Genomic DNA, 144,179 nt, shown 5'->3' on the forward strand with positions numbered 1-144,179 from the left:
AAATCTGCCACAATCTTTCCATGTTTCCTTTGCCAAATTTTCCCATTTTTATGGAGAGCCAGCCCAGCATTGAAAAGTCAGAGCCTTGATCTAAAACCATTCACTGTACCTATAAGCTAGGTCCTATGATTTGCTTAGGTGCTGGTGTAAAATAACATTTGCACCCTACCATTCCATTGTAAGATATATATAACCAGTTACAATTTTAAAGGTGAGTGAATTTTTTTTCTCCACAAATGCTTTTTTATTTCGAATGTTAGTATAGGAAGCATGTAAGCGGGGGATCCCTGGGTGGCTCAGTGGTTTGGCACCTGTCTTTGGCCCGGGGAGTGATCCTGGAGTCCCGGGGTCGGGTCCCATGTCGGGCTCCGGTATGGAGCCTGCCTCTCCCTCTCCCTCTGCCTCTGTCTCTGCCTCTCTCTATGTCTATCATAAATAAATAAAATCTTTAAAAAAAAAAAAGGAAGCATATAAGCGTAGTAAAATTAACTTTAATAATAAGCATATCTGTGTTTACTTTTTTTTACTAGATGGTAAACATTAAGGCTCTATAAATAAGTAAACAACCAATAGGAGCAAGGGCAGAACCTTCATCTATAGATACTCAAATAAAAACCAGTTCTTCAAAGAATGTGCAATTTCTAGAACAATGCCTTGCTCCCTTCAGGTTGTCCCTCCCACCTTGAGGTTGGGACTTTTAACAAACCTTGGGAGAGACAAGTTGGAATTTTTATGTTGAGCTGTTAATTAAAATGCTACTATGCTATAATTTTTTTAACCTACAAAAATGGTAGTTTCATATGGTTCATCCTCACAGGATTCCTTTTGTAAAAATAAAGTAACTCAGGTAGTTATCTTCAGAACTGATCCTGACAACTACTTCAAGGATTCCAAATACTAAGTCCAGTTTTATTTAAGGTGATTTTGAGGGTTGGTGAAAACTTAAGATACGCCTATTTGACAAGCTCCATTAAATCTATATTTGTCTTTCTTTGAATGAAATCCCTTTTACTGCCTTGTACGGATTAGAAATATTTTGTATTTTTTAAAAGTTAGGCCTACAAAGTAATATAAACAAGAGTCTATTTTCCAAAAGTAGAGTTGATATTGTGAACTGTAAAATATCTAATGGTTTAATTAAAAATAATTTATTTAACTGATTTCTTATTTATAAAATACTTTTAAAATACCATTCCAGAGTATAAAAATGGAATAGATGAACATTTTAAAAGGAAATTTGTGGTTACCTAGAGGTATTTTTCTCTTGCATAGGGCAAAATCCTCAGGCTTAAAAGTAATTATTATAATATTTTAAAGTTCAGCTAGTTTTATTAGCTTTTACTCCTTATTGAGAAAACTTTTGAGGGAATTTTCTAATAATAAAGTCACTAAAAAGAAAACTATTAACAAGACTTTATTTTTTAATTCTACAGCTATTGCAGATGGATTATTTAATCCTTTTACTCTCCATTGCCAAAATAACAAAGCTGGAATTAGCTGATGGTAAAAGCTCTCTATGTTTATCACCTCATCTCTTAATATGAATTCCAACCAGGCCAGTCTTACTGTTCCCCAAATATCATACTTTTCTTTTTTTCCCACTCTTTTCATCTACCAAAATCTAACTTATTTTAAGAATTAAGAATTTAAAAATTTGAACTCCACCATCTCTGAAAACTACTTTCATTTTCTTATTTTTTCTTTTCTTTCTTTCTTTCTTTTTTTTTTTTTTTAAACTATTCTAGCACTAATTACCTGGTCCTATATTATATCATTTCTTCCATTTCTCCAGTAAGGTTTCAACTCCAGGGTTAAGATAATATTTCTTACGGGTGGAGTAAAGAGGCTTAACCATCAACTAAGGGATTCTGGTTTTATTTCTCCCATCTTAAAAACAAAACTCCTCTTTATCTCTAGTGTTCCCAAAACTACTACCTCATTTATTTTCTTCTTCAGACCTGAGCTGCTCTTGTCAAGATCAATGAGAACCTCTGTATTGCTAAATCCAATGATCAATTCTCAATCTTCACCCTACTTGACCTATGGGCAGTATTTGACACAGTTGATTACTGCCTCCCTGTTCAACCACCTTCACTGTGCTTCCAGGACATCATCATTTCCTGTTTTCTCCCCTCCTCAATAGCCATTCCTCCAGTCTTGTTCCTTGGATCCTCTACACACCCTCAACCTCTAAATAGTTCCTCAAAACTCAGACCCCAGCCCTCCACATTCACTTCTTAAGAAATACCACCTAGTCACACGACTTTAAATACTATCTATATTCTGAGGACTATCTAATTTATATTTTCAGTCTACATCTCTTCTCTACAATTCAGACTCAGATATCCAACTGCCTACTTAACATTTCTCTTTGAATATCTAAAACACATATCAAACTTAAGAAGTCAAAACCTAAACTAAGCTTCCCCTCTACTGGCCACAAAAACACCGCCGTCTTTCTCTTCCAATAAATGGCAACTACATCCTTCATCTTGCTCAGATAAACAATTTTGACTCTTTTTTTCTTATACCTTTCCATCATGAATTTTAGTAAATCTTGTCAGCTTCATTTTCAAAATATACCCATAACTCAGTGATTCAACCACTTCATCACCTCCAGTGTGATCACCCTTTTCCAAAACCTCCACCAGCTCTTTCCTGGAATATTGTCATGGCTTCTTTTTTTGCACCAAGTTATGACATGCTTACACATTTTACTTATCTTTTTTTTTTTTTAATTTTCCATCCCTCCCCATTAGGACATGATTTTTCTGAGGACAAAGATTTTTCTGCTTTATTCACCACAGTATCCCCAACTCTCAGAGCAATGCCCATCTCTCAGGTATTTGCTGGTTGAATTCATGAATGCTGCAAAAAATGGTGTTAAATACTAACCCCATTCAAGGCAGGTAGGCAGTCATGCAAAGGTAAGGCAGCTGGGAGAAAACCTTTTCCTTAGCAATCTAGATAGGAGCCTAAAGATATACTCTATTTGGCTATTAGAATGTTGATTTGCCTAACGTTAAAAAAAAAATGTGATGTACTCATGCAGCCAGATAAATAGTGACTGCAGCAGGATAAAGGTCTTTCTGATCTCGAGTGCAACTACCTACAGAGCTGAGCCCCAGACATACCATACAGACCGTAAGTCTTCTACTCACTGTGGATCCAGCCTATCATGCCTCATTTTCTTGCTTTATGCTGGGACCAGATGTCAATGGCCATTTACCATTACTCTTATACTATTATTTTTCTTGTAGTAGAGAATTATTTCTTTGGACTCATATCTCTATTGGAAGCAGGAAAATGAAAAGATAAACTAAGAAAGCCATGTATTTTAAAAAGAGAGAGATTGTGCTTTTTGTGGAAGTCAAAAATATTCCTCTGTGTTTAATAGGCAGAATGTAACTGTGTCAAAGAATACAATTTAAAAACCATTATGAAATAAACTAAACTAAAAACCATTGCCAGTACTTAGAAATGTATATGTGAGTGCCAGTATAAATAAAATAAGATTAATGAATTAAATGAGCCTGGCATTTCCATAGGACTTGATTTTAAATGAAAAATTTAAAAATAATAATGCTGTGAAATTCATATATATATTAAGTGAAAAAAATTGCATCAAAACATTTAACAGATGGTAACTTTTAAAAGCATATCCACTGAATGTAGCAGAAATTACATGCCAAAAGAAATAAGCAGAAATTATATGCCAAAAGAAATAGGCTTTTGAAAATAGGCGGCTAACTGGGAAAACTCTTATTTTCCTCAGTGTATCAAGATGTAGCTGAGAACTTACAGAAAAATTTATGAAAATTTCATTTGTGACATTTTCTAATGCATCTGAGAGCCCAGGTATCAACAATGCCACCCACTTGAATATATTTATGTGTTTTTTCAGATAAAATTCTAAGGTTACCAAATGACTCAGAAACATATTTAGGTTAATTATTGACCAATTGGCTTGAAAAAAAAATCTTAAAGTTTGATATAGGCTAGTATTAAAATTAATAAAGTTATAATTAATAAGTATGTTAATAAAGTGCTGTTGTGATGATCTGTGGACTTACAAAAGTGAAACAAATTAGTTTCAAAAGGACCTAGAACTTAAGCTTTCATTCCCTGGGAATGACTTTATGCTAAAATTTTAGGATGCATTCTGGACACAGTCGTTTATATCACAAACAGGATATGTTCCATGGCTTGTGGTACAGACAGGTTAGTGTATTGCTTAATAAACTGGATGTACCACATGGGAGTCTGCTATATTACAGGGGTTTGGGTAACATTGCACCCACAAAGGTTTGGAAATTTTTAAAGAAATGTATTTCTTCACATCATTCAAGAGAAAATGACCCCCTTCACTTAGCTGCAAAGACTGGAATAAAAATGTTCCATCTTAATTGGAAATTCAACCCATTTTACCAGTTTGAATATTTCTCTGCAAAGACGTTCAAAACTAATTGTGTAAATGTATTACTTAATTTGTTCTTTCTTAGGATAATTCTGATTTGGGGAAACTTATTTGTCAAGGAAATGTTTTGGTACATCTCCTTATGCTAAAAATGGTTTCCAGAGAAGGAAGTAGTGACAACTACATTCTGAAAGTTGTAAGGTTGAAGACTAAATTCTAGAAATTCTTTTTCTTAATTTTAATTCTAGCTTTAAATCTTACAAGAATTTAATAACACTTTTTGTTTGACCTTTCCATGATAATGATGATAGTAAAAATGAGGAGACACAAGTGGAAGTTATGTGACTGCCATTTAATATGGTCCCAAAACCAAAATATGACAAATACCTGAATTCTACATATACATGAAGAATAGCTGCCTTAAAATATAAATACTATTATAAATACTATTATTTTATTCATGTTCAAAAGTAACAATTACAAAGAATTTGGGAGACTATAAAACTGAATGAAACCACATACCCCTTATCTTTAGAGGATTCAAAGGTAAAATTGCACTGAATATCACAATGGAAAATCTGACATTTTACATCTTAGTAAAAAATGGTATCAAGATTCTTATCCCAAGAAAGAAAAATATTCTAATTAAATTTATTTTCCCTTTATTTTCAAATTTAAAGTATCTCCAATATTATAAATGTTTGTCATATTAAAGGCTTATACAGTGAAAATAAAGCTCAATTCAGTATCTGGCAGTTTCTCTTCTTTTTTTAAAAAATTCTTAGCCCTCTTCATAGCCTGTGTGTCGTTGCAGTAAGTATTGGATTTTTGACTATAGCTTTTTCATAACCAAGCCAGTTAATGCTGTGTTGTTTTGTTTTGTTTTGTTTTGTTTGACAAGTCATCAGGTCGAAGTCCTGCTAATAAAAGGAATAGATTCTCCTCTGTGAAACTACATGAGATTGGTTTCAGAAGATACATAATGTCTGAAGGGGCAAGATGTGTTTCTCTGAGGTAACTCAGGAGAAAACAGTGACAACCATCTATGGTATAGAAAAAAACAAACTAGAACTTAAGAAGCCATCTCTTTTCCTTGCTTCCTTCCATCTCATGTCCACCTCAGGACACTATCGCTGGGAGAGAAAAAGTGATGGAAAAACATGTAGTTGAAGTCTGAGTGGCCCTGAACTTTCAAAATATACACTCACACATACAAAGGACATGAAGCTGGAGCCCTTTCTTAGAGACTACAAAATTTATAACGGAAGCTGTAAAGAACACGGGCAAGAATATCCAAGAAATGAGAAGGGTAGGACTCAGACAATTGGATATTTAGACATATCATTAAGTTATTGTTACATCAGTATGGAATAGTAGATGCAAGAATATATAGATTAATGGACAGAATAACCAGCACAGAAACATTTTAATTCAGAAGACACTAGGATAAGGTGATAGTTTGATTTCACATTACGAGGGAAAGGTAGAAATAGTCTTTAAATAGTCCCAAGGCAATTGCTTAACTATGGGTATGGGAACAGTGGACTCCCATTCTTACTCTATAGACCAAAAGATCTTAAAAATGAGTAACAGGTTTAAAGACATAAGAAGTAGAAAATATAAGCGAATATCTCAAGATGAGAAAAGACCCATTAAGGATAAAGCAAAAGGTAAAATCAGAATTCCTACATCCCATTACATAAAAATTTAAAGCCAATATACCAAAAGTCATAAATAGAAAAAGTAAAAGCTGGAAAATTTTTGGAATATGAGTATTTGACATAAAAGGAACATCCTGAGAATATACAGAGCTCCTAAAGTTTAGAAAAACCAAGATATTTTCCAAATTTCAGTTGGTTCCTTAATTAATTCTATACAGAAGGTCACTTCATTCAGCTACCTTGACGTACATTACTCAAATAATTTAGCTTGGAAGAACATCAGGAAATCACAGTACTCAAAGCTAGGCTTTTTGGATGGAGGTTTTTTGGGAGGTGGGGGTTGGGGGTTAATGGCCACTATGTTTAGTTATGCCTTCTTTACACATTTTCCAGACTACTATTCATTAAGACTAGGTTATATTGAGCAGAAATTTGGAACCTAACGGCCCATGTGTCTGTGAGAGTACACATCCAATGTTGTTGTTGTTTTCCTAAAGAGAATCTTGGCTAGACTCTATAGAATTCCCTCAGAAACTGCTGATCATTAGACTTAAATTTCCCCAAAAGATGTCGCTCCTACACTAACTAGTTCAATGTCCTATTTTTTCAATGTCCACTTTTTTCCTAGATTCCTGGAACAGCTGAACTTCAGGTATAGGGTATGCAGCATTGAACTCCCAGCTACCTACTCTCTGTCAGCTGTGGGTTTAAAGCACAGGATTTATAAAGGAACATTAAGAATTTGCTCTTTACCACTTCCTCGGATCCTTTAAAATGTACCCCCGAGTTAAGTGAGGCAAGCACCTAGCAAAGACCACCTGTACAGTGTTTTCCCTAGGTACCCCTAGAATCTCTCTTCAGTGTGAAGTCATTGGTCAGCGTTGCAGGACACGCTACAAAACAGTTATATGAAATTCATCATTGTGTCAACTCTAAGAATGTTGTTGATTATGTTACACAATGGCCTCTTTATGTGGACTCTCAAGAGTTATTTCGTTCTGGCCTTAGACTGGACTATTTTTGCTTCTCCTGAGCAGTTCATCTGCTGCTATCTTTTGGACACTGTGAGTTGGCTATTCCCACTTGCTGATAAAAAGCTAGAGCTAAATTTGTGCTTCATCCCCCAAAACAGGGCGCTTTGGCCTTCATTATTAATTATTAGCCTCCTTCTTGGCCCCTTTCTCCTTCTCATCTGACTATATTTTGTTATATATGTTATATATATAACTATATGTTATCTGACTATATTTTGTCCAGCCCAGTAAGCTTTCTCACATGCTTTTTGGAAGAAGACAGTGTAATGGTCGTAAGTATTTCTTCAGACCACACCAGCCAGATGAGCAATAGTGGCACCCAGGACAGCTCATAAAATATCCCAATAGCAAGCTTTCACGGTTCTCTGTACCTTTTCATAAAAACAGGGCTCCTCCTCCAATTCCCTCTACATTGTTTCTCCCTCTCAGCCAACGCTCTTTCCTCTCTCTTTTTTTTTTTTTTTAAGTTTACCAGAAATTCTAGTGGTATCTGTGCTCATTCCTTCCCTAACTACCAATTTTGTTTCCCTTTCAGAGTAACTACTCTGAGGACCAAACGCCAGACCACAGACTCAAGTTGTTGGTACACATTTGTTCTAGGCACAGGGCAGTGACCGCTTCTGTGGACACTTGCTTCTTACCACCCAACATCATGATCCCACCCAGAGCATCCGGCCCCAGCCAGTGGCTTTATAAATTATAAATTGAATCAGAGACACTTTCCCCACCAGAATGTGGTTTCAGCTGCCCCCTTTTCCTTATATCCCAGAGGATGTTGGAGAATTCAAGAAAATTACTCTATTTCTTGTGGCATTAGTCTTCCTGGCCCTTCAGAAAAATTTGAGACACCCTAACATACGCTGATGCTCAGAAGGAGATTAAAGGTAACCCCACCCTATATACAGAGCTCCCTCAGGGGAGCTCTAACCCGTGGATGCTCCATCTGTGATCTCTGATGAAGTGAGTGGTCACCCTTAGCAGAAAAGAGAGTGGCAAGAAGGAGCATGGAAGTCAGAGATGTTAGGCAGACCACTCAAGATAGGAGGTTATCCTGAAACTAATGTAACTTTGTGTATTGATTATACGCAAACAAATAAAGAAGTAAATAAATAATGGGAAGGTGCGAAACAGCATATATGGTATGCTACATTTGGAAGCAAGAAACCAAAATAAAACCAACATATCTATGTTGTGTGGAAGAAAAGGAAATTCTACTACTTCCCCTCTTCCCCCTCTTTTCCACATTTCCAAAAAGGAGGCAATGTTAGAGGCCTCTTCCATGCAAAAGTCAGAACAGGCCTCTCTGAGGAGATATTTCAGCTCTGAGAAACTCTGTCATAACACAGCTAAGGAATTCTTTGTGGGAAAGTAATTTTTTTTGTTGGGCCAATAGGAGAATCATAATTGTTTTTTTCTGCTTTCAATTTTGTTCTTAATAAAATGTCTATTTTATCCATATATAAACTTAAAGGCTTATCTCTTTCTTGATGATCTTCAGGCATTCTTTGTAAAATAAGGATGATAATGCCTTGTCTAATGCTGCAAATATTTCCCCCAGTGGCCATTTGTCTTCTATTTTGACTGATTATACTTTTTTTTTACATAAAAATGTTCAAGCTCAAAATTTATTGGTCGTATTGATTACTCTCTTTCCCTCAAACCATGATGCATTTGGGACAACTGTGAAAGGAGAGAGAGGGGAAGGATGGAAATTTGAGTAAAAGGAGCGTCCGCTTGTATGAAACTCTGAGAAATTCTCAGCCAGGCTGTGAGATGCCCCAGAGCAAAATTACACATTCAGAGGAATCCTGCCTCGGAGAGGAATAGCCTGGTCAATGGACCCCTGCCCTGCTCGTTGTTGGCTGGGAGCAGCCCGGGGAGATTGAGGACCTCTCCCTGAACAGAGGAGTGGATACAAAAGTGTGGTATCTGCAGACTGTTTATTATCCTCTGCACATCAGCTTCTCTTGAAGGGAGATGGGAACAGGACACTTCCACAGCTGTCACAGCTCACTCCTAGTGTTGTGCACAAATACATCATTTTCATGGGCCGCTTTTTCTGAAGGTAAGTTTTTAACAGCTCAATAAGATAAGCTTCCATCCCTGTCTGTGCAGTTAGCCTTCTGGACACAACTGATTGTCCAATCTCCTTCCTCCATCATCAGTTTTAAATCCCACTTCCCCTTAGCTGTGCAGCTCTTGGTGGCTTACCTAGAATTAGGATCCAGACTCTCCTTCTGGAAGGGTCTCTGAGCTCTTGGTAATCACACTCGTCAGGCTGAGATTGATGCACTTGTTCATTCACAGTCCCAGGAGGACAAGAGAGTAGTGAGCAGAACCTAAGTGGATCACCTCACTTCCAGACACATTCTTCCCATCTGTCATTGTGTAAAAGTAGCCCTATCTCCAATGGCTGATCAGGAGCATTTGCCTCTTCCAAAATGGTGATTCTTTTTCTTGCATGCTGGATTTCACGGTCGATTTTTCTGAAGTGAGATCTGAGCAGCTCACCTCCAAGCCACCCCAAAAATGACGAGGGACGTATTTGCAAATAATAATAATAATAATAATAATAATAATAATAAAACAACCCAGAAATGTACAATTAAATTCATGTGCTACATCTGAAAACCAGAAGAAAAAAATGGGAATGGAGTCATTTACAGGTATATGAGAATTCATAATTTAGTGAACATAGAATTTTAAATAAGCTAGAAAAGGAGAGAAAAATACAATGTAATTTTTATCTAATTTCTGATGCAGAGAAGTTAGTTTAAAACATATAAATAAAAAGGAAAGCAAAGTGCATATGATTGTAATATCCATTGTAAAAAAGAAATATTTCTCTTGGTCAAAAGAAATGCCATAAATAAATCAAATGGCAAATTTAAAAAAGTATTTAAAAAACTAATAGACCTACTTTAAATATTTTTATATAAAGAACTCTTACAATTTTTTTTAAAACAAGATTTTCTCTAATTTATGGCTGGTTTATAGTTTACAATTCCATATAGTACATCACTTCATTCCATTACTTTGGACTACTTTACCTAAATTGTTTAACTTGGAGGGTACATCAGGAAGCAACACTGCCCAAAGCTGGTCATTCTATGGGAGCTTTATTAAGTTTTTCCTTTTTCCTCTTTTTTTTTTTTTAATGTGAGCAGTGGGCTTTTGGTTATGCCTCCCTTAAACATTTTACGGAACAAAATTATTGAGTCTGTGCTATATGGAGCAGAAATTTGGTTCCTCAATAGTCCATCTGTTGTGGTTAAGAGCAAATTCCAAGTTTTTTCCCGAGGAGCATCTTACCAGGTCATTACTGCCCACAGTGTGGCACTCTGGCGGTTCTTCCGGCTTTCCATATGCAGAGAAAAATGTTTCCCTCACCCTAGTTCTCCTGTCGATTCATGTCTAAATTTGTCCTTGCATTCAAACAAACAAAATAGCTGCAGTCCAGATATTGCCAGAGGGGGTTTACATGTTCATACTTTTTCTGCTAACTCTAATTTTCAGTCTTACTAATTGCATCCCATTTCATATTATTCTATTACTCTTCATTGTCGTGATTTCTTTTTCCCTCTTCTAATGTGTTGCAATCGCCTAGTTTTTATTTTCCTACTGATTTAAGCCTTTTATCCCCCGCTCTACCATTCCAGTGGTTATCTTTAATTCTTCCCTCAGAGTTCTAATATTATCTGATCGGGCACATGTAAGAAGAACAGGCGTATTATTGGAACAAAAATCGCAATGGTCCATCACTTCCCGCACGAAGCATGTGCATACTTCTTTTTTGGCAAGATCTAGCCTCGAAAATACCAATGGAGTTATAAGGGGAGATCGGAAAGAAGACACCAGAGGGTTGGCAAGCGTCTCTCCCAGCATTCTGGTCATCTTTAAAATACCAGGGGAGATATGTGGAGATAACAGAAATAGGAATGTATACTGGCGCCAGCCGTGTCCTCTAGTTTCCTCTTTCAAGGTCAACAGCCCTCACGATAATTCCTTTTATGTGTTTATTTTTGAGTAGGAAATAAATGTAGATAATTCAAAAATCAAAAAAGATTAAAGGCAGAGCGCGAAAACTTTTCCTTTTTCTCCGCAGTCTCTTATCCATCAAATTCTCACAACTACCTGTGGCTGGTACTCACTAGCTTCTTCTGTATTCTTGCAAAGTTCCTTTACATAATACAAAGAAATAGAAATATATACTCCTATTTTGCTTTCTTTAGTATAAAATATACCGTATGATTCAGGTTGCTGTACTTTTTTCCCCCACTTCATAATATTCCTTTGGAGATATTTCCCTACCAATGCATAGTTTCCCCAATTCTTTGTTATCACTGTCTTGCCACCAATCCACCAACCCCTCACTGATTCCTGTGTTGATCCATCATTCTCTTATTAATGAGTTCCAACCTATTACTGCTACAAATAATACTATGGTGAGTAGCTTTTTATTTATATATTGTTTTTCAGCAATATAAGTATGTACGTAAGTTCCCAGATGTGGGATTACTGGATCATAGTGTATATACATTTTTCATTTGGTATTTACAGCAAGATCGCCGGGCAGCCCAGGGTGCTCAGTGGTTTAGCGCCGCCTGCAGCCCAGGGCGTGATCCTGGAGCCCCGGGATCGAGTCCCAGGTCGGGCTCCCTGCATGGAGCCTGCTTCTCCCTCTGCCTGTGTCTCTGCCTCTGTCTCTCTCTCTCTCTCATGAATAAATAAAGTCTTAAAAAAAATCCTTACAGCAAGATTGCCATTCTTAGGAACCCCAACAATTTATATGTCTGACCAGCAATGCATTAGTGCTTGTCTTCTGCAGTCCCACACCCTCAACAGTGTATCATCTTGCATCTTGTCATATATTTAAAAGCAATTATTATTTCCATTTTTGTGAACACTCTGCTTATACTGTCTGCCCATTTATCTATTGTTAGTCTTTTTCTTGTCAACCCTGAAGAATTCATTATATGTTTGGGAGATTAGCCCTGTGTCTATGACATGAGATACAAATAGGTTTTCTCAGTCTGTCTTTTGCTTTGTTTATGGTGTTTTTGCTTTGTAGAAGTTTTTTTATATAGAGAGAGATTTTGTCAGTCCTTTCTTTTATGACTTCTGAGTTTGAATAATTTTTAAATAGTTAGAGATTTCCTCACTCCAAAGTGATAAAGGAAATCACTTGTATTTTATTTTTGATAACTTATGATGTGACGTAGGGATCCAGCTTAATTTTTTTCAGGTAACTACCTATTGCTAATACTATTTATTAAAGAGTCCATATTTTCCATCATGGACTTGACATGCTACCTATAAGACATATTAAATTTATTCATTTGTATGGGACAATTTATGTACTTTTTACTCTGAATCAATAGCTATTCATTCAGCAGCCTCACACAGTTTTAATTATAGAGGTTTTATCATGTTATATTATGTCATAATATGTTATAATATGGTTTTATGTCTAGTGAATGTACCTATTGCTCTTTTATTAATCAGATTTTTTAGTGATTCTTGTTTGTTTTTCCAAATGAAATTTAGAATCAGCTTGTCTTTTTTTTTTTTTTTTAAACCTATTAGTATCTATATTGGAATCACACTCACTTCACAAAGCAATTTAGGATAAACAATATCCTTTGGTTATAGTTTTGGTCCAAAACTATTATATGCCTTTCCATTTGCATAAATTGTCTTTTACATCAGGTGGTGGCACATTAAAGTTTCTATTCAGGTAAGACTTGCTTTCTTCCAGTTAGGTTCATTCTTGGATGTTTTCTCTTTTTGATGACAGTTCTAAATGAGGTCTTTTCTATCACTGTAGCTTCTAACTAGTAATTGTATATGAAGATGTGTCTATATTAAGTCTACATCTCCTCTATCTTAGGGAATTTTTTTAAGATTTTATTTTATTTTATTTTATTTATTTGAGAGAGAGAGAGAGAGAGAGAGAGAGAGAGAGAGCACAGTGGGGGTTGGGGCAGAGGGAGAGGGAGGGGGAGAATCCTCAAGCAAACTTCCGTTGAGCATGGAGCCAAACTCGGGGCTTAATCTCAGGACCCTGAGACCATGACCTGAGATGAAGTCACACTTAACTGAGTGAACCACCCAGGCACCCTAGAGAATTTTTTATTACTCATTTGTAACAGTTTGTCCAGTTGATTCTTCAAGGTTTTCAAGTTTACAATCATATCATCTTTACATATTGATAGTTCAGCCTGCTTCTCTCATTATTTTCTGCCTCTAATGCCTTTATTATCTTATTATGACATTTGTTTCTTGTCATCTTTATGTTGTCTTGTCATGACCCTTCAAGTAAGATATTCCTGATTTAGTCAGAGTGCCTGTAGTGTTCCACAAGGCTGACTGGATAGGTCATATTAAGGAAGTAGCAATCAAATGTTCATTTAGAGTATTTTGGGGCCAAAATTAGAGTTTAGGGCAGCCCAGGTGGATCAGCGGTTTAGCGCAGCCTTCAGCCTGGGGCGTGATCCTGGAGATCCGGGATCGAGTCCCACATTGGGCTCCCTGTGTGGGGCCTGCTTCTCCCTCTGCCTGGGCGTCTGCCTCTCTCTCTCTCTCTCTCTGTGTCTCTCGTGAATAAATGAATTTTTTAAAACTTAGAATTTAAATTTTGTCAAATGACTTTTCAGCTTCTATAGAGATGATCACCTCATTTTCTTCTCAGGTCAATTAAGATATTAAACATTTTATAATATAAAAATATATTAAATATTACAGATGCATTTGCATCTTTTCATATGCTTACTGGCCATTTGTATCTCTTTGGAGAAATGTCTATTCAAGTCCTTTGGCCACTTTGAATTGTGCTGTTTGGGTTTTTTTGTTGTTAAGTTGTAGTTCTTTACAAATTTTGGGCATTAATCCTTTATGGCATATAATTTGCAAATGTTTTCTCCCATTCTGTGAGCTGTCTTTTCAACCTTTAGGTAGTGTCATTTGATGCACAGAGGTGTGTCATTTTGATGAAGCCATTTTATCTATATTTCTAAGAGTTTTATAATTTTAGATATCAGTTCAGATCTTTGATCTATTTTGTGATCATTTTTATTTTTGTGATATTTCTAATTTGTAGCAATTAAAAACAAATCAATGACTGCTATCTGTACCCAATGCTTCCTTCTTTTAAAAACAAACGTCTATTGTGATGCCTGGGTGGCTCAGCAGTTGAGTGTGTCTGCCTTTGGCTCAGGGCCACATCAGGCTTCCTGCATGGAGCCTGCTTCTCCCCTCTGCCACTGTTTCTACCTCTGTCTCTCATTAATAAATAAATAAAATCTTAAATAAAAACCCACAAGTGTCTATTATATTTATCAAATCTGTGTGTTACCATTCTACTTTGAGTTGTGGGAGTGGAGCTAGTTACAGTTTCAGTACGTGTCTCCATATCCAAAGAAGCCACATCCAAGGAGAAGTATCTGAACCTGATGGACTTTAAATACTTTAAGTCTGTTTGAATGACAATTTGGAGTCTTGAAAGAGGTTTAGTGTATTTTGCATGTGGAAAGAATATAAATAATCAGGACCAGTGTGTAGTAGATCGATCACACTAATGGCCCCCCCTTAATAGGCACCCCATAGTCACAGTCTGCCTCATTATCTTACATTCTTTTCCCACTCCGATTTAGACCTCCGCCAGTTTACTTACTTCGACTAATGGGATATCAGCAAATGTGTCACAAAGAGCGGCTTGAAAGAAGCTTCACATTGTCTGCTAATATCTTGCATGATTTACACTCTTTTGTGTTTCTGCCATGCCATGAGAATGCGTCCATGCCAGCCAATTAAATGAGATAAGTTGGAGGAAACCAAGTTCTCCCATCATCCCAACTGAGGTCATCCTAGATGAGCCAGTAGTTAGCTGGACATATGAGGAAATCCAGCTGAGATTAGAAGATACTTCTAATCAAACCCAGTCGAAACAGTTGACCCAAGCAAATGAAAAAAATACTTATTATTTGGGGCAGGGGAGGTGTTACACAGCAAAGTTGTAGCAGACAAATGACACATCAAGAAATAAGTTACATAGTATAATCTAGTTGAAAGGTATATCTCCCATCCCATTTTTTATTTTTAGCACTCGGCATTTCTTACAAAATAGACTTTATAGGCTTGTGAGTCACTCTGATGCAGTTTGTGGACATGAGAGATCAGAGCTATTTTAACAAAGACCTTAGGTCTCTAATCCATGATTATCATTTATCAAGATGTGGCATCAATGCACATCGCTATGTCTCGCTGGGGATTCCAGGAACAATCAATAAAGACTCTTCTATTTCAATGACTCTGATTTCTTGGCTTGGCCTAGTAGCTCATGATGTCAAATTCAAATCTCTGAATGCAAAGAGGAAGCAATTTTAATTATTCATTTCCATTTCTGATCATTTTCAGAGATGAGCTATCACCACAGATAAATCAGGACATAATTCTATTTGCTTTTGAAATGTGTTTGCTCCCCTTTTTGGTTTGTCTAAGATAGCCCTGTGTTACACATTCACCTGAAACAAGACCCCTGAACTTCATTATCTTTATCCATGGCAGACCTTTGAACACTTTGCACTGATATAGACATTACCAAGCACTAGTATACATACTAGTTAACATTTTACTAATACTCTCTGTTGTAGCCAATAAAATTTGTTTTAGAGGCTTGCTACAAACTTATATACACAAAAATTTGGCACATGGCAGTGAAAATTCCCGAGATGGCACATCCACCCTGCTCTTTGCCCTAGTGTGAGACAGCCTTTGTAACTAGAAAAAGTTCACGACTAACTCTTAACTCAATCTTTAAGATATTCTTTGCCCAACCTTCTCAAACTCAATAAATGGATCAAAAATATACTCAGAAAGTAAGCCCCTAACTCTGGAAGTCATCTTGATTCCTCCTTCCCCCCACATTGCCAATCTGTCAGCAAATCCTATCAATTCTGTGCCCCTTAATATTTCTCAAAGACAAACAATTCTGGCCATCTCTTCATCCCTGTTATATTCCTGAACAGTTGCTCTTCTTTTCCCTGCATTAATTTCTTGCCTTTTTATCTGTTCTTCATATTTTAGTTAGCATGCTATTTTTAAGAATTTTTATTTTGAGATTAATTTCAGATTTGCAAAAAATTTTAAATATAGTACCACTGTTCCCATATACTCAAATTTACGAAATGTTAATATTTTACCAACTTGTTTCATCATGTCTATCTATATATCCATTCATGTCTCTAGCTATACAATTTATTTTCTAAAAGAGCTGAGATATACAGCCCAACATCACATTTTACCATTGGTTGTAATGTCACTTTTGTCTGTTTAAATCTGGAGTTCCTCAGTCTGTATCTCCATGAGCTCGATAGTTTTGAAGAGTAAGGCCGGTTAGTTTGTAGAATGTCTCTAAATTTTATATTGTCATATTTAGATTCAGGGCAGGCATTTTGGGCAGTAATATCGCAGAAACAGTGGTTCTTGTTGTTATACCATATCCGGAGACACATTAGATCAATTGTCCCATTACTGGTGATAGTAACTTGGATCATTTGGTTAAAGTGGTGTTTTCCAGTTATTTTCAGAGTAGAGTGATGGGTTTCCCCATGCCAATGCTAAAGGACAGTGATCAAAGCAGGATCTCAAAGATATTTGCACATGTTCATTGCCCCATTACTTAAAATAGCCAAGAGGTAGAAGAAACCCAAATGTCCATTAATAGACAAATGGATAAAGGAAACATAACATAGACATACAATTAAATAAAAACCCAAATGTCCATTAATAGACAAATGGATAAAGGAAACATAACATAGACATACAATTAAATATTATAATTAAATATTATAGCAGTTTAACAAGGAAGGAAATGCTGTCACAAGCTGTAATATGGTTGAACCTCAAAGACATTCTGGTAAGTGAACTAAGCCAGATATAGAAGGACAGATACTGTATGACTCCTCTCATATGAAGCAGCTAAAGTAGTCAAAATCAGAGAAACAAAAAGTAGAAAGATGGTTGCCAGGGGCTGTTGAAAAGGGAAGGATGAATTAGTGTTTAATGGGTATATACAGTGTATATTAGTCTACAACGAGTTCAATTTTGCAAAATGAAAAATTTCTAGAGATCTATTGCACAACAATGTGAAGGTACTTAGCATTTGTATGTATACTTAAAATGGTTAAAATGATAAATTTAATGTTATCTTGGGTTTTTTTTATACCACAATAAAAAAAGATAGCCAGAACATTATGGGAAAAAAGTGTTTATCCTCACTGGTAATCACAGAAATATTGATTAGAACTAATACCAGAAATGAGTATTACTATTTTTGTCATATTTGCCAACCTGTTTTTGCATAGGTTAGGATATACATTGGTTTTATGTTCTTGAAAGCAATAAACATATTAAACATGGGGCATGGGTAAGGATATATCGAAGTCCTAACTTCTAACACCTCAGAATGTGAACTTATTTGGAAATAGGGTTATTGTAGATGTTAAGAAGTCACATTGGGCTAGGATCAGCTGTTAATCCAATTTGACTGGTGTCTTTCTAAGAAGAGGAGATACTGACACACAAGGGGAGAATGCCATGTGATCACAGAGGCAGAGCTCAAAGGGCTGCCACTGCAAGCCAAGGAATGCCAAGGATTGCCAGCAAACCACCAGAAACTAGGAAGAAAAAAGGAAAGATTTTCCCCTGAGGTTGCCTTGCTGACACATTGATTTCAGACTGCTAGCCTCTCCTACTATTCTAAGACACCCAGATTATGGTATTCTACAGCAGCAGCCCTCGGAAACTAATATAGTAATTCATTACTACCTTGTAAGGAGATATTTTGAGACTATGTAAATATCCTATTTTATCATAGAGATAGAAGAAGCTTACACATCTTTATAGTTTCTAGCTCTATCCACTGAAGGACTTAAAAAAAATGATACCCAGGGGCACCTGGGTGGCTCAGTTGGTTAAGGATCTGACTCTTGATTTTGGCTCAGGTCATGATCTTGGGGTCCTGTGATCAAGCCCTGCGTTGGGCTCCCTGCTCAGTGCGGAGTCGGCTTCTCTCCTTCTCCCTCTCCCCCTGCCACTCCCCCTGTGTGTCTGTCTTTCCTCTCTCTAAAAAAATAAATGAACAAATAAATCTTAAAAAAAATAGAAGCAATGGTGCCCAGATCTTGGTTTCCATATAATTATCTTTTTATGATTCTTGTGTGAAACAGTTGCTTCTGTGGTCATCACAAAATGATCCTACCGTATTTTCTGCACCAGTTGGCATTCTACCTGTAAGGTACACTTTTCATTCTCATCAATTCATTCGTTTACTCATTCATTTATATCAGTATAGTTTCAGGGATCTTATTTTACCTATAGATTATAATACATTACTGTATTTATTTTGTTAACCAAATTGTCTCATATTTGCCTGGTGTGAGCTAAGCTCCTTCTAGCTCACTCCTGAATTCTTCTGATAATTGTCCATTATTCTTTTTCCTGTTTTCTGGGTTCTGGGCTCATCTATACTTTCTCTTCTGAAGCCCTGAAATCAGCCATTTTGTCAAGGAGCCCTGGCTCCTAGAAATCAAAATATGAGTGCTAGGTTTTGTGGGATATTATTACTTCTGGGTCCTCTCAGTGGATAGAACTAGGAAATGTATTGTTCTGTTAGACCAATTTATCTCAATCTTTTCTCATTGTTTTACCACTTAATTTGCTTTAGGCACACACATGGAACCCCAAATTTAGGTAATAAAAAGCTTATTATATAAACATCATATGAAAATTAAACATTAGATTTATTAAAATTAGTATAAGTCCACAATACATTTCTGGAAACTCTTGGGACCACATCAATTTTGGACCACTCAATTTTTTCAGATTTCATAAATCTTACATTATGTAACATACTCAGTAGGGTAAGGGCAATATCATGTAACAAAATTTTAATGTTTCTATAGCAAAGCGTCACACCAAGTGGGATTAAGAAAGATAAAATAAACCTCCCCATTTCTGTGCAGGTCAGATTCTACCATTAGATAGATTTGCTATAAACTTTTGAAGAAATTGAAATCTTAGGATTTGGGAATTGCAGATAAGGGATTGTGAATCTATAATCATATACTTTTCTACAAGAATTTAATGCAATATTTCTCCAAGATTTGTGTATCTAGCTTGCTATTATATCTACTCCATTTCTTTGTAGTAGTTGTTTTTATTTCCAACTGAAAATTCTAATTCACCATTTAGGTCATTGGGATGATAGAACTGTTTATTCATGTAATTATATCCTTCATTGTTATATGCATTGATTAGTTTATAATCACTAATCACATGTTTTACCCAGTCAACATGTGTGGCAAAACAATGTTCATGTTTACTACATGTTTAAGCCATTTCCTCTTCCTAAGTACACAGGAAGACTACATTTCCTGACATCCACAGAAATTACCTTTGGAGAACATGACAATACCGGGTAATATAGATGAAAGTGAGGGAAGCCATTTTGAAGCCCAGCTCTGAAAGACATCCCATGTGACCCTTCAGCTCTTTCCTTTCCCACAGAAATCCTGGACACCATGTGTTCCAGATCATACAGCATACAAGATGGAGGAAGACGGACCTGTGATATGAGTGAATAGTGTTTCATTGTGTTAAATCACTGTGATTTCTGGGATATTTTTGTCACATCAGCACAGCTCACAAAATAATTCTTCCCCAAATGAAAATCCATCCTCTCCTGGCATGAGTTTTCAGTGTAGAGCAAAAAACTCATCAAGCAATTATCCTTTAAATATGAACGTCATGTATATCACAAGTTGACTTATATGCTATGTGTCAATGATTTCATCCCACTGCAAACTGAAATGTCAACTACTAAGTTCAAATGATGGTAACTGCCTTTTAACATTGGGTATCAACAATATTGTGCAAAATCCAGCAGTGTCCTTTGCTTGATGAAGAAATCCTACTAACAGTTTGTTTAGCTTTCTTTTCTCACCTTGAGTTTTCATAATATCTCTCAGCTTCCCTGTCCCAGGGTTTTCTCCAGAGCACCAAGATCTTCCTCAGTCCACTCACAGCCAAAGCCCAGGAATACAGGAGAGTTAATGATCCCTGGAGTAACTCAGCTGCAAGATAGTGATTCTGTGAATGAAAGTCTAAATCTCTTGTCATTTTGAAGGGAAATTCTGAGGTGTATTCTACAGAGTTCATTAGAGGATCCCCAGTAGAACAGAGTTCTGCTTTCCAGAAAAATAACCAGATCCACAACATACTCTATGTTGGCTTTCCTTCAGAACCTCTTAGACTCCTTAATCTTTCTGCTTCCATATTCTGGCTTCTTGGGATCATCCTCAAATTTACAACCTGTTTTGGGGAAACCAAACTAATTCAAAATTTCCTTTGTATTGCTGCCTTTTGTGAATTTTCTCTATAAAAGCAATCAATAGATTCCCAGTTGATTAGAAAGGAATTACATATTGTTTGAAAATGGTGCAAAAACAAATAGCACACTAGTTACTGAGGTGGTAACTAGCGAACAGATTTCTGACTCAATAAAATCCACTTTTAAGAAGGACACTTTTCTGTTTTGGCTTCATGTATGTGGAATCTTCACCAAAAAATCATGTACTTTAGGACACAGAGACTTATATTCTATATTTGTAATGGAGCTCTAATCAGCTCTTATTACTATTTTGAATTGAAGGCAAATCTTCAGTCCATGATGGAGATCTGACCTCTCTAAAAGGAAAGCAGGTGGAGAGGAAACAAGATTCAGTAAGGAGGTCATCCAACTGCAATGCAAACCGGAGGGTCTCAGCCAACCTACCCAGGAGCTCTAGAGTAAAGTTTTTCCATTAGAGGAGTCCTAGGCCCTGGTACTGACACCATGCTCAGCCATGGATGGAGGGTGGCTGCCCAGGAAAAGCGTTTCTGTGTTCAAAGGTCAAGGCAGATCCTGAAGGTGCTAACAGCTGGTAGCTGGCAGTTAACCACCCTTTTTGCAGCTGAATGGCAAATTCTTTCCTGAAGGAAGATCCAAGCAGCACATCCCCATGGTTGCCACAGTTTTACAAATATAAACATCAGTTCCAAAACTACATGGTAAATTACCTAAGATGAACTACAGTCTATTATTGAATGTAAAGTGAGATGATCTGACCAAAGAAATCTGTGTAGTACATCTACACCATTTAAAAATGTAAGATTAATAAAGTAGTAAAATGTCTACAAAAATCATACTATTACATTTTAATTCTGTGAGATGTGAATAAAATACCATCCTGCCTTTCTCTGACCATTAGATTCTGGCAAATACCCAACTTTATATACTTTATCTTTTTTGCTAGCTATTGGAGGAATAACTAACAAATTTTGGCTGACCTCTGAACGTTTGGGTGATACTAAAGGCCAGATTTCTCATCAACTTCATGACTACACTGAGTACCTAACCCAGATGACTTACTAATTATATCATCAGTCCAGACCTCTACTTTGAGCTTCAAATTCACCGACCTTGCTTGGTTTTCTGAAAGGTACTTTGCCTTTCAAAACTGAACTCATATTGTTTTCTTCAATTTTAGTTCTATCCAGTAACTTCTATCACAATGGGCAACACTGTCATTTGACAAAAACAAAAACAATTCCCCAGAAAACCACAAAACATCAGAATTAGCCCCTTTCTTTTACTGAACACCACTTCTAAAGTATCGACGTACCAACAACTACTGTTTTTTTATCGCCTAAATAGCTCTTGAATCTGTCCATTTCCCACCACCTTTTGCATCTTTAGCCTAATCAAAGCTATTATTTCTCTGATTGCCTTTAACAGCGTACTAGCTGGTCTAGCCATACTCACTCCACTCACCTACTCTATGGAAGAGCTGGATTGTATAAAAATGCAAGAGATGACATCACAGCCCTCCTTCTTAAAACCCTTCAGACTTTACTTGTCTGCCTTTCAAGTCATGCAATGGCTTGGTCCTGCCTAACTCTTGGTTCTCACCCTCCTCCACACTTTCCCAACATCTTCTTCCTATTGTCCACACTCCAGCTGCACTGGACTTTCTGATAGAACTGTATTTACTACGATCTCTTCTGCCAATAGAATTTAGATAGATATTCTCTTTTCTCCACCTCAAATACTCTTTTTCACACCACTTCATCTAATGAGTTTTCATTCCTCCTTTTGATAGCACAAGCTTCCTTAGGAAATCTTCTCTGACCTTGCAGACTAGGGCAAGTACTCTGTGATATGTTTTTATATCACCAATTATTTTCCCTCATAGCATTTATTACGACTGCATTTTGACATTTATTGGTATGACTACTTGATTAATGTCTGTCTTTCCCACTACAATGCAAATTCCACATGGGCAGAGCCTGTGCTTTGTTTGGCTTACCACCATATCCTCAGAGCATGACTTGACTCACATTAAGACACTGGGTATGCAATAAATAAGCAGCTGGTAAGGGCTCTACAGGATATCCAAATTGCATATTTCTGCAGTTGTTCCATCAGATAGTGGCTTGCTAGAAAGTTTTTATCCATCCACTCAATTGGGTATAGTCAGGACATAGGAAGTGATAGCTCTAGTCCTGCACCATTCACTGATCCCAGAAGCCACATACCCCACCTACTTGCTATATCTGTACTTGGAGGCTCTGGCCTTAATGCTGTTTTTTAATTATTTTCTGAATAAGTCTCTTAGCCTCAAATTTAACCTTAACATTTGCACCTAACATTCTTTTCTATCATAATTGTAGACTTACAAAGATGTGAACTTTTATAAAGAGAGGTCATAATTTATTGGGTGACTGCCCCTTGGAGGAAGGAAAATTCGCAGACTTTTAGGGGGTATTTGGAATCCAGATCTGAGTTTTTTTGGAATTTCTGAAGGTGCTGACAACAATTGCAGTTGATTTTTTTAGGGTAAAGCCTTACTGTGGCCAACTGAGAAAAGGTGTTCTAATTTAAGTTCGTCTTTGGGATCCCAAACTTACCATATATTCTTTTGCCCACTCTGAGGGTGTTTACTTGGGATAGAAATCTTCAGCATGGAGCAGAATGCCCCCTTTTTGACCCATAAATTAAGGACTACTAAGATAGCAATGACCATTAGGAAACTCCTTGAACTCTTCCTCGCCATCAAAATATCAAATCAGAGGCAAGATCACTTTTTCAGAGGCAGAGATTAAGGCAATTATCACCAATTTGTGAGATGCTGACTGATAATTTTTATCCCATTCAATTCTTTAATATGGTCAGTGCAAAAACCAGTGCTAACTCCATCTGCATTTTCCAACCCTCACAGTGGCTTCTTTCCTAGAACAGATGAATCAAGTTCCTAACCCTTGATCTGTAGTTCCTTATTTGTGGATCACATATTATTATTCCTGCTCACTTGGACTACCAAGCTCCTGCTCACTTGGACTAACAGTTTTATTTCACTGGACGGAGCAATGTTTGTTAATTCTCTGCCACTGTGTCACAATCTAGTCATCTGGAGTCATGGCAACCTTTCCTCCTAGGACTTGAACTGACCCAGTATATTTACAACGTCAAGCTGGTAACTCCTGAAGAATAGCAAGTGGCAACCCTCTATGTGTTTTGGGAAGGAATAAAAATACAAGATATCAAAGAACCTACACCCTTTAAGAAATCAAAGAACCTATACCCTCTGTTAAGTCCCAAAAAGGAGACAGTAGGGGTTGGGGGGGTAGGGGTGTTTCCGATGTCAAGGACATGATAGAATGCCTAGGTGAAAGACACATTGTTGCATACAATGCTAAAAGGGATTTTTTTTAGATTTCGAATCAGGTTTACATAACATTTGTGTGTCCTCTGACCAACTGACAAGTAACACAGATATCTGCCCAGAGAAGAGAGGTTTTCTAGCTGGTCTAGTCTACAAAAGTGGCCCTGCGAGCTGGTCTGATAACCAACCACATTTTAACCAAGAGTACCCAACATGTATGAGGCAGACCACTATGGTATGAGGAAAGCCTTGAGAGTAGTGTTATTACAGGGGAACTCAAGGTATTGGAGCTAATTCATATCACGAACAGTGGGTAACTATCCTCTTTTTTGAGTAATAGCTCCCAGCTTGCTTCTAAAACCAAGTATCTGATTACAGAAACAAGTAATTAGGGGATCCCTAGGTGGCTCAGCGGTTCAGCATCTGCTTTTGGTCCAGGGTGTGATCCTGGAGTCCCGGGATCGAGCCCCACGTCGGGCTCCCAGCATGGAGCCTGCTTCTCCCTCTGCCTGTGTTTCTGCCTCTCTCTCTAAGTCTATCATGAATAAATAAATAAAATCTTTAAAACAAGTAATTATGCAGCCTGAGCCATCCTTCATAAACTAGGTATCATCAGATCCATAAGCCATAAAACACTCCAAGAAGTAGTATATAAAAGAACAGATTAAAACATGCCATAAGGATCACAGTATTATTTAAATGGATTATTCACCTCCAACACAGAGAGTAGACATTTTCCATATTTATAGAGCGTGCTTACTGAAATCTTACTGAATAAAGAATGACCACATGAGCCTGTTCCTAGCAACAGAAGATTACTACTATAGAGAAAGCAATCAAATATTTTCTGAAATAAATTTCACCCGATATTAAGCTTAATTAATAATATTTATTTTAAAGGTCCCTTTTTATTGTAACAAATATAAAGTCATCAATGTTTTACAAATTGTCAAAAATGCTTTAAGTACAAAAAAAATACATTAGTAAAATGAAAGTTACACAGTGTTATTTGCTACATACTTAATACTGTCAACATGCACACCATATGCCAGAAAAGCTCATGCATTATTGGAAAAGAGAAGAAATTAGATACAACACCTATGCTGTCTGATTACAAATTCATTGCTTCGGTCAATTTCCTTTCTTCAGGGATACCATTTACCTGCAGTGTGGAAGAAGGAACATAGGCATGACTTAGGGCATGGACACTTTTAGATTTTGAGCAAAACAAAGAATGACAAGGAGCAATTTTCTATCTTCTTATTGTACTCTAAAAATAATTATGTTGACATTATTTCTCTGCACTTTGTTTTTTGTTTTTTTAAAAAGGAAAAATTCTAAATTGGTCCTCTCCTTCTTGGGCCAAAGCCGTAATGGTTTGTACTTCTCAGAAGGAATGGTCTAAAAATTCTTCCCACAATAAACAAAAAGAATGAGGTTGACTGCGGGATGTATGACTGTACCTTTTAATTGTGGCTTTTTAGAAAATACCGTGTAGGTTGGAAGGGCAAAGAAAATGAGAAAACCTGAAGGGGCATCAAACCGAATGGCTTGGGCCTCGTCCAAAAGCCAGTGCTATTGTCAGCTTGTAACTGCTCTATTATCTCAGCTAGCGCTTAAGTCCAGGATTACAACACTGGCAGCTAGTTTGTATCTTAAACTTTTGGTGATCATTAAAAAATAAATAAAATAAAATCACTAACTCAATAGAACAAACTTCAAAATATACTCTTCCCTGACAAATTCCATATAAGTAGCTACAAATAAAATTACTTGGTATCCAAGAGACAAACCTTGTGCTTAAATTATCTTCATAAAAAAAAAAAAACAACAACTGTGACCTTGCACAGTGGCTTGAGGTGCTTGGAAAAGGCAAATTATTATTTCATGATAATCATGCACAAGTGTGGTTGCCTCTTTGTGGTCCTGGGAAGACCAGGAAGGAGTGACCAAAAAGCTGTTGTAGCCGTGAAAATACATAAATAGCACTAAATCCATGGATGCGTATACATAGCAAAATAATCGAGAAACTGAGAAACAAACTACTTTTTTCATTCAAACAGAATGGGAATTAGGAATGTAACCTGCCCATTCAGCTCTTCTCTCCAGGAGGCATAACTCTATTTGGTTGTACATTTATCAGAGGCAGAAACACAACAATCTATCATAATTATAAAAATGCTAGGGTGGTCTCTCTCCCTTTAGCACTTAGATACTTCGGTAACTCATCGAAAACAACAGTGACAAGAAGAAAACAACCAAGAGGAGATAGTGCACTTTAGTCAATAATGTGCTCCAAATTACAGAAAAATATAAGAAAACAAGGAGGTAATAGGCTATCGTATTAACTAAAAAAGGAGATCAAAGCTTCCTTGACTCAAACAAAATGCCTGCTCCCCAAAATCTGTTTTAGAAAAATAATCTAGAAAATTGAGTTGAACAACCTAAAATTCCCCTAGGGAAATTCTTTGGCTCTTATCCCATTTGCTCAGGCATAAATTGTCCTTGTAGTTGAAAATGCTGCCTATTACTAAAAACTAGCACACTAATAAGTCTACTTGCTGAAAATCTATACCACTATCAAATATGTCTCTCTAATATCATCTACTCAGGCTTATTTCCTCTAATGGGGGGATAAATAAAATCTGGATTTTGAAAACACAAATTATTCACTGTTTTGCTAGAAACTGTCGTCTCCTACTCACTCTTTCCATGAAATAGTTAAGAATCAGAGGAAAGGCATATTAGAAGAATTATAACTTTATGAATTTAATGAGGGAAATGCAGAAATATTCCTTTAAAATTTTTCCTCTTAAAAAAAGAAAAAAGCCATGCAATTAGTGGTTAACAGGGATTTGTTTTTGTCTTTGCTCTTTAGGTAACAGATATTTATAACAAAGTTTGTTCCTTCATCAATCTCCTGAATGCTTACACAGTAGCACCACCACATCAATATATTGAACACCCTTGTTGAAACACGTTAGCATTTAATTAAAACAAGTGATCAAAACTATGGGGGGAAATTCTGATAAACATTATCGCATAATTAAAATCTGATGAACAACTTTATTATACTTGCCTCAAATCTTTGAAAAGTTGTCAAACGAAAATCTCCTTAAATTCCCGAAAGCAGTAATAGAGAAAATAATTTTTGAATGGAAACATCCAATAAATTTCTATATGTGCGCAAGGTTTTTAAGAGACTTACTTAATAGCTTCCCTACTACAATACCACTATTCATACTCAGAATTCCACATCCAACTTACATTTTTAAAACTTCTCTTGCTTTTCCAAGAGAGCCACAAAAGGCATTACTGGTTGCCTGGCAATTAGAACTAGGAATCAACCACTAATTAGAAGACAATCATGAATAAGTTATCTACTTGGTACCGAGATGAATGAAATAATTGGCTGTGGAAATTTTTTAGGGACACTTGAAAGAAATAAACTTGAAGAAAGCAAGTCTTAGGGAAATAGAATAGTCAAGGGAGAATCATCCGCCATCTTGTTGTCACTGGTCATATTATAACAGCTTTTTAAAGTGGCATTAAAACCAGGCCAACCATTTCTCATTTATCCCCCCGAAGCCTCAGTGATTAGCCACAATGGTTTCCTTTTGTAAGAGTCAGTTTCAAGCTGCTCACTTACTGAGACAAATCCTGGATGGGTCCAAGCTAAGAATCTTTCATACCAAGGGGAAAAACAGGGAGCTTCGCTAAAGGAAGGGGATTTTATTCAGTCTTCCTTAATTAGACAGGACCTCCATGGAAGCTTTTGCTCTAAGATCCTTTACCCTATGTTTATCACTCTGATGCCAATCTATCCAATAATCTAAGCTATTATTCTGAGGTTCTAACTCTGATTAAGGAATGACACAACTGTTTTGCCTTACTTGATGAAGTAAAAAGTTTCATCAATTATATGGTACTACAATTATCGTTCAGTCTGTTAGCTTCATACATCAATATATCAACATTACTTTTAGGACTTACCTGTAGTCTGCTGTTGGGGAATCTGAGTCTGATGTGGCAAGTTCCTAGAAATGATTGACATTTTTGAGTAAAACTTTGTTTACACACATACAGACAGTAGACATACTAGGATGAAAAATTTTATAGCTAAATAGATCCCCAGAAATCATCTAAGCTAGCAAACTCCCATGAGTTTATGGATGGGAAACCTGAGGTCTGACGAAGAGGAATTATATAATATTTGATAACATTCATAAAGCTCCACTAAATGCTGTGCTCTACCTCATAACAACCTATGAGGTAAGTATTATTTTTCCCAACTTACAGACAAAGAAATACCCTTAGAGGTCTGAGCTACATAGCTAAGAAGTGGTGGATAAAGATGTGAACCCAGGGACTCCAAGGCTTGCACTTGTCACTTGTACACTTTCAGACCCAGGTCTAGAACATCTGTACATGCTCACACGCTCTCACAGAACAACATACATACCCATCTTTATTTATTATGCCAAAGCTACGCTCTTCTATCCCTGTGCAGGAAATGACACTGGCTATCCACTCAACTGTACTAGTCACGATATAGAAGTCAGCAATGACCTCTCCCCTCCTTCAGTTCCCACATCCCAATCTTGGGAACTCTTGACAATTTTCCTCAATATCTCTCTGAATCTGTCTTCTTTTTGACCTGTGTTGCTAACTTGGTTGAAGCCATCACTATTTCTCACTTGGAACTTTGCAACTAAGCTGAATTGTTTCCTTAGTCCCACTCTTGCTCCCTCACAATCCATTGCACACATTGCTGTCAGATGATCTTCTAAGACACAATTCTGATTAAGTCATTTAAACACACATCATTATTTCCTTATGCCTACTTGCAAATTAAGTTTCAAGTTTCTAAGTGTGGGCCCAGAAGACCATCAATATATCTGGTCCCGACATGGAGCATCCCCTGACTGCCTGAAATAGAGCCACCGCCACCATGGCCACAGCCATCTTTTGACCCAACCAGTTCCCGTTTGTCCTTGCAAACTGAACTTAAAATTTGTTACAATGGACACAAGTTACTCTTATAATCTAAAACTATCCCACAAGCAATGGGTCAAAAATTTTAACCCATTACTTGTTTTAATTAAAAAATATCTCAAGTACCACATGTTCTACGCCTCCTCACTCTCCAAGCACTGCTTCTCCATTAGGTTACCATTTAGTATGGTTTCATACACATGCTGATTGTTGTCATAGTTCTCATCACATAATGTTTATTGGTCCCAAATGCCCTACCAGCAAGAACCTCTTATTTTGTTTAGTACCCCCAACACTAAGCATGCAATAAATAATTTTTGAATGAATATGTGCAGAAGGATACTTAGAAAGATTCACATAAAATACACATATTTATTAACATTCATATTCATTTATTTTCATATTTTGATATTAAAATTTGCAAAAATATACAATTTAGAATCTGTGTGGAATAAATTCCCTTGTTGCAGAGTAGAGCTAGATCCAAACCAGGAGTTTTCAGTTTTTTTTTGTTGTTTCTCTTCAGCAATGGAATTCCTTTTAATTGAAATCCTAAGCAGAACTTTTGATGTACAAAAGAGATAAATGTGAGGTTGCCTGGGTTGAAACAAGGGAGCCAGGAATTCCACCTGCTTTGTTTCTTTTGCCCCATATGCTGGCCCCTAAGGCATTTCTAAGAAACTTCCAAAAAACAGAGTTTGAAAATCATCGATCTGAATCATTTCAGCCAGGCAAATATTATGTTCCAAATAAAACGATCTTAAGTGGAAAGCTATATATGCTAAATACTACTTAAGCTCCTAAATTAATCTATAGAAATGTTAATGACTTTGAGTAATTCTTTAAAGTTTTCAGCTCCATTTTAAATATATTGTTAGGGAAATAAAATCAATTCTAATTCAATTCGAGAATGTTACTTAATAATTCATCCAATAATTATATTCTTGTTTGCTATTACTTATCAACTCTACTTATCCTTGTGTGGCCTCATGGAGTATTTTATTTGCTTGTTTATTCTTTCAGTATATCACACAATGTATTTATACTGGTTTTGATCATAGAAGTAAAAAGATAAATTTATAAACCACAGAGAAAATAAGTTCTAGATTTAAGGATGGGAAAACAAACATCTTTACTATAGAAGTCAAAAAGCAATTTCATGTGCCTTTGAGAGGGGGATATGAGTCTTAACTTCTCAGGTACAACTAATTGGGCCTATAAGTTCTACATCAGAAGCTATTCGAGCACACCTTATACACATACACACTTCATTTCCTATCACCTCTAGCTCTACCTAGCCTATTAATGAATTAAATCAATATGCTTTGACAAAACAAAAATACTGAAGATGACAAGAAAAGCCTTTCAAAAGCCCTAAATCAAGGATGCCCCAAATTCAAAATCAATATTTGGCTGAAGTAGTTGGAACTCCCTTATTCCTGTTAGCCAGTCCAACTTACCCTTTGGTGGAACAAAGTTTGAAAACCATTGATCAAAGTCCATCTCCACCCTGTCATTTCTTCTCTAGCTCCTGATTTTTTCCTCTTACACTACTGAACTGTGTAAATAGTAATGGGCTTGGCTAGGTTTGAGGAGAAATGGTTGGTTGAGAAAGTGCCATACACAGAAGGTAGCAAGAAATCCAGAGATCTCTTGAGAAAGCAATGGTGTTACTTTGGTTTATGGATTTAAAAATACCTGCAGTGCATGTCCCAATTGGTTCGGTCTGAACGATGTACATGCATTACACGCAATCTCAACTGAAATATAGATGAGTTATATAAGAGTGCTTATATGTGCAAACAGGTACTCAACAAGAAATCTGTGGAGATAGAGCATCCCCCGCATCTCCAGGGTGGGCACACCTGACTCTAGTGGGTGCCCAAACCTGTGACTGCATGTGAGCCTATGAATGTCAGAGTGTTCAAATATCCCTGATGGGCATACTTGAAGTGTGAATTCCATTTAAGAGTTGAAGGGAGGTACCTCATAAGAGCACTGCTTCAGGCATACTGGAGAAATTGCTATGAGTAACCAACTCTACTACAGTCAAGCAGACCAGACAGTGAGGAAATAGAAGCATTTCCATCTTTGGTGAAAGCACACCACTGAAGGCAATTACACAAGGGAGCGGGGCTGACTTCAAATAGAAGTCCAATAATCCTTCAAAGAAAGGACCTCTATAAAGTCATAAAACTATTTAGAATAATTATGTTATTAATGTACTAATGGAAAGATTATTATGTGTATGTAAACTGCATTACATAGAAAAAAGATTTAAGAAAACTGGAGTTCCCTAAATTATTAGCATTAATTATTTCCTAATTTTACTACCATTAATTACATGCATTTAAATAGAAAATTATGTAAATTAGCCATTGCACAAACTTTATTCTTTAAGGAAGCAAAGGTAATAATGTGCAAATTAATAAATAAGTGATTTGGGGGGAGGACACAATTATTTATTATTTGTACAACCATTTTAAGGTAATTTGACATTCTTGGATATCCTGTAGAATAAATCTATGAGTTAGGTTGATGATTATCAATGCATTATATTCCTACTTGCTTGAAGACTCAAAAGCAAAGAAAGGTTAAATGATGTGCATTAAGACACCGAATCTGTGCCACATTTGAAAATAAATGACATTAGTTTGGCTATATAGAATAAATGACATTAGTTTGGCCTTATAGAATACAAAACACTTTTCTTTAAGATTAGTATGGAGCTATTTAACAATAAGTAATATATTTAACAATAGTAGTATATGTTTGGAATTTCCCAATTACTTCAGCAAAATTGATGTTGCCTAACCCTTGAATTTTCTATAATTTTTTTCCATCAAAAATGCTGATTTGAACCCCTTACCACTTTTACTAAAGAACCAGGCCGTTATTTGGATTAAGGAAGGAAGGACACAAAGAAATTGGAAATGTCACTGTAACTTTTAATTTCAAAGCCTAATTTTAACCCAAATCAATGTAGAACATGCATGGAACATAAATGAGAAAGGAGATATTCATTTATGTCTTTTAGGTATTTTTCTCCTGTTTGCATAAAGCCAAAAGCAAATCTACCACAGCTTTAAACTGAAGCAGTACAAACGTATAGAACCAAAGTCCAACAAAGAGATACTGCATCCTTGCTGAATTAAAAAAAAAAAAAAAAAAAAGATTTGGCTTCGAAATATCCTTGGCTGCTTGACACTTCTAGTCAACAGGAAACCATTACCTTGGTCCCCTAAAACATTCTCTTCCACTGATATTAACTTTCATTGAAACCTAATTTTTTATTTATGAAATTATACCATAGTTAGTTCTCATTATTACCAAGGGGAAGACAAATGGAAAAATACTTTAGACAAAAACTAAAATGATTAGTTCGTATATCTTTAATTAGAAGACTGAATTCTAGTTTTATATTCATTAATTTATAAAAGATTAAGCACGACCTACCTCCTGTTTTGAGGGAGACTCAATTACTCTGGATTAGATATTATGTTTAGTATAATGAATAAGGAAAATTTTCATATAGATAATTAAAATCATTCTAAAAATGTTTGGGTAGTTTCCCCTATTATTCATTACATAAAATCTTCTATTAAGATGCCTCTCACTCTGGGAAAATCGATTGATACTGATGTTGGTATGAGAAAAGAGTAATAAGGAAGCAGATCTACCCCCAAAAGAAACACATAATACATTACAAATTTTAGAATAAATTCTATTTTAGAGAATTGAATATCTGAAGTCCTCCAGCAATGTCTCCCATAAAAGTGCAAAATTAAAGTTTCCCAGTAGTTTTTAGTTTTTTGAGGTTCAGCATTTCTCTAGCTCATTTAGGACTAATCAGTACTCATCTCTCACTTCTCTACACCATTTTTCTCAGGCAGCTGAAGGAGGTGTGAAAAGTCTTGAAGCTGGTAAGTATAAACCCACAAATAGTCCCAACACTCTAGATCAAGCACCTGGATTGCTCCCCTTTCACACTTTTCTTTTGTACATACCTCTTAGGGAGGAAAAAGGAGAAACTGTTCCCCCTTTTAGAACTCTAAGTGGAAGGGTGTAAATAACAACATCGTCCCCACCTCTACCCCCAAAAGAAATACCAAGGTGGCTCTTCCAAATCCTGAAACCTAGTTCCTTTAATTATTTTATTCAGGAATTCTCAATCCTTTTTCCTGATCCACCTAACTCACAATATCCAGCAGATTCCAAATCCACAGAATGATAGCTCTGGGATCTGCATTGTAGAAGCTACTCAGGTGACTGTGATCTGCAACTTTGGACAGAACCAGGCTAGCCTCTCTCTCTCAACATACCTTTTAGGACCTAAAATGCTATAATTTGGAGTTTGATTTTCTGCATGTAAATCATATCAAAGGTTTGTTTTCAAGGTACATCAGTCAATCTGTAATATATTTTAAGTTAAATCTTTGGTCAAAAACATAACCCTAATCACAACGATGACTCTTTGGACAAAGCAAATTTACTTGTAGGAATTACTTTATGGGGCACCTTGGTAGCTCAGTCGGTTAAGCATCCAACTCGATTTCTACTCAGGTCATGATCTGAGTAGGTTGTGAGATGGAGCCCTGCTGGGTGTGGAATCTGCTTAAAATTCTCTTTCCCTCTTCCTCTGCCTCTTCCTCCCCCCCCCCCACCAATTGTGTGTACTGTAAATAAATAAATAAATAAATAAACAAATAAATAAATAATAAAAAGGAATTATTCTATAATGTAATCTCCAGCAATGAATGGTAATAAGGGGACAGGACCTAAAGAGACAAGTTTTTCTTACTGTTAATGGTAACATGTATTCACTGAACTGCAAAGATCACTGATTAAGTACAGATGCAAAAAGTCTGACTGTATTAGGGGGCAGGGAACATTCTACAGAATGTGTGACTACTACTCTTCAAGACTGTCAAGGTCATGGGAACTGAGGAAGGTCTAAAAATCTGCCCAGATCAGAGGAAAGAGACATGCCTCGACAGAGTGTCCCCGACAGAGTCCTGGAACAGAAGAAGGACATTAGGGGGAAAAAACTATAAAATCTGGGGCACCTGTGTGGCACAGTCAGCTAAACATCTGACTCTTGGTTTTGGCTCAGGTTATGATATCAGGGTCCTGGGATCAAGCCTGCATCAGGCTCTACATTCTGCATGGAGTCTGCTTGAGAGTCTCTCCCTCTCTCTCTCATTCTCTGCCCCTCCCACTCATGCTGTCTCTCCCTCCCTCTCTCTCAAACAAATAAAATCTTTAAAAATAAAACTAATGAAATCTCAAGTTATTAAATTAAATTTAAAAAATCTGAAGTCTGCTTAATAGTAAAGCACCAATGCTATTTTCTTAGTTGTGACAAATGTACTATGGGGAAACTGGGTAAGGGATCTCTGGAAACTCTCTGTGTTATCTTTACAACGTTCTGAACCTTGAAAATCATTCCAAAATAAAACAGTTATTAACAAATACATTAGCAAAGATCAAGCTAAACTGACCCTACATTTCTATATTATGTGATTGTTTTAACAGCCTTTGATACTGTCTCTTTACCCTGGAATGTAGAAATGAAATACAAAATGAAATCGTCCTTTCTGAGCTTGCTCCAACTCCTACTCTCTCTCCAGCTTCCCTTGCCACTACCTGCTCCATCCCTTGCCTGTAACCTGGATCAGAGATCCTTCTGAGTTCAATGGCTACATTATCTTTGACTTAAATCAAGATAGGCAAATAATCTAATCTCAGCTTTAACCTAATTTAGCTTTATCTCTTATCCATGTCTCAATTTTATCATCCACAAATGATCAGACATTTCTTTTACTGTCTACTGCATGGTACCAGTGTGTAGTCCTGTGAAGCACTATACCAAAAAAGAAAATATTACTGTGAAACTGACAAATAATGGTGGCAGCCCCTTGTCATAGAACTGTTATGAGTTCTCTACCTGGCGTTGTTAGAAGTTTCTCTAGACCTTCTAGACTGACTTCTTTAAAAGACCCAGGCAAATTTCCACACAGCTCTTAAGGAAAGCTTTGAATGTTTTTGAGTCTCCTTAGAAGCCAAAGTCCACTTTCAGCCATGTCCTTATGCTTGAATATTTCCAGTGTCAAGTCTGAAGAATAAACATGAAATCCTATAGCTAGCCAAATTATATATGAATGACAAAATCGGTAGGGTTAGGATGAATATCGGAAAATGAAATGCGTGTCCTTTTAGGAAGGGTTAATTAACAAACACCAGGCAGCATTAGCCAAGCATGGACTTGGTTATCAAGTACTGTAATGCCTCATCAAATAGAGTATCTCATTTTAATGTGGAGAATTCAATTCAATCCAAATGACCAAAATACATATGCATGCACTTGGTGCTGATATAAAACTTTAAAAAATAGGGCCATGCTTTTAAGGTAAGAGTAAAAGATGAATTTGCGTAAAGGACAGCTGTGACGAACCTGATACAATGAATCTCCCTATTATCTGGCATGTTGGAAAATGAGGTTAATCACATATTCTGGCTTATAGGGAGTTACCATAGAGACAGTGCACATATTATCCATTTCCAAGAATAAAAGAAAGATAATATACACTCAACACTGAAACTACACCGAATGTAATTTAATTTCCCTCTGATGAGTCAGACGTACTTGACGAACTCGCAGTGCCTCAGAATAATCATTGTGCACATCATCAATTATCTATCTACCCTATTTATATAGAAGTGCTAGTTAATGGAGTTTTTCCATTAGCAGAAATCTGAATAATGTGAAGGTTTTCTGGACTTAAAAATACATATATGGTCAAATTGTCACAAGTTCAATAGAATAACCTATTGCATTTGCAAATAGAGAGATCTGATCAACATAATGACAGTTGATGGGGTGATGGAAGGACCAGGAAGATGTATTTCATTGTAAACTAAATAGAAAATTTTGTTGTGTTTATAATAGGGGTAGAAACACTGCAAAACTCTAACCACAGAAAATCAAAATAATTTTTAAGGAGCTACTTATTCTCAACATACATGATATGGTCAGAAAGCATCTCTAAATGACATAGCTTTTCTCTCTTCCTTCAACTTCCCTAGCAACAGAGTTTTATGGATTTACAAAGATATTTAAGCTCCCCTACTCATTATAATGACTATTTCTCTATTCCAAAATTTGATAGCATTGTTATTTTGTCAACAGAAGCATTTCTTGGACTGTGTTCTTTGAAGGGTTACCTCTTCTGGCCTATTTCCATAGATTCATGAAGCATATCAATACACTCAAGGCCTCTGAGAACTCTTGTAGTTTTAAAACAAACAAACAAAAAAACTGTTTCTCAAGTGTATTTGACAATTTCGCTTTTGAGAATATATATCAACATTTGAAGAATATATACCCATATTTCACTAGCACTCTTGGGTAGCCTTAAAAGATTTAAAAATTCTTTCCATTTGGAAATGAATGGTAAGGCTGTTCATATTTTCATCTAAAAAAAGTATGAGAGATTGTTAAATCACGAGCTACTATAATATTCTTGAAATATACTAATTTTTTTCATCTGTATCTAATACTGGTGAAGTGAGTTTTTTAGGATGTCCCACTAACCATCAGAGAACAAAGAAATCTGTCCTTTCCATTGCATAAAACTAAATTTTGTGTGACTTCAATATTCACATCCCTGGGCTGCCTGGGTGGCTCAGTGGTTGAGCAGTTGCCTTTGGCACAGGTTGTGATCCTGGGGTCCTGGGATCGAGTCCTGTATCAGGTTCACCAAAGGGTGCCTGCCTCTCCCCCTGCCTATGTCTCTGCCTCTCTCTGTGTGTTTCTCATGAATAAATAAATAAAATCTTAAAAAAATTCACATCCTTGATCAAATGTTTCCAAAACTCAAAATTTTAAATGTATGCAATTTTCTCCACTGTCAATCAGACTTCAATTACTTATACATACATGCCCACATAAACACATATCTTAGCCTATTCAACAGTAAGCAAATAATGTTAGAAAAGTTTAATACAATATTTTCAGATTTCTGAAGTATTTTGAACAAATTTATTGAGTCTATACTATTCGTATTAATTACTGTTTAATCTCCAAATTACTACATACATTTTGCATGGTTACAAAATAAGCATTTGCAATGGGTAAATTTTGCATCCATTATGGTTCCCAGAGAAATCTTTAATCAGTAAGAGGTTATTATATTATACCCTTTATGTGGTGAGGGTGGGGTGAGGTAGATTTTTCTCTATATCCATCATATTTACAAAAGTAAAGTGAAAAAGAGGAGGATCTCAAAAACAAATCTGTGACTTCCTTGGGAAACTAAATTTGTCCCATTTTAACATAACATTTGATTAAAAGAAGAAAAAATAAAGAGCCATGTTCTAAAAAATAAATGACCATTTTACCTACAATTCTTTTATATCAAAATTGAGCTTCTAGGCATATAATGTGGGTTCTCAAAGAGCAACTGGGCAAATTCCTCAACCCTTTGCCTCCCATAGGTAGGCTTCTTCCAGACTTTCTGATCATAGTCCTTCCAATACTACAAAGGTTGGCACTAATAAATTGTATTTATAGTCAAAATTGGAACTACTCATTTTGATATATTACCAGATCACAAAAAATAACATAAAAACCTTTTATCCTGAGGCACAAAAATTAGATTAAATAGATGTGTGGTAATAACATTAAAAAAAATAGGTTAAAAGAACCAAATAATTCTAATAATAGCTCTAAAAAAGAATCAATTTGTTATGGTTTAGGATATGCTTCTCTCTTTCACAATTAATTCATCTTTGAGAACACATGTTAGTTTATTAGCAGTGTCAATATCTTAAATATTAAGGTGAATGTCATCTTGTTTCAATTAGTGAAGAAAAAAAATGCATTTCCTGAAAGTAATCTTTTATGTTTGGGTCAGCACCACCAGGTTGAGATCCACCCTGTCAATGTCCTTTTGGTATTTTCTCTTAGAGTTGTAAACAAACAAAAGCAATAATGAAAAGGTCTAGTCTTTATGGAAATTAAGTAGATATATTCATGCATATTAATAATGACAGGACCACATGGAAACTTACTGCTGTGTTTGCATCAGTGGCATATTCGTGCTCTCATAACTGTCTGTGTGCAGAGGAGGTATGATCTCCCCAGTTACGGGGTGAAACACAGGTAGCGTTGACAGAGGCCATGCTATCTCTCTATTCTTGGACATGTCACGGAGTTCTTTGGTAGATTTCTGAATAGCACTATGATGAACCAGCTGGATGCTAGATGGAAAAGAAATAAAACAACATATATTTAAAATCAAATATTAGCCCAGTGGGTCATCAAATTTGAAAATGTTGTAATTTTTTTTTCCTTTTTAAAATAAGACATCATTCCACTTTGGGCACTCTACAAATTATCTCTGAAAAAGATATATTTCACATGCTTTTAACACAGCAAAACTGAACATCGTAAACCAATTTTTAAATAAGTGTGTCTTGCATGAAACTAAGCTATAAAGCATTGTGTTAATATTTCAGCCCTAAGAAACAAACTAGTATTCTATTTAATTTCTACAATTAAGATTAAACTACCATAGCTTTTACATTGTTTCTTCTGATGGGGCATTTATAAATACTCACAGAAGTTTCATTTTATGGTAGGTTATTACTGTAGATTCAGGAAAACGTGTATGAAAGGTCTTTTCATCTGTTCTCTGGTTTATAGAAATGCAGATTGGGAAATCACATCATATAAATGGCAAGTTAATATTCTGAATCTGAAATTTTAGGTTTAATTTTTATCTATGTAATCTTATTTTCAAACCCTTTTTATTTTTAGTCTCTATCCCTCCTAAATATCTATTTAGAAAGCAGCTTTCACATTTATGAAATAAACTATGAAAGATGATGAATGACAAAGTAAAAGCATGACACACATGTATGCAGCATGATAAGCAACTGAGAAGTGAAAAAACATGATAAAGAAAATAACAGGAAAGAAGACACTTACTCTGGTGTTTGCATGTTTCTCTTTTCCCTAGAAACAAAACAAAATTTATGAATTAAATAATAGCATTGATATTTGAAACATTAAGACTATATGCTCATGGGATCTTGCATGATGTGGAAATGCTGACATTGTTACTATTAAATGCAACCAGGCAGCATTTGCCACCAGGTTTATGACATTACTTGGATGAGTACACATACAGAGATGGAATACTGATGAGAAACACACAGAAAAATGGAAAAAAAATGGAGATTAAGAATCAAGCTCTTGGAAATAAATTCTATGACATAATGAAATCAAGCTACATGTAAAAATGAAAGAATTTGTTACTTGCTGCTTTATTAATTTTTTATCCTTTGCTTTGTTGCTCTGACTTCCAGATAATCTTGGGAGATTATTTTAATTGACATAGATGTCCTGAAAGTGCTAACTATTCCTGAAGTGAACACTCATTACTCAAATTATACTCATGTCATTAATTTACTCCTAGGTTTATATGTATATATACATATCTTTTAAACATGTAGATTATGTCACCCGTTTGACAGAACAATTTTGAGAAGAATTCTGACCACCACTTCTGATCAAACTAAGACTATTTATTTAAAGTGCAATTACCATATCAATAGATTCCATAGCCTCTGCACAAAATGGCTTATATAACCAAGAGAGCTAGCCTCTGTTATTCTTGGGGCTGTTTTGCCAGCATGAATTTACATCTAGCCTTAATAATTGTTGAATAAAGTAATTATATCTCTAATTTGATTTACTAGACTCAAAACTATTTTAATTCATTTTAAAGGAATAAAGTACTGTAGTTTGACTTGAACACAATTTCAATTAATTTATAAAGTATCTTATGAACCAAATGAAACTTGGCTTTTAATGGAATCTTATATGTTGTTATCCTAGTAGGCTTGATAATTTTTTATTAGTGTTTTAAAGTACTCACACTCCTTCCCGTCGGCAGCACATGATATAAGCAAGTATTAGAAAAAGGACCAGTGCTACTGCCGAGGGCACAGCCAGTGTAATTAGGAAATCCGTGTAATAGTCTCTGCTTTTCAAAGAATCAGAAGGGGGTTTGTACTCTCCACCATCAGGTAAGATCCCCTCTCCTCGAATCACTTCCTGATAGGTGGACACTTGCTTTGTTTTATCGACCTGATACAAAAGAAGACAATTATACATCAAATTAATAGCTGCAAACATTACGAGTTTAAGACCCAGACATACCAAAACTTTTTTTGACACATTTTTAACAAGGAATCTTTTCTAATTACATTATCATCTTGAACTTGCAATTGTTTATGGGAGCTAGGAAGAAGTAATGAACAAAAATAACAGATTAAAGGGTTTATGTTGGCCTACTTTCTATGCCCTTTCCACAACATACAGACATATGTACATGAATTCATGCATAATAAAGGTATGTGTCTGTGGGGGCTCTTCGCAGTTCCTTCTTTGAAGCAGAAGACTTTCATACTACTTTGTACCTTTCTTGTTTCCTAGGGACCAACTTCTAGTGCAGATGCTAACAAACCATGAACTGGCTGACAACCAGGTATGTGGGTGTGGTTTCTAAGGTTAGTGAAAGAGAAAAGAAAAATAAAATGAGAGATAATTTCTAAATGATTATAACCTTGATCTTTCTTTGATCAAGCTGACAGAATTTTGAGGAAAGACAGCCTAAGGAACAGTAACTCATCCAACACTAGAGTTTTACTAAATTCTATTCGAGAATCAAAAAAATGTGCATTTGCACTATATCCATTTACCTCCACATTCATTGAACTGCTTTCACTGAGTTGCATTTAATTATGTTGCAGTTTTTATTGAAGGATGGTATAAAAATAGCCATGTGAAACTTCTCACTACATTTGCTCCCCCCCTTACCCTCCCGCCAAAATACATTGGGGAGAATGATTTGTGGCATTTCTCAATATATTCTCCAGAAAACAAAACAAAACAAAACAAAACACTTGAAGAATTTTGTCAAGACCACAGTGCTAGTAAAATCTTTACTTTCTGCCAAGGAATTGATGGTCTGCTTCCTTTAAAAAGGAGAATTGAGTAACTGATGAATTTCCTCTCTTGATCATGGACCTATTAGGAAGCTTGTTGTCAAACTTGACCTTGGGCCTATTTTTTTTTTTTTAAGTTCAGGTCCTGATCTTCTATTTCTTTTGTATTTTATTTATTACATTTATTGTTTTCACTATTTCATTTAAGCCCCCGATATCTTCTGTGGTAAGATGTGACACATAAGTAAATACACGTAAAATAAAAAATGAAAATCCCCATCTTTCCATTTACAAAATCTCACCACAGAAACTAAAAACTTCAAAACATAGGTCAATTTTTAAAACTTTAGAAATGAGGTAATATTCCTAAACATCAACAACTTTTAGCACAAACACAAGTAAAATGGCGTTGTTAGGGCCCACTGTCTATTGCCTCTGGTTACAGCTACCTACTCAAGTTATGATTGCAGCCATTCAGTCTTTGGCATCCTTGTACGATTACCACCATGACTGAAATATTAAGCTTTGCAAATTCAACATTTATGTATAACACACATAAACCATAGCAGCTTAATAATTTTACTTGATTTAAGAAGACAAAGAAAGAAAATTATTTTCCTAAGACACAGTCCCATAAAAAGGAGAGTCTAGGGCCAAGGGTCACAGGTGCTGAGTGCTGCGACGTGAATACTATGTTCTTCTGTACTGCATCCGGGAAAGTTGCCTGCAGTTGGTTCTCTAAGACATGAAATGACAGTTGTGTTTATGTGTCAATAACTTTGTTCAAATGTCAACTTTAAACTTAGATCTAATTCACTCACCACCAATCATCAAGAGGTGACAGAAGCTAAATCTAAAGGTCACTAAAAAGTAAAACAACTTACCGATCTTCCAGAAAGCAAGATCAAAAAATAATATAAATTTGATAGATGAAGCCTTACCTACATTTTCTTAAGTCTTTTAGCATCCTAATTACAAAGGATATTTAGAAAGAAATAGTTAATATTTATGGGGCCCTGGGTAAGATTCTAATTTTGCTCACTGGAATTTTTTCTTATTCCTTGAACTTTCCCTACAATTTGAATTTTTAGGACACTGACCCATAGCACCATATTGATTTATTTTCAGATTTATTATTGTACCCCAGTCTCTCCTTCCAAAGTGGGTGATGGCAGCATATCTGAGACTTTCTCCATATGTCACACTGATTCCATAATCTATCTTGGCTTAGCAGCCACCTGGATGTCCGAGGGTGGGGGGTCATCTGGACCACCTGCCAAGCTAATGCAGCCCCAGCAACTGATCAAGGGTAGACCGAGGACAAAAGTGGAGATACTCTTTTCTAAATGGATGCACTGTCAACAAGCTTGCCAAATCCTTAAAGTCAAGGGAAGTCCATAGCATTAACAAAGTAAACCCAGGATTTGTTCCTAAAAGCAATTCAGGTTTTAGTCAAATGTTCTCTCCAGCCACATCACTTCTAAGTACATTTACAAAAATACAGTAAAATAAAAACTCACCAATGAGATTTTGCACCAGTCAATGTAAAATTGAGTACGAAATTTTTTATCACATGTTATCACAGGCTCCATTTCTTGACTGCATCTCAATTGATTCTGTGGATTTTCAACTTCTCGTAAACAAGAAGAAAACGGTACATCGGCACCAACCATGACATAAACGCTGCAAAAATGTGAAACTCTCAGGTTATCCTTTGAGAAAATTGGAAACACTGAAAAACAATCTACCCTGAAAGCAGGATTTATCCTTTTGAATTGAGGGATTATCTAGAATCATCCCTAAGGTAGGGGCCTGGGCTTTAAAAGCAGTGATTCATGGAGGAGCTGCCTTCCATTCTTTCCTTTATTTAACCAATATTTACTGAGTGCTTTGGTGTTCCAGACACTCTCTTAATTCTATGTTAATTTCTAAAAAATTTTTTTCACTCAATTTATTTTAATTCAAAGTAAGCATGTGTCTGACATACCGTGATTACTATGTTTGGTAGATTGTTTACATTTAAAAATTACTCTTAAAGTAAATTATTTAGAAATAACACTATCACCAAACTAATAAATAATTGCAGGTAATAAATCTCACTTGATCTCATTTTAATAAGATTGTGAAATTACATCTCTGGAGGTATGGAGCTTTAGGCACTTAGCTATTTTACCCAAGTTTCTACTGCACAGACTCCTACTGTTAGGTCTCCTACTATACAAGGTCTCTCACTCTTTTATTCAAGAAGTTAATCCAAGAGAAAAACTATTACTTGGTAAGCACAAATTAGGCAAGCAAAATTTATTTTCTTGGTGTATACCTTAGTAATTAGGGGGAAAGAATGCTACTTAATTAGTCAATAAGAGTTTCACACACACACACACACACAAAAAGAGAAGATAGTGATAATAGCATTTAAATAATCTTGAAGCAGCTCAAGAAAAGGGAATCTCATAGGTTTATCAAAAGAGAGAAAACTAGGAATTACTCTAAATAAATATTTCTTTTCCTAATGACAATGTTATAGCTACTTATAAAATGAAATAAACCCATCAAAATTCCAGCTCTCTCTTTGTAGAAACTGACAAGCTTACCCTAAAATTTATGGAAATTCAAGGACCCTAAAATAACTGCAAAAAATTCTTGAAAAAGAAAAAGTTGGAAGACTCACAATTGCTGGTTTTAAAACTTACAAAGCAACAGTAATCAAATCAATCAGCAATAGTAATCCAGCATAAGGACAGACATGTAGACCAATGAATAAAATTCAAAGTCTAGGAATAAACTCTTACATTTGGTAAACAAGTGCCAAGAGGGACGCCTGAGTGGCTCAGTGGTTGGGTGTCTGCCTTTGGCTCAGGACGTGATCTTGGAGTCCCAGGATGGAGTCCCACATCAGGCTCCCCAAGAAGAGCCTGCTTCTCCCTCTGCCTGTGTCTCTGCCTCTCTCTCTGTGTGTCTCTTATAAATAAATAAATAAAATCTTTAAAAAAAAAAAAAAAACAAGTGCCAAGATAATTCAATGGAGGAAAGAACAGTTTTTATAACAAATGGTACTGGCACAGTCAGGTATCCACATGCAAAAGAATAAAGCTGGATCCCTACCCCATATCATATAAGAAAATTAACTTAAAATAGAGCAGTGACTTAAATGGAAGACCTAAAACTATTAAACTCTGAGGAAAAAAAGGAATACATTTGTATGACCTTGTATTAGGCAGTGGTTTCTTAGATATGACACCAAAAGTTCCAGCAAGAACAGAACAAACTAGATAAGTTGGACTTTATCAAAATTAAAAATAGTGTGCTCCAAAGGTCACCATCAAGAAAGTGAAAAGGCAACCCATGAAATGAGAGAAATTAGCTGCAAATCATGTATCTAATAAGAGAATTGTATCTACAATATAAAAGGGACTCTTAAACTCAAAAATGAAAAGACAAATAATCCAATTTAAAAACGGAAAGGGCTCTGAATAGACATTTCTCCAAAGAAGTATACAAACATCCAATAAGTGCATGAAATGCCTTGAAATGTCCAAGATCATTAGCCCTCAGCACAAGAGAAATCGAAACTACCATCAAAACCATTGTTTTACCTCCATACGATGGCTATAATAAAAAATCAGACAATGAGAAGTGCCAGTGAGGATGTGGAAAAATTGAAACTTTCCTACTCTGCTGGTGACAATGCAAAATGGTACAACTGCTTTGGAAAGCAGTCTAGAAGTTCCTCAAAAGGTTGAATACAGAGTTACTATATGAACCAGCAATGCTATTCCTAAGTATATACCCTAAGAGAAATGAAAACATGTCTGTTCGAAGACTTATCTGTGAATGTTCATAGCAACATTATTCACAGTAGTCAAAAAGTAGACACAGTCTAAATGCTCACTGATGAGTGAATAAAAGGTGGAATATCCATACAATCGAATATCACTCAACCATAAAAAGAAATGAATTACTAATACATGCTACAATATGAATGAATCCTGAAAACAATATTGTGGAAAAGTGGAAGAAGCCAGTCACAAAAGACCACATACTGTGTGATTCCATTCATATGAAATGCCCAGAGTAGGCAAATTTATAAAGATAGCAGGTAAACAGTGGTTGCTTAGGGCTGGGGGTGGTGACGGTACATGGCTGCCAATGGGTATGGGACGAAGGTGCTGGGATGATGAAAATGTTCTAAAATTGATGGTGGTAACAATTGCACCATTTTATGAAAAAGCTAAAATCCACTGAGTTATTTTAGGTAGGTGAATTGTATAGTATGAATTACATCTCAATAAAGCTGTTATTTTCAAAAATAAAATGGAAGTGCAGCACAAAAATTAAAAGCCATGTCAATGTAAGTATGAACTCACACTCTGAGTTGACAACTATGTGCCAAAGTTTAATTACACAAACTCATTTGGTTGTTCTTTATGTCAAATATATATTTGGACTTAAGATTCATTTGAAGGAAAATTTTTTTTTCAATAACCAGGATGCTTTTGGGAGACAAATAATATGTAATAGGCTAAAACTAAAGATGAAAATAAAAATAAAAATTCTGAACAAAAGTATGTATGAGAAACTATTGGTATTTAGTTTAGATGATCAGCGAATATAAATATATTCCATTTAAAACGAGTTCTTACTTGTAAGCTTCACATAAAGCCAATTTCTACTTCCTTATTAACTGCCTAACCAAGACCATATATCTCCTTAATAATTGTGACATATAAATATAGAAATGAGTATTTTTTACAACTGCTAACTTGCTTTAATGTGACATTGATTTGCATTTATAATTAGTAAGATTTTAAATTAATTCACTTCAAGTTAAGGTAAGTGGGCATAAGAGTTTTTGGTGCTTTGAACAGTTTTTATTTTTTTTCCTCAAATTATAAAAGCAATATAAAAATGTTACATTAAACCTGGGATATAGAAACAAGAATTAATTTATATTACTAACAGAACTATTTCCATTTTCCAATGTACCTTGTAAAATGTTTTTCAAATGCATATATTTTTAACCTAATTGCAATCATCTCTAAAATATAATTTTATACCCTGCCTTTTCCCTTAATGCGTCATAAGCATTTTCCATATTGTGCAGTCTTCATAATTATAGATTTATGGCAATATAATTTTTTAAGTGCACATGATTTATTCAACAATTACTTCAGAGTCGGACATGTAAGTTGCTTCCAATTTTTTTGATGTTATAAATAATATTGCAAAGACTATCTCTCTGCATATTTTTTAATGTTACTATCTTTACAGAGATGCCTAGAAGTAGAAACATTTTTATGACAGTTGACACATACTGCCAAATTACTTTCATCTCTACTTGGATGATCCATAGGCTTCACAAACTTAATATGTTCCGAACTGAGCTCATTGTCACCCCACCCCACCTCCACCTGTTTCTCCTTTTCCATGTTCTTCCCTCCCAATGATTGGCATGGCCAGATGCTCAAGTACCATCATCTTTGACTCCTGTCCTTCTTTCCACATATTCAATCTATCAGCAGTCTCTGACATTTACCCTGAAAGAACTCTCACATGCACCTGTCCACTATGTTCCATCTCCCTGTTCCATCCTAGTTCTGATCACCATTGCTTTCCAATGTGAAGCCAACAGCCCCTTTTAAAGGTCCTTCTTGAACCAGTCTTTCTCACTGTCTTCAGGGAGCCTATGTGCAGAACAAGTGAATGAATAAAAAGCATTATACCAGTTTTAAAACACAAGCCATTGTATATTCGAAAGTTGCTAAAAGAGTAGATCTTAGAGTTTTTATAACAATAAAAATATCTGTAACTAGGGATCCCTGGGTGGCGCAGAGGTTTAGCGCCTGCCTTTGGCCCAGGGCATGATCCTGGAGACCCGGGATCGAATCCCATGTCGGGCTCCCGGTCCATGGAGCCTGCTTCTCCCTCTGCATATGTCTCTGCCTCTCTCTCTCTGTGTGACTATCATAAATAAATAAAAATTAAAAAAAATATATCTGTAACTACACGAGGTGATAGATGTTAAACTTATTCTGGTAATCGTTTTGCAACATATACATATGTGAAATCACCTTAAACTCGTACAATGCCATATGTCAACTTTATTTCAAGAATACTGGGAAATCAATGAGTTAATATATAAAATGTAAAGAGACTACAAATGTCATGCTTGAGTGAGAGAAGGAGATATTAGATTTGTCTTGTAAGTAAAAAAAAAAAAAAGTATACTCATTGTTTCTCTTGTAGAGCCAGTAAGTTTCAATGTGTTGGCTTTCAAAAGAAAAAAATAATTTTTTATGAGGCCGTGAATAATAACTCTATGTTATACATGCTAAAATTACATTTTTCATAATCTGTTTTCCTTTCAGTTAGCTTTCTGACACGAAGAAACTTAAAATTTTTATGAAGCGAAATGAAAATGATCATTACCTTTATGACCTTAGCCACATGTTTTCAAACTTTCAAAGGTGTAAACAGATGAGATAGGAATGTGTTGCCAACTACGAGGCTCTCAACCAATGTTAACAAAACATAGTGCCTCAAACTCTTAAGAATTGATCTACACAGGCAGATTTTGTTCCTTATGAAGGAGTCTTTTCTTCCAATTTGAACAACTCAATTTGCCTTGAGGGAGAACATATTCACTGTGGCCTTTACACATACAATGTTGAAAACCAAGTAACAGGATAAAAAGAAAAATAAGTCCAAACTCTGCCTTTTTTAGCCAGATATCTACCAGATAAATGGATCCAATGATTGCATATTTGACCTAATTATCCAAGTAACAAATGTGTTTTATTCTTAATTTTGTGTATACAGGAAATAAAAGACAGTTTAGAAAAGAATGTGTTCACATGTTACATGTTGCCTGGGAACTCCTGAGCCCTTAGAAAATACAATATGATTCCTGCCCTCTGTCCCCCACACCACTTCTTTGTTTTGTGCATATCTGCAATCAATTGGCAAAAAGTGAGATGAAAAATAAAGAATAAGTTAAACTAAATAAAAGGTCTAATGTAGAATAAAAAAGAAAACAAAGGACACTTCCAGACTCTGGTTCTACTACTTGCTTGTCCCTCTTCATTGAAGAAGGAATAAATTATCAGAAGAGGGAACTGGCATACAAGGGTCAGACTCTTCTAGTTTTGTGTGTGAATTACATCGCAATAAAGCTGTTATTTTCACAATAAAATGCAAGTGCAGCACAAAAATTCAAAACCATGTCAATGCAAGTATGAACTCACACCCCGAGTTCATACTTGCAGAAAAGAGGCATTTGGGTTCAGTCTACTCTTTCAACCATGTGTTATTTTCTGCAAATGTCCCTAATGCTTTGGAATAAAATCTAAACAATTATTCCTGGTATACGAGGGCCTTTACATGGTCTGGTTTTTTACCTCCTTGGTAACTATCACTTCTGGATCCCTGTTCTCTAAATCCACATGAAATAGGTTATTGAATCCACTAGGCTTTCTCCTACCTCAGGGCTTCTGTCCAAGCTGACTGACCCCTCTATCTAGAATTCCTCCTTTGTTATTTTTTGAGCAGGTTAATTTGTACTCATAGTCTAAACTCAGATCAGGTTTCACGTCCTCTATGAACCCTTTCCAGGCATGGACCTGAAGCAAAGGAGGAACACTCTCTGTGACTACCTCAACGCGGATATGTACAAGACTGTTTTTTAATTATCTGATTACTTGCCTGGTCCCTAATAGACTGTAAGCACAGATATTTTTTTTTAATCGCTAGAGCACAAAGGTTAGTATACTATTCCCCAATAAAAGTACTTAATAAGTCAATCTATGTGTAGCACGTAGGATAGATTTTAGACATATAGTTACATTGATTTCATGTATTGGTTTATTTTTATACTTATAAAAATGGACTTAGATGGGCTTCCAATTTTTACATTATTAAAGGCTCTTTTGAGAAGTTCCTATCATATTATCATATATCACCATCATTCCAAAAGAGTATTTGTGAGAAAATGAGTGGGAAATATCAGAGAAGGTGACAGAACATAAGAGACTCCTAACTCTGGGAAACAAACAAGAGGTAGTGTAAGGGGAGGTGGGTGGGGGGTTGGGTGACTGGGTGACAGGCACTGAGTGCTGACGGGATGAGCACTGGGTGTTATGCTATATGTTGGCAAACTGAACTCCAATTAAAAAAATACAAAAAATAAAAACAAAACAAAAGAGAGTATTTGCAGCAAAAATGTAGGAGGCACGTTATTAAGAATAAAGGACAATCTTATAAATCACCAAACATGGGGACAAATTCAACAGAACTCTACGGACTGGTCCAGGATCATGACCTTGCATCAGAGCAGTATTTGGCAGCCACTGACTCACATTCTCTTCCTCAAGTGTAATTTCTCACAGACGCCTTTATAGGGCAGAAAGCAAACAATTAATTAGAGGGAACACTTTGTGAGACTGTCTAACGAATACACTAAGATTCTCTGTTGCTGATTGAGGCTAGATCCACATGCTTTGGTAACCAGAGGAAATAGTGGGAGGTTTGACAATCTCTTTATGAAAAGTGAGTATATTCCTTAATCCTCACACCCTATCATTCCCTTCATAGATGCCATTTACACCACATCACTTACCCTGGGTTGGCAGCTATGCCATGCCTAGAGTGAAATACGAACCTGCTCCTCTTTCCACTAGCTTCATCCCAGGCTAAATGCATCCACAAGTCCTTAGCCTCTGGCACAGTATTAGGAGCAAAAGCAGCACAGAGACCACACCCAGAGAGAGCACAGTTGCCCGGGGTTATGGGTCTGGCAAAGGAAAGAAAATCTTTGCAGGAGGCTCAGGCTTCCTTTGCAGCAGCTTATTTACTTTGAAGTAAATCTTTATAATTGTTTTCTGTTAGATTTAGGAGAAGTCTGAAAGCTGTCAGTGAGTCTGAAGAGGTGAACAAATGTGCATCAGGAGGGATGAGGGGCTGGGATGCTGCAGAGTAGGTTCCTGATGATTGGCATTGAACAGTGCTTTGGGCTGTGGAAGGGCCATGGATTAACTCTGATGGTCTACTACCGAGAGCTTCTCTTAGTCATCCGCTCTTTATTTATCTACATACATACATCAAGTAGGAAAAATCTGCATTTAGCAGATTGTGCCCACCGTGAGTAAAATAGGAAATAATTTCATGGAGGTTTTACTCTTTTTTTTTTTTTTTTTTTAATCACAGACTGGGACTTTTGTTACTGTGGAATAAGCAGAACACTTTTGTCAGGTGCTTAGTTAATATGGTGGGAGTGCATGACTACATTTTTAAGGAAAATCTTAGAAAAGGAAGGGGTGGAATCCCTTTGCTGTGTCTGACCCTAGGTTGTTTTTTGTTATTTTGGCTTTTTTTTTCCTTTTACTTTTCTTTAATATTTCCTTTTAAAAAGGGATTCCTAGCCGTTATTTTCAAAAGAAAGTACAGAGGCAGAAAGTTTATTAACTAAATTAAGTGTTAGAAAAAAAAAAAATTAAGTGTTAGGACCAAATCAACAAAAAGAAAGTATGGCACAAAAGTCAAGCACAGGATTTTATTTCTAAGTTTAAGGCAACAGGTAAAAAAAAATTATTGTTGTTACTATGGCATTAGATAACAACTAAAGAAAGTATGCAAAATCATTCCCAGGGACAATTCTTTCTTCTGGAATTATACTCAAGTATGCCCTTGTTCCATTGGTTCTCATATAGGACACTGGAGCAGTGGAGTTGGAATTGGTTACAATTTATAGAAATGCTATTTTAAAAGACTTATCATATGAATACTTTGTAAAGGTTATGGCTTAACATTAAATTAAAACTCATGGAAAGCATTTCAAGTTGGGAAGGGATCTGAGACAACAGGGTCCAAATAAATGCCACGGGACTGACTCTCTCAAATAGCTGACAGTACATGCCACCCTCTAGCAGGTGCTGGGGGATCAGCTAATGACTGAATTCTCTAACAAGTACTTGTAGGACAAAAATTCTGTTCTTAATTTAGAGTCACATGCTCGGGCCCAGCCCTAGCCTCAAAGATTCAGACTCTCTAGGGGGACGCAGAAGCCAGGAACCTATCTGTCCGTCCATCCATCCAATTTTTTTAACTGCTGTGCATGGAGTTCAGTGTGGGCTTGAATCACTACCCTGAGATCAAGACCTGAGCTGAGATGAATGGTCAGATGCTTAACTGACTGAGCCACCCAGGCGCCCCATCTGTATTTTTTTTATTAAAACTCAACTGGCAATTCTTAGCCAAGACATGGTTGGAAAGCACTGTTTCAGGTCAGAGTCTGCTTTAGAGAGTTGTTTAGTTCAATTTAGTTGTTTCTAAAAGGGCCTCTGTGGGTAGAGCCTATATTACTGATGAGGGAAGAGTGAGCCCAGAAGAAAGCCAAGCTAGGGAAAACTCTACCAGGGCCTGGTGTTTGAGTTGCTTCCTCCACCATCTTTTGGTCATTGTTTTATCACTGTAGAACATATTACTTTAAGAAACCACTGAAAAGACTTTATGCTTGGAGAATGTTTTCAGGGGAGACCCCCCCGTTCATCTTTTTCCATGGTTCTTCTTTAATTACCCAGTGGGAAAGAGAATCATGTTGAAACTCTCAAGTAAAAAAATGTAAGCTCTAAAATTATGGTTTCATATAGAAAACCAACCAACAGATAGACCGGTGATAAAGCAACTATTTTTTCTCAAGGCACTTCTATGTGTGCTTGACTGACTTCAAAACCCATTACTGTAACATACAAGCTACAATTTAATTCTGAAATTTGTAAGTTGGACTTCACAGCTCACTGCTTATCCCTTAACCCCCTTCTGCCTACACTCATACTTCATCTATGTCTATTTGTGATCTCTTCCCTTATTTCTAACAAAGTTCTCCTTTAAAACTGCCCTTAAGTATAATTCTTATTAATCCGGGTACTCTAGTTAATTCTAGATAGCATCTATATAAAAATGTTATCATGTACACGGATAAAGGAGGAATTGGAAAGGGATATGCTATATAAACTGTGATTTATTCCATTATCTCATATGTTTATAGAATGTTTTTTTTTTTAAGGCAGATCTGCTTCAACCTATAGGTTAAAAATTAAAGATCAAAGCGTGATTCGACATTCAATCCTCTCAATTCACCCAGGCATAAAAAGTGTCTCTTAAATTCTACAAGGGTCTAAGTCACACTTTGTAAGGCATGAGAGTGGGCAAATCCCTCTCAATTGCACTGTCTCATTTAGATGCTACATCAAGTCTGAGGGAAGAAAGAGTACAATCCCCCTAGGAGCAAATGAGGAAATCGAGGCAAAAGAGAGTGCAGTATTTGCCTGATGTCACCCAGCTGATGAGTGACAAGGCCAGGCTTTAGAAATAGGTTTCAAATCCACTCTGGCCATCCGTCACCGACACATGGTGGAAAGAATGTTAAAGGCGAAGAAATAGTTTCCTAGAATAAAGTTACAGCAATCTGAGTGTCCTGCAGCTGATAACTGGAGCATCAATTTTTCTTTGAAATGCAGGGCTCTAAATAATCAGCCTCTCTATGGAAGGTACAAGAGACTTAGTGCTATAATTTATGATGGTGATCCTGATCTACAATTAGAATTCACAGGACCTGGAACATCAGATATAAAGAACGAGTAACGTAACCTCTTTGTCAATATAGAAAATTGCTAGTGTTTTCATATCTTTACAACACCTACTTCTTATTTAAAAAAATGCAATAGGCCATCTTCCAACTATAATACATTTGATAAGATCACCATATTTAAAAATGCATATTTAAGGCAACGAGATAAAGGTCTGCTTACCCCTCCTTCATGTCATTAATGGGAAGAGGAACCCTGCCGCCCCTGTCTAGGGCCGATGTGATGTTTATGGCGTTCAGACGCTCTGGCTGCCACACATTTTTCACCGCCCCAAGAAAGTCTCCAAGAACCTCGCTGGCCAACATTTCTTCTACATTCATATTTTTAATGAAGAATTCTGCTTGATATGGTAACGGGAAGTCTAATTTTGGTGAAAAAGGGTATGCATATCATTAATGAAGAAGTCTTTTGAAAGAGAAACAAAAGAACAATTCAATATTGTTTATTTCTGTCATAATCCTGGCTTTGGGGAACACTACTAATATTGACTTTACAGGCTTTCTGTATAACGGAGGAAATATCTAAACACATAACTTACATTGGACACAGAATTTTACCTACAATGTAATTAACCAAGGGATAGCAGAGCCATTTATAATTATAGGATTTGGCCAAAAAAGAAAAAAAAAAAACCTGCTAAATCCACTTCCAATTTGCCAGTGACCTGCCAGTCTCTTCATCTACCAAGGTACCCGGTAGAAGGAGCATTTCCAGAACCCTACATAGGTAGGAGTAATATTTTGTATTTATAGTGTTTTAAAATTGACAGATCTTTTTCACATACAGTCTCTTATTTAATCACTATGCCCCTAGGTAGTTCTATGCCCATTTGAACATAGAAGTAAGTCAGAGCAACACCCTTTCCAAATAGAGAAGACATTACAAAATATCCGTAATTGCTTATGAGTTGTTTATGTATAATTTGAAATACCATATTTTTAATTTGTGGTATTACTGATCTCTTCAGAGTATGTTAAAATATTACTTCTACTAAAATATTGATTATATTTTTAAAAAATCTGAAATCATAGTAATTTTACTCTTTTGATAACTTCATAATTAAATATTCTAGAGAATTAGATTTTAAATTTCCCACAAAATTCCAGATCTCACATTGTTAGAGATTTAGCTTTTTTCCTCTTCAATAACTCATCAAATTTCCCTCCAAAAAATTTTAATATTAGCATTTATTTTAAAGTAACCAATCCAACTCAGACTCTCAGTATAACTAAGTAGAATAGACATAAATAGAATTTACAGTTGACCCTTGAGCAACACGAGTTTGATCTATGTGGGCCCACTTACATGTGGGTTTTTTTTTTTTAGTTCAGTACGGCAAATGTATCTTAGGATTTTCTTTTTTTTTTTTTTTTAAGATTTTATTTATTCATGAGAGACACACAGAGAGAGAGAGAGAGGCAGAGACACAGAGACACAGGCAGAGGGAGAAGCAGGCTTCATGCAGGGAGCCCGACGTGGGACTCGATGCCAGGTCTCCAGGATCATGCCCTGGGCCAAGGTGGCGCTAAACAGCTGAGCCACCTGGGCTGCCTTAGGATTTTCTTAATAATATTTTCTTTTCTCTAGCTCACTTTATTGTAAGAATACAGTATACAACACATATACAAAATATGTATTTTTTTTATTTTTATTTATTTATGATAGTCACACACAGAGAGAGAGAGAGAGAGGCAGAGACACAGGCAGAGGGAGAAGCAGGCTCCATGCACTGGGAGCCCGACGTGGGATTCGATCCCGGGTCTCCAGGATTGCGCCTTGGGCCAAAGGCAGGCGCCAAACCGCTGCGCCACCCAGGGATCCCCCAAAATATGTATTAATCGACTCATTTATGTTATCATTGGTAAGATTTCTGGTCAACAGTAAGCTATTAGTAGTTAAGTTTTTTGGGAGCCAAAAGTTATATATATATATTTTTTTCAACTGCTCAAGGGTCAGCATCCCAAACCCCTATATTGTTCAAAGATCAACTGTATTTCAGTTTCTCAAATGTTACTCTTGAACTTAAAAAATCATTCCCTACGTTCTGATTGTTCTATTAAGATAAAGAATAGCTTTTATTTGTTTAATCAAATTTCTATAATAATAAAAGATACCTTGTTTGGAATACTTACTATCCCTTACCAAGCTAAAGGGATTGTGGTGAATTATCCCAGTTAACACTTAAAACCAGAGGGTGAGTAGGTACTTGCGCTGTGTATTCAGAGGGGGAAAATTGATCTTTAGAGGAACTCAGGATTTTACCATCTTTGAACTTGCCTCAGATGATTTTTTTTTATCCTAATAGAATCTGTGTATAAAGTGCTCAGTGGAGCTGCCAGCCTAGAATAAGAACTTATAAAATAGTAAACTTAAGCAATTACTATAAATAATATGAAAACTTAAGCAATTACTATAAATAATATGAATAAGTTGTGTACTGAAATTCTTCCTTTAAGAGGAAAAGAAATTGTTTCTGACTATACACACATTTAAAGCCCTCAGCAGTAATTATACTTCATTTATCCTCTGATTTATTTCATTAAAACTCATATATCTGTAAAGTATTATACTGTTATTCAACAATTAAGTAAAAACTAAAAATTACACAATAAGTAACTGAAATCTTGATGACCTCATTTCTTATGAAGGTTCTTTAATACTAAAGGACACTTGATGCCAGAGGTGAAGTCAGGGAAGATGTTCAGGCTTTAGAATTTTCTACAGTGTGGTATCTCTTCCTAAAGATTGAGTTTTTCATGGAACTAATCACAGAAGGTTCTTCATTCATCTTCTACACTGCCATTTATTCTGCTTGTGATTTTGTTAGATTTGTTTGATGTATAGCTCATCTGCAGTCTTCTAAAATATGATATATTTATTCTATTTTATGTAGATAAGTTTCCTGTTTTATGCAAATACATTTCCTGTTTTATATAGCTAAACAGTAGCTTAATCATGCCACATTTTTCTCCATACTGAAAAACAGCCATGCATAAATATGCCATGAAGAACAGTTTCTTGGCAATAAATAATATTTACAAATAATACCAAATATAGTTATGAGTGTGCTAGAAGTCTATCATCCATTAATTTCACTCAGTGTTTTTATATCCACTTTTCTAAAAAAGCATGCAAAACATTTTTCTTGTTTTCAGTGCTCCTTTTTGGAGAACTGTTACTTGGTTTTCCCTAATCCATGCGACCCTGCTTCGTGGCTCCTTTCTGAGACCCGCTGCCGCCACACCCTTAGAGGCTCTGGGCCATGCAGCTGCCTGCTGTCTACAGAGCCAAGCACTACTGCCAGACCTTCCAAAGATGAGTCATAGGAGCTTTCTAACTTTGGGGAAATCCCATGCCTGCTATATTTGGACATCACAGAGGCCAAGGGAACAGTAGGCCAACAGATTGGTGGCAGGCCTCTGAGACACGAAACCCAATTTAGAGAATCACTCTATGTACTCTCCTTGAGCTCCATGCTCTGTGATTCTACATGACTAATTTCCCATTAGGTCTCTCAGAGCAGGAGACAGTTGGGCAGAGAGTCAGATTGAGCATGATTATCCTGATATGCAACTTTTGCTATTTCTTTTCCTAATCTCATCTGGGAGAAATGGCACATGTGTAGGCCCTGCTCAAAGATGTCCATCCGGGATCCCTGGGTGGCGCAGCGGTTTGGCGCCTGCCTTTGGCCCGGGGCGCGATCCTGGAGACCCGGGATCGAATCCCACGTCGGGCTCCCGGTGCATGGAGCCTGCTTCTCCCTCTGCCTGTGTCTCTGCTTCTCTCTCTCACTGTGTGCCTATCATAAATAAATAAAATTAAAAAAAAAAATCTGTTATTGGGATCCCTGGGTGGCGCAGCGGTTTGGCGCCTGCCTTTGGCCCAGGGCGCGATCCTGGAGACCGGGGATCGAATCCCACATCAGGCTCCCAGTGCATGGAGCCTGCTTCTCCCTCTGCCTGTGTCTCTGCCTCTCTCTCTCTCTGTGACTATCATAAATAAATAAAAATTAAAAAAAAAAAACATCAAAGATGTCCATCCTAGTGCCCATATTTATGCTGTCTAGACCAGCAAGGATAAATGCATGCTCTCTGGTTCACTGGTTTTCATATGTAAAAGGCAGAAGGGCAGCTCTGCCTGAAATAAAAATGGAGGCTTCCAAAACCTGTCCAGTGTTCCTACCCCACGAACACATCTTCAAAATCCCTGATTTAGATAAATAGCCCGTAAAGCCAACTTTCAATCCTATAGATGTCTGATAGTCTTCCATTAGTATCTGCTTGAACATTGGTGCCTGTGCATCAAACACCTATTAGGATGTCAGTATATTCTGTATCTACCAGTACTGAGACCAGACTTGAGGCCGTCTCTCAGTCTGTAAGGACTCCTGTACCTAAGAATGGGGAGCCCCCTTGAGGGCATTATGGTAAGGTTAGTGGTCCAAGCACAGTATAATGTAACCATACCACTACACTGATGAATTCCTGAGGAGAAAGGGAATTTTGTGATTATTCTGATCATTAATGGCATTCCAATTTTACAGGAATAACTTTAGACTGGGTGCAAGCATCCAGTAACAATTGAAGTTGGGAATAAAAGTCTTCCTGTTCCAAGCAGGAATCTAAAGATTCCTGGGAAGACCATGGGAAGGAGAAAAGGACAGGGAATCTTCTGCCCAGGCCCACAGAACTAGCATTTGGACTTGCTTTCCATATATGAAAGTCACTTTAAATTTTAAACTAGCACATTTGTTGTCTGCATCTGATACTGCTGAAACCGGGGGAAAAAACTTATGTAAAGGGATTCAAATCTCTATGCAATCTCCCAATTTATGTTCTGCAGTATCAATTCTATATAAATTACTTCCTTCCATAAAATATAAAGGCAATTTTTTAACTCAACCTTTACTGAATTACCATGAATTCCAAATTAGTAGGTCCTAAAAAATGCTTTGCATTTGCTCATTTAATTGTACTCACAAATAGAACTATAAATTCTCTATTTAGGACACATAATTGTTTTAATAATTTTGGGATAAAAATGCTGTGTCCGTTCTTCTTCTGTTACCCTCATAATGATATCTAGTATAGAGGGGGGTATCCATGATACATAAATTTTAACAACAAAGTTTTTAGCAGTATGTACTTTTCCCAATAAAACTCCAAAATAGGACAGAATATTTGAAATAACAATTCTTGGAATATTCCCCTATCCCTAACTTTCCAAATCCTTGAGAATCACTTACAATTTGAGTATATGTAAATCCAAATTACTCATAGACTCTAGAAATGAATAATTAGCTATTTAGGAAGGAGTCTGTGACCCAAATTCCAGTTTATTTCCATCAACAACTCTGTCTTCACATGTGATCAGTTTTAAAGTAAAATAATAAAACTAGCTACTAATTACTGATCCTGTATCCTGCACTCAGCCCTGTGTTAAGCACATTTCAATTCTTAACTCATGGACTCCTTCCTTACCCTGGACTTGGGAGAGAAATGCTAGTCTTGGTCTCATTTTATAGATGATGAAACCAAGGCCTGCAGAGATAAGTGGCCTGTGTGCTTGGGTCTCTATTCTGAGCTTTTCAGCACCATCACCCATCATGATATTTTATAACCAATTAAAGGTTGTTTAGCTTTATTTTCTATACTTTACCATTTTGTTAGTTATATTAGGTATGTGGTCCCTGAAAATCCTTGACTATATTTTGCATAGATACATAAACCATAATGAAATACTTTTGTATATAAGAAAAGAATCAGCAACATATCTTCCATACGTACCTTCTGCTGACATTATATTAATTACCAAATTATGCCTTGCAGTCTCAAAGGTACGCCTATTGTAGGCAGTTATCTATTAGAAAAAGAAAATCATATTAAAGAAGTGAAATGTTATTTGGGAAACAAAATTCATTAAGGACAAAATGAAAACAAATTGTCGTTCTTTCCATTTTCATTATTTATGTACTTACAAAATGTGCCTTCTCCGGGCAAGAACAACTCAGAGCTTTTAGCAATGTTATGGGAAAATAAATAATTAGGCAAGTCTATTTAACATGCTAAAACAAAAAGTTAAAATCAGAAAGGCCCTTTTACAGAAGACCGTTAAGTGCTAGCAGCAATGCAGATGCATCATTAGTAAATGGATTAACCATTAGAAATTACTTACCACTGCCATTCTAAGATTTCAAAAAACCCCACAAAAACAATGTATTTTTGTACTTTTAAATGGAGCTTGAGGATTACACTAAAAAGTACACTTAAAAAAAAGCACATCTTTTGTGTTGCTTGTATTCAGTACTAAACTGCACGCCAACCAGTCAAAATATGCACGAATAACCTCTTAGAAATCATATCTCATGATGGGAGTAGAGCAGTAAGGATCATAGTCTATAAGGCTCATGGCACATGCCCAAAAACACATATCAATCCCTTTGTAGAGTCAAATATTAGTAAACATTTGCAGAGCCAAAGAACTTACATCAAAGTCAACTCAGAAACAGCCACTGCAAACAACAAACAAAGCAAAGGCCAACAACAGGCTATGGCTTCAAAAATTAAGGAATAATTAACTTTATTACAGATATTAAATCACTCAGACAGGTCTACAGTACCTTAAAAACAACAAATGATTGTGTAATAGTCTTAGCATCCCAGCACTAGCCTCCTGGTAGTGACTGCAGCTGGAGTGGGCAGCGAGATAAAAGAGAGCAGGACCAAACTGACCCAAACTAAAAATAATAATTGTGCCTATGTAAAAATAAATACTAAGGATTTTTACAGCATCGTATATGAGCTTGAAATGAAAGAAATCACACTTATCAGAAATAGTATTTGAGAGCGAAAGAAAACACCAGAAGTTTGGAATACCTAAGTCCAACCCTTTAAATATTTCAAAGTACATATTCTGAAAAGCATACTACTGCACAAAGTTAAAAAGATTTCTCTGTCCCCAATCTGTCGAATTTCTGTTGGATTTAATGACTTCCTTGTTGCTATCTGTTGGGACACATAATCAACGAGGTTCATGCAGGACACTAAAATTAAGACTAGTCATTAAAATAAATTAGGAACTATTGTTCACAAAGAAGTAACTGAAAAGATGCAAAAAAGACTTGAGAATCTTCATGATTTCAAAGGTTTGCCCTGCAAAAAACTTAATCATATTCTCACTGGAAAGAAAAAAGTATCAATTTTCTACTATTTGTTAGAATATCTCAGAGCTAAAACTCAGAAATATTAGACATTTTCAAGTCAGTGACAAGATTTTTATGGCTAGCCTTCTCATAATTATCACAGATTTCATTACTATAAATTTCATAAATTCTAATATTTTTTAAAGTCACAGGCTACCAGAAAGAGTGAAGTAGGTTTCATAAATGAGAAGAGAATTTTATTATCTGAATTTATATTTAATGTTTAATTTTAACAGCTACAACAGAACGCAGTCCTTCTATCACTTCTAAGGAGATATTTAAATACAGTAACATTCTCAGTTCAATTTTACTTATGAGAATGTGAGACCCTTTACAGCAGAGAGGTATCAGGTGTGTATACTTTTTTGATCCCCTATTTCTAGAAAAGTGGCTGATCTATTTTTTTTTAATTTTTTTTTAATTTTTTTTTTTATTTATTTATGATAGTCACAGAGAGAGAGAGAGAGGCAGAGACACAGGCAGAGGGAGAAGCAGGCTCCATGCACCGGGAGCCTGACGTGGGATTCGATCCCGGGTCTCCAGGATCACGCCCTGGGCCAAAGGCAGGCGCTAAACCGCTGCGCCACCCAGGGATCCCGGCTGATCTATTTTAGATGCTTAATAAATATCTGCTAATAAATTAATCCATGGGTTTATATGATTAAATATGAGTTGAAAATATGCAAAACTCTGACTATATTAATAGAATATTTTTACATACTGTAAATGTTACTATATATGAATAAAGAAGTTATAGATAAATCACTACTTGTGTTAAATGAAAAGTATGCCAAATTTTCAACATTACCTTTTTAGCATATTATTTGACATATTCATAACATTATGTTAGTAGTATGGTATCAGAACATAATGAACCTGAGAATCTTAGCTTGACACACGTATTTCTGTCCTATCCCTTTCTCCCACCAGAAGTAGACATTTTGAATTTTATCATCCTTTTATTTTAAATATAGTCTTATTATAAATGCATGTATGCTTAAAATATGTTATTTAGTTTGCCTGTTTTTGAGCTCTATAAAAATGTTTAACTCCATGTAGCCTTTTGGGATTTGTTTTTTTTATTCAACATTATGCTTAAAACATTTATCTATGTTGCTGAGCAAGCTGATGTTCATTGTTGCTGTAAACATTCGGTGATACTGTAAAAGAGTGGTAGGGTGGCAGATGGTACTTCACTTGTGGTGAGTATAGCATAACTAGAGAGTTGTCAAATCACTGTGTTGTACACCTGAAACTATGCAACATTGTGTGTCAAGTCTACTAAATATTTTTTGTAATTCATTATGTGAAAACTCCAAAATTTATTTATGTATTCTGCTGATGAACTTTTGTATATATTCTCTTCCTGATATACTTGTGGGTCTCCACTGCTCTGTGGATTTCCAGTGTTTTGCTATACAAACATCGTTCAATAAGCATGATTATCCATGCCTCCAGTGGACATTTGCAAGTGTTTCTTTTGGGTAAATGCCTAGAAGTGGGACTGCTGGATCATAGGGTAGTGGCACTCAGCTATGTGAAATATTCAATACTGTTTTCCAAAGGACTTATGCAATCCCCATATCCATCCTCAATGACTTTTACCAAGAGTAAACTTCTCGTTGTGGTCTTAATCTGAACATTTTTCAATACTGATGAGAGTAAGTTTTTTTTTTTAACCTAATTGTCATTTATATCTTCTCTTTAGTGAGATGTCTGTTCATGTCTTATTTCTTATTTTCATGTCTTATTATAGGAGTCCCCTCTTATATTTTAGATACATATCAATAGTCAGCTATATATTTTTAAAATACCTTCTATCAGTTTGTGGGTTGTCTATTTTTTAATGGTTTATTTTGACAAGTTTAGGTGACAAGTTTAGTGTAGTAAAATTTCTCAATCTTTTCTTAAGTAAAAAATATGTAGGAAAAGCTTCCCTACTCCAAATTCAGAAAAATATTCTTCAACATTTTCATATAATAGTTTAATATTTTGCTTTTCACATTTAAATCCTTAAACTATCTAGACTTGAGTTTTATATTTCCTATGAAGTAAGAATCTAATTTTGTGTTTGCCATATGGCTAACCGATTCTCTGAGCACCATTCAGTAGACATCCTTTTCCCCGATCATTTGCGGCACCATCTCTTCTGACATACATCATTGTTCCAGATGGATCTGTTTCTGGGCTCTCTATTCTATTAATTGGTTAATTTGTCTATCTCTGTATCTATACATCTTTGTGAAATTACTATAGGCTTATAATAAATTTTGACGTCTGGAAAGGAAAGAAACCTTTCCCTCTTCTTTTTCTTCTTTAGGAGTATCTTGATTGTTCTTGCCATTTACCATCTTTTTTTTTCCCCATTTACTTATCTTCACAGATTTTAGAATTAGTTGACACTGGTTTCATGAAAAAACCAACTGTGATTTTTACTGGAATTGCATTGAAGCTATAGATCAATTGGGGGAAAGTGATGCCTTCATGAATTCAAGTATTCCTATCCCTGAATGGACTACCTTTCCATTTATATAATCTTACTTTTTTTTTTAAATTTTTTTATTTATTTATGATAGTCACAGAGAGAGAGAGAGAGAGAGAGAGAGGCAGAGACATAGGCAGAGGGAGAAGCAGGCTCCATGCACCGGGAGCCCGACGTGGGATTCGATCCTGGGTCTCCAGGATCGCGCCCTGGGCCAAAGGCAGGCACCAAACCGCTGCGCCACCCAGGGATCCCCCATTTATATAATCTTACTATTAAGTTTTATAACTTTCTCCATACAAACTTTGCATACCTTCTGATAGATCTATTCTAAGTACCTTATAAATTTTGTTGTTATTAAAAATAGTATCTTTTTAAAACATTTATTTTCTCAATACTTATTTTTCATGTATAGAAATAAAACCAAGTTTTTCATATTGATCCTATAGCTTACTGCTAGGCTTTCCTAAAATTTTAATAGTCTAAAGACTCTTTATAGCATTGACAATTCTATTTCTTCCCTTAAATACTTACAGATTATGTTTTTTTTTTCTTTACTGCACTAGCTAAGATTTCTAATATATTCTGTAATAGATGGGGTAGAGGGTTCATTCCTGTTTTGTTCTTCAATTTTTTTAAAGATTTTATTTATTTATTCATGAGAGACACACACAGAGAGAGGCAGAGACATAGGCAGAGGAAGAAGCAGGCTCCATGCAAGAAGCCCGATATGGGACTCGATCCTGGGACTCCGGGATCACACCCTGAGCCAAAGGCAGATGCTCAACCGCTCAGCCACAGGCGTCCCTGTTGTTCAATTTAAACAGAATTCCTCTAATGTTTTTCCAGTTAAAAAATGACATTTGCGGGCACCCCCGGTGGCGCAGCGGTTTAGCGCCGCCTGCAGCCCGGGTCTGATCCTGGAGACCCAGGATGGAGTCCCGCGTCAGGCTCCCTGCATGGAGCCTGCTTCTCCCTCTCCCTGTGTCTCTGCCTCTCAGTCTCTCTCTCTCTGAATAAATAAATTAAAAAAAAAAACTTATTTAAAAAAAATGACTTTTGCTATTATTTTGGGTAAATAACCTATATAACTTTACTGAATAGTTTTTAAAATTATTTTGATAAGACAAAATAACCTTCTTTCTTATATGTATACATATTTCTATATCTATGTAGATAAACATATCTATATATTCTATTTCTATATCTATATATTTCCTTATCTTTTATCTACATTGTCTTAAGAAAGCAGATTTATTGATAGAAATCATTGAAAAGTAATGTTAATAACTTAACTTAAACTTCAATTCAAAAGAAAAAACACCTTCTCTTGACCAACACTGGAAGCTCATATAAAAGTCTATGGCTGATTAAAACTTTCGAGAAAAATTCAAAGCATGTAACCCCCTCAGAGTTTATACCACATAGAAAATATACCAGTCAGGACCTATATAAGCTCCTGGAAATTCCATTAGTAGTTCCTATGTTGTTGTCCTGGTCACTACTACTAAACTTTGTGGAATTGATGAGTTAAATTAGAGTCTAAAATCTAGAATCCTATAGGAATCAGGGCATAAAACTGTAATAGGACTGTCCTGCCATTAATCGCCATCATAATTCTGATTTTGTTGGGTATAATGGACTGGGAAACACTTCTAGATTTTATATCCATTTATTTTTTTAAAACGTATTCATTCCCATTAAAGTTTCAATGTCAGTATTGTTATTGCTATTGTTTTAATTTCTAATACCTTCCAGGTATGATGTTAGATACTGCTGAAAATCTGATGAATTCGAATACCACCTATGTCTTTCAGAATAAAAGCTAAACCTATCAGCATGGCTTATGGAACCTTCAAAGATCTACCCCTACCAACATCAACACCTCTGTTTCCATCATTTGCCCTCTGGGGTATGTCCTGCCTTCTAGCCCCAATTAGAGTTCTCTAACATCATGTGTTTTGGTTTTTTTTTTTATACCTCCAAGATTCTAATGTGGTATTTCTTGTAAGATAGCCTTCCTTCTACTTGTGAAGTGAATTCCTATTTACCCTTTTAAAACTCTGTATTAACAGTACCTTCTGATTAGAGTTGTTATGATGATGTTGACTAACAGTGGATTTCCATTCCAGTGCTTCAATGCCTGGACCAGAAGACACAACAGGACTCACCTGTTATTCATTTTTCTACCACAAGCAGTTATCATAATACTTAGCACATGATAGGGGCTCATCAGGTATCTGTTTAAAGACTATATTTTAATGAACATGAAAATTTGAAATTAATATATAAAGCAAATGTTTCCAGTTTATATTTATTTTCTTAAATAGAATTCATACTATAGTAATCTACTTCTTTTAAATGTCTTTTAATTTTTTTACACTAACTTAGACTGCTCCTTTTTATATATAAAAACAGAAATAAAGACCTTTGTAAATGAGCAAAAAGGAATGGTTCATTTCCAAATGCTATCTAATGTGTTTCTATGTATAAAATACTGAAAACTACTGTCATAAATTTTAATTTCAACATTTGAAACTCAAAATACAAAAAAAAACACCCATAATACAACTTTGTTATAATTAAATTACCTCAATTATTGTTGGTTTCCCCACATTTTCAGCTGTTGGAGACCCATATAGGACTCCATCGCTATACGGTGTCCTTTGGATATATCGAAGCCATCCAGGTCGGTCTGGGTAACCCATTAAATTTGTGTTAAATGTTATAGGATCATTACTAATCTCACCTAGATAAGAAGCACAGAATTAAGATATAAAACAGTTATTTTCACACATGTTGCTTTCATAATTTCAATCAAAATATTTCTAAAATCTTTTTCTTAAATTTGTAGCAAACTAAATACACACCAAAAAAAAAAAAATCCATCTGGTAATTCAGATTAGAGCCTCAAGTAAAGAAAAAATCTTTTTGGTTGTTTAGTTTGCCTAGAAATCTCATGCAACGAAGAAAGCAGTCATACAATGTCTTTGGAAATTTTGTTTTCTTTCCTTTTCTTTGATCACAGAGGAGTGTGAAAGTTCTGCCAATGAGACAACTATCTTTCAGGCAAATCCCTTAATGGTGCTGATGTATTCATTCTCTTGAGAAGCCTTTCATAAAACTCTGGACACTCTTGAACTAGTCTTAAAGAATATCTCAAAATTTTAAGTGTCATCAAAACAAAAATAATGTAATTTTAAAATCTTGGAGAATGAGTTGCCAAAGATGTTATAAATCCAAAAGAAATGTAACTAAGAAACAATAATAACAGCATCATTTGTTAGGATGTGCCTGGCCTTTACAGGCACAATTTCACCTGATTTTTCAAACACACCTATAAAGTGGTACTACTATTAGCCCTAATTTTACTGATAGGATATGTAATTTTCCTTGTTAAGCAACTTCTCAAATGGTGAAATTAGAATTTAATTTCAGCTGGATTCCAGAAACTATGCTTTTCATTACATATTTTCTTCCCAAATGTTGGAGCTACTGTTCAAAAGGTTCAGCTGTACAGTTCTGCAAACACAGAATGCCACACAAAAGAACATTTTTTAAATAACTGATGAAAAGATTACTTTTTTCTTAATGTGGGTGAGAACATGGTTAACTATTTTCTGTTTTTAGGTATGTTATTCATAATATCATCTACAAAAATAATATTTATATTAATTTTAATGCTATAATTTTAAGAAATTTTTTGTTACTTAAGAGTTGTAATAACATATTTTTCTTGCTATTCTTTCTATATCTTCATTAATTTGATGGCATTGGTGACAGTCCAACACAAGATAATTTAAACCAACAGTGAATTAATAAATAAAGCATCATAATTGGTATTATTTTGAAGGAAAAATTAATCTCCATTATATTATTAAGAAGTTATATAAAATTATCTCATATTATAAAAGCTTTCTTGATAATTCTTGTTTAATACCGTATTTCATTCTCTTCTACAACACATGTTTGGTCTTCCAAAAATCAATGTACTATGTAAGAATCTGTCTTAATACAGAAAATCATAATTGTACAGCTATAATTATTTCTATGCAAACAGAGGTAGGTCATTTGTCAAAAGCACAAAACTCAGCACTGGAAAACTGGAAATAAAGGTTTTTTAAAAATTCGAAAATGAACTATTTCCTTCTGTAATTAAATTTTTAATCTTAAAATGGGAACTATCCTACAACAACCAATTTATCACATATGCAGACCATTTCAAATAATGTTAATAATATTTGATCATATATCATCTAAATTATGCACACTAAACAAAAAGAAAAATTTAGTAAGTTAACCACTTTTTTGCCACTGAGAACATACCAGGCTTGGGGTAAGGTGGAAATTCCCCCTTAAAATACTCTCTTTCCAAAACATGAACAAAGAGGACACCTGCAGACGGGTATACATTCCGATCAGAATGCACCTTCGAGAAAATAGTGTACACTGAAAACAAAGAGGGAAGATAAGAGATAGAAAAATAATGATATACTTTCAATAATTCACTTACACTAAAGAAAGGTTTCACTTTTTTATAAATTTCTGGGAAAACAAGCAACATGCACAACGTTGTTAAGAAGTTTGTTTTAAAGGGAAATTATTTCAAGACAAAACACAGAACAACTCTTTCAATGTGTGTGTTTAGAGACTTTCAAATATGTCAATGAAATTAGGCACATTTAATAATTTAAATTGTTATTAAATAATGAAGACATTCATAATATTTTTTCAGTAATTTCTTTTTATGGAAATAATTGCCAACGAAATATATCATGAGAACTGACCAAGTGCATAATTACTACGGTTTATCTTTTTTCCTTCTTTCAAAGCAAAGTATAAAGAGTAATTTTTAAATGCTAAGAATCTAAACTGTATTAACTATTTGCTAGACATAGCATACCATACTATATAATATCATCAGTATATGTAAGGTTACTTTCATATATACTTATAAAAGTGCACTGGATACTTTCTCTGTATTATTTCTTGTATCTCTCCCCTTGTATCTCTTCTTTATTCCATTTTACTTGATCTTGACATTTAATAATTCACACAATATAATCTCTTCTGCTATGCTATATCCTAAAAAATACCAAAAAAAATCACATAATAAAATTCAGTGCAAATAATTTCTTTAAATGAAATAGGGGAAGATTTCATGGTTACTTATGATATGTAAGTATGTATTTATGTATTCATAAATACATTAAAATGGCTAAATTGGTTTGGTTAGTTCCCACCTATTGTTTTTCCTGTGATATCATCATCTCCACCAACACATTACTGCCATTAAATCTGTCACCTCTACAATCTCCTTCAGTTTTCTATCTTCCTGATTGGTTAGCATGGCTGCAATTTTTAAACATATAAATCCTATCAGGCCAGTTCTATTTTTTTTAGTCACTGATGGATTTGTAAATGTAGTAACTAACCTTGAGAACCTCAAGGTTGTTCACTCTAGGCTCACAACTAACTAAAAGCCCTAGATACAAGATCATTGACAGTAAAATTTTCGGCATAAAAATAAGAACTCCCACAAAATGTTTCTTTATCTGTGAAAACTTGTCCCTGCAGTTCTGTGGATGGCTGCCAAATTTGGAGAACTGAACTAAAATATTTGGCTTGTACCTTCACGTATCCATAGCTTTGCTACTAAAAACACAACTTCAAAGGCTATGGAACAGACGGAAGGAAGCTCAAGTTACGTTTAAACTAGGTAGGTAAAGGTAACTCCTCCTTTCCTGATTTACTTTGCCAGTTTTCTTAAGTAGTCTTGGTATTTAGAGGACCTAGCATTTTCTCCTCAAGAACAGTTTACTCCATTGAGAATGATATTTGCTGTGGACTTTTCGGAGATGGCTTTTAAGATGCTGAGGAATGTTCCCTCTATCCCTACACCCTGAAGAGTTTTGATCAGGAATGGATGCTGTATTTTGTCAAATGCTTTCTCTGCATCTATTGAGAGGATCCTATGGTTCTTGTTTTTTTATCTTGTTGATATGATCTATTATACTGATTGCTTTACGAGTGTTGAACCAGCCTTGCATCCCGGGGATAAATCCCACTTGGTCATGGTGAATAATCTTCTTAATCTACTGTTGGATCCTATTGGCTAGTATCTTGTTGAGAATTTTTGCATCTGTGTTCATCAGGGATATTGGTCTATAAGTCTCCTTCTTGGTGGGGTCTTTGTCTGGTTTTGGAATTAAGGTGATGCTGGCCTCATAGAACGACTTTCGAAGTATTCCATCTCTTTCTATCTTTTGGAACAGCTTTAGTAGAATAGGTATTGTTTCTTCTTTAAATGTTTGATAGAATTCCCCTGGGAAGCCATCTGGCCCTGGACTTTTGTGTCTTGAACAGAAATTTCACAGAGGAAGACATAGACATAGCCAACAAGCACATGAGAAAATGCTCCGCATCACTGGCCATCAGGGAAATACAAATCAAAACCACAATGAGATACCACCTCACACCAGTGAGAATGGGGAAAATTAACAAGGCAGGAAACAATAATGTTGGAGAGGATGTGGAGAAGGGGAACCCTCTTGCACTGTTGGTGGGAATGTGAACTGGTATAGCCCCTCTGAAAAACTGTGTGGAGGTTCCTCAAAGAGTTAAAAATAGATCTGCCCTATGACCCAGCAATTGCACTGCTGGGGATTTACCCCAAAGATACAGATGCAGTGAAACGCCGAAACACCTGCACCCCAATGTTTATAGCAGCAATATCCACAATAGCCAAACTGTGGAAGGAGCCTCGGTGTCCATCGAAAGATGAATGGATAAAGAAGCTGTGGTATATGTATACAATGGAATATTACTTAGCCATTAGAAACGACAAATACCCACCATTTGTTTCAATATGGATGGAACTGGAGGGTATTAGGCTGAGTGAAATAAGTCAATTGAAGGACAAACATATATGGTCTCATTAATTTGGAGAATATAAAAAATAGTGAAAGAGAATAAAGGGGAAAGGAGAGAAAATGAGTGGGAAATATCAGAGAGGGTGACAGAACATGAGAGACACCTAACTCTGGGAAACAACCAAGGGGTGGTGGAAAGGGAGGTGGGTGGAGAGTTGGGGTGACTGGGTGACAGGCACTGAGGGGGGCACTTGACAGGATGCACACTGGGTGATATGCTATATGTTGGCAAATTGAACTCCAATAAAAAAAAATAAAAAATAAAAAAAAGAACAGTTTACTCACCTGTGGAAATGATCCCATTCCAAAAAACAAGAAAGAACAAATCATAGGAAAACAGTGAGGATGAGAATTTGAGCTTTTTCACCCATTGGATTCCACAACATCCCCCAAGTGCTAGGTGCTGTGGAGAATGTGAAGATGAAGGAAACCCAGTCCCTGCCTTCCATGAGTTCACCATCTGGCTTGGGAGACTAACGACCACCTAACTATGTATGATTTCTGAGGTGTAAACTCCTCTGGCAATATCTGGAAAGATGGCAAGGAGCAATGGAAGCTGGAAAAGATTTATTTAAGAAGTAGAACTTGACATGACTTGTAAAATACTAGCAAGATTCTGAAACTCACAGATGGGGATTTGGGCATTTCAGTGGTGAAAACTTGTGTAAGATACAATTGTGGGTTACTGGGGGGAATCTTTCAAGGAAAAAAAATAAGCCAATAGTCCTGGGGTATAATTAAGGTAAAAGGAGAAAAACTGGTAAGCAGAGTCAAATTATGGAGATTTGTGAACCCCTACAGAGAAGTTACTTCATTCCATGTATAGAGGTGTTTAAATTCCAGATCACAACCCTACATTCAAAGTACAGGAGTATTCTGAATAATCTAAAGGAATCTCTCCAGAGTTTAACTTATTCTTTCTAGAGATTAAAACACCTTGAAGTCCAGCACTGAATTTTATAGACCTTTGTTATTTTCTTGGCACCTAGAAAGTGTCTGATGTAGCTGAACAATTTTATCAATGCCTATTGAATGGAAGAATACCTTCTAGTTAAAAAGCACCACGGAGGTAAACACAAGTGTTATGTTCATGGACTATATATATATATATATATATACACTTAATATATATATTATATATATAATACTTAGCTTAAATTTCAGTTTTATAATTTGAATTCTCACACGTGTGTAGCAGTTTATGAGTTATCATCCTCCATTTACATTATAAACTACCAACAGTATCCCTTAGTTTTTGCTGCTACAAGGTAGTAAAAGCTAGCTTCTACAACCAAAAGAAAGGTTGTTCATATTAAACGGTATTGAAATGATTCTGTTTTCTATATAGCCCTTGGCAAGGCCTGAAGTAGAACCATTAAAGGGTACCTGCCACTGCCTATCACCTCACTTCAAGGACTAATATAGAACATCTCAGTTTCTGCTTTCACGAAAAACATTTCTGTGATCTACAGAGCCAAACCACAATCTACCATGGCCCTCATGGGTTTTAGGATGACATCCACATTTCTTTATTCACATGTACTCAGTTGCCTTTTTGCAATCTGCTGAACTGCATACTTGCTGGTCAGTTACCTTGGCAACTCCACAGTAAAGCCTGCTTCACTATAAGTATAGTACGCCATTCACTTTGAGAAAAACATGATATGGATGTATGGCACAATCATCTAGAAATGGAAAATGACTAAGCCACTATGTTTTGTTTGTGAAAATAATACTTCCTTTTTGTAGCATCAGTTTAAATTATGGGCACCCACACAACATTTTAGAGAAGTGCCCTTTACCTTTACCTTCCCCATTTGTTACTTGCAAAACAAATCGCTCTTCAACCGAGGCTATTTGGACAGTACTTAGACCTAGCTTCCTTTCGGAAACAACAAATGACACAGTATTCAAAGGTACAGGCTCTTGTTCTAAACACGAACTATATAAATAATGCTGATATGTTCTGTACCAACACCAACAACCGCTGTTACTCAGCTAACACATGTTGCGCTCACATGTACCTAAGCAGTAGTCACAAACAGAAAGCCTGAAGCATATTGTCTTCCTTAAACGCAAACCCTGAAAATCAAATTTAAACTCTAAAAATGCACAGTACTAAAATCTAATAATGTCTGAAATATACATGTGTACAGTGTCATGCTAATCAAGCTGAGGTCACAGGGTCTGGTCTCTGTGTATCGCATGGCTTTGCAATTGTCTACGGCTGCAAATCCATTACCTCTGCAAACACATGCCACTGGATACAAATGAAACTGGAAACCAGTGTGCGGCTAAATCCCGTGCAAATCCATCACCATTAATGGGAAAAACAATTAAACCAAAAGTCCAACCCACAGGGGGTCATAAACATCATCTTCAAGCAGTGAGGGTAGCTAGATTCGCAAAGATTAAAAACTGAAGATAGGTAGTCATAAATAACAGATCTTTTTAAGGAAAAATTACATATCTCAGAAGAGCAAAAGAGTATATGGGCAAGCGGCCAGGGTAATTATGTCACCCTCCCTAAACGTAGTTCAATGTCCTTCATTACCATGCTACCAAAAACTTCACAAAACTGTTCACTGTACGTTTTAGTCATAAGGTACAGAAAACTACAGTCCATTTCAACAATTATGTGACAGCAGAGAGCCAAGAATCAAGTAACAGACGGTGATGGCAGTAGCAATAAAGTGGGACCTCATGCTAGCTAAATAGCATCCTGTCTTCCTTTATTAATAGTCCATTTGAAATTTTCTCCCTAAGGGAGCAACATCGTGATGAGCATGTGCATTTGAGTGCTTATTTACAATTACTTAAAAACAAAAGCAAATTTGGATGTATTTAGTAAACATTAAATTTTGAAAGGATTATGGTGGTGCATTGCTAATGAATTTATAGCATATAACTTCACAATTATCACAATGATTATTTTTAATGGCATATGCACACGCTCAGGCACGTACAAAGTCCCTTCCCTACAAAAAAGTCCAGAGAACACTCACCAGACTTTTTTCTGCATCACCAAGAACAAGTACATGGATATAGAATAAACTAGCTGCTGAGTGTGAGACCCTGCAAGTCCCAGCTAGATTTAAACCTTAAAGTTGTCTCTCCACCGAACTCTTAGAGAAGAAACTCATAAAGTATTGTCAGTATTACACCTGGGTGGCCTTTGTTAGGTATCTGTTATGTGTCAATCTCTCATAGATGCTTTCTCACAAATTAATCCTTCTAAAAGGTCCATTTATATTAACCTTTGCTAATTTTTATGGTTTAATATAGTAAGTTCTCACTTTACCACACACTGCAAAGAAGGAAACATTTCAGAGAGCTGAGTTTTCTCAAGTACTGAATCAATCCTTTTTCATGATGGTAGAGAATCATCATTTGGCACATCAATTATTGCACTCTGCTCTATTATACAACAACGCCCTTATGGACCGTTTGGTTGCCTTGTCATTTACTGATCACACACCTCTGCTAGCAGGTCCCAGTCTGCTAATGCTTTTTAAGGTTGTGTGTTTTATAGATTTTCTGTTTTCTCATCTGTAGACAACTTGTCAGCTGTCATTTCTCATCGCTATCAGTATGTTTCCTATAGCAGCTCCTCTATCCCTTCTAATTTGCTGCTATTAATCTGCTGCAGGTTTAGAAACCAGACTACCAAATGAGGTGGCGTTGCGTGTTAAAGTAAGAACAAATTTGTTCTGTCTTAGCGCACGCAGGGCTCTGCTAAATGTGAAAAACAGGAGCCTGTGTTTGCCGCATCGATTTTGGCCACCTGAAGACCCTTTTGTGGTGTATTTCCTGGTCCTTACTTGATGCGGTATACTTCTGAATAGATGATCTTACTATAATTGGGACACAGCCATTACTTGAGATGGCAGCATAAACTCCATGTATTAAATGCATTCAGAAATAAATAAGTGTACCATAGAAAGCCTTAATTCAACCCATACATTATGTAAACATGAACTGTCAAATCAAAATGAATGGATTTAACGTGTTGTATAAAATAATTTCTTACATATTTGCTGTGTGGGAAATATACTGCGTAATTTAAACAAAGAGATCTATTGATTAAGTGATCTATTACCCTTAGCCGTAGCTAAATCAGCCTAAGAATATTGTAATGCACTCTAATTAATAAGTAATTTATTAATAAGAAATTAAAGCCTATTTCTAAAAGCACTTCAATTTTGTTAATTTGCCTCTCGTGTTCGGAGAGTTTTAAGAGATAAGCTATTCCATGGGAAACATGACAAGTGTGCTTTAACAGAGTACAAATTACTTAAAGAAGAAGATGCATATTTCTCAACTGTTCATTCTACTGCCTTGATAGTTACGTATTACCCAGAAAAATATTGGGGGTAATAATGATGAAGATTTTTAAATACATTTAAGATGAAAGATAATACTGAACAGTCATATATCTGGTACAGCTTTGAAAATAAACTTTTGCCTAAGCACCAGGACATTTCAATTCCTCAAAATCCTCTTTACATGTTAATCCTAATGTTAAGAATTGGAATATTATTTTAAAAGAAAGTTACATAAAAACATAATTGCTAAACTTGTTTTACTATATGACCACCTTTGATAATTTAAAAATTATAAGTTCTGCCAGAAAAAAATAAGACTCGTCTTATATTTTATAGCTTTAACAGCTAAAAGCTCTTTCTGAGGCTTGGAGCCCCGGTATACACAGCACTCCGAGAAGCTGCTACAAATTAATCAGAATTGATTATAAGAGATGAATTTCATTTGCTATCCCTACGTTGAGAGAATTCATTTCAGAGTTTTCAGAGTCTAATATATTTATGGTTTCCTTCCCAACCTATTTTCTTTCCCAATCTATTTTTTAACGTGTTATTTCTATAGTCAAATCAAAATTTAATTACCAAACTGGATAATTGCTGTAAAAAAATATTTTGAGGGACATCAGTACCCAGCCAGGTATACAACTTGTGTGGTGATTTTTCCTCACTAAGATTTATCTAGTATTTTACCAATCCCGCTTTAAAAATCTTGGTTTTGAATCAGAAGCTTCTTCTCAGCAATCTGTCCCTCCACCTTTGAGTTTACTCAACATCAATGTGATGTAGGCCATTCATTTGGCAGTGACCAGTGACCATTTCTATTTCGCAGACCATGTCTAGGCTGTAGAATTCATCACAGGGAAGGCATGACATTGCCTTTTTAACTTTTATTTCTCTAAGAGATAAGGCTACTATTCTCTATATGAGATAGAAGACAAACCACGATTTGCATCTTTTTCTACAAAAAGCAAAAGGGTTTCTCTCTCTCTCTCTCTCTCTCTCTCTCTCTCTCTCTCTCGTGCTCTCTCTCTCTCCCAACCAAAGCCACTTACCAAAACTATTTTTCTAAGCTGGAGTTAAATGTCTTGATTTTCCACGTAATGATCACATGTTTTTGTTTTGTCCTGTTGTTTTTTTCTTAAATGTCAGTTGGAAAGTGGTTGCAAACCATTGTTAATTGGTGATCAATAAACTTAGTCTCATGAACGTTGCAGATGAAAAGGGCTTTAGATGTCATCCTGTCTGAGCATGCCAAATATATTTCTCTACTAAAGACAGATCATAGCATTACTTCCTACTTAGATACGGCCTCAGCATTCTACTTAACTCAGAATTCCCCACAGATACTACCGATTAGAGTTGGCATGCACTTGCTCTCCTGGAGAGTTCAGTCCTTCATTTTATAGATAACAAAATTGAATCCAAAGAGACTAAATGACAGGCTCAAGCCTACAGGAATAGTAAGAGGAAAAGCCGGGGACTTGAACCCAGGAAGTCATGTATTTTGTTGATTTGAAAACATAAGTGGCTGTACATTATATTATTATGACCTGCTACAGCAAACTAATTATGCTGCATACACCTTCACTTTTGTAATTATCTCTCTGGTTTGATAACAAACCAGAATTTGACCAGATAATCCAAGTTCATTCTTTATTTTGTGAAGCTATTGTAATAACACTGCACAATTGGAAGAAGTGCATTGATAATCACAATTTCAAAAAGGAAACAAACTTAAAGATTCTTTTGTTTAAAGAAACAAACTTGAAGTTTAAAAGAAGACATTTCAGCCATCATAACCAGAGCCTAGAGGGAGAAACTCATATGCCTGATACATCGTCCTTTGAAGTCCTGGAACTTTGTGATTCTTCCTCCTAACTTTGCCACCTTTCAGAGGCAAAGGAGGATGTGTATTTTCAGTCCTAAGAGCACTTCCTGTTCCTCTCCAACCACATAGGAAAAGAAGTCACCTAGAGAGATATTTCTATCTTCAAACCATGCCAGTTCCTTGACTGTCAGTAAGCTAAGGAGGAGCTCCTTTAAGGTGGCAGAAGAGAATTCTAACCAATTATTCAGAGTACATATCACTTAATTTCCAAGAAGGTCAAATTAAAGTTTAAGTTGCAAATAAACAGTAAATCAGTACATGATTATTTTGACTTTTTCTTAGGATAAAGTTTGTTTCTTGTTTCTTAAGAAAAAAAAAGCAATAAAAGTTAGTAAACCTAAGGCTCACCCATTTTGGAAAGTGAGCTGTCTTAAGTAAGAAAGGAGAATTTGAAAATATTTATCTAAGTAAAGTATATAAACTAGTAATATGAAGGCTTATTCCTTTTTTATTTAAATTATTCTAGGGTAAATTTTAAGTTTGTCTACCTCCACCCATATTTAGAGTGCTCTTTACGATTTTTTGAACTATTTAATCTGTGCCAAGGTAGAATGATGTCAAATGTGTTGCTCTGAGACTCCAAAATCCTATTTATAGAAGAGACACCTTCCCAGTGTTAAAGTTTAGAACTAAACATTATTTTAAAAGAAAGTTATACAAAAAATACAATCACTAAACTTATTTTACTATGTAAATGCTCTTATAAATTTTTGTGCTCTCTTGAAATTGTCAAAAAGAGATGATTGGGACTCATGGCCAAGAACGCCTCAAAGAACATTTGATATCTGGGATAGCACTTAAAATGGCCTTGCTACATGAGCAACTAGGAACAATTCTCTTCATATAGTTGATGAAATACATTATTCTCCATATATTCCCTGTACATTGAATCCTATCCTATCCTTATAGGATTTAAATTGGATGAGGAGACCAGAAAGGAAGAAGCTAAAGGATGATTTCAAAGAAACTGAGGATGCAATACCTCAGTAGATTCAAGATGTAGTAGTCACTTCTATTTTGGTCACTGAGTTATCACTCAGGTTCCAAGGAGAAAATCAATTTAGGGTCCAACAGGAGCATGAAGTTTAAAAGAGGAAAAGACAAGTATCTGAAAATTCTGGAGAAAGCTCTATGCAAAGAACTTGGAATATGCAAAGGACTTGCATTTCACCAAGAAAGCACATAGTAGATGACTCAACAGTGCTTAACAGGTTTGTTACGGAACACCTTTCTGGCAAATCAAATAGGAAACAGAGGGACATGCTCCAAGATGACAGGAGTTCTAGAGATCAAAGTTAAAGAGAAGAAACTGAAGAGAAGAGAAATAACGTAAATTTAGTGCATAATGATGTGAAGTTCAAAAGGAGAGGTTTTGGTGATCTTTTGTGGGGTACCAGAAAATCAGGGCATGTCCTAAGTCCTTGGGAGATGACAGAGCTATCAGTACATAGCAGATGGCAACCTTGAGTGCCATGTGGGTCCTAAACTAGGAAGATTAGAACACAGGCAGAGTGTACATGCCTAAGAAGGTGAGGGTGCTCAGCTTGATTAAGGAACCAGCCAGACACAGGTAGTCATCAGGGGTAACTTCCTTGAAGGAACCAGGGAGAAATCCCTTGAGAATATCTAAGGAGGGTTTGGAGAAAGGACTATGAGATGATGGGCTTAGCAGTCAGTCCTAGAACAAATGCATTTACTGCTTTTTAAAATAAATTTCTGTCATCTTCTCATGGGAAGTTATTGTTATAAAACTCTATGTTTTCTTAAAGATATTAGCAATTAAAATTCCTTAGAAATGCAAAGGTATTTATGGATTTGTTTCAAAAACAGCTGTGTAGAAGAGAATTGGAAGCCTCTGTCCTATTGTGAAACAGAGCTGGGAGTGAATGATTCCAGCTAAGGAATAATTTGGTGATAGCTGGAGAAAAGCTAGTGATCCCCAACTTCAGGGCTGTATGAAGAAAACAAGGGGGACCCCTGGGTGGCGCAGCGGTTTAGCGCCTGCCTTTGGCCCAGGGCACGATCCTGGAGACCCAGGATCGAATCCCACGTCGGGCTCCCGGTGCATGGAGCCTGCTTATCCCTCTGCCTATGTCTCTGCCCCTCTCTCTCTCTCTCTCTCTCTCTCTGTGACTATCATAAATAAATAAAAATTAAAAAAAAAAAAAGAAAACAAGGTAAGTCAGGAATCACTCCTACAAGGTACCCAGGATTTGTTATATGGCAGTAAAGCCATTTGAATCACATAAAATGACTTTTTTAAAAAAACATTTTTAAATTGTTATTTTTTAATATTTTTGGCTGCCCCAAAGTTATGGAAACCAGGCTACACATCTACATGCATGACCACATATAGCCAAAATTGTGAGGGGGCGGGGGTTGGGACGGGGGTTTATGGGCAGAGAGCTCTTAAGGGCAAATAATCAAAATATATTAAGTAAAAGCTTATGATGATAATTGACATTTTGAAAACAACTAATCTTTTGGTTATTAAGTAAGTCTTTTCTCCCTGATGAAATGCATTATTTCAAAGGTCCTGGCATATTGCTAATGGACACATTTATGATAGGGAAGAAAAAATTTAGAAAAAATAATCAATCATCCAAGGGTCAGGTCATCTTTCCAATAGAAAGTAAGTGCCATCTAAAAAACAAAAAAGAAAAAAAGAAAAGAGAAGAAGTGCCATCTAATTATTTAATAGCAAAACACATCAATTTGGTTTTGCAACAAAACAGTCAAAAATCATCCACAATTAGCCAAAATATTTTATGACCATTTTTCTAAGGTTGTATATTGTTTTTAAAATGACTTATATTAAATGTGCTTCTTAATGTTTTTCAATGTTATAAATAAATTGTTATAATGACCACACCGGAATAATTTTTATAAGTGGCAAGCTAGTGACTGGATAAGGGTCACAATAGGTTAAAAACAAGAATTATTTTTCATTAAAAAAAAAGGCAGAAGTAGAGCAAAAGAAAAAAACCTAGAGAACAATGGATTAAGAACATAAAGGATCAGAAGTTTTAGAAGATTAGGAAAACAAAACTGGATTTTTTCAGACTGACTTATCAAAAAAAGAATCCACACATGACTAAAAAAGCAAAAGGAATACTGGAAGCAGACATTTAATTGACTCCCCAAAGGGGATTTAGATTTACCACCTAAACTCACCATCTTTCTTCCCACCAGTCATTTTTCTGCTGATAATAAAACTGTTGGCCTGTTTGGTCTTCCAGTTAACTGTTCCATTTATGCCATCAGCACAGCTTAATAAAAAAGCTTTTCAGAATAAAACAAATGCACAAAAAATGAAATTAATGTCAAATTAAAATGACCATCCCAGGTCACCTAATATTAACTGAGATTAGATTCCTTCCAGCCCAGCTAGCTGTTTAATTCCATTTAATAAATATTTGTTGCATGTCAGTACAAGGAATATATGGGGATACAAGGTAAACAAGGCACAGGTCTTGCACCCCAATAAGTTTATAATCTATAAGGATTGATAATTCAGGTACACAAATATGTATTTCATACGTATTTGTATACCCGAAATACATACATATATGAAATATATACATATATGAAATATATACATACACACTCACACACAGTAATTACACATATATACAATGACAGAAAGCATAAATACTAAAAAACCCTAGGAGGGATATTATCCCTGGTGAGAGATGTTGTGAGAAGTTTAAACTATTTTTTAAATTTCACAGTTGAGTTTTGGAAACATCACATTGGCAGAAATTAACATAATTGGGGTCAAGGGATAATTAGTAGGGGCTATCTCTGGAGTGTAGGGCTGCAGTCAGCCCATAAATCAGTGGCCAAAGCAAAAGGAAAATAAAGGTGGGACCAGTTACACGACATCATAGAGATAATACTGAGAAAAAGTTTTCAAATTGCTGCATGTGGGGTTAGTTAAAAGGGGAATCAAAGATGACTTTGAATATTTGATCCAGAGTGACACAGAACAGTAATAAATTATGAATCCCCCCCAAAATAAGTCAGTTTCAGGAGAAAGATGATAAATTTGAGCCATATTAAATTCAGGGTGCCACTTGGTTATCAGGTAAAACCATCTAAGAGGAAGATGGAAATAGAACTCTGGTACATAAGAGAACTTAATGGGGCTTCAGATACATTTGGATGTTCATCCCCAGTGGAATGATGTTTGAGGCGAAACCCCAGTATAATTCTTTAAGTAGACCATGCTCCCAGGTAATATGTATTGGGTACCCTCATATACAAAGTGATCTGGAGAAGATAAACCTTCGTGTTCTTGAGCCATTCATCTACCTTATTTCCCATCAACCAATCTACCACTCTTAATGTTACTCCATTTTTCATCCTTACCTTTCAGACATGGGATTTGGGTACCATTTTCCTAACTATAACAATGGGTCTCACTCTCATTCTCCTTTCCTCTAACCATCTCAGGTATGTTCCCTCTGGGTTCAGCTCAGTCCAAGAACCCTGCCCCCCCCAGGATATACCCCATAGTTTGGTCCTAGCTTCTGGAGCTGAAATATACCAAGAAGTAATGCACAAAAAAGTGGGAGGGACAGCAAAGAGAAAAGAACATGTTAATAAATACATTTATATTGCAAGCACAGAGGATGATTCAGCAAAGAAATAAGAGACAGGGCAGTCAAAGAGGTTGGACAACTGAACCTGAAGTGTCACATATGTCACGGAAGAGGTATCAAGGAGAGTGGAATCCACACTCTCACATACCGCAAAAAGGTCAAAGAGAATGAGAGTTTAGAAAAGACTGCTAGGTGTGTAAAGTGAGACGTTACTGGTGACTCCTTGAAAGTTGAGTTCCAACAAAGTGATAAGAATAGAAGCCAAACTGCAAAAGGTCAAGTTGTAGATGCAACAAATACAGTTAATCTTTCAAGAACATTGGCCAGGATAGGGGAGCAAAGAGATGAAATGATACGATGGATAAACTGAGACATGGCCAAGTGCAGAGAGGGCTGGTTATGTGAGTGCAGGGGAACAGATTTCGTTCAGAAGCTGAGGAAAAGACAAATGGTGAGAAAAAGAAACCCAGGAGAAAGAAAAGGAACAAAACTCACCAGACGCAGTGCAGGAGAAACCAGAGTGGGTAAGACCAGCACATACAAGTAAAGAAAATACCTCATGATTCGGAAAGGAAGGAGAAGTAAAGACAAAAACATTGGTGGGGCACAGAAAACTTCATGTTGAAAGGGCTCCTCACCTTAGTAGATCAGAGATGAACTGTATTTTATTTTTTAAACTGAATTTTGAAGAAAATTCTGAGCTTAAATAAGATTATAAGAAATACCAAGTTCCCTTCCAAATAAAAAAAAGAATACAATTCAAAACCCAAGTTATTAAAAACCAACAAGCAAACAAAACCTCAGGTGATCATTTCAGTGATACCTGTGAGTGAGAATCAAATGCCTCAGCATCCCAAGCAAATGAATGACTTGGTTGTATGTAATATTTAAAATATGCAAAATTAAGTGTACTCACGTTATATCTGCCAAAAGATCTATTTCCTGGATGGTTCACCTAATAGATGGTTAATTTGCTTAACAATTGAAATTATGTCCTTTTAAATCTAGATAAGAATTACAGTAGTCACTTCCTAAATAATGTAATCTAAAATAGGATCAGAAATGTTCATAACAGTCTCTTGTGGCAAAATATCCCACCCGTTGGGTTCTCCTGATCACTGGGTTCCAAAGGCAACACACTGCTCATATAAGAATCACTTGGGCAGCTCTCTAAAAATACATATTCACACCCCAAAATATTTTGTAACAAAAAAATTTAAAAACACATATTCATGACTCCACCATGGAGAGTTTAGGAAGGTGGGTTACACAATTTCATCAGGTAATACTCATAGACAAATATGAACCCTAGAAGGCTGATAGAAGAACTACAGAATTCAAGGGTATATAGGATATTCAACTGAGTCGCATATGTACCAAACATAGGCTGACTTTACAACTGAAAACCTTCTGGACTCCCACCTCCACTTCTCAATGGATTGAGGAATTACCATAAAGAGAGAACGGTCTGAGTATCCAGACAGCATCCCTTTTGTTCCCTCCTCTGTTTTAGCACAGCAGTTCAAATACTATATATGCATAAGAATCGGTGTTCAGAGTTATACACACAAAACTACACATATTGTACTTTATGAGTGATTTTAAGAATTAAAATCATACCAAGATGACAAGTCTTATGAGATATTTTTGTCTTCCACTCTGTCACGTCCTTGCCAGGTGAGCCAGCATATCATTGCTCATAATTTCCAGGTCCTATATAAAGGTCATCCAGTTGGCTTTTACAAGATTCAAAAGACAAATTTGATTGGTTTCTCAATCATTAAAAAATGGAAGTGGCATAAGACATCCCACTGATATTGCTCTATTTTAAGGGCAGCACTGCTTTGAGCATATTCATTTTTTAAAAACTTCATAGTGATCCACCTAAAGTTCTCCTCTGACCACAGAAGACTACAAGACCAATACATCTAATTAAAAAAAAAAAAGACAAATTTTTTTATGATACCACCCACCATACAATGTCACTAAAGGCAAGACACAACACCACAGATGGTAGGCCTGCTTAATCATTCAGGTCCCACACCTCGGGAAAGGAATCTCAATAACATGGAAATAACTATTTGTTTTTAATTGTGTGTCCAAGATAATGGATCTACTCGACTAGCTTCTTGTATAGAAAATTACTATAATCCATGCAATGACAAATGCAGATACTCACTGAAAAACGCTCTGATTTTAAAGTTTGATTTTTGTTATAAAAAGACCAAAGCATTTCTTTTTCTGTGAGAACAAATTTCCTTAGTTAGCATGGGAAAATATAACTTAATTTAAAAAATATTTGCTCTATACATAACTTTTCAAGATTAAATCTAACGTGCAAAAAAATTTCAATGTGTATAGACTGGTTCTTGGACTCCTTCCAAAGATAACAGACCATCTTCAGAAATCTTGAAAGAAATTCCACTGTGCTCATCGGGTTCGTGATAATCTCTGCTACAATTGTACCTGGTTGTGAGTTTTGCTGTAATTCATAAACACAAAAGCAAAGAATAACATACATACTGCATTTACACAGCCCAAACTAAAGAGATATTCAGACAATTAACTGGCATAGACAATTTAACCAATTCCTCAACACCTCCTCTCAAAAATCATCAAAGCCTGAATTAACCCAAAGGTGGCTGGCATGCTCTGAAATTCCCTAGAAACCATACAGTACTTAAAGTTTGTCTTAATATTCCATGATTTATTCTGAGTCTTGTAGCAGCATGACTGACGACATTTCATCTGGCCTGGGGCAAACACTCTCTGAAGAGACATTACTCTTTCCCAAACCTGAATAATTTGCAGACTTGGGAAGGAGGGGTTTGTTATTTAATAAAAGCAATTGAAGAGCTGTGAATGGTGACTGATTGCTGATGAGCTAATCAGAATGTCCAGGGAAAGAAATAATAACTTACTCCGACATTGTTGTCCAAGTAAACAGCAGGAAATGCCAAATGAAATTTAATCTGATTAACACACTCACTTTAGAACCAAACTGTCATGTCTTTCTCTGTCTACTGTCTCATCTGTCTCTTTTCATATTTCACTGGAAGGGGACACAGACTTTGTTTTCATAAAGTGGATATACAGTTCACGTCCCTGACATCTCTTTGCTTCTCTCACCATTCCCCAAATCACTATGTTGCCTCCTTACCCCTACATCTCTTCCCTTCCTTTATGCAACCATCCTTAATACTTTTTACATTGTATCTCATATTAAGATGATTTCATATTTTTCCAAAAATGTTGACATTATTGTTAGCTACCATGTTTTGAATGCTAAGTGTGTGAGGCACGAGTTTTATATCTATTAAGTGATTTTATATCTATTAAGTGATTTAATCCTTACATTATCACCTATGTGAAGTAGGCATTACTTGTTCCATATTGCAGTGAGGACCAGAAGTCTTGGGAAATCATGTAACTTACTCAGGTCATATATTTAGTAAGTGGCAGAGTTGAATTTTGAACCCATTTTTTGGCTTACCACAAAGTCCATGTCACCTACTCATCAATACTAACCCCAAATGGTTAAATGGGAAAGCATTTTGTAAACTACATATTTTTAAATGCAATTTGAAATATTGTCATTACTAGTAAGTCATCTTCAACTTACTTTTCTTTCCAGAAAAACTGTTTCCCCTGAATTAGAAATATCAAGAATGAGTCAATGCCCATAAAAATGTATTCCATGCATTATGGAATAATTTTTTGTAACAAAAAAATTTAAAAACACATATTCATGACTCCACCATGGAGAGTTTAGGAAGGTGGGTTACACAATTTCATCAGGTAATACTCATAGACAAATATGAACTCTAGAAGGCTGATAGAAGAACTATAGAATTCAAGGGTATATAGGATATTCAACTGAGGGTCGCATATGTACCAAACATAGGCTGACTTTACAACTGAAAACCTTCTGGACTCCCACCTCCACTTCTCAATGGATTGAGGAATTACCATAAAGAGAGAATGGTAATTCATTAAAATAGGAGAACTAAAAAGTTGGAAACCACGGACGGAGAAAGCTTTGCTGGAAAGACCTGTCCATTCAAACCTCAGGAAAAGATATTGCTAAGAGAAAAATTAACAGCAGGATTTTAAACCTAAGAATGTTGAAATAAGAAGCATTCAAACTTTGTTAAAACATTAGAGTTCCAGCAGAGAAAACATAAGTCATTATTAAACACATTTGAAAATTATTTGAATTTCATAATTTTAGTGCAAGCTAGGTAAGATATTAGACATTAGAGTGAAATTAAGTTGGAATACAGTGTTTTCTATCAGAGTCTCGGAAGACAGAGTGTCTGGGTTAAAATCCTAGTTTTTGTCCACTGGACAAGTTATATACTTCTCTGTACCTCAGTTTCCTTCTCTGCCAGTGACAGTCTAGTGCTGGTTCATAGAAACATTTTATGAGATATTAAACAAGATAATACATTTAAAACCTTCAGAAAAGTGCTTCGCACAAAATGATGTTCTCAAAAAATGTGAGCTATTATTGCATTTAATCTACAATATGAAGAAAATCTGAGATTCCTTTAAATGTAATTTCTTAAAAAGTAAACATTTAAATGAAAAAAATTGTTGTGAATCCAGTTGGCATTATAGACTTTAGCACTCTTTGTTTTCACAGTCAGGAGACACATGAGAAATGATAATACTTCATAGCTGAGTGGAGTAAATGCTGGAGGCTGCTAATGAGCAGAGGCAATAGCCCAGGGGCTCTAACCACCCCCAAGTCCATGTGGCCTCCCGGAGGATTGAGAAGATGGCACTGGCCACGGCATGCTGGGTGAAAGCTACAGCTTAATCCTTTTGAGGAAAGCCAGATGTAATAAGAAGCAAGTCATATTGATACGTGCTATCTCTGACTCTCATAAACTCTTAGGAATTTTTCTTGAGGAAATAAAGCAACAGAAGCAAAAATTGCATGGACACAAGATTCAACTTTGCATCATACATATCAAAATTGGTGGTGGGGGGAGATTAAATGTCCAATAAAAGAAAAAGTGTTGATTTGATAGAATAGTTAATGGAGAAGGGACGGTTATCCTCTTCTCTTGGTAGTTTTGCTCCTTTGCTCAAAGAGCCTGACCAAAACATATACTGTGATTCCACAGCCTGGAAACAGTACTGTGTTCCATTTCAGAAACATTAGATGAATAGGGAGCACCAGTGGGACCCTTAACAAAAGGGATGCCTGATAGATGTGGTAGTTATACACACTATTATAATTTAATGTCCTGATCTGCAAAATGTTTGGACTATTTTAAAACTAATAAAATTTAGAAAAGGAAGAATAGCAAATAGTACACAGACTATGTGAAATCTAGTGTAATAGTGCAATCTAGTGGAAAAGGATTAAAAGACAGAGTGTAAGAACTACTACTGGGTTAGGGAAGTCAAACTGTCAGAAAAACTCTGTTCAAAATAAAACACACACACACACACACAATAATCCTTACGAGGTTTTTCTAATTAAGAAACCTCTGAAAGAGAAATACTCTCATATTTGTTGTTTACTCGGAACTGTCATTCCTTTTCTTGATTACAGAAGCCCTATATCCTCACTGCAACGTATTCAAATAGTATAACCAGGAGGGTACAAAACGTAAAAATCCCCTCTCATCTATCTGTGGCCTCTCTCCAATGCCTAGGGGAGCCACTCTCAATAGGCTCTGCATCTTTCCACGTGTATGCCTACGCAGACCTGTGTTTGTGCACATACACATAGACACACACCGCAGGATCTTTTTTACATAATATGACCACACTTTTTTTCCTTATCATATATCTCGGACATGTTTACATGATACCACATTTGAAGGCTGCACTGCTTCACACCATGTGGCGCAAACATAATTTCCTTATCGGCACCTCGGAGTCAGCCTGTATGGAATAGGACTCCTGATCTTCCCCCTTGAAGTCTGGGCCTCTTCTGTCATTCCTCATGCCATGAAGGGCACCTCCATTCATCCCTCTGAATATGACAGAAATCTAGAAATCGTCCTTGACTTCTCCTCTTGCTGGTATCCATGGCGAATTCAATCACAGCCCACTCCTGTTGCTATTTACTCCCCCAAATGTCCATCCTGGCCTCATCTCCCCAGTACTGTCCCAGCACAGGAGATCTTCATCTCCATTGAGGATTACAAAAGTAGCCTTCTGAACTAGTAAGCAGCAAGCTGTTCTGACCCCTCCAACGTCTTCACAAAGCAGCCAAAATGCTCTTTTTGAGATGCAAATCTGATCTGGTCCTCCACAAACCCCTCCAGAGACTCCCCATAGATTTTAGGATAAAGATTACACTCTTTAAGGTGGTCTAACATGTTGGGCAAAATTTGCTCCCCGACCTCCTATCTCACTTCCTCTCACATTGGGTTCCCTCTTCTCTCTCAACTCCAATTTCCCTGGATTTCTTCCAGCACCTTCTATTTGCCAAGTCAATCTGCCCCAGGGCCTCTACAGAGCTCTTCCTTTTACCTCAAATACACCTTTCCTCTTCACCTCACTAACATTTACTCATCCTTCATATCTGAGTACTTCCTCAGAGAAGCCTCCCTTAATCCCCCTGGCCAAATCCTCTCCTTAGAAATCCTAGTAGTGTTTGTAGCACCTATCATAGCTCTAAGGGCACATATATGTGTGTGATTATTTGATTAATCTTTATCAACTCCAGTAGCGTCAAAGTTCCATTAAGCTGGGACCATATAATCCCCAGCATCTAACAGGAGTCTCAAAACCAGTTGACACCCAGGAAATAAATTTAAAAAAGAATAATTAGTAGAGATGACCAGTACTTTTTCTAATTTTTCATTGTTGCTATCAATACTACAATAAACATCTTTATACTTTTAAGCATTTTCAGAAGTCTATCTGCAAGCTAAACTCTTAGAAGTAAAACAGCTACACAAAAACATAGCATACATTTCAAATTCTGATAAGCACATGTAGCAACCTGTTCTGTTTCCACTTCTGCAGTACTGGTCTTTGATTAGAATCAACTCTATAGCTATAGAAAAAATGGAAAATGTTAAAGGTGCTACACTGATTAACTATTTCACAGGACAGAAAAACTAGCGTCATTTTACTGCATAACAGGAAACACCAATTTGCTAAGGAGGAAAAAAAATCAACAAAAAGACCCTTGGGGCGAGTTTTTTTTCTTTAATTCTGCATTCCAAGGTAAAAGAATAACTTTATATGTGTGCCTATTGCTGAAGAAACAGGAAACTAAAATATTTCACTTTAACTACTATCGGAAAATTAACTGTGATCTCTTCTTTCAAATTTGCAATAAACCCCAAATCTCCATAATAATCAAAGTGGTGACCAGCTGAATGAGTGAAGCATTAAAGAACAGGGAAGAATTTACACCAGAGCTGTCTAACTCCTAAGCATTTTTGAAATGAGCAGCTTCGTTTGTCAGAAAAGAAAAAGTCTGCCTTCCATGTCACAACAGATGCCGTGGCAATTCCCGTGGTACAGAATGCCGAAGATCTATTCTAAAAATCTGATTAGTCCAAGGCAATTAAGTAGAAAGTGAGACATGCTAAAGATGAGTGCTTTGTAAGTAATAAAACACATTTAAACCACTATTGCAGAAATATGGCATAAAATTTCTTAGTGAAGGAAGATCCAAAAATAAAAATTCTACCAAAGTGACTCTAGAAGAAACAGCACTTTAGCTTTACTCACACTAATTTTTTTTCCAAGAATAGAATGTTAGTAATCATGTCAAGCAACTTAAGTTTTGAGACCACCTATTTATTTCCTAATACGACTTCTTTTAAGCTTCAAAATTTAACACAGGATTATTTACTTCCCAGGAGCAGGAGCAAGCATTGCATTCAAGGAATCACAACTAGCTGCCTGTGGATCAGGTGAACGAGCGCTGACAAGCCAGAAGCTCATCTCTGAGCATTTCTCTCTCGGAAATATGAGCTCAGCGCAGGAACGCCTGTGGCATCTTCAACAACTGGGAAGCGAGCCATTACAAGTTGCCCTGTGCATTATTACAATCCCACAGAAGTGCAAGGCACTTTTATAAAAGATAAAGAAAATAAGGAGAAACTTGTTCAACATGAAAAAAATATACTTCACACAGAGTTAGAGTGACCATATTCCTGACCTAACAATTTGAGCGAGAACATTGTGGCCATGTGGGGGAGAAGGGGGAAAGAGGCAGGAGTAAAAGAGGAAGGAAAAAGTTGGTTTAAAAAAAAAAAAAGATCTGAAGAATGTTTTCCTCTTTCTTTACATCTCTCATCCAAGTCCCCCTTAGTTTTCAAGGCCCCGGGACATAAAATTAGTTTCTGTGGAGCCAGACGTGATACAAGTCATCACTCCTCAGAAGTGGGATCCTCTGTGGTGTACTCTACAAATTAATTTTGAGCAATCAAGTTTCCAAAGTTAGGTACAGTAATCAAACTGGACAATCAATAGGTGGATGGAGGAGAAAGAATATCTGCCACAAGACATGTTTGAGACGCTAAGAATGTGCCCCTGAGAGGGTCAGAATCCAGGTTAACCTGAAATGGAGAGAAGTTAAAACAGCACATGGGTGGACGCTACTTTTGATGGAAAGGTTTTATCTTCAACTGAAAAGCTTAAAAATTGTAACTAAGTATTGCAAAGATATATGAGGGGTGAACACTGCAGAAAGGAGAACTGCCCCCCATTTCCCCCAGGGTAAAAGGATCTAGCAGTCAAGGGCTTAGCTGTCCTGCCCCAGCGGCCAGCCCAGCCGCGGCGGCTGCTCCTCCTTAACCCTGGGTGCCCCAGCATCTGCGGCCACTCTGCCCGGGGAAGCCTGCTCCCAGCCAGCAAGAAACATCAGGAAAGGAGGAACGATGGGAGACAAGTTAAGGCCAGGACACTTTGCAGTGGGGGAGGAAAAAAACCAACAAAGCCAAAAGCCCTTTAATTCTCTTCTCGGATATTCATGTTTGAAACAGAATAAGAGGGTAGGAAGGAATGTGTTAAATTGCCCAGTTGCAGCTACTTTCAAGTTGTAAGAGATCAACTTGCAACACATAGGGCTATTCTTCTTGGACAGTTTATCAGAAAAAAAAAAAATGTTTCCATCACAAGTATCTTTGCTGTCCTACACGAAAATGTTATCATGGCCTTCAGATTAAACATGAATTGCAATAAAGGTGAATATTTCTGATATATTAAGAGAACAGTCCAAGTAAAGGTGTTAAGTTGATTCCCCTGATGAGCTGCACTAACTGTTAGAAAGGTCTCGAGTTGAAATCCATCTCTACCTTTTACCCACTGATGCTAGTTCTGCTTTCCGGAGCAAACAGAAGAGAGTTTATGTCTACTTTTAGTCTTCAAGCTAAACATTTCCAGACCCTTTGAGGATACCTCCTATGACAGGATTGCCAGACCCCTCACCATCCCCACGGACTGTTCTGGAAGTTGTCTAATTTGTCAACGTCTCTCTTTAAATGTGACAGCCAGAAATGGACACAATACTACAGATGTGGTTAATTAGAGTGGGGTACTATTAATTTTTGTGACATATGGACACTATACTCTTATCAGAATCTGAATCTGATTTTTTTTTCTTGTTTGCAGACACATCAAGCCCCTGGCTCATATTAACCTTCTTTTTCCTCAAAAATTGCCACCACATTAAGTCACCTCTTTCCTTATATACCAATGAATAATGATGCATTTACTGCCATAAAATATCTTTTTGCTAGCATTGCAGCCTATTTTAACCATATTAACTCTGAATTCTGTTATCTACTTATAACAGTTACCCCTTTGCAAGTCATCCCTGGATATTAAAGCAAGCATCTTAGATCTTGATCAAAGTCATTCATAAAAATGTTGAAAAAGAGAAGACCCAGGGCAAAGGCATGGATCTATCCCCAGGGACCACTCTCGGACCCCAACCCAGTAACCCACACACCTGGCTGGTGCTAGTTTAGCCTGCCTCATGCTCACAAAGCAATCTCGCTAAGCTACACACCATCTCACACAGAGCATCTAAAGCCTAAAATGCTTTGCTGAAAACAAGATTCACTTATGTTTCAAAACAAAGTGTACAAAGCTACACATATTAAAATTACAGTCTTTGAAAAATACATATACACACAGAACAAAGACTAAAAGGAAAGGAGCATCAATGGAAATGTCTGTTCCTGCCTCAGATTGTGGAGATTGTTTTTTATTCAATACTGTCTTTACTATAGTTACATTGTTTAAAAATTGAAGACATTAGGAATTCTGCTTAGAATGTTGTTTGGAGGCAGTTCATGTAAAACAGCTTTAAGAGCACTGAGACTTTTTATATGATCCTACCAACTTGAAAACTCTAATCAAAAAATATTCATTTAAAAAGACTTGTTGATCCTTAGGAACATCAGCTTCTTTTTTTGAATTTTGCACTCCTGTTGTTGGCTAACATTTCTGGAAATCAGAGAGACAGCAGACCGGAGAACAGTATTCTGAAGTTTAGAAAAAGCCTGAATGTCGCTGTGTGTGTGAGAGTCAGTCTGTTCATGACTGTCTGTCTGTCTATCTCTGCTCGAGAAGTTCAAAAGGATGAAAAGGGGGGGAAAAAAAGTCACCATGTTAATAGTTTTGTGAAGCTCTGGACTAAAACACAGCTCCATCCCAAGAATTTCTAGCAGACAAGTAAATTCACAACATCTATTCACCTAGAATCCTTTTATACACTAAGAGCGGGAAATAAGATCAGCAATAGGATTTGCACCTTGGTGTTTAGAGCTGAGGCAAGGGTAGGGTTTAAGAAAAGGAGTCAGAAAGAGTAAGTGTGTGCTACAGTTAGCATAAGGGAAAAAGAAACAAAGTAGCTGGTTATTTGGGAGAAAATAGGATCTATAAATCCTGCCCTTATTGGAATCCCCAAACAATCTGAATATTTGATGAAGAATTTTTTAACATGTCAGGGTTTCTTCACTCCTTCAGCATTCTGTTTAGAGTGTGGTTTTCATCAGTGGGAAACCAGTGTTAGAATCTGAAATACACGTTTTCCTTATCTCTTTGAGGTGGTCTCTCACTAGTTTTCTCTGGTGTTATCCCTAGTTATTTTTCATGTCTGAGAGAGAGAGACAAGTAAAAATTCCATTTTGTTTAAAAATACAATTTGTCCATTGTCCTAGAAGCCGAGCTAAATATATCAGGTAAACCAGCAGCTTTTAGATTGATGGCAACTCTTATAATAAAGAGATAAGATGATGAAATACTAAGTCTAATATGACCAAATACTAAGTCCAGCTATACTGACAACTGAAAATTTTACTTTGCTTAGAAATAAATTTTCCCTACCATTCCAAAAGTTAAGCCAAATGCATGTGGTAAATCAGCAGGTTCATAGGTCCAAAGCAAATTTTCATTTAAGAGATAAAATGTCCAACTAGAAAGTCTAGTTATTATTTGACAAGTGAAAATTCCACTTTGTTTGGAAATACAATTTTCCCACCACCCTAGAAATCAGGCTAAATATACGAGGTAAATCAAGAGTTTCACAGATACATGGCAAATTGTCATAAAATAGGTAAATGTCCAAATAGAAAGTGCAGTTATTACCTGACAAGGGAAAATTCTACTTTCTTTTGAAATGCAATTTTCCTACTACATAAGAAGTTAAATGCAGGTGGTAAAGCAACAGCTTCATAGATCCAGAGCAAATGCTCTTAAAAATGGATTAAAGTGTTCAAACACAATGACCAGTTATTATTTGATAAAATAAATATGCTCATTAACACTTTCTTTTGCTTTACATGTAATCTTGTGGAAAATAGGTAAGAAATAGTCAATGGTGGGAAATATCTGAGAAAATCAAAAATTCACTTAGGATACTAAATGTCAAAAAAAGTGTTCAAAATTCCTGTCTATTAATTGGGGCAGAGGGGCAGGTAATGTTGTTTTGTAAGATAACATAAACGTTATCTAAAGTATTTGTCTATCAATGTATTTTTGTGTTTACTTTTAATATTGTTTTGTTGTTTCATATTTTTAAAGTTTTATCATAATTACTTACCAATGTATGTCATTTTTTTCCTAGAAAATTCTATTTCTAAGCAAAGTAAAAATTATTTCATATGTTGAGAAATAAAAATACACAAAGAAATACACCAAAATGATAACTATGCATGTCAGAACACACAGGTCAGAGGAAATTCTCAGTTCTCTAGTTTTAAATATTTACGTCCTATTGTTCATTTAAAATTTTAATTGTAAAAAGTAATTAATATTATCTCATTGTTAAAAAAAACCTCTGCAAATTTAATGTTATCTGACAGGTCTCTTTGGAAAGAAAATAATGAAGGAAAATTAATTTGATCTCATTTTTAAGAATCACACATATGCAGCTTTAAGAGAAATACATATTTCTCATAAAAAAAAGTCTGAAAAAAGTAAACTCCATAATGTTTATGGGGGTTAGTTCAGGATGAAGAGGTTACAGGTGATCTTGATTTTCTTGGTTTTTTTTTTTTTTTACCCCCCTCCCCCAGTTTTCTGGAGTTTTTTTCTCCTGAATTTTATACAGTGAGTAGGAATCTAGTATGATAAAAATAATACTAAAGCTGTTTTTATATTAGAAAAATTCTGGTTAACATTTTGAAATAAAAAATTAAATTGGTTCAAAGTGGTTCAAACTTTAAGTGTCTTGGGATAGATTTTTAAACTTTTAGTTTCCCTACCATCTATCTTGGTTTTTAACCTCACTTTTTAGGAAAAGAATACCTATCAGTTAACTATTAGATGAAGTAACTTTTTCTAGATTGAAAAAAAAAAAAAAATCCTAAAGAGTTGACAGTTCGGCTGTCAAGAGAATGGTACTCTGGCATACATAAGAATCCAAAAATTATTTTATCTTGCAGAAAAGGATGAACATCTTAAGATTAAAAAGCACTTCTAAAAAATATCATTGTGTTCACCCCCAACTTCCTAGGAAAATCTATTTCATTGTTGGAAATCTTCATCCATTCATTCATTCATATGGTCAACATTTAATTTCTGATAGAAAGTAATATCTCAGTAAATGTGCTCCGGTTTTGTTTATTCTTAGAAAAGCTAGCTTCAAGTCCGATCCCTGACACCTTGTCCTCTACAATGGGCCAAACTCCTATTTATCCCATACGTATAAATAATCTGGAGCAATGGTACCAAAATATGCTCAATTTTAGCCTTCAACTGCAAATGTCTCATCCGTATTTCAGAAACCTCATTCAGCTGTAGACAACCGGTTTTCCATTTTTAACTTAAACAACTTCTAAGATCATCAACAAATTATCCTGCTCGGAGCCTAACACTTTTGAGGCGCTTAAATGGAAATCCTCGTTGCTGTTGTCGTTGTCGTTGCTGTCGTCTAAGCATCCTTCTTCGTCAGGATTTCAGACGCTGGCGACTCCCTGCAATTTTATCTAACGTAAAATACGTATGTGTCTGTGCATAGATGCACACAAACATCTGCGGCAGAATCTCGGCAACACGCTCGAAAGGATTAAACATGCGGTTACCGGGACTAAACGTGCTCACTCGCTCCGCAAGATTCAGGGAAACGTAACGTTGCAGGGAGAACGAGGGCTCTGGGTGAACCTTGTAATCAGCGCCAAAAGGCCATAGCTGGGAGCCTCCGGAGGCCCCAGGCGCACTGGAGGCTTCCACAGCTGCTTTTAATTGTTTTTGCTTTTCAAAATAGCGCACTTGGTGGGGCCCGTGTCCTGGGCTCTGGCCGCCGGCCGGGGTCGCCGCGACCCGAGCGCGCCCTGCTTAGCTCCCGGTGTTTCCCGATCCCGCGTCCCCGCTCCAGAAAACCCAAGAAAACACGACCTCGCCGCCGCCCAGAAAACGCTCTTAGGAGCAAGGGGGGAATGAGGTGTTTCAAAGGCACGTTTCTGTGCTCTCTCCGGACCGAATGCAAGGAAAAGAGGGAAAGGAGGCGATTGTGTGGAAGGGGACGCAGCCTGACCCCCATTTCCTATGGCTTGTCTCCGGGCCGCAGCGCCCCACTCGTGTGGTAACGACCCCCCAGGAAAACGGGCCACGGCCCCCGAGTCTTTGCAGCTGGGGGATGAGGAAAGGTCCACCACCAGGGCTGGGAAACTGGGGGCGAGGGTGAGGGGGTGGGGTGGTAGGAAGGGGAACTGGAGCGGGAATCTCTGCGAGCTCTGGGCAGGGAGGGGCCCGCGGGGGCGCAGAGAAAAGAGGCCAGGGGTCAAGCCTGGGAAGGGACTCCCTGGGCCGGGGACTGGGGTGCGGGGTGCGGTGGAACGGGGGCAGCGAGAGGGGAGGACACCCGGGAGGTGCGCCCAGATACCCCCAAACCCGGGCGGGGGATGGGGAGGCGGCGGCCTGTGGGCCCCAGGACCTCCCGTCGCGCGCGGGCCACTAACCTGTCAGCAAGAAGGTGCCAGTGGTCGCGGGGCTCATCCTGCGTGTCCCCCGACCCTGTCCCGTCCAAGCACAAGGGTCTCCCAGCTCCCACCACCGGGGCAATTGCATTCTTGGCCTGGCTAGGCCGGCCGTCCTCGATTCTCCCTCCCCTCCCCTCCCTTTCTTCTTTCCTCCCAGCTTGGCCGGTTCAGCATCAGCATCCTGCACCCCCTCCTTAATCCCGCACTCCCTCTAGCGGCGGGCCCGCGTAGCGCGGCCGCCGCCCCCACCCCCACCCCCATCCCCCCTCCGCCCCCGCTCCCCTCCGCCCCCCTACCCCGCGGAGCACGCTGGGATTTGGCGCCCCCCTCCTCTGTTCAGCCTATATAAGGCTCCCTGTCGGCGCTCCCGGTACACGCGCTTCAACTTCGGTTGGTGTGTGTCGAAGAAACCTGACTGCGACCTGGGGAGAACAGCGAAGAGGGTCCACCGAGCCTCGCCGGAGGTCCGCTGAGCGGGCTCGCGTCCGGAGCCACTCCGGGCCGCGGAGCACCCGGCGGAACCCACGCCTGGCACAGGTGTGGGACCCCGTCCTCCTGTCTTCGCAGAGGAGTCCTCGCGTGGTGAGTATGCGGTGAGGATGTTTCTTTTATTAAGATCACATTCATCCCCTGTCCTCCTCGGGAGCTGCGGGAGATGCAGTAGTGCCCCTAAAGGTCTCCACGCGAATCTTGTCACGCCTTCACCGGCCGAACCCCCAAAACAGAGTGCAGAAACCAAGCCTCCAGGGCTTTGATTTCCAGGACTCAAGTCCAGATAAGGGCTGTAGACGGACATGAGCTGCGGACAGACATGAGCTGCAGACGGACATGAGCTACAGACCGATGTGCAATTTGCTCTTCGAACGCGCCGCATGGTGATAGGCGCTACAAACTAAGTGGCGCTTCAATGCGCTATAAGGGGATAAGCGCTTCAGATGCGCTATAGACTGGCGCTTCAGATGCGCTACAGGCTGACGGGTGCTTCAATGCGCTACAAACTGATAAGCGCGTCAAATGCGCTGTAGACGGATGGGCGCTTCAGTTGCGCTACAAGCTGATGGGCACTTCAATGCGCTACAAACCATTATGAACTGCAGCAGTGTATGAGCTGCAGACTGATGACTGATTCACGCTTTAAACGCGTTACAAAATCTGAGCTGCCGAAGCTTAGCGCTACAGAAATGATACCATTAGCACTACAACAGCGCTTCATTGTGCTACGAGGCACAGGAACTGCAGAGGTACATGAACTGCAGAGAATTCACACCTAAAATGCGCTACAAAGTAATAACAGCTGCAGAGGTAGATAAGCTGCGCTGTTTTACGCTACAAAGAAACCAGCTGGAAGGGGACAAGAGCTGCAGAGTAAGATTACTGTCTTCTTAGAGGGGGACCCCACCCTTTGTCTCCAACACACCTTTTGGAATGGCTCCCACTATGTTTTTCTGCAGGACGGTTGTCTGCATGATGGTGCTGTTAGACAAAATGGAGCCCCGGGCAAAAATTAGTGTTTAACATTCTGCCCACACCGTTCCTGCTATAGCAGTGGAGTGGAGGGGCACTGACTTGAGCGTAAAAGGGAATCTTTTGGTGGTGGCAGAGCGGGCTGCCTTGCCTAGTTGCGCTCGATTGAAGTGGCGGTGTAGTTGTAAAGGTGGCGCGAATTGGCGTCCAGCAACAGTTTGTGGAAACTGTTGGGTTTGCTTAGTATGGGGGGCGGGGGTTGGATCTGGGGGTGATTGCTCTTGTTGCATGAAATGAATCTGGCCGTGGAGGCTGGTGGGAGGGGCTTGGGAAGGGGGGGGATCCTGGGAGAGGCAAACAGCCAGTCTCAGACCCGCCCCGCCCATTCTAGCGCGCCTTCTCTGCAGTATCTGCTCCGAGCGTGCCGAGCGCCTCCCAGCGCCTACTCGGAGCGCGCCTCCTCTGCAGCGCGCCTTCCCAGAGCGCGCCTTCCAGACCCTTTCTCCCCAGCCCCGCCTCTCCCTGAGCCCCCTCCTCTGTGGGGGCTCCCCCAAGCCCCGCCTCCTTTGAGGCCGCTCCCCCAAGCCCCGCCTCCTTTGAGGCCGCTCCTCCAAGCCCCGCCTCCTTTGAGGCCGCTCCCCCAGGCCCCCCGCCCCGCTGTTCCCTGAGCCCGCCTCTTCTGAGGCCGCTCCTCCACGCCCCGCTTCTTCCTGAGCCCGCCTCCACTGAGGCTGCTCCCCCACACCCCCGCCTGTCCCTAGGCCCGCCTCCTCCGAGGTGGTCCCCCCAGACACTGCCTCTCCAAAGCTTGGCCCCTCCCTGGGCTAGCCTCTTGCGTGGTGGCCTGCGGCCCCGCCTCCTGGAGCCCGCCTGCGCCTGCGCAGTGAGAGCCCCCAGCCCCTCCCTACAGGCCCACCTCCTCTGCGCTTGCGCGCCTTCACTGCTTTTACTGCCTGAGCCTGGCTGCGCAGCCCCTCCCACCTGCGGTTTCTCGGCGGCGCCGATTTTGCTCTCTATCCACTGGTGTCTAATAAATATAAGAATAATAAATAAGAACAATTAGCAACAATGGTGATAATACCTGGGATTTACAAGCACTTTTTACGAGTGCTTTGCATATATTAAATGACATCATTCCACAATTAAATACTTGATAGTGGTTTATGAAAGCTACTTCTGCTCAGATCTGGATGGTGCCTCTAAGGGCAATCCAGCTAAAAGTTTTTACTACAAATGAAAAATAAACTGTTTTAAATACTTTTCACATTTAAGGGTTTTTTGAGACACTGTGGACATTTGTGGTGGCTTATTGGAATCAGATTCTTCGGTGGATACAAAATAAGGAACGACTTGAACTGTGTTTCATAGGAGTTTTAAGTGGCTTATTGGTACTGTTGGCTTGGCCTTGGGGCAAGGATGAGGTGTTTATCTGTGTGCCTGTGAAGCTGGGGTTTTTTTCTGGGCACTCTAGGGGATGAGCCCTGGCTAACTTGCCTACATATTTATTGTGCCTGGCACATGGTAGGCATTCATTAAATATATGTTAAATGACCAGTGTGAATTGGCTGATTCAGTGCCTTCTTTGGTGTCTGCAGGTGTTTTCTGGATTTTTTCCCCTGGTGCTTTGCTGTCCAGGATTGTCTAAGGCATGGCTTGCCTTTTCTCTCACTTAACTGGATCCTTTAAAAATAAAAAAAAAAAGTACATTTTTAAACTCTAATAATGTAAGCTGTAATTATAATACAAAACTATACGTATTTAAGATATTCAAAAGAGCTTTTTAAAAGTAAAAACAAGCTAATTGTCTATTTAAATTCAGGGTGAGTGGACTACTTCATGGTATATAATTGTCATATTTACATTTTGTATAATGTAACAAAGTGGTTACATTAAAAAAATAGATTGGAGGGTTTTAGCTGGCATTATAAAACATACACATAAAACAAATTGATGCCTTACCTCCAGTCAGATGTTCCATGTTTATGTTTCTAATAAAATGAAGAAATTTTAAAACCTGGTTTCATATATTGTAAGCCATAAGCCAGGACTCTGACTCCCAAATATCTGTCACCCACCCCCCAATAAATATGCAATTTATATATCTTTACATATTTATACTTGTGGTAATTACAGCTTTCAGTTAATTCCCAGCCCCCCTGTCACCCTACCCCCACCTCCTTTCAAAATTCTATGTTTTTTAAAGTTCAGAACAATGGTAAAAATATGCATATTAATATAATTTGCATTTCACAAATAGTACACATGGTACTAAAAAAAGAAATTGGGACATTTGAAAATGTAAAGCAATTAAGAGTTGCTTAATGAAGTGTCATTTTCTAATGAGATGTTTAATGTGCAGTGTTTTTTGGCTACTGTTACTTTTTGGTGTGTTTGGGGAACAAGTTTTTAGAAGTCTTCAGGAAGAGTCAAAGGTCAATCAAATGTATTTAATTCCTATATAGACTAACACTGGATTCTTTTTCATGTGTAAAGGTGACATCTATCCCATGTGACTTGGCTCAGTACTGTGTGTCATTTCAGGTTTTAGGAATGGGGCCTTTGGACCTGACCTCCACAATCCAGCCCCTAGTAAGGGGTGGGAGGTGCAAATGGAGTCGCAGTGCTCCTGTTCCCAAATTAACTGGTGGTCTAGTTGCTATTTAAATATTTTCAAGCTTTATTTACATTGAATGTTAACCTGCCTGCCCACTATCCTATGTTTTTTAAAGGTTACACTACTCTTCTCTGGGCAGTTATCTCCTTTAGGATTTAGAATCCCACACCAAAATTAAAAATCCCAGGGGTGGGTACCTGATGCCTGATCTTGGTAAAGGTCAGGGGTCTCACACTGGTGACCTTGCAAGTCAAATAAGGCCCTTAATTTATTTGACCAGCACTGGATTAAAAATATTTTAAAGAATTGAATGTTTCTGGGGAGGGGACATGCATCCCTAAATTACATAGTCACCAGCCCACTCCTTATTGTCTTAACTCCAGTTTCTTCTCACTTTTATGTTACCTTCCTGTCTACTAAAATCATTTGCATTTTAACCCCTTATTGATCTTTTGATTCCTTAAACAATATACAATGATTGTTTGCTGATTTCTGAATGTGTTGTTATATCTGTCCTATTATTATGTTTTGCAGATATTAAAACCATGAGACTGGGACCTCAGTAAAGCTCCCCCCCAGTGACTGTGATTGACATGTGGGTTGTTAACCTTCCTGACCTGGGTCAGGCAACGCCAGGCCGTGCTATGAAGGCCTTTCCAGAAGTTTTCTAAGTTTTCAAAGTATTAATGTCTAGATACAGAAGTGGCACTTGAGTCACCTGACTTGTGTTTATTATTTTTTAATGGGACATTAAAGCTTTTAATTTAAAAAAATAAAGATTTTAATTTAATAAATCAAAATCACACTATTTTGTGACTAATCCAGGGCCTCATTTTTTTTTCTTGTACCCTATTGATTGAAATATTAGCTATTTTTCACATAACTTCTTTGAATGACACATTTATCTTTGTGGGCTTTAATTAATATAATTAATTTAGTGTCCATTATTGCCTTGATGGATCAGAGAAGAACAGGTGACCAGGAATGCCAAGTTAAAATTTAGTGAATGGGCAGTCTGCCTGCTTTACAAATTATGTTTTTAAACTTTTGAGCGCTTTCCTAAAGTTTTCCAAATATGAGAACTTAATGCTCATTTAAAAATTATAAAAAGTTAAAATTAAGTTACTATAAATGCATTTAACCCTCATTTTAGGAAGTACATAAACACTGCTGGATTTATTGTATGTGTGATTTATTGTCACCATACCCATAATTAAGACCTTAATCCCCCAAACCCCCAATGCCCCCATATTGCTACTCACCACCTAGGAGTACAGCCCTATCCTGCTCTAAATTATAAACTTTTGGGTGGGACTGTGCTGACAAATCTTGTTTAAAAACCAGAAGTTGGAAACTGGTGACCTGCAAATCAAATGAGGCCCTGGATTTCTTTGGCCAACAGGGTATTTCCCCCTCCCCCCAAAAAAAGTAATGTCTTTAGGTGGGAAATGCCTGCCTGGGTTGCCATAGTTGCAGCCCCTCCCTGTTTTAATCTTAGCCTCTTTACACAGAAAGTTACCTTTCTTATTAATATCAGCTAACAGTTGTTAAGTATTCACTGCTTTACCTGCATTACCTAATTAAATCCATACTGTAAATTTGAGGTATTCTAAAACTTTCTGGGCTTTTTTGACTGTCCCATTTAATAGCCTAGCTCTTCCTAGGAGGCATCAATTAACATTTGTTGATGAACTGCATAATAAGGAGAGAGGCTGATACACACGTTGCTGCTCAGTGCCACTTCTGTCCCGAAGGGAATTCTCTCTGGGGAATCAGATTATGTTGGATTTAGACAATCTTGTGGGTTTTGTGACCCTTGTTGTTGTTGTTTGTTTTGATAATCAGTAACCTTCACCATGGAGGTAGTGCCCTTCTCCCTCCCAGCTGATGATTTTAATCCCCCACCCTTTTTTTTTTTTTTTTTTTTGGTTCCCTATTGGCTGGATTATTAGCTCTTTTTCAGGTAACTTGTCTAATAACAATTATCATTTTGGCTTTGTGTTTTTAATTTGGTCTCCATCTTTGACTTGAAAGTTTCTTGCTGTGCCCTCTTGATCCAAACTGGTATTTTAGAATGTCTCCGCATTCTTTTCTGGTCAGTGAAGGTAAACTTGCTGTTGATACCGTTATGCATTGTTGTTGAATCATAATAGGTGACATTTGATGAGGGAAAAGGTCATTTGGACATTAAAAAGTAGGGTGCTTTTTGTTACTACCTATTGTCTTAATTAACTTCCTTCTCCCTTTTGCAAGATCTGTTTGTTTATTAAATATTAATGTAAGCAAGTAGAGCAAAGAGATACTTTAAATACTCATGTATTTAAAGTATTTTAGTGGATACTTTAAATACTCATGTATTTAAAGTATCTTAATGGCTACTTTAAATACTCATGTATTTAAGGTACTTTAGTGGCTACTTTAACTGCTAAAATCTTTTTTGTAGTGTGCTGCTTTGAACGTGTCTGATAAACTTCTGCTTTTATCTTCCTTTACAGAAACAAAAAGCTTTTGAAAACAAAACGAAGAAAGGGTGGAAGAGGAGGCCAGGATCAGGGCCTCCATCCCCACAGGAGCGAAGCTACACCTGGGAGGTCTCCTCCCACGCCAACCCTCACCCTGGGGCCCGACTGCCCACCTCCTCCTCCTCCTCCTCCCCCCAACGGCCCCTCCTCCTCCTCTTCCTCCTGCTCCTCCTCCTCTTCCTCTTCTTCATCCTCACGCAGCGCCCCAAGGGGCCAGTACATCCCCAACCTGGCCGAACGAAGGCGAGACGATCTCTCTGAAGAGATCAACAACCTCCGAGAGAAGGTCATGAAGCAGTCCGAGGAGAACAACAACCTGCAGAACCAGGTGCAGAAGCTCACAGAGGAGAACACCTCGCTGCGTGAGCAGGTGGAGCCCGCCCCTCAGGACGAGGAGGATGACCTCGAGCTCCGAGGTGCTGCAGCCGCCGCTGCCCCACCCACCCCGCTGGAGGAGGAGTGCCCGGACGACCTTCCTGAGAAGTTTGACGGCAACCCCGACATGCTGGTCCCCTTCATGGCCCAGTGCCAGCTCTTCATGGAAAAGAGCACCAGAGATTTCTCCGTCGACCGCGTCCGCGTCTGCTTCGTGACCAGCATGATGACCGGCCGTGCCGCCCGCTGGGCCTCCGCCAAGCTGGAGCGATCCCACTACCTGATGCACAACTACCCAGCCTTCATGACCGAAATGAAGCACGTCTTTGAAGACCCGCAGAGGCGGGAGGCTGCCAAGCGCAAGATCCGGCGCCTGCGCCAAGGCATGGGGTCCGTCATCGACTACTCCAACGCCTTCCAGATGATTGCCCAGGACCTGGATTGGAACGAGCCCGCGCTGATCGACCAGTACCACGAGGGCCTCAGCGACCACATCCAGGCCGAGCTGTCGCGCCTCGAGGTCGCCAAGTCGCTGTCGGCGCTGATCGGCCAGTGCATCCACATCGAGAGGCGGCTGGCCAGAGCGGCCGCCGCGCGCAAGCCGCGCTCCCCGCCGCGCGCGCTCGTGCTGCCGCACCTCGCGGGCCACCACCAGGTGGATCCCACCGAGCCGGTGGGCGGCGCCCGCATGCGCCTGACGCAGGAGGAAAAGGAGAGGCGCCGGAAGCTGAACCTCTGCCTCTACTGCGGCAACGGGGGTCACTACGCCGACAACTGTCCTGCCAAGGCCTCCAAGGCTTCGCCGGCGGGAAACTCCCCGGCCCCGCTGTAGAGGGACCTTCAGCGACCGGGCCGGAAATAATAAGGTCCCCACAAGATGATGCTTCATCTCCGCACTTGCAAGTGATGCTCCAGATTCATCTCCCGGGCAGACACACCCTGTTCGTCCGCGCCATGATCGACTCTGGTGCTTCCGGCAACTTCATCGATCACGAATACGTTGCCCAAAACGGAATTCCTCTGAGGGTCAAGGACTGGCCAATACTCGTAGAAGCGATCGACGGGCGTCCCATAGCATCGGGCCCCGTGGTCCACGAAACGCACGACCTGATAGTCGACCTGGGAGATCACCGTGAGGTGCTGTCGTTCGACGTGACTCAGTCTCCCTTCTTCCCCGTCGTCCTGGGCGTGCGCTGGCTGAGCACACACGATCCCAACATCACGTGGAGCACCCGATCCATCGTCTTTGACTCCGAATATTGCCGATACCACTGCCGGATGTATTCCCCGATACCTCCGTCGCTCCCACCACCAGCACAGCCGTCGTTTTACTACCCGGTGGATGGATACCGAGTTTACCAACCCGTGAGGTATTACTACGTCCAGAATGTGTACACTCCGGTGGATGAAAACGTCTACCCAGACCACCGCCTGGTCGACCCGACCATAGAAATGATCCCTGGAGCGCACAGTATCCCCAGCGGACACGTGTACTCCCTGTCCGAACCCGAGATGGCAGCCCTGCGAGATTTCGTGGCCAGAAACGTCAAGGATGGGCTCATCACTCCAACCATCGCCCCTAACGGAGCCCAGGTTCTCCAGGTGAAAAGGGGGTGGAAACTGCAAGTGTCCTACGACTGCCGAGCTCCCAACAGCTTCACCATCCAGAATCAGTATCCTCGACTCTCTATTCCAAATTTGGATGACCAGGCTCACCTGGCGACCTACACGGAGTATGTACCTCAAATACCTGGATACCAGACGTACCCCACGTACGCCACGTACCCGACCTACCCAGTAGGATTCGCCTGGTACCCAGTGGGGCGAGATGGGCATGGACGATCGCTCTATGTCCCCGTGATGATCACTTGGAATCCGCATTGGTACCGCCAGCCTCCGGTGCCCCAGTATCCGCCGCCGCAGCCGCCGCCGCCGCCTCCGCCGCCGCCGCCGCCGCCGTCCTACAGCACCATGTAAACACCTGTCGTGTCCTTCAGGACCTCTGCCCTCACACTGCACTCCTGTTCGGCTTCTCAATCGGTGACTGTGTGCGTACCTAGGCTACTGCATCTTCGGGCCAGCCTGAGGCACAGCCCTCGCTGCAATGGCCATAGGAAGGTCAGAGCCACCCTGGACTGGCACACACCCTAAAAAGCAAGCTCTCCGAGAGCGACAGAATATTTACCAACGAATTTTCTCTCAGTTTTCCACCTTAACTGCCAGCCTAACTAAAATTCGTCGTAAGTTTACTTCCCAGCGAATCCTGGAAGCCTGGGTTTTACCTGCTGAAACTCACTCTGTCACCATCTAAATTAATGGGCTGCCAGATTCCATGATTGACATTTACAGAGAAGCTGATGCCAACACAGGAAATGCCGATTGCTTTTTGGAGGGGGAGACGGAGACGGAGGAGGAGGAGGAGGAGGACATGACTTTTCTTGCAGTTTCGGTACTCTTTAACATCCCTGGAGGACCGACGCCTTATTAAGGAAGCCAAGTTTGTTGGTGCAGTGTAAGGTGGCTTCCGCGATCTGTTTTGCTGCACCTTTAGAAACTTCACCATCTTCAAACTCCACTTTCATGGTTCCGTTAAATCTCAAGGAGCAGCAACTCGACCGGTTCTCCCAGGAGCAGGCAAAGCCCCTGCAACAGAAACACCTCAGGCCTCAGAAGGGAAGTGCTCTCTCAGATGGGACTCTTGCATGTTTAGAGTGTGCCTTCACACCCTGGTGCAAATCACACGTACCCAAGAACTCTGGCTTTCTCACAACACCTTACCATCATCATGCCAGTAATGGCTTCCACAAAATGTTAAACCTGGTAACCAGAGACTGTTGGTGGCTCGTGTGTCAGATGTTTATGAAGCATCACTACCTTTCCATCATGTAGGAGAGCTAATGAGTAGCAAATCAGAAGGACGCCCAACCAGTACTCAACTCTTAAGAGACTCTGAGTTAACGTTAACAACTTGTCCTGGTACTTCAGAAGGAATTTTGGAGCGTTGTTGTTATTGGCTGGAAGAGGGTCACCTGAAGTCTTGGAAGCATCTCTCCATATGTCTGCCTCCATATGCATCTGGGCATTTCATCACCAGTCCCCTCACTAGACTGTAGCATTAGGATGCTTAGAGAGGGGACATGAACTTAGCACCCAGACCCACACTCCTATGCCTGCGAGGGATATCTTTGAAGAAGAAGAATTGGGGCGCTGGACACTGTCTTGAAGATACGGACTTCTTTAGTGAGCTTTACATCCAGAGGGTGACCTGATGGGTAACCACCTTAAAGGATCAGAGTTCACACAGTGGAAAGGGGTCCCCTTTAGAGGATGGAGACAAAACTAAGCTGCCAACGAAATGAAAGGCCTCAAGCTACTCAAAGCAACAGACAACACAAGCGTTGTCTTCAGTCCAGTGATGACATCTAGTCTCCTGGATGCTTTGTGCTAACCTGGGACTGCCTGACTTCTTTACCTGGTCTTTTGCTACTACCTTGAACTGTTTGTCTAACCTCTCTCTTTCTGTTTAATTCTTTACTACTGCCACTAACCCTGCTGCAGGATTTGTGTCATCTTTCCTGCCTGGTTGCTGAGACTCCATTTTGCTGCCATGCACGGAGAAGAAAGAGGCAGGCTTCAAGGGGCTTGTGTTTCAGTACGCAACCTCCAATTGCCAAAACACAGTTTGAGCAGTAGACAACATGGTATATATTTCAAGTTGCTAATCATGAAGAGGAGTCTAACGGTGAAGTTTCATTTTTCATCAACATCATCTTTCACACATTCATTACCCTCCACCCTTATTCTTGCATGTTTAAATACTTAAAAGTTTTAGCCGTAGGTTACTAGTGTCTTTTAACAGTGTTTTAAAGTGATGACTGCTTTCAGAAGTTATTTCCATTGAATTACAAACTACTATCAAATTCTTATTGTTGAACTAATTAAAATTGATAAGTAACATAGTGTAAAATATTTCTTGACTGTGAACTTCTCTTACAACACTGTGAATGAGAGGCTCCTCAGAACTGGAGTATTTGTAAAATAGTTCATCCTGTTCATCTTCAATCTTCTAGCTTAACGTCGTATAGGACTTCAATTTTATCAATTGGGCCTTTAAAAAAAAATCACACAAAAAGAGATACAAATTCAAAGAAGATACCTAATTGGCTACTTTCTCTTCAATGGAATCCGAAAGCTTGTCAATCACTCATGTGTTTTCGAGTAATTACTTTGAAAATGGTGCGTTTGTGCTTCTGGACTCTTTTGAAGCGTCACTTCAGTTTACCTCAGATCAATCCATCATCCATACATTTGAATTCAAGTTGTTTTGTGTCAAATTTACAGTTGTCAATTGATTTTCAAGCTGCAGAGGGCCTAGAAATAGGTCATTATCTGCAGCCCTGGCATGAGCACACGGACATTTGCCATCCCTGCAAGCAAGTCCGGAGGGGTCGACCAACAACAGCGACGGTCAAGCAGAGCATGGTGGTGTGGGTCAACGACTCATGGATGAAGACCCTGACCCACATTTGGCTGTTCAGTAAAGCTCGTGAAAAACTGTTGGCAGTGTGTTCTATGCCTTATTGCTATATATAATATCTATAAATGTAGGTGTTAAGGATAAGTAATTTCAAATTTATTCTATAGTATCAGAATTTAATAAGTTTCCTTTCACTCACTGAATTTATTTTGTTGCTGTTAATTATGTTAATCGAATACCTTTTTTTGGCATTTTCCCCACAAAATGTCTTTATTCATAAGGAAGGAAAGAGCAAAGAAATTAAATCTCTAAGGGAATTAGAAAGGGAGCAAAATAAAGCCTAAAGAACATAAATCAAAACATCAGAATTATTAAGCAAAGCTGCCATTCACCTTTTCGAAACAAACTGGCAAATTTGGTTAACTTTTCACCCAAATATTCGGTCTTCATTAAATCAAGGAAGAAGATATGAGCTCCTGTTGTTAGACACACCCGGAGAGAACTAATGAAGGTCATCATGCTAAGATATTGAGATGGAGGAAGTTTACATGCATTTCTGAAGGGTCAGTTTAGTCTGAGCAATGAGGTATTTGTATTAGATGCTAGAAAATGGAGAATTCGTTTGATTCAATCATGAGAGGTGACATAAGGAACTTGTGCACGAAACAAAGAGGGGCACGTCTACATGGTGCAGTCTGGATTTCTGTTTAAGTTTGCAGGTACCTCTTGGGCTCCTGAATTGATCCGGTTGTCATCCACCACAGACATCGAAGGTCAGCTACGATTCCAAGATTGGCAACAGAGAACATTCTGCTGGAAAGACCTGGGCAAACACGAAGGACCACCTGCTGAGATGAAGCGCTGGGTGTGAACCGTGCTATGTTTTCATCTGAAGAATGAGCATCTACTGGGACTTGAAAGTTCTTTGTTGTTTCAGATTGTAGAATGCGATTGATGGAATTAGTCTGTGGACATTGCATTGTTTTTATTTCTTTATGTAATCATTTTAAGTAATAGGGGATATATATAATTATTTTAGGGTGGGAGGGACTAAGTAATCTTAGGTGGGTGGGGTTAGTTTAAAAGTTAGCATGATATTATGTATTAGATAACTCTAAGTGGACATGTGTACTTACTTGTGATCCTTTACCCTATGATTGTTACCCTTAAAGCTTGCAAATAAACTCAGAGGGAACTACAGGGAGATGAACCTATTTAGAGCAAATTGGACATGGATAAAACTCTAGTGGGGAAAAAGTTCAAAAGTGATTGGATGAATAGTTTAAAAGAGGCTCTTTGCCCTGGGTGTTAACTCCAGGGATCCAGATTGTGAGCAAAGCCTTTGAAGAATCAGGACAAGTAGATACTCTTTGAGAAATTCTTGCCGGAATAAAATTGGTAATGATGGATGGTAAATATTCATAGAAGTTACAGAAAAGTGATGAAGAAGAACCCTGTCTGTGGGCCTCCTACTTAACCCCTGCCTCTTCTCCCTACCCCAACCACCTCCCTACCCTTCCCCATTTTATTGCTGTATTTCTATTTACTAATATTGTATTGATGTTATAATAAAAATTCAATTAATAAAGATTTAGTGGTTAAGTGCAAACTGTGACCTGATCATTTCAGCATTGTCCACCAACATCAAAGGAATGTGGGAGGAACGGAGAGGGGACGTTGCAGCAGTGAGGGTGGGGTGGTAAGGAGGGTGGGGGCGGAAGGGAGTTGGGAAGCAATGGAGGTGGAGGGATAATGAGGAGGGTGGGGGAAGGAAGAGAGGAGGGTGGAGCAGGGTGGGGGGTCTAGGAGTCTAGAGGGAGGGTGGGAATAAGTTCAGAAGTGGGGGGTGGTATAAAGAACAGGTAAATCAAACAACCCAATGTCCATTATCCAGGATACCCCAGGAAATCAACTAAATCACTCCTGGCTTCAAAATTTTATATATAAAATAAAAATAACACCATGCACTGCTGATACAATATAAAATCTTTAAGATGCAAAGCTTTAACATATAAAGCCACATAATAGTGATTCTTTTGACCTATAAAAATTTATTTTTAATATAAGTTCCTCATGGAAGACTTAATATTTATTAATAGAAAAATTATCTGGGGCAGCCCAGGTGGCTCAGCGTTTTAGCACTGCCTTCAGCCCAGGGCGTGATCCTAGAGACCCAAGATCGAGTCCCACGTGGGGCTCCCTGCATGGAGCCTGCTTCTCCCTCTGCCTGTGCCTCTCTGCCTCTCTCTGTGTGTGTCTCTCATGAATAAATTTTTTTAAAAACTATCAAACTATTAGGACTGAAAGGAAGACATACTAATAAAGTAAAATGGTGATGTGCAGGAAATGAGCATCAGATTTTTAAAATACCAGTTAACACTAAAAGAGTGATCATGAAGGTTAAGAAAAGTGACAGATGAAGTCCATGAGGAATTCATCCTATTATATTTCAAAACATAATGACATCAGAGTTGTAATAAGTTGCATATAGAAAACTTTAAAAAGGGACTTTAATGTACCAGTTTCAAAAAGTTGCTGGGTTCATATGACATGGTGGTCATATAAACACGGTTTATGGGAAGGATACATGAAGATGGTGATTAAATAGAAAGAGCTGGAACTAATGATGAAAACACACAATTAAAAACTGTCTCCCCTTGGAAGGGGCTACCCTGGATAGTTATCCATTCAGCCCAGAGTACACAGATTTCCGCAGGTGTGCAGAGTGGTGCGTGGAATTGGGGAAATTGGGAGAGGGAGCACAAGCCTATCAAGTGCCTGCGAGGGGAAGTACTTAAAATTTAAACAATATGGTGAAAAGCTATCAACCACATCACTTTGAAAGAAAATGGAAATATCCTATTCATCCCCTTTTTGCGACACCGAGGCCCCTCCCCCTCCTGACCCTCACCTCTTTCCATAAACCATGTGATTAAAGAAAACTTAAGGGAAACATACAAAAAGGTGCTGAGCCTCAAGATTGTATTAGATTACGCAACTTGATCACAAGGCTAGTCTGGAACATTAACCTTATTTTGTACAACAATGGCAATATTTGTTAAAATCCATTAACAGATTTACAAAAAAAAGTGGCTTCCAGAAAGATATCAACAAGGTTTGGTAGCTATAGGAATTACATAAAGAATCCCTTTTATTCAACATAGTTGAGGCCAATAATTAATTAAAACAATTGTTTAAAATGAGGACTACACTACTTAAAACACAAATATACTATTTTCATAAACATACTTTCATTGATCAATTTTTTTTGAGAGAAAATATAAGCAGGGGGTAGGAAGGGGCAGAGAGAGAAAATCATAAGCAGGGGCTCAATCTAATGACCCTGATGTCATGACCCATAGGTCATGACCTGAGCCAAATAAGGAGGCGGACACTTAACAGACTAAGCCACCCAGGTATCCTGGTCAATCTTGATAGAAACCTATGTTTCACTGATTGGAGCGCTTACCTTTCTATTTTTTTAAAATTTATTTATTCATGAGAGACACAGAGAGAGGCAGAGACAGAGAGGCAGAGACACAGACAGAGAGAGAAAGAGGCTCTATACAGGGAGCCTGATGTGGGATTCGATCCCGGGTCTCCAGGATCACACCCCAGGCCAAAGGGGCGCTAAACCGCTGAGCTACCCAGGCTGCCCCCTTACCTTTCTTGAATAAATTATATTAGTAATACAAAATAAGTTACACAACCATGAGAAATCATACAACTTTTAAAAACACATAAAAATAATCAAATATGACTGTGGAGAAGAATCACTTCTTCTAAACCATACATCAAAAAGTACACTAACAAATTCCAGATAAATCAAGAATACAAAAAGGGAGAAGAGCTTAATAGTGGGGAAAGATAAAATTATTCATGGAATAATAATCAAAACTAAGATGAATGATTTTGAATTCATAAACAACATGCATGACACAAGAAAATATTTGGTACATATCTGTAAAATATGTAATATAACTTATTACTGAAGCACCTAATATTTTCTTGAAGAAATAAATACCGATACGCAGCCCCCACCCTTAACTCCTTTTCCATATTCTTTGAATATACATAGGAAAGAATCTGGACAGAAATAAATAAGTATGTGTATGTCTGTGTGTGTGTCTGTGTCCATATATTTATTGATTTCCACCTTCTTTAAATATATGTAAAAAAAAGAATTGGAGTGGAAGTAAATAAATGTGTGTGTCTGTCTGTGTGTGTGTGTGTGTATCTGTAAATTTATTGATTTCTGGCTTCTTTAAATATATATAGAAAAGTACCTAGAGATTAAATAAACGTGTGTTTATGTGTGTGCCTGCACACGTACTCATCTGTGTGTGTCTGTGTGTCTGTATATTTATTGATTTCTGGCTTTAAATATATACAGTAAAAAATATGATTATAAATTATTTAGTGTTTGTGCCTCTGTATATTTATTGATCTCTGGCGTCTTGAAATATATATAAAAAAGAATGTGGATGGAAATAAAGTGTGTATGTGTCTGTGTGCCCTTGTCTGTGTCTGTATATATATTTTTTTAAAAATTTCTTTCTTTCTTTCTTTTTTTAAAGATTTATTTTTATTTATTTATGATAGAGAGAGAGAGAGGCAGAGACATAGGCAGAGGGAGAAGCAGGCTCCATGCCGGGACCCCGATGCGGGACTCGATGCCGGGACTCCAGGATCCACCCTGGGCCAAAGGCAGGTGCAAAACCGCTGAGCCACCGGGGAGCCAGGGATCCCCAAAATTTTATTATTTAAAAGAGAGAGGAATGGGACGGGAACAAGGAGAAGGAGAGAGTTTTTTAAGCTGGCTGGGTGCTGAGCGCAGAAGAGCCCAACAAGGGGCTTAACCTCACCACCCCGAGATCACAACCTGGTCCAAAACAGAGTTGGTTACCTTACTGACTGTGCCACCCAGACACCCCTGTATCTGTATGTTAATTGACTAATGGGCTCTTTGAATATATGTAGAAAAGAATCTCAATGAAAATCAATGAATTTATGCATTAATTTATGCATGCATAAATTAAATGCACTTCTGTCTATATGTATATCTGTATACTTATTGATTTCTATCTTCTTTAAATATATATAGAAAAGCTAGATATAAATAAATGTATGTATTGATTTCTGAGTTCTTTGAATACATGTAGAAAATAATCTGGATGGAAATAAATAAACAGTGAGTATATGTGTGTGTGTGTGTGTGTGTGTGTGTTTATTGATTTCTGGCTTTTTTATTTTTATTTTTTATTTATTTATTTTTTTTTGATTTCTGGCTTTTTTAAGTATAATATAGGAAAGAATCTGGAATCGATGGAAATGAATGAATGAATGAATGAATGAATGAGTGTGTCTGTGTGTGTGTGTGTGTGTGTGTGTGTGTGAGCCCGAATATCTATTGATTTCTTTCATTGTGCCAGACACTAGGGTTTGGGGGACACAGTGCTGGGCACAGACCTTGGACTAGTGCAGTTGAAGGATGAGCACCCAAGGATTCTCCAGCCAGAAAATCCCAATTGTTCTTAGCATAGTTGCCCAAGCCATTTGTGAATAGGCATTATGTCATCATCATTTGCTGCAAAAAAAGAATCTTTATTAATTTTTGGCATCTGCGTTATTTTTGTAGAATATACCAAATTTGTTAAATTTTTAAAATTTTGATTAGTACTTATTTGAGAATTAGAAAGGATCAATTTAAAAAAGGTGGCTACCTGGCTCTTTCCTCCCAAGGAACTCTTTTTGTACACAATAAAGTTTCCTAATTCTATTCCTGGATAATCCCTACAGATAGGTGACACAGGTACGTCTAGAATCCTACTTTCCAGCAAATCAGTATAATTTCCAGAATACCATTTTGACCCATGACAAAAATGCCAAAGAGAAAGCAAGAGAACCTCTGGAAGATCATTAATGATCTGGCCTTATAGACCTTAGATAAGAAAATCACAGAATCCAAATTAATTATCGCTTACATAACTTTGTGTCATTGGCTAGTTCTTCTCAAGCAGCGCATGTCATAAACCATGAAAGAAATGAGTGGGCATTCATATTCAAAAACAGCTCCTCATGAAAATTCATTATAGATAAAAGTTCTTTAATTTTTTTTTTTTTAATTTTTATTTATTTATGATAGTCACACACAGAGAGAGAGGCAGAGACACAGGCAGAGGGAGAAGCAGACTCCATGCACCGGGAGCCTGATGTGGGATTCGATCCAGGGTCTCCAGGATCGCGCCCTGGGCCAAAGGCAGGCGCCAAACCGCTGTGCCACCCAGGTATCCCAAGTTCTTTAAAATTAATAAAAATATTTTTCTATTCTATTACTAAGAGGTTTCAACCTTATTTAAATCTTATTTACATCAACCTTACATTAAAGTCTAATAAAATAGCATAACATCCTACAATCTGTGCCAAAATTTATTTTAAGACTATGTTTTGCTCATTTCTATAACTTTGAGTCATTGAAGTACCACCCCGAGTTTCAACACTACCCGCAATTCTTAAGATTACTCACAATAGGGTGATGGCATTTTACTAGCTTTAGGACCACACAGGGCATATCAAATTTCCCCATCAGTCCAACACTGAAATAATGCCCAATTCTCAGAATTGGGCTTAAGTTTTGTTACTAGGGGCTAAACCTCATCAAAACCCAATTTTGGGGTTAGGAGAACATTCACTAATTACCTCTCTACTCTCTTGAACCTACTTGAAAATGAACACAGTAAGTTAAATAAGAATTAAAAAGCATTCTTTTCTTTATTAGTTTTAGATTGAGATATATTTGGTATATAATGTATTATTTTCAGGTGTACAACATAAAATTCAATATGTATATTTATTTTTTGAAAGTTTGGGAAGAATTGCTATTACTTCCTTTTTAAGTATTTGATAGAGTTCACCAGCAGAGTCATCTGATCCTGGACTTTTGTTTGTTGTGAGATTTTTTAAATTACTGATTCAATCTCCTTACTAGCGATTGGTTTGTTAAGAGTCTGTTTCTCCATGAATTAGCCTTGGTACATTATCTGTTTCTACAAATTTATCCATTTCTTCTAGGTTGTCTAATTTTTTTGTATATAATTAGTCATGATAGTCTTTAATGATCCTTTGTATTTTTGTGGTATCAGCTGAAATATCTCCTCTTTCATTTCTGATTTTATTTTTGTCCTTTCTCTTTTTTTCTTCTTGAGTCTAGCTGAAAGTTTGTGTGTTTTATTTATCTTTTCAAAAACCAGCTTAGTTTCGTTGGTATAAAATGCATCTTTATTATGGTAAAGCTAAGTTGTAGAATGCAATTTGGGCCTTAGGTTAAAGTTGTCCTCCTACTTCTCTCCCATTTCAGTTGTGGACATGAGGTGAGAAGTGTGCTTCATATCCATCAAGAGCTTAATAGGGGAGCAAGAGAAAGACAGATAATACCCAGAAGCCTACCTTTGTAAGACAAGCCTGTGTAGATTCCATAAGTGTACAGAATATAGAACATAAGCTCCAGTTTGTCCTCAGGACAATATTGATACAAATGTATAAGAGTTGTCTCCTCTCCCTCTACCTGTGTCTCTGCCTCTCTCTCTCTGTGTATCTCTGATGAATAATAAAAAAAAAAAAAAAAAAGGGGATCCCTGGGTGGCGCAGCGGTTTGGTGCCTGCCTTTGGTCCAGGGCGCGATCCTGGAGACCCGGGATCGAATCCCACATCGGGCTCCTGGTGCATGGAGCCTGCTTCTCCCTCTACCTGTGTCTCTGCCTCTCTCTCTGTGTGTATCTCTGATGAATAATAAAAAAAAAAAAAAAAGAGTTGTCTCCATTCCAACAACAACTCCTATCAGGAAAGCTAATCATTCTAGAACCAACATGTCAGGGTTCACTAAGTATAAAAATCCTTATCACTTAGAACTTGATGACACCTAGTTCTGCTGCATAATATCTGCTGTCACTTTGTTCCTCTCATCTTGGAAGATCAAATCTCTGGGCAGAAACTCTGAAAGTCAATGTGACAAAGACCTGCATAGTGATTCCAATCTAAAGTGATGGCCTAGAGGGCCACTTTGAAGAGATAGCATCCCTACCACAAAATAAGTAATGGACTATCACAGACACATACCTAGAGATTAAAAGGTCTATACCTACTATACTACAAAGATTGTGTGTGTATGTGATGCTTATTAATTTAAAAATGTAGTTTAGATGGACTAAATAATTTTATATTGGATTTTTAAATGTTGATTAATCCTACACTTATGTATTCCATAAATGGCTAATCCATATCATCTATATAAAATATTTGTTATGGGCTGAATTTTGTTCTCCCAAAATCCATACGTTGAAGCCCTCTCAACTTGGAGGTAGCACATACACATACAAGACCATGTGAAGTCAGAAAGAAGGTCATCTGCAACCAAATCTATGGGGCACCTCATCTTGGATTTCCAACTTCCAGAACTGTGAAAAAATAATTTCTGTGTTCAGGTTACCCAGCTAGTGGTATTTTGTTATGGTAGCCCTAGAAGACCAATACAATATTGTATGTTATGTTCCATAAATTTTATATTTATTGTAATTGTAGAGTAGTATAGTAAATAAATGTAAGCATAATATAGTTTCTTAAATAGGATATATTATGTGTTGTATTCGATCATTATTTGATGTGCTCTACATTATGATATAATGTAGAATAATAAAATAAATGTAAATATAATAAATATAACAAGTATAAATATATTCATATACTTAGTGTTAATTATAATAAAATAAATATAATATGAACATATTCTCTCTCTGGTTGATGTTTGCATTTCTATATCAAAACCAGTGGAGTGGACAGCCTGGGTGGCCCAGCGGTTTAGCGCTGCCTTCAGCCCAGGGCGTGATCCTCGGGACCAAGGATCGAGTCCCACATCAGGCTCCCTGCATGGAGCCTGCTTCTCCCTCTGCCTGTGTCTCTGCCTCTCTCTCTCTCTCTCTCTCTCTGTGTCTCTCATGAATAAATAAATAAAATCTTTAAAAAAAAAAACAGTGGAGTATTCATAGTACAGTGCACCAAAGGTCATACAATCCCCCATAGCTTTATAACCTTGCTCTTCGCCTCAATGCACATGGCCTTCTGGAATTCAAGAGCTAGAGCAAAGAAATGGATAGCATTCTGTTGCCAGAAGCTCTCAGCAAGGAAGAACAAATGCCTTGTGTTGGGCCATGAAGAAACAATGACCTTCATCTTTCTAATACTACAGGGGAGAGTTTCCTCACCAGAATGCCCCCAGAAGGACAAGCTCTTGTTAGATGATCTACTGTATGAAGTAAGGTAAGATAGAAAATGCTTTCCTTCTACCCTCCCGAGTTCCTCATTCTATTATCTGGTTAGGTTTAACAACGCACACTATGAGATGGCTGTCACATTTGGAGAAGGAGCCACCAGTAGCTTGACAAGGTAAGCCAATACCTATTCTTGGGCATCTCCCTAGTAACAGATACTGCTACTTTGTTCATCTATGCCCAGTGATGGACAGTTTAGTTTTATTCCCAGAAATCTCTGAAATCTGTCATAATAGGATGTTAATTAATTCTAAAACATTCCATAAAAAAATAAATAAATAAAAATAAAACATTCCATAGCCTAGGGCAAAATTTCATCCCATTTATTATTTTAATCTCAAATTATGCTCAGCAAAACACACATTAGACTGTATAGACAATTTAGAAAACCATATGATGCCGAAGCCAAGTTAGAATGTATCAACCCCGCTGCTCTCTCTAGGAGAAATTAAAGTGAAAAGAAATGTCCTTTTGAATTAGGTCGGAGTTCACAATTTGTCCCGTTTAGTTTCTTATTCCATTCAGTCTAATCAGTGGGGTGTTATTGCACTCTGGGTGGAGTAGGGTCCCTTACGTTTGGGCTGTCTGGTCCTAAAGGGATGCTGGTACTTTCTTTGGCATCCCTCACATTCAATCCCAGTGTCCCTTTAAAAAAAAAAAAACAATCAATAGAACACATAAGACAGGCAAACTTCATTCCATTCTACTTCACTTTATTGTACTTCACAGATACTGTATTTTTTTAAAGTGCAGGTTCGTGGCAACCCTGCATCAAGCAAGTCTATTGGCAGCATTTTCCCAACATCACCTGCTCACTGTGTCTCTGTGCCACATTTTGGTAATTCTTGCAATATTTCACATTTTTTCACTATTATTGTATTTGCTATGGTGACCTGTGATCAGTGATCTTTGATGTTTTTATAAGAGCCTGAAAATGTGAGTGAATTCCTGCAATTTCATGATAAAACTTTGGTAGATGAAAAGATGATTCTTATGGATGAACAAAGAAAGAGTTTCTTCCGTTTTTTTTTGTTGTTGTTGTTGTTAAAGATTTTATTTACTTAGAGCTTGAGAAGGGTATGAAGCAGAGGGAAAGGGAGAGAGAGAATCTCCAGCAGACTCCTCAGTAAGCAGAGAGCTCTAGGCGGGGCTCTATCCCACACCCCTGAGATCATGAGATCATGACCCTTAACTGACTGAGCTGGACCCTTAACTGACTGAGCCCAAGGAAGTGTTTCTTGAGATGGAATCTACTATTGAGGATAGTTGAAGGATTGTTGAAATGACAATAAAGAATTCAGAATATTACATGAACTTTGTTGATAAAGCAGTGGCTTTATCCAGCCTTCAGTGACTACCACCCTGATCAGTCAGCAGTCGTCAGCATTGAAGCAAGACAATCTCCCAGCAAAAATACTATGACCCACTGAAAGCTCAGATGATGCTTAGCATTTTTTTAGCAATATAGTAATTTTAAATTAAGGTACGTACAGCATTTTTAGCATAATGTTATTGTGCACTCAATAGACTGCAGTGCAATGCAAACATAACTTTTTAATGCACTGGGGAACCAAAAAATGTATTTGACTTATTTTATTGTGGTGGTCTGGAACTGAGCCCTCAGTATCTCCCAAGTATGCCTGTATTACAGTTATACACATACAACCACTATGCTCCACACCCCTTAAAGATTTTAACCAAGCAAAATGATGTTCTTAAGCCTAAATGTGTAGTATGCATCAGTCAGTTTTAGTTTTAGCTGCATGTAAAAGAAAACTCCAAAGTAACAGTAGCTAAAGCAAGATAGAGATTATTTCTCTCTCAAATGAAAGACCAAAAATAAATAGTCCAGAGGTTGGGACCCTGAGTGGCACAATCGGTTAAGCATCCAAATCTTGGTTTTGGCTCGGGTCCTGATCTCGGGGATCCTGAGATGGAGCCCTGCATCAGTCAGGCTCTGGGCTCAGTAAGAAGTCTGCTGAAAACTACTCTCTCCCACTCCCTCTGCCCCTCCTCTCTCTCTCTCTCTGTCTCAAATAAATAAATAAATCTTTGAAAGAAAAGAAAAGGAAAGAAAAAGAAAAGATGGAAAGGAAAGGAAAGGAAAGGAAAGGAAAGGAAAGGAAAGGAAAGGAAAGGAAAGGAAAGGAAAGGAAAGGAAAGGAGAGAAAGAGAGAAAGAGAGAAAGAGAGAAAGAGAGAAAGAGAGAAAGAAAGAAAGAAAGAAAGAAAGAAAGAAAGAAAGAAAGAAAGAAAGAAAGAAAGAAGAAAGAAAGAAAGAAAGAAAGAAAGAAAGAAAGAAAGAAAGAAAGACCGAAAGACAGTCCCGGGTTGGTGAAGTGGCTCTATAGTATCAATAGAGACCTAGACTTCCAGCTGCTGTTCCACCATCTTCCAGTCTTAGATGGCCACTGGCCAGAAGAAGGAGGAAAGGCTGAAAAACAAGAAGGGGTCCTTTTGAGTCAGCTCCCTTTAAGCTAAAATCCCACATGCTTTTACTAATATTTAATTGGTCTGACCTTGGTTATGGTTATGTGTTGGGGAGGAGATGTGGGAGGATAGAAAAGTAATATTTCACTTCACATGTGTCACATCCAGCTAAAACTCTGGGACCTGCTTCTAAGGAGAAAGAAAATAACAGATGAAGTTCAAGTAGACAACTCGGTTTCTGACACATAGTACAGTCCAGATCCACATTGCTTCTGATCTACTTGTATTAAGAAAGATGAGCAAAGAGAATTATGAACCAAAAGAAAAAAACAGTTCAGTTTGAACCTTGCCTATAAGGGAGTATTTAACTCAGAACCAGCTCTTCTGAGTCCCAAACCTATGAAATTCACCCCAATTAAAAGTAGCCCTCTATTAAGAAATCAATTCTGCCACCATGTTTTCAACATATTTGCGCAATAATATCCAACTATGCACATAGTTTTATTGTCCAGAAATTTCATTTGATTTATTCTTGTATTTGAAAAATTAAAAAATTTGCGGTGTGGTTTGTTGGTGTGGGTCTATCCTGCATAGTTAAAGCACTTATTTTCCCCCCTTTTGTATCTTCCACTGCTGGCACCCAGGACTGAACTGAGCAGAGCTTTAAATCATGACAATGCTCCATGCCATTTTGAACATATCTCTCCACATCTGTATCAAGGAATAATTTAAGTATAATTCATTTCATTGCTTTCTCTGTTCTCCAAATCTGTTACTGTCTGTGTTTCTTCATTTCCTACAAAGTTCCCAAAGCACTTTTCATTCTTTTCTTATTGCCCTGGAAATTCTTAGGCCTTTGAATCTGGTCTTCTGGTGCAGTTTCTTACTTGCCTCCCATATAGTCAACTGGAGACTCCAATTCAGCAGAATTCTGAACCGTAGTTGCTGGTAATGCCTCCAAAACCTATCCTCAGGGATCTAAGAAGGATCAATCTGATCTTTTCTCCTCTACGGATTCTTCTGACCCTTACCTTTATAGACCTAGAGTCTCTATTGCTGCTTTAATAGCATCAGAGATACACCTTTTTAACATCCCTTTGCTGCAGCAGGTGGGATACACTTTATGGGGTCCATTTTGTTTTTCCTGTCATTTACTATTTCTTTTTGACTGCTCCAGTTGAGGTGTTTTGTTTTGTTTTTTTTGGTTTTTTTTTTTTTTTTTAACCTGCTTCCAAGGTTGCTCCATTTTCTTTTACGTCAAGAGAAAACCTAGCACTGATGGGGAAAGTTTGACATTTCTCTTCTAATATATGTATTTAGATTTTCTTGGTGGGGACCCATAGCAGCAGACCCACTGTGGGAGACATGAAGCCAAAGATTCTAGGTCTTCAGAAAGCATCTATTACTCAAACAAATTTTGTCTGCCCTCATCAACTCAAGAAGGATAATTTCACAAAGGAAACATCTTCCCATCATATAACCCAGGAGTAAACTCAAACTATTGTTGCCCAATTTATTTATGATATTCCTTATCTCCCCTGTGTTTTCAGAGTCCTGACTTTTACATGTCATTCATGCCCTGCATTGACAATAATTCTGTCACCTTAAAACTCATATGATCTTAACTTTGACACTTTGAAATGTATTTTTATGCTGGTGTTGTCTCAAATATGTTCAAATGTTATATAACCACTTCGTATAATTGACTCAATTTTCAAATATGAATAGTAGAATTCCACTTGTTCATTGCTGGTAAAATGAAAGCTGTTACCTTTTGTACATTAACCTTGTACCTTTAAACCTTGCTATAATTGCTTATTAGTGGTAAGGGTCCTTTTGTCAATTCTTTCTAATTTTCCACATAGATGACCATGTCATCTGCTAACAAAGACAGTTTTATTTCTTCCTTCCAAATCTATATACATTGTATTTCCTTTTCACATCTTATTGCATTAACCAGGAGTTCCAGCACGGTGTTCAATAAAGAGTTGTGAGAGGGAACATCCTTGCCTTGTGCCTGATCTTAGTAGAAAAGCTTCAAGTTTCTCACCATTAAATAAGATGTTAACTGCAGGATTTTTGTAGGTATTCTTTATCAAGTTAAGAAAGTTCTCCTTCAATCCTAGCTTGCTGAAAGTTTTGGTCATGAATGCCTGTTGGATTATATCAAATACTTTTTTCTACATCTATTGATGTGATACTATGACTTTTCTTTTTTAACCTGTTGATATGATGGATTGCAGTAATCGATATTTTTTTTAAGATTTTATTTATTTGAGAGATGGAGTGTGTGTGTGCAGGGGGAGGAGTAGAGGGAGAGGAAGAGAGAGAATCTCAAGCAGACTCCTTGGTGAGCATGGAACTTGACTCAGGGCTTAATCCCACAACACTGAGATCATGACCTGAGCCAAAATCAAGAGTTGGATATTTGACCAACTAAGCTCCCCAGGAAACCCACATTAACATTAACTGATTTTTGATTGTTAAACCAGCTTTGCACTATTGGATAAATCCTGCTTGGTCATGATGTATAATTCTTTTTATAGACTTTGTTGAGGCTTTTTGCACCTATGTCTGTGAGAGAAATTCAATTGTGGTTTCTTTTTTTTGTAATGTCTTTGTCTGGTTTTGATATTAGAGTAATGCTAATGTACAATGAATTAGGAATTATTCTCTCTGCTTCTATCCTCTGAAAGAGAATTAAAGAATTGGTACAATTTCTTTAAATGTTTGGTATAATTCACCGGTAGACCCATCTGTGCCTGGTGCATTCTGTTTTGGATAGAAAATTACTCATTGTTTATTAAATTTCTTTAATAGATAGAAATAATGTCCGTCCTTCTGTTAAGTTTTGGCAAATTGTGTCATTCAAGGAATTGGTCTGTTTCATCTGAATTATCAAATTTGTGAGCATGGAGTTATTCATAGTATTCTTTTATTATCTTTTTAATGTCCATAGGATCTGTAGTGATGACCCCTCTTCTATATCTGATGTTAATAATTTGTGTCTTCTCTTTCTTCTGGCTAGCCTGGCCACAGCTTTATCAATTTTACTAATCATTTTTTTATGGCAACTTTTGGTTTTGCTAATTTTTCCTACTGTTTTCCTCCTTTCAATATCTGACTCAAGATTAATTTCTGCTTTAATTTTTATTATTTCTTTTCTTCTGCTTGTTCTAGGTATAAATTGCTCTTCTTTCCCTAGTTTCCTAAGATAATTAATTTTAGATTTTCCTCTTTTCTAATATAGAAAAATTTCCTGCTAAGCACTGTTTTATCTGCATTCCACAAATTTGGTAAGTTGTATTTTCATTTTCTTTAGTTCAAAATTTTTCTATTCTTTTGAGGCTTCTTTAGTGATTCATGTATCAAAAAATATATATTGTTTAATCTCCAAATATTTGGGAATTTTTCAGATCTAGAATTTTATTGATCCAGTTTAATTCCAGTCTGATCTGAGACTATACTTTGTATGATTTTTATTCTTTAGAAATTTTAAAGGTGACTACTTTTATGTCCCAGAGTATAGTCTACCTTCATGAATGCTCCAGATGGACTTGAAAAGAATGTGTATTCAGCTTGTATCACATAGAGTATTCTATAAATATCAATTAGATCAAGTTGATTGATAGTACTGTTCTAGTCAATTATATTCTTATTGATTTTCTGCCTGCTTGATCTATGCATTGTCTACAGAGGGGTGTAAGTCTCTACATGTAATAGTGTATTTATTTGTTTCTCTTAATGGTTCTATCAGTTTTGCTTCATGTATTTTGAAGGCCTGTTGTTAGGTATGTATACATCAATTGTTAGGTCTTCTTGGAGAATTGATATCTTTATCACTATGTAATATATGTCTTTCTTCCTAATAATTTTCTTTACTGGACTATGCTTTTTTTTAATTAATATAGCTACTCTAGATTTCATTTTTATTGCCATTAGTATTATATATCTCTATATGTCTTTTCCTTTAATCTATGTCTTTATATTTAAAGTAGCTTTTCTGTAAACAACATATAGTTTTGTTTGAATTTTTTATCCATTCTGATATTTATGTCTTTTAATTGATGTATTTAGGCCATTCACATTTAAAGTGATTATTGATAGTTTGACAAATATCTACCTTGTTTGTGAATAACTTCTATTCATTGAACTTTTTTTGTTCCTTTTTCTTCCCTTTTTCTGTTTTCTGTGTGTCAACTGAGAATTTTGTGATTCCACTTATTTTTATTATATTAATTATGCTTCTTTTTAAAAAATAATTTAATAGGGATTGCCCTGAAGTTTACAATATTTATTTTTAACTAATCAAATTTTACCTTCAAACAAGAGAGGCTGAGAAAGAAAGTGGCTTCTATCCTGGTGATGTTCATAAGATGGGAAATTCCTCCAATATTGGAAAGATATTCAAAATTGCTGAGTAGCTAGAAAGAATGACAAATGCTACTATATAGTTTCTTAACTAATTTTCTCGTATTTTCCACCTCTTTGCTTAGCACCTAAAAAGTGAACTTCTTCCTACTTTATCTTTCAGTCATTAGGTTATTAGACAAGTGTTTTATTGCCTGTCAGTTCTACAATGGAGTTTTTTCTTTTTTTTTAATACCATAGTGCCATGCTTTTAATTTTGAAAAATCCTCTTATTCTGATACTTTCATTTTTTTTTTTTTTTGGTGAAATCACTTTTCAAATCTATTTGAAGGTATGAATTATAAACTTTTAGAAGACCATCTTTTTTTCTCCATATTTGTGTATTGATTTTGGTATCTCTCTTGCTCTTCATTTTCCTAAAAATGCCTTATAACTCACTGTTTTGTATTCACATTTATAAATGAAGGATTTGGATCATCAGTATAAAGGTCATGAACTTTGGTCATTTTCAAGCTTTAGCCATTCTCAAGTTTTCTATCCTGTTGAGAACTGTTCCACAAGTAACTTTAGGTTCCTAAGTGTAGTGGAGGAGAGCTTAAGGAATGCTTCTTGCCAGAGGATAAAAGGCAACTTTTCTGAAGGGCCCATAGATAAACAGACAACCTACTGAGCTGCCTGAGATGGTGAGATAAGGAAAGGATCAGAGTGATTCAACTCATTTTAACCTATAGCTACATGTCCTTGGTGTTTTCTTCATGTCCATTCATGCCCACCTGAGGGTCAGGTTTTACTTTTTTTTTAACCTTATTTTAGCACAGAGGCTCACAGTGGATCTCTGTTTCCCATAAGACAGAATTTCCAGCTTATTTAACTCTTCTAACGGGATTTAGCCTGTGAGCTAAAGATCATTCAAACTGGATCTGTCCCAACTATTGCACAATTCTTTAATGAACTGGCTCATTAATTGGCCTATGGCCTGCTCACATTCTCAACCCTGCTGGCTCAGTGGTTTGCATTCCTCTGAGGTTTCTAGCACTCATCCCACTATCTATTGTGTATTTTCAAGAAATTCCTCAAATTTTCTGTATGATAATGACACCCTGCTTTGTCTCCAAGGCTGTTAGATTTGTTCCTTTTCTTGTATAACTCTTGTTTTTCAAGGTGATTTTACAGAAGAAAAAAAATACAATGTCATCTCAGTGTGGTAGTGGCATTTTTCTCCCACTTTACATGGGTGAATATATCAATGGACAAAATCAGAATGAACAGATTAGCTTAGACTAACTATGCCTTGATCTGATTAAAAATTCAGCTTTTTCATCAGGATATTTGGAATTTGTGCTTGTGCCAAGATTCTTGGACATGGGCATCTGTACTATATTACTATAAAAATGCAAGGTATTATTTGATGTTTGTACAATTCATTTCAACATTCTGGAGAAATTTTTATAGCTTTTTTCTGAACTATATATATGTCTTAACATAAATATAACATAAATACATTTTTCTTATGAAGATGAAACTATTTATTATAGTTATGGAAGGTGGAATTTCAAGTGATGCTATTTTTGCTTTTATTTTTTTTTTCAATTTTTATTTATTTATGATAGTCACACAGAGAGAGAGAGAGAGAGAGGCAGAGACACAGGCAGAGGGAGAAGCAGGCTCCATGCACCAGAAACCCGACGTGGGATTCGATCCCAGGTCTCCAGGATCGCGCCCTGGGCCAAAGGCAGACGCTAAACCGCTGCGCCACCCAGGGATCCCTATTTTTGCTTTTAGATTGTGTTTCTCAAATTGTCTACAATAAACATGTATATAATTAAAAGGGGACATTTAGAAATAAACATATTTCTTTTGTTTTCCTTCAGTTTGCTAGACAAATGTTATAACATGCTTGTGGCTACATACAGATGTGATCACATTTTTGAGCAGTAGATTTAAGGTACAGAAAAGTCAAAAAGCATAAACAGCCTTACATGTACCAGTTGCATAGAGATTTCTGGGTGTACTATGAAGTTTAAAACTTCATGCATTATTTCTTTTCTGCTTTTCCTCCAGCTGCTGATCTTCAAAACAACATATTATTGAGATGACTCATGAGAATCAGTGTGAAATAGAACATGTTACTGCTGAAAGTTTCTTCCTCCTAGACTGCTTAGAACTGTTTCAGAGTATTGTATAAAGGAAGAAAAAAGTTCTAAAAAACTGAGATTGGAAATTAGTCCTGTCAGCACACCTAGAAAGAACTATAATTTCGCTAGGAATGTGCAACAAAAGAATCAATGTTAACTATTCATTTAACAATAACATTTATTATGCAGAAGAAATAATACATTACCAGCATGATAACATGAGATCTTTTGTAAGGTCTACCGTGGCAAATATAGAGCTTTGGTAGTCTCCATTATAATTTGGCTAATAACCACATCTCTCAGATTTTCCCATAAATTATATGAAATTATATGCATAAAGATTATTTTATTTAAATATAACATTAACACTTCACTTTATTTAATATTTGGGACTCGTCCTATAAAAAATGCCTGAGGAGTAAGAGACAGAAGATGACCCTAAATGTGACATTGAGAGGCATTTTCAAGACCTCAGAAAATAAAGAGTACAAAGTATTAACATTTTTATTTGCTATTAAAAAAATGGGCAAAATTTGAAAGTGAGTGATAAGTTGGGTACAATGTCCTTCAATGTCATACTGAGGTGAAAACCAAGGTCCATTCAAACGCAGACCACCCACCTCTTAGCCTTGTGCTCTGAATCCCTGGGTGGCACAGCGGTTTAGCGTGCTGAATGAAACTTTCAGCATTATCTAGGGAAAAGGTTCTCAAACTTCAACGTGTGTCAAAATCATCCAAAAGTCTGTAAAATTATAGTTTAATACATATAAATGAATCAATTTTGACTGCATTTTGGTGCTCTACTGGACTTTATTACATAATTTTAAATAAGCATTTCACACAAACCATCAAGAAAACATCTTTTAAATTGAAAATTACATATTTTCCGAAACATTAAATTACTCTGTAATTTCTTGTGTTATTTTGACATACTTCCTTTTGTTGCCTCAGATTTATGGCTTTTACATTTTCTTAAAGCTGTATCAAAAAGTTGTGCTTTATGATGCTTATTATTAATCAGAAATAATTTTCTCTTCATTTTCATTTAAGTAACTTATTGTAAAGCGTCCCTTTTATGTTAACATGTGGAAAAATACATGGCTTTATGTATGTTCTTCATAAAAATTTGGAGGCATCGATATCCATGTAAAAACTACATATTTTAGCATAGAGAAATAATAACAGAACATGGAAGCCAGGAGTTTATGTATACATTCAGATTTAAGTAAATAACTGGGGGGTTCATAGCTTCAAATTCAGCCTTCAAGGTATCACCAATTTCTTGTGAGCACTGGAAAATCACTACGCTTTTAAATTCCTGTGTATCATTACTTGTCAAGTATTGTCATATTTGCAGGTGTACAATATTACAATTGAGTGAAGTTATAGGCAACATTTATAAATTGGGGAAAAAAGTAGTTTCAAAAAGAACATTAAGGAGGGCACATGGTGTCATGAGCACTGGGTGTTATATAAGACTGATAAATCACTGACCTCTACCTCTGAAACCAATAATACATCATATGTTAATTAATTTAATTTAAATAAAATTTCAAGAGTAAACAAAAAAATAAATGCACCAATTTAAGACCAAAAAATTATAAATCTTCAAAACTACCATGAGATATTATTATTTCACATTTATTAGGATGGCTACTATGAAAAAAAAAACAGAAGATAACAAGTATTGGCAAGAACGCTGGAATCCTTGTATACTGTTCTTGAAAATGCAAAATGTTGCATTTGCTGTAGAAAAAAGTACATAGGTGCCTCAAAATATTAAAAATAGGCTTAACAGATGATCCAGCATTCCCACTTTGGAGCACATATCCAGAAGAATTGAAAGAGGATCTTGCAGAATTTGTCCACCCATGTTCATAGTAGCATTATTCACAATAGCCAAGAGGGGGTGTATACATAACAATGGAATATGGTTTGGCTGTAAAAAGGATGGAAGTCATGTCACATGGTACAACATGGATGAAACTTGAAGACATTATGCTGAGTGAAACTAGCCAGTCACAGAAAGACAAACACTGTCTGCTTCCATTTATATGAAATATCTAAAGTAGTCAAATTCATAAAACAGTAAAATAGTGGTTGCCAAGGGGTGGGGCCGGGAAAAATGGGGAGTTGTTGTGTAATGAGTATAGAATCTATTTTGCAACATAAAAAAGTTCAGAAGATGCATTGCACAATGATATACTTAACCCTATGCACTGTACACTTAAAAAAGATTAGGATGATAAATTTTATGTTTTTCACTGCAATTAAAAATGGAAGAAATATATAAATCTTTCCGGATATCTTTATAGCTTTATAAGAATGCAGCTATAGGCGTGTAATTTAGGTCCCCAAAGGATTCTTTTCTCTCTAACATGTCTTTATGTCTTAAATGCCATCCTTAGAGCATCATTCCTTTAGGTTACGAGCATATTCCTGATTGTGAGCAAATATCTAACATAATGACATGTAATCAACTATTTACATTTTGAGAACATTTATCCAGATTGTTGAGTAAGCTTTGATATGGTAAAGGGGAAAAAAGAGCAAGATGGCTTAGCGTTCTTGGTGACAGAGTTGGAGCCTGATGAAGTCTGATTGTTTGCCAAAAAGTTCACCTAACTCCACCTCAGACCTGCAAAAACTCTTTCCTCCCTGTTTCCTGTTGCCCTGGGGGAAGTTGCTGTTACCATAAAAAAAGGAATTTTCTATATGTAACCTATGCATTCCTTTCTAGGGACCAGCAGAAGAAACACTGAGAGAATCACTTTCCCAGCCCTCCACCTCCAGGCCACGAGCATGCTGTGGTAAGCAGTATTTTTCCTGTTTTTGAAGTTAAATCCCTAATGGATTGATTCTTCTAATTTCCCCATCTTCTTTCACTTTGACTGAGGAACATTATATTATGATTCCTACAAAGTGAGCAGAAGTGCTGATCTATTTCAAGGTCCATTCAAACGCAGACCACCCACCTCTTAGCCTTGTGCTCTGGATCTTACTTCTGGAAAAAAATTCCATTCTTAATTTTGTGATTCTTACGCATATACCATATAAAAAAAATCGTTACTATGGAAACTGGGGGAGTAAGTAACTTGGTAACTTTAATAGAAGTGTTCATTTGCTATTGCTTAAGCTGGAATAACAACTGTGCATTTACCAGGGAAATAGAAAAGTTTCTATCATAAAGTTGGCTACTTTTCTTTGCCAGGTGCTCCATAACTCTTCAAGACTATTCCCACTACAGGAGCAGTATTTTCTGTATTAATGATTTAGGGAAGTGTTTGTTATTGACATAGCAGTATGATGTTTAGTGAAAAAAATTAAATAATTAAGACAATTTTTATTATCTTATATGTCTACATTTTTCCCTTCTCTTCTGTCTGAAGCATTTAAAGGGCATCGTTGAGGGTTTTGTGGGTTTGGGTTTCCTTTATTTTTTTTTATTCTTTTGGGAGGGTTTCCTTTATTTTTAATTAAACATTGAAGTGATTCATTATATAAAATTTGGAGAGCAGGGGCACCTGGGTGGCTCAGTTGCTTAAGTGTCTGCCTTCAGCTCAAGTCATGATCCCGGGTCCTGGGATCGAGCCCCACATCAGGCTCCCTGCTCAGTCAAGGAGTCTGCTTCTCCCTCTCTCTCTGCAGCTCCCCCTGCTTGTGCTCTCTCTGTCAAATAAATAAACAAAACCTTGTAAATAAAAAATATATATAAATAAATAAAATTCAGAGAGCAGAGTAAAATGTAAAGAAAATGAAAATAAGCCATCAACTCTTCATCCTGGCCAATTTTAGTTAATAATATGATGCATGTTCTTCCAGTATTTTCTCTTAAGCGTTTTTTTTTTAAAACATAGCTGTGATTATTGAAGGCTTTCATTGCAATTATAAAAGGAATTGCAGATTCATTGTTTCAGTGGCTGGGGTGCATATATAAAACTGTTTTGTTCCGTGTTCCTTTACCTTCATTTTTTAGCGATAGGATTTATCCAAGCTGTCTGTCATTCAGCATTTCCCAATAGTATGTCTTACTTTTGTTTTAGAATATTTATCTTCCCTAGTTGACATGTAGGGTTGATGCAATTTTGAAAATTCTTACCTTTTTCAAACTAACTTATTTCATTGATAAATAGTTGCTGCAGAGAAGATACCAAGCCACAGTGCCACAGTGTCAGAGTTTGGATTTATCTGGAACATACTCACTGTAGACTGGTGAGTGCCATGGGATGTATGATGTCAAGAGAGCATACGTGATGATAGAATGAGACTTCCACAGAAGCAGTGGGGCAGTAGTTCTTCTTTCCTGCTCTCGTGATAATGCTCTTACCTGCATCTTATGGGGTTGGCTCTGAAAGTGATAGGACTAAGGGTGTGCGAATGGAAATTACAGCAAACTGGGAAATGCTGTCATCAGGGAAAGGCTTGTGAACTTATTTAAGCTTCCATCCAAACATACTCTTTATAAGAAGACTGGCACAATTAAGAGCCTTTTACTCAGGATACTCGTAGAGAGCATTTACTGAGTGCTTACCAGATGTCAGGTACATGACATTTACCATCTCATGAAATCCTCTCAACAGTCCTATAAGTTAAATCTTGTTATTCTTCTCATTTTAGCATGAAGAAACAGAGTTATAGAGAAAGTGAATAACTTGCCCAAAGTCAGTAGCTAGTCATTAATGAAGTCAGAAAGTGAACTTTGGCAATCTAACTCGAGAGCCCATTTTCTCAACAATGTTTTACCATGTTCTTTCTGATAGATTCAGATCAATAAACCTTCTCAAGACTCCATGGGCCTTGTTATCACTTCCCTGAAAAAGTAACAGCAATTACCAGATGCCAGAAATAGCACTTGTCGGTATTTATTTTTAAGTCTCTGAGAAAAAAAAACATAAACTTGAAAATTTAAAAATTAAACCCCTTACCTTTTGTCTTTTGAAATGGGCCAAAAGGATTACTGGATGTCTTCAATGGAAAATTAAATAGTTGCCTAAGCATACCATTACTTGTATCTGATTCTATAGGTTCTCTGTACTTCTCATTGTCTTTGAGCTTTTTTACAATTCTTATAAGATATAGATGACTAATAGCTACGCAAATGGCTGCTGTCCAAAATCATGCATATGGGTTTCATCTGGGGTAAATGCAACTGATTTCTCTTTGCCTCCCATGGAATAAGCCAGTTTTGCAACTATTTGCAAATTAATTTTAACATGCTTAATCTTTATATATGTGTGATTCTTTAAAGTTCATTTGAATCAAATTGTAACATCGATGACTTCCTCATTAATTAATAAATGAAATAAAATCTTTCTAAAATAAAATAAAATCTAATTTACTCTTGTATGAGAATCATGATTATATGCTCTTTGAGGGATCCCTGGGTGGCGCAGCGGTTTGGCGCCTGTCTTTGGCCCAGGGCGCGATCCTGGAGACCCGGGATCGGGTCCCACGTCGGGCTCCCGGTGCATGGAGCCTGCTTCTCCCTCTGCCTGTGTCTCTGCCTCTCTCTCTCTCTGTGTGACTATCATAAATAAATAAATAAAAAAAAATTTAAAAAAAAAAAAATCTCAAACTCCCATTTCATATTTCTTCCAATCAGTCTCCATATACTATACATTCTACCTCAATTATATTTTAAACCTGTCGTTTCTATTTCTTTTGCTGATCAGGACCCTTATCATCTCATCAGTGCACTCTAGCAGCAGTCTAACTGATACATAAATGTTTGCTGAATAAATGCATGAACACCCAGATTTGGGATCAAGATTATAATAGTTGTTGTCATTGATGGGAACAGTTGCACTGAAAATAGCAGGAGATACTAGCACTACAAAAAGGCTGATTTCAAAAATGCTTCTGAAATATGGTTTCACTGATAATTCTTTTTCTGATAAGATATTTTAGTATAATATGCACAATAATATAATTGTTCTTGCACTCAAAATTCAGCTGGCTTTGTAGTGGTTTGATGCCTAATTATATTTCTTTTTCCTTCTCTTCCATTTCATTAGGCATGGCTAGGTAACACCAAGTTGTTGTTTATCATCTAGAGCTTATACTATTGGGATATTAGAATCAACAGTAATCAATTCAGTTGTTTCTTATATCTTAGGCTCAATAACAGGTTAGGTTTGCCTGGTGGTAGTAGGGGATGGAGAAGGGGACATCATCAATATGCAAAATGTTCTTTGCTATTCAGAGCCTGAAACAGGTGATGGGGATTAAGGTGTGCACTTGTGATGAGTAGTGGATATTGTAAGGAAGTGTGGGATCACTATATTGTACACCTGAAACTAATATTACACTGCACACTAACAAACTGGAATTTAAACACAAATTTTTAAAAAAAATGCCTTAAATTCCTCTTCCTCCAAAGAATACTTCTCAAAAATGTCTTTTGTCCAAAAGTTGTTTTGTTGTTGTTCTTATTTTTTAAGTATTTCCTCTGGTAGGTACCAACTTTAGTGTCCACTCTTGTATATTCTTGTGGCACCATAAGCTGCATAAACTGTAGGCCAGAAATCCCACACATAATCTGAATATACAAATTTAAGAGGAAAAAAATGCCTTATGTAAATCCTTAAAATTCAGGATGACACCTCAGACTACTGTATGGAATCTAGAAGTCACATGCAGGGACAAGTAATAAAGAGATGTCCACAAATAAATTCTGAAGGTGAAGGTATACCCAACAATTACCTAAGGTGATATTGAAAGTATTCTCAAACTACTCTGTTTACTGAGGTTTCTTTGCACACAAAATGATTAGAGATAATAATCTTTGAAAGGTTCAGAAGCCTTCCTAGTACTTGCATAAGTGTCATAAAGAATAGGAGGGTTTAGCATTTTTGAAAGCCTCAGGAGAATTAAATTTGCCATTAGCAAAATATTTGAATTTGCAAGAGCCAGACTAGAGAAAAGGAAAGAGGATTTATCCTCTCCCTATTTAAGTTGAAACTACAAAGGCTATATATGTTTCCATTTTTAACTGTTAAATTGTTACTATGTAAGCATTGTTTAAAATGTCCATTTTTTAAAAAATAAATTAAATAAATAAAATGTCCATTTTATCTAGCCACCTTATAAAATGGATAAAATGGCAAAGTATTCTCCCAAAACAGTTTTAAAATTTAGTAAAAACCAAATAAAAAAATTCAGTAAAAATTTTAAATTGAGCAGCTTCAATATTTTTAAATGGTGCTTTAACACAGATGATTCTTATGAATGCCTAAACACAATTAGAATTTATGTATATATCTATTAAAATCTTTTCCCTTTTTATCAAGTTATTACAAAATATGTTTTAACTAACATAGACCTATTATTAGTTTTCATTAAGAAACTTATCTATAAACTAGTACATAATTACACAGCCCAACATTTTCTAATCTTTTACTTATGAACTCTCCACATTTTAAAAATTTGTTTTGCCTGTTTTTGTATGATATACAATAAAGTGAACTTAAGTGAAAACATTTTATATTAGCATATCAGCAAAGAATAAAATTTTAATGTTAAAATATTTTAAATTTTAATATCTAATAATTTTTAAAATATATACAGATAACTTTAGGCTCCTTATTCAGTAAGAAAACAGAAGTGCTTAATTTTCTTTCAATTATACAAAACAAAGCCTACTTTGTCAAGAATAATATTTAAAATGAAATATGTTTATTTTGGAACTGAATATATGTTCTTTAACATATATTACATATGTTAAATTATTTATTAGTGTGTAACTACATATTATATATCAAAAAGAGCAAAAACACCTCTCATGAGCTTGCAATTTTAGCATATTCTTTAAGAACTGAACTGGTTTGTTTAAAAATTATTTTTTCCATTGATGAGGCAAAATGGTGTCTTCAGGTTATTTCTGAAGATCTTTCCACAAATAAAGTAATTTCTTTGGGGTATAGTAATTATGTCACAATATATGGATTACAAGTTGTTTTCTCATTTCTCATTACATGGATTACAAATTAAGTTTTTGAAGTCTTTCTCTTGAAGAACTATTTAAGAATATATATAGCTCCTGGATCTGGTGAAGAATAGCTTTTGAATTATAACCATCAAAGAATCAGAACTGCCTGCTTCTTGGTATAACTAAATGATAAGATTATTACAGTAATGAACAATATCAAAATTGAAGACAGTAAACTTTTCCATTACACTATAATATATAATTCTTTCATAAGGATTTTATCAAAAATTTTTTCACAGATAAGACTATATCATGGACAATGAAAGCATTAACAAATCTAGTGAGCCTGTCAATTTGTTTCATATAATACACAATCTCAGAAAATTTTATGTGAATAACATTTTATCTGTATAAAATTATCCTATCATTTGACAATTTTCCCCATGAATTTCTTATAATAGTGACAAGCTAATTCAGAAATATAGATTATATCAGGGCAGCCTAAAATCTTTCTGGCATCTCTCTTTTTATAAAGTAAATGTATAAATCATTGTGATTTTCCAGGGGCTCTCCAAGAAATTCCAAAGATAATTTTAATTTTAGTTTAAAAAGACATCTAGTGGTTGTTTTGGCAGCACATGTACCAAATTTGGAATGATAAGAGAAGAAAGCATGGCTTCTGCACAAGTAAGGTATACAAGTTTGTAAAGTGTTCCATATTTTTTCAGCAAATATTCACATACAAAGAATGAAGTTGGAGTCTAACATTATACCATATACAAGAGATTAGGTTAAAGTGAACCAAAACTCTTAAAAGAAAACATATGGAAAAAGCTTCATGGCACTGGGTTTGGCACAATGGTTTCTTGGATATGATAACAAAAGTGTGGACAACAAAATAAAAACTAAATTGGACTATTCAAAATTTAAAACTTTTGTGCATCAAAACACACTGTCAGCAGAGTGAAAAGGAAACCCATGAAATGGGAGGAAATATTTGTAGATCATATATCTAATTAGGGCTTAATACATGGAAATACATAAAGAACTCCTATTCAACAGAGAAAATACCCAGATTTAAAAATGGGCAAAGGAATTGAATTGACAGTTCTCTAAAGAAAATATACAAATGTCCAAAAAGCACAAGACACTAATCACTAATCATTGGAGAAAAAGGCAAATTAAAACTACAATGAGATATCATTTCACAACTATTAGTATAGTTGTTTTCAAAAAACAGAAAGTAACAAGTTGGCAAGGATGTGGAGAAAGTGGAACACTTGATGTTCCTAGAGCAAATATAAAATGATGCATCCACTATGAAGACTGGTATGGTGATTCCTAAATAAATAAATAAACATAGAAATACCATATGATCCAGCAATTCCACTTCTCAGTATACACCCTAAAGACTTCAAAGCATGGTCTTGAAAAGGTATTTGTATACTGATGTTCATAGCAGCATTAGTGAAAGCAATCCACGTGTGTCTATTGAAGGATGAGAAGGATAAACAAAACATGGAATGTATATAAGGTGGAATATTATTTAGTCTTAAAAAGCAAGAAAATTCTGACACATGCTCCACATGGATGAACCTTGAAGACATTGTGAGATAAACCAGTCACAATACGACAATTGCTACATAATTCCACTTACATGAACTATTTAAGGTAGTCAAATTCATTAAGACAGAGAATAGAATTGTGGTTGGTTGCCAGGAGCTGCAGGGGAGGGAGGAATGAGGAGATATTGTTTGATGGGTATGCAGTTTCAGGTGGGGGAGATGAAAAAGTTCCAGAGATGGATGGTGGTGATGGCTGCACAATGTCAAAGTACTTACTGTGCTTAATGCTACAGAACTGCACACTTTAAAATGGTTATGATGGTACATTTTATGTTTTGTATATTTCACCACAATAAAAAAAATTAAAAAGGCATCCTAAAGATTTTATATTCTTGAATTTAGGACCTGATCTCAAGGAAGCAAAATAAAGAATTATAAGAAAAGATTTGGTCATTTGATTGAGACAGGAGCACAATTACCTGCGAGCAATGACAAGTTAAAGCTGTTTACACATAAATCAAAGTGACAACAATATATAATAAAAATAGAAGAAGGTCACAAAATTGTCAGGAACTTTAGCTGTTCTGAAAAAAATATCCTTTTTTTGAAGTTCTCAAGAATATAGTAAGGAGAGTACAAATTATAAGAAATTATTTGAGTGACATACAGAATTTTTGCTAAATTTTCAGATTACACAGAAGGTAAAGAATAATCTTTTATTACTCTTGTTAAAAGCAGACCAAATATTCCAAGGTCAATTTGTATTTTCACAGGAAGAAAATAAAATTCTAGTATTGCATTAATTTAGTAAAAGATATAACATATCTTTATAAATAAACACATGAAAATAAAGTAAATTTTGCCAAACCTTTAACATATTTTGTCTGTTTTCTTTAAGACTCAGATATTACAAAGCATGGCAAATTAAATTCACTTTCTTCAAATCTTACTATAACTTGCTATACACATTCTAGTTATCTATAACTTGCTATACACATTCTAGTTATCCTTCATTATGTTCTATACTATTCTGGAACAAACTGAGCTTTACAACAAATCTGTTTTTCCTCAGAAAACATGCTAGGCTACTTCTTCTGATTGTCAAAGATTGTATTTCTCTTTCATTTTGTATGATTTCATTTTTTCTTAAATTTTTGAGGTTTCTTGTATGACCCATAGTATGGTCTGTTAGATGGTTCCATGTTTAATTTGGATGATCACCATTTATCTTTCTTTATCTTGGGTAATATTTCCTTGTTTTGAGGTCTACGTGATATGATATTAATATGCTACACTAAGTTTTTTTTAATTGTTGTCTACGTAATAGACCTTTTAAATCATTTTACCCATCTATTGCAGGGAGGTAATAAATTGCAAAGGAGCATGAGGAAATTTGAGGGTTAGTTGAAAAATTCAGTATCTTGATTCGCAGTGATATCATGAGAGTTGCATATCTGTTAAAACTCATCAAATTGTATACTTTAATTGAGTGCAGTTTTTGGTACAAAAATTTCATCTCAACAAGGTTGATTAAAGGCAGGATATACTAATAAGAAATATCTAGGAACTCTCTGAGTATTTGGAAATTCTACTTCCAAATAAACCCTGGATCAGAGAAGAAATCACAATAAAAACCTAAAATATTTTGCACTAAATCATAATGAAAAGACTTCATATCAAAATATGCAAGATGTATGGGGCACTTGGGTGGCTCAGTCAGTTAAGTGTCCAACTCTTGATCTCAGCTCAGGTCTTGGTCTCAGAGCTTGAGTTCAACCCTGTGTTGGGCTCCACTCTGGGCACGTAGCCTACTCTAAAAAAAAAGAAAAAACGAAAGTAACAAAATATGTAAGATACAATGAGAGCAATGTGTAGAGGGGAATTTATCATTCTAAATGTTTATATTAGACACACAGAAACATTTGACAATATTGATCTAAGTTTCTACCTCAGAAGCCTTAAAACAAAAATTAAATCCAAAGCAAATCAAACAAAAGAAACAGGAAAGGTGAGAGCAGAAATAAATGAAATTGAAAATGACCAACAATAGAGAAAATTTATAAAGCAAAAAAAATTTAGAAAATGAAAATATTCATACAGTTGATAAATCCCTGGATAGGAGACATGCTGTTTGTCTTCTGGGATATGAGCAAACCTACCAAAGAAAATTGGGTATCTTGATGTTCTAGATAATCTTCTATTTTACTCTGAATATTATTACCATGAGAGCTATGGACATTAGTCTTTGCTAACAGCTTTAGGTAAGATTTTGAAGGATGCAAAGATGTTTACTGTGCAAAGAAGTATAGTATATATAGTATATATAAAGTATATATAGTATAGTATGAAAGTAAGTATATTCTCAGTATCCATGCAAAGACATCAAATTATATTATGTTCATAGTTTATGAAAAATTATCCAAAATTTGGAAATAAAGCCAAGAGAGTACAGATATATTTTCAATGTTCTACTGGATGATTATTTAATTTAAAAAATGAGGATTATTTAATTCCTTAATAAAATTAAACTGGCACTCTTATCTGTGTTTAATTATTCTTTTTTACTATATGATTAGAGCCCTGACACTGTGAAATTCATATTATCTTATCTTATCACGAAGATATCTGCATGATAGAAAACTTGACTTCCAAAACTGTATTGTATTTTTTGTTTCTTACTGTGAATTAACCTGTTTAAATCTAGCCTCGCAATTTTATTCTAACATTACTTTACTCAAGTGCCTATAAATAGATTGTTTCTCAAAATGTTTTTTGAATTAGCTTCAACATTTTAATTGCTAATGTTAGGAGACAATTCTCTGGGTCTCTTACATATCTGTGTAGAGGTAACTAACTGCCTTTGCTGTGAATTATCTTTCCAAGAATGTTTATACAGCAAACAGCCTTGGAAGATACATCTATTTGCTTCTAGACGAAAGCACAATTTTACTTACAGTCTCCGAAGGTAGAGATAGGTCTCCCTCCTGAGCTGGGGGGTCAGGCATGCTTAATGCATATTACCTAAGCTCAGAGTTTCTCTCCTAGAATCCAATCCCACTACATGTGCAGGTACTATCTGTCCTTTTTCATATCATTGTATAGAAATTGTGGTTTGAAGAACTGGCATCAAATATGCTTATGCTCATGCTGCTTGTGAAGCCGTAAATAATAAATTTCTTTTTATTTTTTACCCAGGTGTCTTATGTCTTCTTCTAGCATCCCTGAATCCACTGCAGGTAACTTTTTTGCTTTCAAATAGGGTAAATTATCAAAACTCTCATAGTTCTTGTCAGGTACTTTATAACTTAAAAAATTGGATAAAAGGGGTACATGCTGGCTCAGTGGGTAAACCACATGACTCTTAATCACAGGGTCATGAGTTCGAACTCCATGTTGAGTGTGGAGATTACTTCAAAAAAACAGAATAAAATTTAAAAATGAATAAAATATTTGACTTGTGTTCATTCTATATTCATATGAGAACTGTGTTTCAATTCTTTGAACATTGTACTTTTACATGTTGGTAGGTCATCCACTGAAATACCAAAGTGGACATATCTGCTAGATTCAATAGAATGGCATTGTCCAAGAAATTAACTCAATGAGCTGTTAAGCCCAGGCATGTTTTTTCTTGACTTCAGTTGGGTTTCCCAATCAACTGTGGAAACTTATCTTTGTTGACTACAAATTGTTTTTTCTTCCTTCCTTTCTTTCTTTCTTCTTTCTTTCTTTCTTTCTTTCTTTCTTTCTTTCTTTCTTTCGTTTTTTTCTTTTCTTCCTTTCTTCTTTCTTTCTTTCTTTCTTTTCTTTCTTCTTTCTTTTCTCCCCTTCTTGAGTTTTGTTTTATTTTTGGTGCTTGGTCAAGTCTGTTGGCTGCTTTCTAGAACCAAGAGCAAGGAGGAATGGTGTAGTAGGCTGTCTTGACTGTGCAGTCAGTTGAGCACCTTGTGTGTACATGAATTTAATTTGTGTGTAGCCAATAAATGTTTCCTAGTTGATTGCAACAATGACTGGTAATCTGTATGGTCTTGCCATTTAGCAATCTGCAAGGGAGATCTATTCTTTGTCAGGTAAGAGACAACAGAGAATCTGACTTGTTTTTCTGTTTGACTATTTGTGAACTCATCAACTAAGAAAACATTTTTCTGTTCATTGGAAAGGAGACTAGCCTTTTGATATCTGAACTGTGGAGTTTTCATGTTCTGTGTTTACTTTTACCTGAGATTATAGACCTAAAGCTACAAGCTCTTTCTGTGTTTTTGAGATTGAGGAAAGTCTTTAGCTTTTTTGTGGGTGATTTCAAGTTTTTTCATGTCTAGAGGGTATTAAATTAGATTGTAAAGTCTTACAAAAGAAAAGAGCTCTGTCCTGATTGGTTTATACAAGTTAATAAGTTATAATAATACAATATATCTAATAGTCCCAGAATTTCTAGAAATTAAAGAAATTAAATTTTAATATTTTATATGCCAGTCTTAAAAAAATTCTTTCAAGAGGAACTTGGTTCAGAAGTACTTTTATATAAGAATCCAAATCCACATTATCAAGGTAAAATCTTGGACACATAAGTCTAGATTCATCATTTTGGGTTTCTCCACTTTGGCACTATTGACATTTTGAGCGAGAAAATAACAATTTAAAAGATTAAGCTCTTTCAAAAGATATCTATAAAAAAAAAAGATATCTATCATTACCTTTTCATTTAAACATAGTTTTATTTATTTTTTTAATCCTAAAAAAATGTGTGGAGACAAAGATTACTTACTGGATCCATGGAAGTAATGTAAGAAACCTTAAATATTTAAATGATGAAAATTAAACTCATCTTGTACTAACTAAAATATTTTGCTAAAGATTTTTACATGTTGATAAAATTAGTAAGAAGACAATGTTGATTTTAAACTACAATTACTCTAGTTTGTCCAAAAAACTGTCTATTTAAAAAGAATATGTTTTCCTGATTTTTCAAATATAAATAAATCTCTGTACTAAAGTATCAAAAATTTAAAGACTGGAGTTTTGCCAAAAGTTTCCAGTGTTGAATTTTCCTTTCTAGCTAGGAACCATGTCTATAACTTGAATTCACAGTTGACTTTTTTTCTGAGTTTCACTCTTGGCAAGAGAAAAAATACAAAAGAAGGACAAACAATCTAATATTTCCCCTACCCTCCCCCTTTTGGGAAAGTCTTCACTTTATATCGACTCTACTTATTCCTAGAATTTATACATAATGACAAAGCATGTGCATGAACAGATTTATTTCCAAATTTCCAAAGATAAAAAAAATAAAAGGAAAGGAAGAGGGAAAGAAACAAGAGGAAGCCAGCTTAAAGCAGTTATAAAATTTCATTGTAAAAGACTAATGACCTAAACTCTACACAGAAAGAGAAGAGTTGGATGAAAGAAACCCTATTTTTATGCATTTACACACCAGAGAAAAAGCATTACAGCTTATTGAAACAATAACTAGGGTCTCTAGTGAGTCCATCAAACCATACTATTAAAAATTTTATACTTACTAATAACCAAAATAGGAAATTCAGAGAAGGTAATCTCTTAAGATGAAAGGTGATCTCTCATTTAAACAAACAAGTCAGAGAATCTCCTCCCAAGGTTTTCTTCTTATTTGTTCTAAATTGTCCCTCAAATGACTTATCTGGTCCATGTCAGAAATATCCCAAAGTGACCAGAGCATCTCTAAATTCTCCTTGGTGAAATTATGCCAGTTAGAGAAATATGCACCTAAAGTGAAGTGTGAAGGCAGCACAGGTGTGGCCCAGGGTGTGAAAGAAGGAAGACCCCAAGATTCTTGCATCGCTTGTAAGAATCTGGCTGATGAGCCAGTCTCACAGCTGTGAGACTTCAGGCTCCAAGCAAAAGAAACTAAATTAAGTAATTATCAGAGAAATAAAGGCAAGACTGAAGAAAGGTCTTACTAGGCTTGAATAAGTGGCCCACAGCAAAATGGGTCCAATAAGGATGCTGGTTTCTTGGGGACCTTCTGAACCTGTCAGCCCTCTGGGGTGGATCGAGAGATAGACTATTGAAGCTATGTTCATCTTTTCCCATCCAAACCTTCTCGTATGGACTCACAACAAAAAGTATCAAGGACAAAAAAAAAAAAAAAAAAAAAGAACTAAGACATTGTGTTATTGATAACAAACCAGCTTTCCCTCCAGATATAAGAGTTTTCAAATCTGACCAGATAACCAAAGGATTCCTAAGAGGAATCCTCATTCCCAGGACACAAGCCATTTTAGAGAGGACTACACATAAATCCTTTGGACTAGAGAACCATTGCAGGACCTACCTGACCACTACAGCAGGAGAGAACCCTGAACGTGAAATTCAAGTCTCAAGGGTATATGTCATTTTAGAGCTGAGGGCCATGGGTAATGTCAGGACTCTCCATCAGATCTTCTCATTGTCTCCAGGAATGTGAATATCAATTCCCCAAAAGAACATCAGAAAAGCATGTGGAACAACCAAAGCTAAGTTTATTAGACTTGCTGTAATAAGGGAGAGTACCACCTTCAAAGTCTCAGCAGTGTCTCAGAAGGGAGATTTCAACAAACAGGATATGTAGGGTTTAGGTGGCTGGGTATATGAGATTTAAAGCAAATCTTTCATGGCAGGTAACTGATTGTGACAGTTTTGACACAATAATTTAGTATTGGTGGACACGGCAAGGTGTTTTAATGAGTAAACTGTTGAAGGGTAAGCAAGCTGTTTGCCCAAGCTACCTACTGTTCTAATAGGAGAGTTGTTTATCCAAGTATAAGACAAGTATTTGCCTAGACAAAATTGGTTTGCATAAATTCCCGGAACAAATAGTAAAATTTACTGATTTATAGTCTTATCTCCTTGGACCAGAGTTCTCTGGAACAAACAGTTGTCATAATGGCACAGGAGTCAGAGTTCTCCGAACCTTTCTGTTCTGTGACCTCTGCTATAGCTTGCCCAGGGGTATTCCGCTAGGCATCACTGCCTTAAGATAATTTCCCACATAAAAATCAGTTAATATTTTTCAGAGGAATAATTTTCTTCTGTTTCCTTAGAACATATCCTTTATTTAGAATAGTATTATCTTTCATTGATCTGGTAATATTTCTGTTTCAATTTTCTGGCAAAAGTGATACTGGTTGTTAATACATTAAAGTCAAAAGAAGTTTCACCATGGTTTGGATTGCAGATTTTTTCAGGCTTCCTGAGTACACTGGCCTATCCTTCCTTAACCTGCTCCCATTTGTAACTAGCAAAAATTCACCGAACTTCTAAGGCTAGTAACAATTTCTTCTGACTTTAATATTTTGCAGTTATTTATATAAAAATTAAGGCTTAGAAAAATTAGCAGCTTGCCCTTAGGACCCTTTTGTAAAGCAAACAGTTTGAACATTTTACTTGTAACATGCCTGGTAAATTAAAAAATAAGATTACAGATGACACAATCAGTCCGGTTACTTCATAATAGGACCTATTCCATAGTTTTGGACTAAAGCAAAACTGTGTTTATCAATTGTAATTCAGTGAAGCAGTTTGAATTGGAACCTTATATACACATTTCACTACTTACATTTATTAAAACATGACTCAGTAAATATTAAAACTTTTCTATAACCCATCCAAAAAGAACTTTTTAGTTTAATAAACCAGATTAAGAGGCAGACATAGGTGTGCAATACAGATCTATATAGAAAATGATCATACTACATGTCTTAAGTGTCAGTAGAAAGATCTTAAAAGTCAAGAGTACAGAAACCAGACAAAGCTGTGGGGATGCCTGGCTTTCAAAGTTTATTTTATAAAAATCCTTTAATATTTATGAAAACTATAGTCCTAGAAGATAGGACATGAAAAGAACGCAAGATATGGTCAGGTCAAAAATTTTCAAAGGTGGACAGGAAGATATTTAAATACCTTAGCAGACAAAGAAATGAAAATCCAACTGATATTATAAAGCAAGGGACAACCATCCTAGCAGGTCTACACACTTTTAGAAGACAAGCTCAGGCACATCCTGAGCCATGTCAGTAAACTGTTCCTGACAATCAGCACTTAAATACACAATTGTTAACAGAAACCTATGCCCAATTATTTAAATTGAAAAACTTTAATATGTTAGCCATCAACTCAATGCCTCCAATCAATTTCTTAAAATACAGGAAAGAATGCATATGAGTAACAGATTCTACTATTAGGATTGTAGTTATTATAATTAAATGTGGTATCATATTCAGTAATGCCCGCAATGCCTCTCTTTACACCATGGACATCCTGAGAGTCACGTCTCTTTTATTGGCATTATGTTACACTTGTCAAGGCTTTTACGTGGACCCTGTCATTCTGTCAATTGTATTTGGATCTCAACGCAAGGCTTTTTCCCCCTCATCATTTTAATAAAAATATAAATATATTGCACTGAGATTTGGGGACATACATATATATTTTCCCCCACATAAAAACCAGCCTAAAATATTATTTTGAGAAAGTTCAGGGTATTAAAATCCAAGAAGCATCCAAGTGGAAAGATCTTAACTGAGGACAGAATCAGCAACTTACATCTATATTAGGAAATCTGTGACTTATTTGTGACTTAAATTCATGGACATGAACCCTGTGAAACTCTTCTCCATCCTCCTTTAAAGATATAGTGGTTATAACTAAGACTAAGTCTGTCACTGTTGTCATTAAGAATTATTTTAGAATAATTCTGTCTGAAAAAGGAAGGAAATGCTGACACACATTACACTATGGATGAACCCTGAGGACATTATGCTAAGTGAAATAAGCCAGTCACACAAAGACAAACACTGTATACTATGCTGCTTATATGAAACATCTAAAGCAGTCAAATCCATTGCAAAAGAAAATAGAATTGTGGTTGGCAGTGGTTAGGGAAGGGGAGGAATGGGGAATTGTTTAATGGACACAGTGTTTTAACTTTTTCAAAATGAAAAAGTTGCAGAGATTGGTTGCATGACAATGTGAGTAAACTTAACACTTCTGTAATGTACGTGTGGAAATGGTGAAGATGGTAAATTTTATGTCATACGTTTTCTACTGCAATAAAAAAGAACAAAAGAGGTTGAGAAAGAATCATTCTAGAACTTCATCTTATTCAGAAAGCATTTCCAAAAAATTTTTAGTATGACATAAGTATCTCTTCACTGATGAAGCATCTTTTCACCCAGGAGGAATAAGAAGTATGTATAAAAATCTTAAGAAACAAAAATCCATGGTGTTAATATTTTGTGTTAAGTAATCCTGCATATTTGCTACTATGATAAGCTATAGTTTATCATAATGTTTGCTTATCAGCCTTGTGATTCCATTTCCTAAAATATATCTGGGTAGTCGATTTAGGTTTGTGATGTTAAATTCAATTCTTACTAAATTTATGTACATTCTTGAAAATTTTATGATAATGTATTTATAAGTTTAGTTTATGAGACCATCAGAGTTAAGTAGTCAAGAAGATTGTTTAAGTTAGATGATCGTATTGTCAAAAAGAAAATTAGGGATCCCTGGGTGGCGCAGCGGTTTAGCGCCTGCCTTTGGCCCAGGGCGCGATCCTGGAGACCTAGGATCGAATCCCACATCGGGCTCCTGGTGCATGGAGCCTGCTTCTCCCTCTGCCTGTGTCTCTGCCTCTCTCTCTCTCTCTCTCTGTGTGACTATCATAAATTTAAAAAAAAAATAAAAAAAAAGAAAATCAAACATTTTAATGTGAAATATTAAACATAAAAGGATAAAGAAGATGTGGTCTATATATACAATGGCATATTACTCAGCTGTCAGAAATGACAAATACCCACCATTTGCTTCGACGTGGATGGAACTGGAGGGTATTATGCTGAGTAAAGTAAGTCAATCGGAGAAGGACAATCATTATATGGTTTCACTCATACGGGGAATATAAAAAATAGTGAAAGGGATTAAAGGCGAAAGGAGAGAAAATGAGTGGGAAATATCAGAGAGTGACAAAACATAAGAGACTCTTAACTCTGGGAAATGAACAAGGGATAGTGGAAGCGGAGGTGGGGGGGGGGGGTGACTGGGTGACAGGCACTGAGGGGGGCACTTGACGGGATGAGCACTGGGTGTTATATACTATATGTTGGCAAATCGAATTCCAATAAAAATATACATATAAAATAAATAAATAAATAAATAAATAAATAAATAAATAAACAAACATAAAAGGAAAGTTAACAAGTTGAGATGTTTAAGGGAATTTAACAAGTTTCTAAAATCCCCCTTGAGGTGGTGGAAAGGGAGGTGGGTGGGGGGTGGGGGTGACTGGGTGACGGGCACTGAGGGGGGCACTTGATGGGATGAGCACTGGGTGTTATACTATATGTTGGCAAATTGAACTCCAATAAAAAAAAATCTTTAAAAAATAAAAAATAAATAAAATCCCCCTTAAAAGCAATTATAAAAATTTACTAAACTTTTTCTTTTAATTTGCTAAACTTTAAAAAAGAATTCAGGGTACCAGGTAAATTAAAAGCTTAAGAAAGAATCAAGTGGATAAAATAGTCATTTAAAAAGAAACCTAAGTAAACCTGTCAATGGCCTTTTCCACACAGAAAAGCTGTTCTTGAGGG

General features: G+C 36.8%; 2 protein-coding genes and 1 non-coding gene across 8 annotated transcripts; 2 read left to right on the forward strand and 1 right to left on the reverse strand.

The window, feature by feature from the left end:
• Positions 1-24,744: 24,744 nt before the first annotated feature.
• Positions 24,745-94,564, reverse strand: SGCE (sarcoglycan epsilon). 6 transcript variants are annotated; one of them, XM_041727971.1, is made up of 12 exons: positions 94,350-94,552; positions 78,527-78,634; positions 66,537-66,659; positions 64,802-64,959; positions 58,314-58,386; positions 52,690-52,888; positions 42,406-42,568; positions 39,814-40,025; positions 38,862-38,888; positions 37,943-38,131; positions 27,869-27,912; positions 24,745-25,037 (listed from the first exon to the last, which is right to left on the reverse strand). In XM_041727971.1, exons 1-12 carry the CDS (start codon positions 94,456-94,458, stop codon positions 25,021-25,023), a joined length of 1,422 nt encoding a protein of 473 aa, XP_041583905.1. In that variant the 5' UTR covers positions 94,459-94,552; the 3' UTR covers positions 24,745-25,020. The 6 variants fall into 6 exon arrangements, with proteins under 6 accessions (XP_041583905.1, XP_041583906.1, XP_041583909.1 ...); XM_041727972.1 differs by lacking the exon at positions 38,862-38,888 and having other exon boundaries at positions 94,350-94,556; XM_041727975.1 differs by lacking the exon at positions 78,527-78,634 and having other exon boundaries at positions 94,350-94,554.
• A 120-nt stretch (positions 94,565-94,684) lies between these two features.
• Positions 94,685-107,412, forward strand: PEG10 (paternally expressed 10). The gene is given in 3 exon segments (XM_041727970.1): positions 94,685-94,963; positions 100,944-102,148; positions 102,151-107,412. Coding segments are annotated over 3 exon segments (2,382 nt in total). The 5' UTR covers positions 94,685-94,958; the 3' UTR covers positions 103,323-107,412.
• A 25,214-nt stretch (positions 107,413-132,626) lies between these two features.
• On the forward strand, positions 132,627-132,731 carry LOC121475196. Its single transcript, XR_005983660.1, has one exon. It is a non-coding gene; the product is annotated as a U6 spliceosomal RNA (small nuclear RNA).
• Positions 132,732-144,179: the final 11,448 nt, after the last annotated feature.

The sequence above is a fragment of the Vulpes lagopus genome, chromosome 13, assembly GCF_018345385.1.
Source record: "Vulpes lagopus strain Blue_001 chromosome 13, ASM1834538v1, whole genome shotgun sequence".
Lineage (NCBI taxonomy): Eukaryota > Metazoa > Chordata > Mammalia > Carnivora > Canidae > Vulpes > Vulpes lagopus.

Coding starts and splice junctions, on each gene's coding strand:
- SGCE (XM_041727971.1), bottom strand. CDS start 94,458: ATGCAATTGCCCCGGTGGTGGGAGCTGGGAGACCCTTGTGCTTGGACG. Junction 66,660..78,526: donor GACTGGTGGGAAGAAAGATG/GTGAGTTTAGGT, acceptor CTTTGTTTTCAG/TGTACACTATTTTCTCGAAG. Junction 64,960..66,536: donor TCCACCTTACCCCAAGCCTG/GTATGTTCTCAG, acceptor CTTCTTATCTAG/GTGAGATTAGTAATGATCCT.